The 144,179-nt window shown below is 34.9% G+C and overlaps 1 protein-coding gene across 6 annotated transcripts; it reads left to right on the plus strand.

The window, feature by feature from the left end:
• Window positions 1-15,788: 15,788 nt before the first annotated feature.
• CSNK1G3 (casein kinase 1 gamma 3) lies at window positions 15,789-120,426 on the plus strand. Of its 6 annotated transcripts, none has more exons than XM_063085314.1 (14): window positions 15,789-16,146; window positions 45,066-45,486; window positions 52,182-52,222; window positions 63,615-63,684; window positions 75,563-75,711; window positions 77,138-77,372; window positions 83,906-83,991; window positions 84,109-84,193; window positions 85,630-85,778; window positions 86,696-86,791; window positions 99,326-99,421; window positions 109,066-109,172; window positions 109,686-109,709; window positions 118,985-120,426. In XM_063085314.1, exons 2-14 carry the CDS (start codon window positions 45,309-45,311, stop codon window positions 119,037-119,039), a joined length of 1,371 nt encoding a protein of 456 aa, XP_062941384.1. In that variant the 5' UTR covers window positions 15,789-16,146; window positions 45,066-45,308; the 3' UTR covers window positions 119,040-120,426. The 6 variants fall into 6 exon arrangements, with proteins under 6 accessions (XP_062941384.1, XP_062941386.1, XP_062941385.1 ...); XM_063085316.1 differs by having other exon boundaries at window positions 99,326-99,415; XM_063085315.1 differs by having other exon boundaries at window positions 85,633-85,778.
• Window positions 120,427-144,179: the final 23,753 nt, after the last annotated feature.

Here is a 144,179-nt window from a genome sequence, read left to right on the forward strand (position 1 = left end):
GATGATTGTGGTTATAAAAGGGCAACACGGGGATCTTTGTGGTATTCAATATCACAAATGGTGATGGATATATGAAACTGTACAGGTAATAAAACTGAATGGAACTTACACACACATATACACATGAATGAGTAAGAGTAAAACTGGGGAAATCTGAATAAAATTGGTGGATTTTATTAATGTCCATATCCTGGTTGTGATGTTATATACTATAATTTAGCAAAATGTTATCATTGAAGTAAACTAGGAATAGTGTACAAGGGATTTCTCTGTATTATTCCTGTAAGAGGTAATACAGAGAAACTTACTGCAAGCAACAATACCGGGAAATGTATAAGTATAGAAACGCTGTAAAAAATAATACAGAGAAATCCCTCCAGTATGTAAATCTATAATTATCTCAATTCAAATTTCAATATAAAAGTGAAAAGTCAGCTCTGTAGCTTGAATCTTGAAGTTGGTAAATTTAGGACAATTAAAAGGAGGTTGTTTGCAAACTTATAGAAGAAGCTGGAAACATGAACAGGATAAAATAATTTGAGATAATTTTATAGAGATGATCCATCCACAAGAGATTCCTCTAGGAATTTAGGATATTCTGTGGCTCATCACTGCAGCTAAGCTTTAGGTGAATTCATACTCTCCCAAAAATGTTCTTTGGCACCTTTGACAGAAATTTAACATAATATTTGGAAATTGGCCATTTCTAATGTCACTCAGTGGCAATTTTTAAAGATGTTTTTGAGGGAGAAATTCCTGTATAGATTCATGTTCATCTAAGTACTTTAAATTTTCAAGGACTTATTATATTCAAACTATGTTCTTCCCAAGAAAATATAATTTTAAATAAAAGTATAAATTATAAGAACAGCATAACCAAATACAGCTATTTTCCATTTTTGTGCTGACAAAGTCATGTTGTAATCCATTTGGACATTAAGTCCTCATGCTGTCACCTTTATCTTTTTTAGATAACAATTAAGGTCATTGTAAGTAGCATATAAATCATTCCAAGGTATATAAAATTCACCTGCCCAGTGCTCCATTCAGCACATTTTCAGGAGCCTTCCTACAAGCAATTTTCAAACATGAATTTTCAGTGTGATGCTTTATAAGATTCCTTATCTTCTGTTGGCCCCCTTCTCATGGATTGGAAGAAAGCTGAGGGGTGACAGAGTAAAATATCAATTTGTGCTAATATTATTTTTTTCTCCAAAATATGAATACATAGAACTACTCAGACCACAAATACAGTAAACCTATGCTTGACAGCATGCCAAATGGCCTGGTACATCCACATGATTTCCATTTGGGCTTAGTTCTGACGTTCTGATCTTGCTCATCTATAGTCTAAGTCTGACTTGGGGTAGGTCAAGGGTGGCAGAAGGATCCTAAAACAACTACAACAAAAAATTAATTTATAATAATCCAGCAGAGTTAATTCAAACCAATAAGCAGACCTCAAACTACATGCCTAAAAGCCCTTCAATTTAGAAATGGTCTGAGTTAGCCAGAATTCTCCTGGCACTCCTATGTCCAAGAGTCAGTGGAAACCAGATCAATCCTCAGAAGCATGTGTGCAATTGGAGCAGTGGGCATATTGCCGATATAATCTCTCTGTGGTGATCACTTGTGATAACACCAACCAACCATAAAAGCATTGTCAGCCCACGAAAGACAATGCAAATGCAAAGGGACACTTCAATATCTAAGATGCAGTGACCTTAGTTAATAATTTTAATAATAGTACATGTCAATGTTGGATATTTTGTAGTTAGTACTTATTTCATAGGCGTAGTAAATTCTATTACTATTTTGGCTTTTAGCAGCCATTCTATTATCTGCTAATCTTTCCAAAATATTCTCCACAGCCTTTAAACTCTTGTGAGTTAATTAGAATTAAATAGTATCCTCATCATCAGAGAACAATTTCACTAATAAGGAAAAAAAGAAGGATTTTATTTTCAGGATTTTTTCTGTCAAAAAGGACATTATTATACGAAGGAGCATACTGTCATCCCTGAGTAAAGAGTAAAGGAAAAAAAGCTAATATTGACTAACACCAAAATCCAGAATTTTTTTTGAGAACCTATGTTAACACCAACAAAAGTCTTGTTATGGTAGGTAATAAGGCAGATTGAAACAGGGTATGCTAGAGAGCCAATTGTTAAATAATGAGGAATTTAGAAAGATGGATGATTTTACATTGGTAGCTTGAAATTGGCCATGGTGGGAATGCTTACAATATGGAAATTAGCAAATTCTACGAATTATGGCTTTGTTCCTCCCCAGACAGGTGGTTGTTATACATTTACCAGCATACCTCTGGATACTTACATACTGGTATTGTAAGTGGCCTCCTACATTTGTGATTTTGAGAAACTGAGGAAGATCTTCCTACCTTAAAACAACTTCTTAACTATTTTTCCACAATAATCATTAGACCACTGTTAGAGGAATTATATCCAGGAAGTCTGTCTGATAGTGAGCTGTGACTCAGAAAAATACAATAAATTGCTTGCATATATTACAAAGCTCCAACATGGTTGGTGTCATTTGATCTTTACAACAATCCTATGAAGCAAGTTTTATTATTATTTGTGTTTTACAGGTGTGGTAGCTGAAGCTCAAATGGATTTGTTATATTCTCTAAAGTTACAAACCAATGGTAAAATTGACAAATAAATTTAGATTTTCTATCTCTAAGTTCAAAATACCTTCTACTACATCATGTTTCAGAAGGAAAAGTGAACATGGTTTGGCATACAGGCCAAGTTGGTTTGGACTGAGAAATTTGGGTTTGAGAACGGTGTAGAGCATGAATTGCTGCTCCAACAATGGGTAATGTGGTCCTAAGCAATCAGGGAACAAAAAGACGGCACCAGGTACTAAGTAGTGAATTTCCCAGAAGGAGAAACTGGATATCAAAAGAAAGACTAGGAACTGTGCAAAAGGCAAAGATAACAATTTAAAAAATAAGAGAGATAAAGAGGGAGCCAATTTTGAATATCCATTCAGCCCCAGGGAGTTGCATTCTTTTCAAGTGCTGCTTTAGACTTCCGTGACCCAGTGCGCAGTCAGGAAAATAGAAACCACTCTAGGCATTTCAAACACAGGTGATTTAATGAAGAGTTAAAAAACAAAAACAAAAAAAACACACAAATATTATAAGATCTGTAGAATAAGATAGGGAAAGTGATGTCTAGAAATTAGTATTTGTAGGAAGCTGCTCCCACTCCTAACCTTGAAGATATTTAGAGAGCTAACTCTGTTCAAGGGTCACCTTAACAATTCATATCCTTCTAGATAACTGGGTGATTTGGGGGACGATAGGAAAAGCGACTAAAGAGGCAAGGGAGACGTTATCCTAGGAACTTTGTTTCAGTGTAGGTCCTCGAGTCCCATGATGTAGGTGATTTTAACCAAAGGGAAATCTTGATTCAGGTCAGGTTCTGGAAGCAGGATAAGGTGGAGTTAATTTCAGAACAGTTTGATCTGACTTAGCTTCCAAGGGCCTTTGCTTCCTGTCCTTCACTTTCAGTAACTTTACCAAGTCAGTCATCATAAACCAATCTGAGAGCACATGAGGCTCTTCAGAATGGGTTCCAAAGTGATCTAGGAATCTACTCTGAAAAGGATGTGGGTCCAGGAGGTTAGTGTGGTTGACCTTGTTTGCTCACCTGAGACAATATAGAATCAATGTTACTACAAGAGTGGGTGTGTTGGGGGTGATGATGGTGGATGTATAACACAGAAAATATAGAAAACAACTACCTATTATATAATATATATTATCTATTTATATATACACACATAATATACACTATATAACATATATATAATATATTATCCAAAATGCATATTATATATTATATTATACACATACGCATTTAAAATGTGGATAACTACAAACTTATAGTGGCACCCTTTATGACTGCTCCACCCTGTCCTGGATCTTGGATTCAGCCTAACACAATAGTGTGGTTGCAGTCTCATGCCACGTTAGAGAATCCATAAAACATATAATTTACTTGCAGACAGTAGAGAGACGTATGGAAAACCCATATTACCGAGACCACAATGAGGAGATCATAAAGGAGAAAAATATGTCTGAGGCAAGAAGAAGAGGGCAAGAATTAGAACTCTTGTGGGACTAGGATGTCTACATCATGTTATATCATTTTAGGAAACCTTTTGTTTTTTGTAAACATAGATTTGGTAACCCACGATAGATTTGTTTCAGTCACATTCCTTAGGATTGAGACCCAGCAAAAATCTAGACTGATTCTCACATCTTTCACCTCAGTCTTGCCAGGCTGTTAGAATCCCCACTGCTCTTATTTACATATAAAAGCTCTGTATGATGTGGGGAAGGCTATAGAAGGGAAAAGTCAAAAAATAAATAAGAAGTCTTGGGATCCTTAATATACTTCCAAGATTTGGCTCCCTGACGTCTGCTCCTTTATGTTTCCAACACAGTGGGTATGATGATCTGCTCAAAGGAGAACTGGCATGGCATTCACTGAAAGGGAACAGTATAAGGAAATGGCAGTTTTCTTTCTCTCTTTCCAAAATAAAATCACACCCCTTCCTTGGAAGCTGACCTAGATGGGTAGCATCTAATCACGAGAAAAAAAAGGCACTGGCTTTACCCTCAGCAGGGACTGGAATGTCAGGAGAACTTCACCTGTCATTTGATAACCTTCAGTCTACAGAGAGGCCACTGGCTTTGAGAAAGAGAAATTGTGTGCTACATGCACTAGGGTACTTCAGAAAGTTCATGGAAAAATTGAATTAAAAGGTAATGTGAATCCTTCCATGAATTTCTTGAAGACCCCTCATATACACACATACATACACGCACGCACTCACACATATTAATTAAAATATATTCTGAATCTAACACCTCTGCACACCTCCGTTATTCCTCTCTGTTCCTAGTCACCATGTTGTGCATGCACTATTACAATAGCCTCCTTACTGGCTGTCCTTGTAGTCTAATCTCTCCATAGCAACTAGAGAGATCTTCTTCAGATGTAAATCAGATTATGTCAAGCTCTGACTTTAATCTTCCAGTGGCTTTCCTTTACATTTCTAATTTGTAAAATGGACTTACAAAAGGACCCACTTAACTGGGATTCTGAAAATTAAGTGAGATAAGGCAGGTAAAATACTTTACACGTGCCTGGTATATAGTAGACATTCCATAAATGTTCAGTGGTAGCATTTCTGTTATTATTATATTTCATTAACGTGTAATGAGTTGATGGTTATTTTATACTTATAATTATTTTTCATTCACCAGTAACTGTTCAGTTGATACTGCTTAGCAGAATCATTAATGACTGCTAAATAAACAAGTTTCTGTTACTACACATTTTGCAGCAATACGTAGTGCCATGGATAAGGCAGCTTCATATGCAAATGATTGCCAACCTTTGCTTCTCTCGAGTTTAAGCTTATGTTTGTTTGTTTTCTGTGACCAAAACATCTTAGTTTAATGGCGCATTTCTCGCAATCAGAGGTCCTATCAGCCTCTTTGTACCTCAGTTTTGACTGCTGTAGGAACTGAATGCTTTTCTCCTTGAGGTGCCCCTCAGAAACCCGTAGTTTGAAATTCAGGAGTGCCACATTTAAGTTTTTTTTGGAAACAACAACAACAATTTCATGGAATATGATAAATAAATACACAAACACAAACTTAATTTTTTCACATATTTTCTACACTGTGCTTCAAAGGACTCAAAGGAATCAAGGCAGTTTATGAAAACACATATAATATAAGATAAAAATGAAAGGGGGAAATAAAATTTTATAAAACAAGATTATACCAGAGTTGGCTAACTAAAGTGCATGTCATAATTTACACGTACCTAGACAGAGGCTACAAAGTTGTCTCTAGGCTTCCTAGCAGTCAGCACCATAAGTAAACATAATAGTTAAATGATTTATGACATCTGTAAGATTAAAACGAACCAGCTATTTAAAACAAACAAACAAACAACACCCCCCCCCCAAAACATAGTACTGCCTGGTATTGTATCTTAAAAGAAATTTGTTCTTTAGGTCCTCAGGTAGACGATGTGATATGATATAGTAAATATCATCCTTAAAAATATTCCTACAGTAATTACTTTGAGTTTCATAGGGCTGTTTCTTATAATGTCCCTCAATGTCATAAGAGAAAGGCGCAGTTTGCTAAAGCAAGGCTATGCAAGGATGTTTGTTGGGGCGGTGGTGGAGACATAAAATTATGTGGGCCAGATATATCTGACTAAATCTAAGTATAAATTTGAGGGTATCTGTAGGAGTAGAAGGGCTGAATATTTTTTAGCCAATCCTCTAAAATATATTTTTTAATGAGTTTGTAATAGTATTATGTGACAAGGCAGTTTAAAGCTATACTCTCAAACACCTCTCTTGCTAATTAGTGTCAGACCCATTAATTAGACTGGCATTCTTTTTTCAAAGCTAAGCCTAATCAGGACGTGTTAGAACAGACACTACCTAATTTCAAACAATGTAACTTCCTACTGAATCCTCAAGGATAAAGTAGTTGAAAAGAGTATCTGAAGTTGTAAGCAGTTAAAAGTTGGGGAATGTTCACTTAAAATTATTATTAATAACTATTTGTTTACATAAATGGCTAAAAAGATCACTTATATTATTAATCCAATTGTACATAAGTAAATATTAGTTCTTTGACTTAAAGAACCTGTCGTTCTTTAGGACTTGACTTTTAGAATAAGAGTTGACTAAAAAGTATCTAATTATTGACCATATTAATTCTCTGACTGGTGCTATTTCATATGAGTGCTATGATCCTTTTTGAAGCTGTGCTTAAAAAAAGGTCTTAGAGTTTTCCTTCAGCTTTTCCTGAAGTCCTTTTCAGTTTTCCTTCAGTCCTTTTCCATCACTCTCCCATATATGTATTTGTAGTTGCTTTAATTCAGCTTGGTATAAATCACTAATTTAGGATCTCTCTTTCCTTCCCTTCTTTCCTCCCTCCTTTCTTTCCTTTCTTTTGCTTAAACAGGTTCAATCTAGACAAGAAGTATTGTAATAAGTAATCCCTCAGTCTGATATTATGTCCCAGGGTCTCCTTATTCACATCTCCCACCACATCATGAAAAGCACTGTAAAATTCACGGACTTTGGAGTCAGACCTATCTGTATATATATCTTAGCTCTGTCATTTAGTAGGTGAATGACCTGAATATTCTCCAAGTCTTAATTTTCTCACCTATGAAAAAGAGAAAATAATACCTATTCATGATAAAGAGATGTTTTCTAGAAAATACCTGACACTCTTCAGGTAGGCATTCAACAGTTGTTAGTTTCATTTCATCTCATTTACCACTACACAAGGCTTGTAGGAAATACTGATTAAATTACTCTAGGAGACAGATGTGACATTTGCAGATATTAACTCCTTATCTCAGCAACTGGGGTTAGATTCTACCCCCTTTTTCAAATCTAAAACCCTTTGGCTTGGTGCTGTGGTATGCAGAATAATGGCCTCCCAAAGATGTCCACAACCTAATACGCAGAAACTGTGAATATATTGTCTCACGTGGCAAAAGAGACCTTGCATTAAGATTAAAAATTAAAGATGTGGAGAAAGAGAGATAATCCTGGATTATCCTGCTGAGCTCAATGTAATCACAGGAGTCCTTATAAGTGAAAGAGGGAGGCAGGAGAGTGAGAGTCAGAGGAGATGTGGTGATGGAAACAGAATTTGGAGTGGCATGATACTGGTTTTGGAGATAGAAACAAGAACACAGGAAGGTTCCAGAGCTGGAAAATGCAAGCAAATTGATTCTCTCCTAGAACCTCCAGAAAAAACCCAGCCCTGCCAATGCCTGGATTTTAGCTCACTGAGAACCATTTTGGACTTCTGACCTCCAGATCTGTAAGATAGTAAATTTTTATTATTGTTAGCCACTAAGTTTGTGGCAGTTTATTACAGCAGTGATAAAAAATTAATGTAGTTCATATTCCACTTGTCTTTCTTCCAGAGACTCTGCTATTTGGAGTTTGAAGTGTGGGAGCTAAAGAAACTCAATGCAACTGAGTTGGGCTTGCTTCTGGGCCTTTTCAGTGAAGTGAGCTAGGAAATATCTGTAAAAAATACCTGTGAGTTCATGATGATATTTCCAATTTAAATTCAGGACTATAGGCTATTAAGTTGGTCTCTCTTATCATTTGCATTGACATCAGACATCAGAAATAAGAGAATTAGAATATACCATGATTATTCATTTTGCTTTATCCCACATTACTATGTGTACATAACAGAATCAGAAAACCAATATCAACACAAACACCAACAGCATGACCACTGGAAAGTCAAGAAAGTTTTTTGCAATTTTTGTGTCCTTACAATATCTCCCACTAAGGATATACAAATAACTAGATTTTAAAGTCACTCTGAATTGCGATCTTTTAAAAAATCATGAATCATATAGATAGGATAACGTCATTATTCTTTCCCTTTATTTACCAATTATAATCCTAGTATCTGCCATATATTATTTTATTGTTTTGGATAATGTTTTAATCTGTTGAGTTTAATAATAATTAACATTTATTATCACTTAATCATATCCAACTGGGTTTTCTATGTGGAAATAAATTGTAAAGCCAACTTCTTTTCGCAACCTTGATCATAACTTTATAAAGTAGCCTGCCTGTTCAACACCACTGGTAGATTTCCGGTGAGATATTGTCTGATTTATAGGCATGTAGGAGGAAGTTGGGGACTTCTGCTTTGGTTTATAGCCCAAATATGCCATAACTGGATTCTCTTTAATATTCCAAAACCAGGAGTGAATTGATAGGACACTTTCAAAAACAAGTGCACCCCCATCACCAAGTACCCAAATAGCTATAGTAACTTCAGAACACAGAATTTGTTCCATCGTAAAGAGACCAAGTTGATTTTTCTTTGCTGATATGAGTCAACAAGATCCGAAGAGCATAGGTAGTATATGTAAAGGAAATGAGAGACAGCTATTTTGGCTTTTATTATTATGAATATAAATTGACAAAATACACTAATATATATTAAAGTAACAGTTCTAGAAAGCAGCAAGTATTGGCATTTGGTTGAAATTTGTTTTCAGTTAGATCAGGTCACCCATGCTGGCGGAACACAAAGCATTAAGTCACAGTCCAAGAGTTACAGTCTGCAACTGGCAGGGTTTCAGCAAGAAGCTGAGGTAAGAATGACTGGTGACAAGAGGCAGCTGCACTGAAATACAAAGCTTTGGCAAGGTATGTCCAGCTTTGTCAATTAGGAGAATACAAACCTGAAGCCAGGGAGCTTCATAACAATAGTGAGACAGAGATTATATTAGGATGAAGCCAAAGAAGTGAAGGGTTGAAATACAGCTTTGAATTCAGGTGCCCATGTAGACACAGAATCAGACCATGCAAAGAAAGGATACTCGCAGGAAAGGAATCAAAAGCCAGGAATGAAAGTATAGTTGCAAACAATAGAAATATACCCTGGGTAACGCAAGCAAAACAGAATTTAATGAAAGGCGATGGGAAGGGAGTGAGATAGGGCTGTGGGCTGGTGTCTCACAGAATTCACAGAAGCCTGAAGACCTAGTCTAGGCAGAATCCAAAATGCTCAAGAGGCTGGGAAGTAGGACCATAGACACTTCTAGGTCAGGAACTGTGTGGTCAGGGTGCTGCTCTTGGGATGGAGTCCCATTCCAACTGTTTTTAGTTTCCACGTCCCTCTGCTCAAAATTCAAATCTGCATAAAAAGTATCCAATTCACATTGTTTAGGCAATATGTTCACCATTACTCCTCCCCTGCCTTATACCACAAAATATAGGAAGGCAGAACCCCTGGCCACTGAATAGAGTGAGATGAAAAAAATTCATCAAAAGGATATTTGAGTGCTATACGGGTAAACAGATGCTGGAAAGCCAACATACCATAAATGTCCATACGCACTTGGTAAAATCAAGAAAAATAGGTCCTGGAGCAAATTCAAACAATGTTTTACCTTGGGACCACAAATCTAGTTCTAGGTCTATGACTCTCGAAGCTAAGAAACAACTTGGGACCTGATATTTTCAACTTATGATTACTATTCATGTTGGATTGGAAAATGCAGGTTCCTAGGGACCATATGGTATCTAACAACCACCACTTATTTAGTAGTTATTATATGCCAGACGCTGTGGTAAGTACATTACAGATACAGTATATCATTGCATTTAATCTTCCTGATGTCTATATGATATAGGTATTACTGCCCCATTTTACAGACAAGCTAAGTGAGGTGCAAACTACTTAAATAGCTTGTGTAAGGAATATAGAAGGAAATTGAATAGCGGTGTAATCCTAATTATCACAGAAGAGAACTAAATGGAACTAAGGGTTTTAACTAAAGTAACCTCTTGCATCAATTTTAACTTTTGTTGACCTTGTGATCTTTTTCAGTCTAATACCATAACAGAAATAGGTGGGAAGATGAAGACGTCAGGAATTTAGCAGTACTTGTTGGTGAAGAGAGGGATTAAGTGAAGACCAAGCATGATCTAGTGTGACACAGACTAAAGAAATGTAATTAGAAAAAGAAGTTGACCCCAACAAGGTAGTACCTGTCTACTGTCCAAAGAGTGCATGAAGTCAAACATAGCTTAGACAAGCTTTGGTGCCAGTGCAGTCCTATCTAGCAGAAGGAACACAGTAATCCAGTAAGACTAGTCAGTGGTTGATGTTTGAAGATGTAATCTATCATAGCAGAGCAGGACCCTCTGCAGAGAATTAGGATCTAGTCAGAACTGAGACAAGTGAAAAATTTTCCAAACCAAGCTTACACCTTTTCCATATTGGATAGTGGTTTGGGAAAGGCTATAGTTTCAACCAGGAAAGAAAACCAAAAAAGTCCAGTGCTATAGTCTAGAAAGATATTACGGACATAGGGGAGTGGCACAGCTTGAAGTGTACCTCTAATCCATAGCTCTTACTTGGCATTCCACGTCCTCAGCTGGAGAGCTGCATGATTCCTATGGGTGGTGGCCATACTTAGAGATACTTAGTCTAGCTCAGATTTGGCTCAAGAGCTAGGATGGGCTCCTGAGGTAGATATAGGGAGCTATAACTATGGGGATCAAAAGAAGACAGGAGGAGGGAAAATGGAACAGGGATTAATCATTAGGACCATTTCCAAACTTTAGGTTTATTTATTACCCAGAATTCAAGCTGTTCCTGAAACCATTACAAAAAATTACAGCTTTAGCTAACTCTTCCATTTATCGGAAAGCAATATCGTTCAATAGCCAAACTTGCTTAACAGTTGCCAAAATTCAGGTCTGCTAATGGAAAACAAAACAAGAATTAAATCGCCGAGTTAGAGATTTAGCTACTCTTTTTGGCGAGACCGTTTTACACTTTTATGGTGTTTGTAGTTTTTCTCTATAGAGAATTTTTTTAATTGAAGTTCTTTCTCTTACGAACATGTTCTTTTCCTCTTTGAGGTTTTAACATTGTTGGCCACAAGCTGTCTTCCCTTATTAACATCCTCTCTAACCTTTACTTCTCTTTTATTTATGGATCATATACTCTCTACATGGAAAGTGTTCCTTTGAGGTGTGCGATGGACTGAATGTTGTCTCCTTGATTAATGGACACAAGGAATGATTATATTTGTAATGATGAACATGTCCATTTTCCTGATTTGGTCATCGCACATTGCACACAGGTATTAATATTCAACTCTGTACCTTTCAGATATGTATAATCAATTATGTTTCAGTAAAAAATAAAACATGAAATTAAAATTAAAAATGTATCATGATTAAAAAACAAAACAAAACAAACAAACAAAAAATAATGTTGAAGCCCTAACCCCTAGTGTGATGGTATTTGGAGATGGGGCCTTTGGGAGGTAATCAGGTTTAGATGAGCTCTCAAGGGTGGGACCCTCATGAAGGGATTAAGATCAGGAAGAGAGAGATCGCTCTCTCTCTCCACGTCCACACACCAAGGAAAAGCCATGTGAGGACACAGGGAGAAGGTGCCAACCCAAAAGCAAGGAAGAGAGCTCTCACTGGCACCTCAATCTCAAATTTCCAGGCTCTGGAACTGTGAGAAAGTAAATTTCTATTGTTTAAGCCACCCGTCTATGGTATTTTGTTATGGCAGTCCAAGCTGAGATAAGGAGTCAGTCCTAAAAACGTGATTTTATTAAACATTTTTGAAGATCATTATTATAAAAATATAATAAGCCTCTCAGAAATGTTTTGTGATTCTTGTACATTCATTCTACACCTACAAAATACTTAAAATCATCTTCTAAAGATGGTATAAACAAGTGTCTTGACTCTTTCTAGCTGTGCTCATGTAACAATCGGAAAGTTTGCTAAGTGATAGCTTCCCCAAAATCTGATCCAACTGCTTGCTGTACGACTGGCAGAATCCTTCCTGTCCCTCTTCTGGACTGCAGGCTTGTCTGGGGAAGAAGTTACTTTCCTGGTCTTAGTAAACGCTCTGCTCCTAGCTTCTGGCTACTATTACCATGTCTTATTTTGCATTGTTCTTCTTTCTACTTGCCATTTACTTTTTCTTATTTACATCTTTCCTCCAGGTACTTTACCTTAAGGATAATATTGAAAAAGAAAGAAAGAAGTGTACAGTTGGGTAATTCCTCAGGCCTCACCCTGCGCCAATCAGTAAATTACCATGCCAGGTTTACCACTGCAGTTAAACGAAGTATTTGGAAGAAGAAAATGAATGTTTCATCGATTTTTATTTTGAAAAGTTTTAGTAAACATCTTAACCTCATCATTTCCTGCCTAAAATCCTAATAAAACTGTCCCATTTCCTTCTTTCTCCCACTTGAAGTCTTACTGCTTACATAGAAGGGAAAATGGCCCACTTTACTTTCTACAAAATCTAAGTTCCATTCTCTCAAACAAAGCATTTGTAGGACTTGGAGAGAAAGCTTTTGTTGAAAGAGAAATTTGATAAATATAAGTTTCCAGTGTACTATAAATGATTGTGACAGCACTAATACATAGATTTATGCTATAATCATAATGAAAAATATTAATAGAATACCTGAAAAGCGTCAGTGCCAAAAAACATGGGGTGACAACAAATAAACCATTTTTGATATGTAATATAGCAGATGGAAAAGTATGACCTGTCTGCTTGCATTAAGACATCATGCTATAAAACAGTTTTGGTTGAGATGACCATGGTTTGGCTTTTCCTTCATTAGTACAGGCTGATTTCACATTGCCAATTTTTATGTTAATAAAATCTTTTTCTTAAATTAATAAAGTGAGCTGAATGTTTCATTGCTTCCTACCTAGGTTACTTGCCAATTTCAACCTATACGAGCTCCTAGGCCAAATTTTAACCCCCCCCCCCAAAAATCCTTATTTAAGTGTTAAAAAATGTCTACATTTATTCCCATTCATATCTAATTTAAAAATGTGATTTGATCATTTTTATATGCTTGTATTTCTTTTATTCTTTTTTAAAAAGATGACTGGTAGGGGGATCTTAACTCTTGGATTGGTGTTGTCAGCACCACACTCAGCCAGTGACCAACCGGCCATCCCTATATAGGATCCGAACCCATGGCCTTGGTGTTATCAGCACTGCACTCTCCCAAGTGAGCCACGGGCCGGCCCTTATATACTTGTATTTCTTAAACATTCATCAAAACTTAGAGAGGTTGGTATTTGTAGTAGATTGAATTATGTCCCCACAAAACTCCCTTGAAGCTTGAATTGTGTCCCCCAAGTTTTATGTACTAGAACTTAGTCCCCATCCTGACTGTTAAGAGGGTGGGAAATCCTATTATGGCAGTTGAAAGGTGGAGCCTTGAAGAGGTGATTAGATCGTAGGACCATGCTGTAGTGAATGGATTAAAAATGGTGGTCAGAAGCATGGTTCTGAGGGCTTTAAGAGAAGAGAGAGGAGATTGTCTCTCTCTCTCTCTCTCTCTCTATCTTTGCTCTCTCTCTGCTTTCTCTGCTTCCACCATCTTGCAATGTGAGACCCCTGGGGCACTGTTGCCACACCCAGATGGACTTTGGACTTCGCAGTCTCAGAAACTGTAAGCTATAAATGTCGTTTTCTTTATAAATCACCCAGTTCCATGTATTCTGTTATAAGCAACATAAACGGACTAATACAGTATTCTTTATCTAAACTGTTTTTTTTTTTTTTTGAGGCAGAGAGTATAAAATGGTTTGTTGGGAGTTGAGGATATTTAGTTTCCTGTATTGCATACATTTCTTCTCCATTTAGTGAAATAGGGTTAACTTTTGTTTCTTGTCTAGTATTGGAGCCTGGGATAGATTGGGAACTTTGCGATGTGTCAATTGACTAGGAAAATTATTCCCAATTCTGAGCACGCATAAATCTTAGCTGCTCTTGAATCTTACAGAATGAATATGGTAAGCACAATGCAGGGCTTTTACCACATTACTCTTCTAAGACTGGAGATACCAGTCACTTAACTTCCAGTTTGGGGAAGAATGCAAAGGGAGAGGTAAAAAAGGCACTGTTGTACTACAAAACAAAAACAGCATCTTTCTGTACTAACTACCCTCTGAAGGTAACACATTAATTCTATCCTCAGTCTGGCAAGGTAGGGAGTAAAAAGGGATAAATCCTCAGTTATTTTCAGGTGCATTTGTTTCACTGGAGCCTTTTGTTGAAGTTTTGAGAGAGAGAGAGAGAGATAGACAAGATTCGAGTTTCTCGATACAGTGAGTGTATCAAGAATATAAAAATGTTTGTGAATGAACATCTTTAAACATAGCACCGGGCTATGATTTTTCTTCACGCACACTTTAATGCCTAACTTTTGAAAGGAGTTTAGAAATAAGTAATATTAAGAATAACTATTTTTTAAAAATTATAGTTTCAGACTCCTTTACAATGCCTTCATGGTGGACCAATTTCCACAGAGGTCTCCCAAAATTACGCAACTGCATCCCAGTTAACACACGACAAGAGAGATAGTAAGGAATGTAATCTGCACTTTCGATGTGGGCGCAGTGGACTGGAAAGTGGAGTCAAAAAACATCGATTCCAGTTTGTGTTCTACAACTTGATGACTTGAGTGATGTTTGGCTTCTTGAAAAACTGAGATAGTATCTACCACGCTACACAGTTCAGAGGATTACCTGAGCTCACAGATGTAGTTCTTCACAGACAGCAAATGAGATGCAAATGTGAGCCACAATTCAGTTTTCTAAGCTGCTGAATCCCTGACATAGCACTAGGGTTACAAATAAGTGGGGAAAATGGCAACCCAGTGATGTCATCCACTCAGGCCGGGCCCTAAGGTTTTTTGGAACCTGTAGGTCGGTTCTCACACACCCGGGAATTCCCGGCATCCTGACTTGGTACACTGGCGCCCTTAAGGCTCACTCAATTCTTAGTAGCTCTGTTAAAGCACTGGAGCGTTTTCTTCCAGTTCTCTCCGTAGACCTTGCCAAGCTTTTCATCCCACGGCCTCACCAGAGGAACATACTCGTCTCCTATCCACAGTCGCGCTCTCTCACGCTCGGCTCAGGAGAAGGTGGGCAGAGGGCGTGGCTTAGCTTTTATAGGCCTTGCCAGCCAATGAGCACGCTGCCTCCCTTCCGGTCGGCTATCCGACCAATCCGAACAGGTCGGTGTAATCTTCGGCTCTACTCGGCTCTTTTCGCTGATGCGGGCAGCTTGGGGGCCGCCGCCGCTAGAGAGACGTTTTCCTTTTTTATTTTTTTCAAATGTGTTCACTTCCGGGTCCGGCGCCGATCCGGATGCTCGAGGCAGAAGGATGTTTGACCTCCGGATAAGTGAGGCGCCGCTGTGCATTCATTCCTGGCTGCATTGGTGGCGACAGCAGTGGCTCGGGCGGCGACTCCCCGACCAGCGGCGGCGGTAGGAGGCACCGGCAGTAGTGCGGGAACCGAGTCTGAGCAGAGCTGCGTTACCTCCCTCGCTCGTTCCTTCCCCCCTACCTCGCTCGCTCGCTCCCTGCGTGGCTCGCTTTCCTCCTCCGGCCGCCGGCGGGTGTGATGTGCCGCCGCCGCCGCTGACTGACAGACCGGAGGGCGCCACCCGCGCCCGCGCCCTGGATCGACCCCGCTGCTCGCGGCCGCGCCTTTAAGGTAAAGCCCCCTTCGCGGTAGGTGCTCGGCCGGCTGGCCCGCGCTTGAGGCAGCCTCGGCGCGGCCGTGGCTCCCTCCCGGGTGGGGCTGGATGGCCTGGGGTCCTGGACTGAGTGGGGTGGGGTACGGCGGGGGCGGCGCCGCGGGCGGGGGTCTCTGGGGGAGGAGAGGGTGAGGACCCGGGCGGGCGGCGCGGAGGCTCCGGCGGGAGGGGGCCGCGGCGGGGGGATGAGGGTGCAGAGGACTCGGCAGGCAGGAGGGGGCTGCGGGCGGCGGGCCCGGCTGGGTGCAAAAGTTGCCCGAGGGGTGCGGCGCGAGTGGGGACGGGAGGGAGGTGGGCGAGCTGGGGAGAGGCGGGGGCTTCTTTTGGGAGGGGTCTTGAGGTGGGGAGTGCAGCCCCTCGCACTGCTTTATTGTATCCAGAGAATTACCTTCGGACTGGGGGCTTTGGACTGGAGGAAGGCATGGATCTGCTGGAAGGAGGTGACAGGGGCCAACATTCAGTTCGGGGATAAACTTCCAGCTGAAGTGTTTGTGTTGGGGGAGGGGGCAGGGATTTACCTATTTGATAGTGCTTTTGATTTAGCTCAAAACTTAACCAAGGCATTAGTCAAAGGTAACAAAATTACTCTGGTGGTTACTGTAACAGTGCTCGTTTGTTTGTTTATCCCACATGCAGGGGAAGTGACAAACAGAAGTTGGTTTCCTTGGCCCACAGCCTCCAGATTTCTTTCAGCAGGGTGGTGATGGAGATGTGTGTGTATGCTCGTGGGGCGGGGGTATTTCAGCCTGCGTCAGGATCATTCCAGTTCTCCCACCTCAAGTTTCAGGGAAAGAGAAAAAGTTCAGGTGGGAGAGTCTGTGTGGGAGACAGCTACTGTTGCTGCACTGTGGGAATTAGTTTTAACTCTGTTGAGTATCCAGGCTGATCAGTCAGTGGCCCCTTTTAAACCTTCTGATAGAACATCTACTTTAAATTAGAAAATGAAAGACCTACTTATTTTTAATAAGTTAAGAAAACAAGTCATTATTTTGTTTACTTTTAGAATTACTTTTTGTGATGTGAATAACATTTGCCCACAGGTGGTAATATACGTTGAACTATATCTAAGGTGTAATACTTCTGAAAATAAAAAATACTTAACTTTTCAAGTTATGTGATGAATATTGGTTTTCCTCATAAATAAATAAATTGTGGAAGAAAAAAATTCACAAAAATTACAAGAGTAATTTAGAATTAGAAAGATGTGAGACCAGTGTAAAAGAATATTTTCCACCAAAAAATTAGATCTGACTTGTGGCTTTTTTTGGGGGGGGGGGAGATGTACATCACGTGTTTTATAGTTATTTCTAAACTTTGCTCCAGCTGTATCCTGAGCTAAGATAAATTATCTTCATATTTTGTATACATTAGCCTTTATGGTTTCACAAAAGATGAAAATTATATTTATGGGCATTGAAAGAAAGATGTTCTCAAATACATTGTATGGCTTTGGCATAGATCCTTGGCAGAATTTATGGATGCTTTTGCTTTAAGTGAGCTTCCATTTCTGGATATGCATCAGGTAGAAAGTAGTTCTTATTAGAATGGGGGACAGAAAGGTTAATTTTAATGTTGATATGTATGACACCTTTTTTGGGGAATCTTGAGAAATGATTATCTTTACTGATGATTTATTGTACTCATTGACTGCTTCTGTCATTCATCAGCTTAAAAATTAATGCATTATATAATCACTGACATTTTCATCATTAGATTTATGGGCATTAACAATATATTAACAAAATCTTCAGCACATGAACGTCATGTATTACTTCCTTTCAAATGAAGGACTGGTATAGAATCAAAGAATAGTTTAATTCAACCTGGTCCTTTACTTTGTGTAAGAGACCTTTTCTATTTGGTGAGGATGGAAGAGTGGGTAGAATATGAAGATGCATGAGACCCAATAGCTGCCTTCAAAGGAAAAGCAGACATGCACAGAAATAATTGCAACACAAGATTCCTGTGGGTTTGATTAGATGTGCATGGAAGCATGGGGTGTGTGTGTGTGTGTGTGTGTGTGTGTGTGTGTGTGTGTGTGTGTGTGTGTGAGAAATAATAATTTTTGACTGGGGAATTATTAACAGGTATAGAGCTAGTAATACTCCACCTGGACCTTAAAATATTTTAATAGGCAAAATGGGGATGGGAGGGGGGTATTTTTCTGGGTGAAGGGAACATCCTGAGCACAGGCATTGTTTGGGTATTATAGGGCATGTTGAGCTGGACGTATGGCTTCTGTGCCAGGAGATCGTTGTGAGAGAGGAAGCTGTGAAAGTAGGTGGAGATCAGGCCATGGAAGTCCAGAATGTCTTGTATTTAAAAATGAGTCAGTTTGAGGTGTGGAGGTCCAAGTGTATAGATAGGTTAACCTATGCTAATAGTAGGTTGGTAAATAAGGATAGTAAGTTTAAGGAAATAAATTATAACAAAATAGCCAACTTGCTGTCATTTATGCTACTGGAGGAAAGCCGAAAAGGATATAACCCAAAACAGTTTATATGTGGCTTTGTCATATTTCTTTACTTGTATTTGAATATGGGTGTGTCTGGTAATCTGGTAATTGGTTTTACATGAAATAAATCCAGACTAAAAAAATGTGACTCAGGAAGAAATGGGAAGCTCTCCAGTTACTTCTGTGTCCTGTCTGATCCATCCTGTAATCCTCTCCATGCTGGGAATAGACCATTATTCTGGTGTAGTTTATTGGTTCAGATTTTTTTCAGAATGGGACAAGTGATTGTTTAGTTTCAAAGGGCTTACCAAAAGGATGTATCAAATGAAACAGAGAGAATGCTCAGATATGAAATAACAAAGTACAGGTCATTGGATAGTTTATGTTACTGTTAGTACATTTGAAGGTGAGATTTGCTATGGGTAAAATGAAATGTAAAGAATCTGCACATGAAGAGAATTCAGTATAACAGTGGAATGATAAACTGAGAAACTTCCACAGTTCCAGATAAATATGTGTGAGGTTTTTAGTTATTTTAAATCTCAGATGACCCTAAAATAATTTAACCCTGAACTTCTTAATCCTTATCAAAAGAGTGCTTAGAGAAATATCACCCTCACAACACCAGTTTCTAAGTGCATGTAGAATCATGTTACAAGGAAGGTTGTTTGATGATTTTTACTAATTATTCCTCTCAACATTCAAAAAGGACTTAAATTGTAAGTGAATTTGTATTACCTTGACCCTCCCAATATCAACGATACCTGTTACAATTTAAGTGCCTACTTTGTTTAGAGACCATAAATGATACTGTTAATTAAGACAACTCTTTGAGTTAGGTGGTGTAACTCCCATTTTTGAGAGCAGGAAATAGTCTTCTAGTTTAAGTAACCTGTTGAAGAGATATCTTGGAAGTAGCAGAGTGCTTATTTAAATCAGTTTTTTTTTCTGATTTCAGAGTCTTAAACTATCAATGATCTGTTTTTTCTAATCCTCCATTGACTTCCTTTTTTGTCTTTTCTCATGCAGTTAGCATTTGGTGGTATTAATGATATTGTTAGTATGTATCTGAGTGTGGGTTCTTCAAGATGTAATTTTTTTGGAAGTGGCAGTTTTGAGGTATCTGTCTTTCTGTAATTGTAGGGATTCTATAGACACAGACAGGATGGTCTGGTAACTTAAGCTACATTCAGAGCATCACCTTTGTGCCAATCTGCAGGACAGAACCATACTTGGGATTCTTAATGTGTAGAAATCAAGTGGTATTATTCATTAATGTAAAGTGACTTTGGAAGGCCTCTGAACTCTTCAGAAAATATGTAATGAGATACATACATGTGGGGATAGATAACTTTTAGAGACGCAGTGAAGGCTGGTGTTAGACATTAGTTTTTTTTTTTTTTTAGCTCCCTTCTCAGAGCTGAGATGTAGAAACTATAAGTGTTTGGGGTTCCCTTCTATTATGGGACCTAAGGAAGGTACATACTGATTTGTTCTTAGACCATGGTAAATGATTGGTTATATTCTCTCTTGCCACTGCTCACCTATCATACTAGTTATGAGAAAGAATTTTTAACAGTGAACTCGAAGTGTTTATATATTTGGGAGATAAGACATACTTTTTGGTTATTTTCCTTATTAATGATATATAGCTATTTAATTTAATGAGAATTTATGGCTAAATCATGTCCATGTTTTTTTATAGCTTTCAATAGAATAAGGTAAATACTTATGATATTCTTTTTCTTAAACACAAGTTTTTAGTGCTTTTCTCTCTAGTATAGTAATGTCAGATTTAAAGCTGTATTCAAGTTTATTACATTTATTTAGATGATTTGTTTTTACCTAGAACTACTTTCTTTAGCTGATAGTTTTATTTGCCAAAAAAGGAAGAGAGTTACTGTGACATTGTTTTTCAAGATTGAGAAAATTCATATAATGTGCCAAGGTGTGATGTGTGGCATGTAGTAGGCACTGTGTAAATCTTCCCTTTATTTTCAGAAGTTGCTAATATATATGAACTATTAGAAGGTTAATCAGTGGGTAGAATATGCAAAGCCTCCTGGGAACAGCCTATCACAGGAGAAACTGTTAATTGACCTCTGCTTAACCCACTCACCAGGTTAAATAATAATCTTCATTCTCTCTGTAGAATTTGCTGACTGATGCCCATGCTACATTGAGTGTTAGTAGACTACTTTCTAGTTTGCTCTTGAATTTTTATTCCCACCATTACTGTATACTTACCCAAAATCATTTGTGTTTGTACCCAACAAACTGTTAATGGCAGTTACACATGATATTGTAATTACATAGTTTAATGAAACATTATTCAGTGAACTCTGAAGGCAAAAGGATGTTTATATGAGAACCAGTTGGCTGCTTTGAAAACAGGTGAGTAAAGTGAATTACAGTTGAAATAGGTGAGGGTGAAGTAATTTTAAATGATTAGGAGGGAAAAACAAACCCTAACAATCTAAAAAAGATTTTGCAATAAGATTGCTTTTCAAGTGTTTGTGAGATGTCTTTCTATATTTAAGAAACAGAAACTGGAAAGCACAGGTGATGTTACTTACTTGTCTGTGGTTTTTGCAAGAAAAATAAAGCAGAGCTTCTATGAATAAATCCATACATGAAGAAAAGGCCTTGGCCCTGCATTATAAGATTGTCTTGTGAATGCACATTCTTATGCTTTAGTTGCAATAAAATGTTTAAGGTATGTAGATTTTTAAAAATGATTTTCAACATCTTTAAAGTTAATTTAAGAACTGTTATGTGTTAAAGAGGGTGCCTGCTTGTAAAATATCTTAGTTTATATTTCCTCTTAGAGTTACTTAATAGCATCCTCTTTTAAAAAAATGGTTACATTCTGGTATTTCTGAGACTACCAGAGGTTCATTCCTTAGGGTGAATTGTTTAATTACCAATCTGTCTAATTTAAGTGATCAATGTATCATTCTCAATATTTGCCAATATGGTCCCCAATCTGATTTCATATGCAGCATCAATGTTGGGGAAGAGTCTTCTTTTAATTCCACCATCTCCTCAATCCAAATAGGGACTGCTGGGGTGAATTGATGGAGGAGGATTTTCTTGGAAGAAGAAATATAACTTGATATATACCAGGAGCACTTGAGCTTTATGCAAAGCGTGCTGGTCAAATAGCTTGCAATAGCTACCTTCCTGTCTTGCTTAGTTCAACCCAAGTGCAAAGGAGAACTTTCAGCTGGAAAAGAAGGAGGTCTAGCTTAGGGAAGGAGAGGTATATGGGGTATGCTCTTTTTCTTGGTGTCACCACATTACAGTGGCTGAAATGCAGCAGATACTGAAATGGAACATTAAAGGATTGAGGTAGGGTGGGTGGCTTCAAGCTAGTAGATACTGCAGAGCTCTGGTTCGCCTCTGTAATTTTATTAGCTTTGCTGTCCTCTGTGTTGGATTTATTCTTAGGCTGACAGCAAGATCACATCTAGACATGCATCGGCTAGAGGAAGGAGTGGAGCTTGTTCTTCCTATGTCTGTCTGTCTCTTTTTTCTACAAAAGCAAGGACATCTTTTGCACAAGCCTAGCAAAATACTTTTCCCTTCATATTTTATTGAAGAATTAGGTCACATACATGTAACCAGTTATGACAAGGGGAATAGTGTTATCATGGTTTCTACTAATTAGGATATATCCCCTGCAATTGGTGATTGGGTCACATTTCCCTGAGTTATATGGGACATGGAGGATATTTTATAAAAAAAAAATTGTGGGAAGAAAGAATATGGGAGAAATGGATGTTAGAGAGGTACTCAATAGTGGGCACTCTACTTGTTTTGAGAATGAAAATAAATAATGCATATGAATGCACTTTGAACTTTAAAGTGTTGTACAGATGTAACTGATGAAAGATTAGAAAGCTGCTTCCACTCTGCTGTCTTAAATATATTCTGGTCTGAATATTTTAGGAGCTAAAAACACTACTGGTTTTTTTTTTTTTTTTATTGACTAACTTTGAGTCAATAAAATAGGTTATCTAAGTTGTAAGATTATACCTTTTTCCCATGGAACTCATGAAGCTATTTAATTTTAAATAAAAAATTTGTACCTATAAACTTGTTTAAATTTTTTTGAGTCCCTGCCCTCCCTTCTCATCAAAAAATTGCCCACACCTTTGATCTCATCAGATTACTTTGGCTTTCACATCTAGTGGAGCATAAGTGCATTGAGAAGATGGGAGTTTGTTGGTCAGAAGAAAGGTTTATTTTGAGTTGTGGAATCCCAGTGAGATAGAAAGAAAGGATGGTTTTCCATATTTTGAGAGCAGCAAAAAAGATGAGAGGGGAATGCGGAGGCAGGGGAGAATCATAGAATTTTAGAATTTTAGTTGAGTAGAAGTGTTCAAGTCACACACCTGATTAGTAGAACTGTCATATCCTAATTACTAGTGTAGTGCTTTTTCTGACCAGGAAGTGGGAGGCCATAAAAGTAATCTTGTCTACTTTGAAGTTTTACTCAGAACCGTGAGCTACTACTGTAAATCAGTCAGCCAACCACGTTTAATACAGATATCTGTGTTCTCAGGCTTTGGAAAAATATAGTCAGTCTTTTTAATTTTTTTTAATCAAGCAAACCAACAATTTTTTTCATCTTCTCTTAAGCAGTCAGCAACACTAATGATACACAGAAACACACACACACAAAATAATCTTAAACCTGGCCTACGTAAATGAAAATGCAGAAGCAGAATGAGTGTTTGGAACAATTAATATCTCCTAATTTTCAAGAAAATCATCTTAAACATTTCTCTACCTTTAATATATAGAAAGGAAGGGCATATGTATGTGCATAGATATATGTATGTATGGCCCTAAATATACAGAAAAAAGCCATCTTCTGAAAGAATATTTGTTAATGACAGTTATTTATAAATGATGAGATTTGGGATGATTTTTATATTTTTATATTTCTCTATTTTTGAATTTTCAGCTGTGACTATGCATTATTTCTACTATCATAAAGAAATAGTAAACCTTTTATTTCTTTTGAAGAAAGAAGATAGAATTTGGGGAGGGGGGAGGATGTTTTCTACTAACTTAGATTTTAACATATAATTTTGCTTTCATTGTATATTATCTTGAATGAAGTGTGCTTCTAATGCATTGATACTTCACAATTCTCTATTTTTAAATTGGATTTATTAAAACTATTTACCTTAAAGTTTTAAGTTGAAATTGGCCATGTGGTACCTTTTGATACAAGTGTACTTTATAAAAGTAGTGGACTTCTGAATATTTTGAGGTTACTAATTGTGTTACCTATTTTTTTTAAACTTGTTCATTTTTGGTTTTAGGTAGTATACTAGGCAATGTGTTAGGATATGATATATTAGACTTAAAATTATATTCAGAATTTCCTTTAGTAAAAAGGGAAGTGAAAATGTTTCTTTACACCCAGTCTGTGTCATGTTTAGTTTCTATTTTTGTGAAATAGTTATTTTATCTTCTAGCAGTGAGTACTTTTAAGTGGCAGGCAAATATATTAGGTAATGTAATAGGGAGAGAAGAGAGAAAATTCATGGTATTCCTCTGGTCTTATGGTGTGCAAATTTATGGCTACAAGGTCTTTTAATACAATCCTAATTTGGGGTGCAAAAATAACCTACTGTTGTTTTGGAGATGAAACTAGTAGGTATCAATTGTAGGTAACATTTTTAAAAAGCCTGGTATTCATAGATGCATAGTTTTATAAAACATTATTTTCTTTTCTATGTTTATTTCAGGGATCTTAAAACAATATAATCCCCATCTGCCTCCCCCAAATAAAAATCTTAAAGGTGTGGAATCTGGTGACGCCAATTTTCATTAAAAAATGGTAAATTATTTACTGAGTTTTTTTTTCTATCATGGGTGTCAGGGTATATTGTGGCTAATATATATAATTGAGATTCTTCAAATGTTTGTAGTTAATAAAGTATCAAAATGTAGAAGTATGAGCCTTTAAAAATTATTCTTTTATTTTCTGAGAATATATTGAAAGTTGATAACTGGAATATATGTTGCCTGTTTACTTATTATTGTATGCTTTGCTATTTATCTTAATACCCTACTAAAGGTTGTTTTTTGAAGATTGGAAAAAAAAAAAAATCCTGAACCTTTGGGAATCAGCATATCAAATAAGCTAAAATGAATTTTACTATGTGCACTTATTTAAAACCTTCCAGTTGAAAATTACTAACTTTTTTTCTGTGACAGAGTAAATGAGAAGACAGATGGACAGTTTTAAAGGCAGTCCTTGCTATAGGGCTGGAAATGCTAACACTAACTAGGTGAGAAGAGTAAAGGGTTTGTGGAGAAGGCAGCTTGTATGAGTGGTTCGCAGCCCAACTTCACAATAAAATTTTCTTGGGAGCTTAAAAAAAGAGATTTAGGGATTCTACCCATGCTAATTTATAAGGGAATCTGGGGATAGGGCCAAGGCATTGATATATTTTAGGATTTCAACAGGCTAGTCCAGTGTGCTACAGGGTTGAAAGTAACTGATTTCTCCTTCCCTTTACACGTATCTCTTAGCTCTTAGCTCTTTTTTAAAAACTGACTTCCTTTTATTTTCAAACTTTTAAATGGGGATGTCTTTTGAATGGGGATGAGGGGTGTGAAGTTGACACAGAAGAAATGCATAGAAAATATTAGCAATTTTTGATACATTTAGCATCAAAGTTAGAAGATTTCTAAAACTTGGAAAGTTTGTTAAAGGGAAATTTATCAAGAATAAATTAAGACATCACTTCAGATGTCCCTGGAAATTTTATAAGACCTAAGTGATAAAAACAAACATATCTTTAAAGTTTCTGTAAATTATAAGAAGGCAAGAAGTATTGCTAATCAAAAGGTATTCATTTTAGGTTATGTTTATCATATTTAAGTATTGTTGAGTTGTGTTTTTTATGGATCATCAGGACAGAAGGGGCCTTAATGGTTGTTTAGTATAACTGCACTTCTGCTATACTCTATTTTATACGATCGTTGATGAGGAACTATATTGGTTTTTCTCCTCAGTGGAAATATTTTATCTTAGTTGTAGTATATACTGTGTTTATAGTGTATTGTCTATTTTGTGTATTGTCAACAAATATATACACATAAATGCGCTATGGTAATAGGGTGTAAGAGAGTCATTGTCTTTTGACATTTATGACAAATTGGGGTCCTTTTTGTGACTCATTTGATGCTGCTTTTTGGGTCAGGAACACCCTAACCAGTTACAGCATTTTTCCTGTGACAAAATGGGAGCAAGCCATTTTATGATGAGTTTAACAAGTTCAGTTCAATTCGATGAACATTTTTTGCATGGTGGCAAAATTGGATTTGGGAGTTCTAAAAATTGCAAGGGTTAGTTTTCTGAAAACCTCCCTGATAAGAGAATTTGTGGTAGAGAAATTTAACACTAGATAGGATTTGGAGGACATGTTATGTGTAAACCTATGGAAGACATTTGTGTTCACCAAAATTCCATGATAAAACCAGCACATGATAAAGAGTAATGGGTACTGTTCTACAGGACCATAATTCTTTATCACCAATTCTAACATCTAAAATGCTCTGAAAACCAAGCATTTTTTTGGTATGTTTGATACAAATCATTGTTTCGTAAAATCTGTTCTGAACTGTTGTCTTTATTTCCATGTATTTGGAGGTTTTACTGTAGAAGTAGCAAATGTTTAATTATAATGTGCTGTTCCAGACTTCTCTGTGCCATCTGAGCTTTCTCTAGGGGTGTTACAAAATATATAGAGTGTACACACTGTATCACCTGTCAAAAATCATTAGGCATCTTGAATTCCAAGACACTTTTGACTCCAAGAACTTCGGAAAAGGAGTTGTGGGCCTGCATTAATTAGCATCTACCCCTTGTTTCTTAATAGAAGCTATTCAGCATCTTTTTTTTCTTTGGTGGAGTTTTAGTAAGATGCTATTAAGTTTCTTTTGCTTTTTTTTTTTTTTCCTTATAGGTATGTACTTACCAAGAGGCATTTTATTTTAATCTGTGTTAGTTTCTTTAACAGTTGTTGAAAGCTTCTCTGTTTTTTTGACACTAGGTTATTAACCCTGGTCCTTTGGGCCTCACTGTGGTCCTAGAAGCATTGATTAAGTAAGATGCTTGAGATGGACAGTGTTTAAAGTAACTTTGGCATAGTTGAGTATTCATCAATGCTAGCTTTAGTCCTTGGGGTTATGAATTTACCTCTGCACATGATAACTTCATGCCAAAGCACCTGCAGCCGGTCTTCTTTTTACATATTTTGGCTTCCTTTTTTTCATAAGAGAAAGAAGCAGCGGTGTGGTTGTAATGCCTTTGTTTTGGTTTCCTTAAACTTCCTTAATTTTTTTTATGACTTCACTGCAAAAATCTTTATACCTACTCTGGCTCTATTTATTTATTTATTTTTGTCTTCAGTTCCTATTCCTGTTCTCTCTGGTTCTTTTCTACTTCTCTCCCTCACCCCATTCCCTCCCCAGTCCCCTTTAAACTAATATTCTTCAAGAAGAGAAACTTATAATTATGGTATTCTGTATCAGAAAAATTTCCTGCCTGCTGGAAAGGGGACAGAAATAAATCTCCATGTTCCAATACTTCCCTAAAGAGGGCTTTGCTATAGGCGAGTGAATTTTATACTACTTGTGCAGGGATAGTGTTCTGTGTATGTGGTCTCTTTGCTTTCTTTCCATCCTTAAATACTAAAGGGTAATGGGATGATGAGCAATGGTGTTGCATACTTAAGCTGTGTTTTCAAGTTCATCAAGATACCAGGTACTCTAAGGTATAGATCCTAATGGGAGCATGTGAACCTCGTAGATAGCCATTCTTCTCTACCTCAAAGATAAGATTTAGAATTTGCATGGTTAGGTTATGTGCACTTGCTGTGTGCTCCAAAAGCACTATAATTCTATTGTAGTGAACACCATACTTTATATTATTGCTTATTTAAACTGTGTGATGTCGGGGACTGTGAGTATCTTGTCATTTGTATTTCCTGTGTTTGGCATATAATAGTCCTCTAATGATCACTTATTTGCTGAATGAATGGATTAATTATTTCATCTTTTTAGTTAGGGAGAATTTTAACATGGAAGAACCTTGATGAAATACCTTCTGAAGCACCAAGCTCATCCCAAACCAATTTAGTTTGCATCATCACAGTCATATGAGACAAATCTCAAACAAATAAATTGGTCCTAATTTAAATAAAATAATAAACATGAGCATCTGACTTAGTTACTCAGGCTTCAAAGTAGAAATATTTTATACACAGGTTTTTTTTTTTTTTTTTTTTTTTTTTTAATGGGAGAAGTTGAAATTAAATGTATTTATGGGCTAGCCAGAAAATTTAAAGGAAATATTTCTTTTTTTTTTTGAGCATTTCAGTTAACTATGATTTTGACTTGAGATATTAATTCTAAGAAAAAAAGATATTAATTCTTTTAAACAATTTTTCTCTTATTTCTGTTTTTAAATTTACACACACTAAAATTCACTCTCCCATAATTAAGATACAAAACAGTTCTTTCACCCCTTTGTCCCCTTTCAAATTCCTGCCCCTTGGTAGTCAACTCCTCCTACCATTCCCAGCCCCTGGCAACCACAGATCTGTGTTTTCTTTCTATAATTTTGCCTTTTTCAGAATACGATATAAATTGAATCATGGTATATAACCTTCTGAATCTGGCTTCTTTTACTTTGCAGGATGCATTTGAGATCCATCCGTGTTGTAGTGTGTATCAGTAGTTTTCTAAAAAAATTTAGACTGCTAAGCAATATTCCATTGTATGCACGCACCTCAGAGTGCTTCTTCATTCACTAGTTGAAGCCCATGTTTCCAGTTTCTGGCAATTATGAATAAAGCTGCCACAAACATTTGTGTGCAGTTCTTTTGTGAACGTAATTTTCATTTCTTGTGGGTAAGTTCCTAGAATTGAGATTGTTGGGTCATATGGCAGGTGTATGTTTAACTTGATAAGAAACTGAGAAACTGTTCTTCAAAGTGCCTGTACAATTTTTATTCCCACTAGCAATGTAGAAGAGTTCCAGTAATAAGCAGTTCCTAAATTGGGTATATTGAATTACTTTGGTTTATTAGTTTGATTGCACACCAGCAATATCATGCCAAAACATAATTCTGATATTGCAATAAATTTTCCAGAGATAGTGATTTAGGGGAGCCTCATTTTTCAGTGAATGCAATTTTCAGTGTGCTGTGGAACTATTCTCTCGTTCAAGTATTATAGCTTCCATTTCTGTAAGAAAAACTAAGGAAGGTTCTTTACACTGGTGCTCATACTGGGGTTTAAAGTATCTTTGTATCAATTATCTGTCTCTATATTCAGGCTATCACACTTTGGTGAAGGATTCTCTTGATTTGGGCTGGGCAGAAGGAAATCCTGTCTCTGGAGAAATGAACTTTCAGCTTGTTCCTATCACCGATTGCATGTTTTACATTAGAGTTTTGTTGTTAACTGGGTGTTTATAATTTATAGTCAGTTATACTACTAAGTCTGTTTTATAATGAGCTGACAATATTAGCTTTATAATTAAAATACCCAAATATCAATACCCTTGAATGAACCTTTTAAATTTGTGACCTTTGCCAACTAGGCTGTTATTTGTACTCATATATTTTTATAAATTAGGAAGTTAGCATTGTGGTTAAGAAAAAAGAATATAACTTTGTTATGAGAACCATATGTGATACAGCCACTAACCTCTCTGAGTGTTCTTTCTCATTTATTTGGCATTATAGAGAATGACCTGTTAGAAAAATTAGGAGATTGAAACATACCCTTTATACCGAAGTCTATTATTTTTATTTTTTATTTTTATTTATTTTTTGGCAGCTGGCCAGCACTGGGATCCATTTCCTTAACCATGGTGTTACAACCTGTGCTGTAGCCAACTGAGCTAACCGGCCAGCCCCCCAAAATCTATTTTTATTTTATTGTTATTATTATTATTTAATGACGGACTTTGCAAAGTGATATTGTTTTCTCAACATATTCAAATCTTTTCTTGCTGATTCGGGGCTCTCATTTAGAACATCAGTTATAATGTGTGCTGTTATGCAGAGGTGTCTGCAAATTTATCGACGAGTATAAGATTGTCTTCCTTATTCTCTGTCATATTTTTATTAGTCACCTGAACTTTTCCCTTTTGATTTCTAGTGTAAACTTATTAAAATTATTTAAAAATAAAAGTAAACTGACTGTAAGTGGAGTTTAGGGACTCTTATTGTTTAATGAAGAGTATGAATTTTGTGACCTTCTTTAGTGATTTTTTTTCTTCTAGTTCATAGCTATGTTTTGGACAGTTGAAATTACAGTATAAAGGCTTTGATTTGTGAGGTGTTATTCCACTTGTAGTATCTCTCAGAGCTATAAATTGCCTGCCTGCCTATACCTTTTCCTTTCCTCATATATTTGAAAAAATATATAATTTAACCTCCTAAAATTCCAAGAAGTGGTTTGTTCATTCATCCACTTATTTATCCACCAAACTTTTAACCAATGTTGACTGTGTGCTATACATTATAATAAATACTGGGGAGACAGAGTTGAATAAAATATGATCCTTGCCCTTGAGGACATCAAATGAAAAAAAATTGGAGTATCTTAATATTAAAGAATGCAAACATTGTCCCTTATCTTTCTTCTAAATTGGCAGGGACATGTAGAGGCTTGATCAGATTCATTTTCAATCTTATTCCCTTCCATTGGGAAAATCAAAAGTTGTCTCTCTTTTTGTGATGTGAACAGTCATAGATGATCCTTTCTAGTTCCATTTACTCATTAGAAGTTGCATAATAGTGATATTTAATTATGTCATTTCTTATTCACTTATTAGCTGGAATACTTTTAAAGAGAAAATTCCCCTCATCAGAGTAGATTCTCTTCACAGATTCTGTGTTTGCAAATTCACCTACTTGCTGAAATTTGTAACCCCCAAATCAGTACTCCCAGTACTGTCTCATTCATTCACAGACATGCACATACACAGAGTGGCAAAAATTTTCAAGTCACCTGACCTGCATGTTCCCAGCTGAATTTGAATAAGGTGATTTTCAGGTTTCTTGTTTTAATTTTCACAGTCTATTTAGTATTTTTTCCCCAGTGACTTGACTGTTAAAATGGCCACCAAGCTTAGTGCTGAAGTCCTGTCTAATATTTCTAAGCACAAGAAAGCTGTGATGTGCCTTATGGAGAAAATACATGTGTTTAGTAAGCTTGGTTCAGACATGAGTTTAATGCTGTTCGCTGTGAAATCAGTGTTAATGAATCAACAATATATATTAAATAGGTGTTTTTAAACAGAAACACACATAAAATAAGGTTATGCATTGATTGGTTGATGAAAATCTTGTGGCTAGAGGCTGGCAGGAACTTAACCCTATATTTTTCCCAGGAGCGATGGCTCAGTGTTTGATAGTTCTGTGTTTGCAGTGACTTGATAAAATATAACTGCTGTGAATCAGCTGTTTTTGGTTTTCCTGAGGTACAGAAGAAATATCCTCTTTAATCAATACAGAAACTGTACTACAGAATGTTGTGGGTCATGGTAGTAAATAGCTTATTAAGAGGCCTGATGAGACCTTTTTTGAGGCAAGTTCATTGTATTTCCAGCACCTAGACCTCTGTCAATAAATATTTGTTGAATGAAAGAAAGTGCTCCAAAATGGAACATGACTTCCTTTGGTGGCTTGCAGTTTAAATTTTATATCATTGTTGTGCTTAGGATTTGTAAATCAAGTTTATGATTATTGTGTGATGACCTATTCATAGATTAGTGTGGTGAATGTTTCAGTAATATAAATTTAGTGTGACCTCTGCTTGATTTTTGATTCCTATCATTCTTAAAGGAGTAGGAGATGAGGGTGATCTGTGTTTTTGTGGATGTACGTATAATAAATACTTAGGAGGCTGGGCATTTTCAAATTAAATATTCCCTCCCCTTGTAACCATTGAGATACATAGGTATGAAAAGGGATATACCAATGAGAGTGTAAATTCACTTGAGAAATTGAAAATAGAAGGCACAAAAGACATTTTGAGGACCCATGGAATAGTTATATCCTAGTTACTGAAGAATAGTTAGACCTGGATAATTAGAAAATTAATTTAATTAGATTTCCAGTAATATTTATGTATATCGAGGAAATTTAGATGTTAATAAGTTAATTCTAATTAATTTAGAATTTAATAAAATCAACTTAATTATAAATGACAATATAGTATGTTTTGATACTCCTATGCCATTATACAGTAGTTTTCAAACTGTAGATATATTTTTTGACCACAATCCATATAAATATATTTTACATTGTGACCCAGTGATATATACATATTCATTAAAGAATTAAAAATCTCATTAAACATGACTTATCTTTATACCATATGTATACCCCATTTTCTTTTCTGTTCCATACTATTTCGTTTAAAAAACTGCTGTTTGAGACCCATTAAATTGGTTTAATGTCCCACTAATGGATCCTGACCCATAGTTTGGAGAATGCTGCTCTAACAGAACTCGGTGGTAATTTTTAAAGGCTAGAAATTCCTAGATTTTAATAGAAGTGTACAATGGATGTCACTGAAATCAAGTTTCAGGAATATAAAGTTTTATAGATGATAGTTACTAAGTCTTTCTGAGACAAAAAAGTTTCTGTAGTATGTAATTAGATAAATTGATCTCCATTTTTGATATTACACTTAATGATTTAGCTTTTAAAAATGACTGTTTATGCTTTTCTTAGACAACCACACAAGTTGAGCTAATGCCAGAAACCAGTAACTGGGACACTTGCTGCTAATAGAAGCATGTGATGTAACGGCTAGCCATCACATCACAAATATCCTTACTTATTTAAATTTCAGAGAAGCCAAAGAAGCCTGAAGACATGTACTATAATTTTTATAGAGACTGAATAGAGCATTTTAAACATTGAATGAGTCATTTCATGTACTTCCGTATATGGACTTTTTCATTTGAGATAACGAAGCAGTGGGAAATCAATGCTGTGGCAAGTAACATTTGGATGTAAAATTTGATTTTTTAAATTTCCATTTGTTGTAATTTTGTAATTGCAAAGAATATTGAACATGGATGATAATTTTTTAAAATTTAGGATTGCTCATTAGTATTCATTTGAAAACTTTTAGCTAGGTCTTGGTGGTTTTTTATGAGGTAGAGCATACTATGCTGATACATCCTCTGACTGCTTTCTCTGTTTTATCTAGTTGCAAGCTCAAGGAGGTCAGTAGGCTCTATAAAGTCCTAAAGTATTGGGCCAAGCAGATTAGAGAATTTGATTTTCTGTTTTCTGTTTTGAAGATTCATCAGTGATCATCAAATTAGAAGTATGCCAATGGCCTACATTTCTGCTCATATAACCAGATTATATCTAATGTTTTCTGCATTTAGCAGCTCATTTTTATCTTTATTAGTGGATGTTATTATATCAGAATTATAATTATTTATGAAAGCAAGTCAATTGATTATTCATATTTGTCCATTTATTCTTGAGGATAATTTTAAAAAACATCCTTTTGATGAATCCCCTGTCTTTTAAAATATATTTAAATAAGTCAGTAAACAGAATAATAATAAGATAAATGTAAGTTGTAAATATTTCGTTACCATTTATGCACACTTATGTAGCTTTATGCACATTAACTAAATGCATGTCTATTATTTTTGGTAGTAGAAGGATTAAGATTTCAGTTGAAGGGGCAATATCTCATAAAAATTAAAATATACTCAAGCAGCATAAATAATTCTTTTATTTGTGTTATAAGAAATTGTAAGCAGGGCATATTTCTCTCAAAGGTTTTATTTCTATGGATGGTAATTTTTAAGCTTTCAAGATTAATTTTTTCATTCTCTTTCTTGTAACTTTTAGATTTAAATCTTCTCTGAGAAATTTTCAGTTTTTACTATTGACTGCATCTGCAGGCATAGTCAATACTAGAATTATTTGTGGATCTTTTTAGCAACTGGTTTAAGTTGAATGTACATTCTGAATCTTTGATCATATTTCCATTTTTGCTGACTACTAGAAAATGCAGAAGTAAATTTGTTCTCAGTGTGCACTGAGCTGCATGGTTTATTAATATTTCATAATTTTATTTCTAACTATCTTACTTCCCTCCTTTTACTTAAATCTTTTATCAGTCCTTTTGTAGTGTTCTGTATATTGTAAAGTGCCCTCAATACTTTTTTGTAACAAGGTTGGATTTGAAATAAATAGAGATGTTACTTCGTTTTTAAGATAGATTTTTTTTTCTAAGAATGTATTTATGAAGCAATTCAATGAGAAAATAACAATATACTTTTCAGTGGTTCTTAACTTTTTTAGGGACACAGTCTGTTGATAATCTGTTGAAAGCTGTGGAGTCTATCTTCAGAAAATGCTCAAGGGATCCATGGATTTCATGTTAAGAACCCCACAATCCCAGTATTGGTGGAATCTGTTTTCATCAAAGTAAGCAAACAAGCAAAACCAAAAACTATGATTTGCAAAGGCACTTAATACTTCACTATTCAATCATTTGAAATATTCTTATCAAGTTTGTTTGACAGTGTTTTTTAGTTACTTTTAGGATGCACATTACCTGTTTGTTGATAGTATTTATTTGATTAGTGCCCACATATGGAAAAAATTAAAATAATACAGAAAGATATATAAGCAATAGTCTCTTGCCTCATATTCCCTGTCTTTAAATTTTTTAGTAGATACAACCACTTTTAATTATTTCAATTTTAAATGTCTCAAGCAGTTACCTCCATAGTTCTAAATAATATGCATGTACTTTTCTTTTTGATACTATATCAGAATTTTGCATTATCTTTTATTTCTGCACTAAGAATGAATGAGATTTTAGTTCACGTACTCCCACTTCCCCTTCTGTCTTTAAATGTTTATTATGTTTACTTCATCTCTTGCTTACTTTTGATACTTTAAGTCGTGTTCTTACGTCTTTATTTCTTGTTCGAGTAAATATTTACGTTATCTCTTAACTCTCTTTATATGTAAGATGCAGATATTTTTGCCCCTGTCCTTCCTTCTGCTGTATTTACCCTCCATTGACAGCTGAGCTTCTGTCAGTTATAGTGTTTAACTATCAAGGTTGGTAAAATTTATATTCTTTTCTATGAAATTTATCTTGCATTTTTTTTTTTTTGGTAAGATTGATTCTAAAAGTTGAAAATCAGTGATACATGCTTACACTGTTAAGACTAGCTGTAGAACCAAGTAGTATGGTAGGGTTACTTTTCTTTCCCACTTAGAATTCTGTGGCCCCTTTTGGCTCCATGTCAGGAAAATTTTCTTTGATGATTTCTTTTTCTTAATTTTCTCTGTCCTCCTTATTAATTTCTATTATTAGTTGGAAGTTGGAGGTATTGGATTGTTTTGTTCTATCATTTTTGCTTTATTTTTTATGTTTTTATGCTTTTGTTTTACACATTAGGGTTGTTCTCTCACTTTGCCTTTGATTATTCCATGAAATGTAGCATTATTTTCTTATTTTATGTTTGTGTGTTGTATTTGTCAAAATGCTCTGAGGAGCTAATTGTTTTTATTTTGTATTCTTTGTTTCTTAAGTTATGTTCTTTGAAAGATCTGCTTCCTCCAGAGTTTTTGGCTTTTCTATTTGCTTTGGAGGTGTGTGTATTTTTCTTTCATGGTGTTAGCTGTCCTAGGTATCTAGTGATCCTGATGCATGGGGGATTGGGTTAATATTTCTGGGTAAATGGTTTGGGTTTCCATTGCTGTTCTGTTTACTTTGCTGTTTTTTCTTCATAAATATCTTAAAGTCCTGTACACACATGGGACTTATTGACTAGAAATGTTTAGAGATAGAAAGAACTCATTTATTAATCTACAATATGTGTTAACTGTGGTAGGTGTCAGGCAGTGTTTTAGGTTCAGGGATTATAATGTTACCTATAACAGAGTCCTTGTCATCAACTACAGTAGGCAGTTATAATACTGTGCATGCTATAAGAATACTGTTAGAAATCTTCTAATCTAATCCTTCTACTTTATAATTTTTTTTTACTTTGTAATTATTAAAATAATTTTAGACAGATTAGTGTCTTGCACAAGGCTACACAACTAGTCAGCTAAATTGGGATTCCAAGACTCATTCTGTCTAATTCTGTGCTCTTTCTAGTACAGTGGCAAGTAGTATCAAAGAGATCTAGAAGCAGCAAGGATCCCAAGGCCTGGGATAATTAGTGTGTTGGAACAGGGCACAAAGCTTAGGTAGAGAGAAGATGGTTACCTTAAATAAGGAGCTAGAGGTTCTTCTTGGGGGCTTGAAGAACTAAGCAGCCATTTTAGAGCAGCCCACATGGCAAGGAACTGTATATAACTTCTAAGAACTGTAGGGAATCCCTGGGAACTGAGGGTGGTCTCCATATGAAGGCAGCAAAATGATGGGGCCCTTCGTTATACACTGCAAAGATATGAATTCTGCCCACAATCTAAAGGAACTTGGAAGAGAATTTTCCTGTACTTTAGCCTCCAGATGAGAATACAGCCTAGTCAATACCTTGAATACAGCCTGACAGATGACTCAGCTAAGCTGTGTCCAGGATTTGATTCACAGAAACTGTGAGATAAGAAATGTGTGTTGTTTTAAACCTCTAAGCTTTTAGTAATTTATTACATAGCAATAGAAGACGGACACATTTGGTAATGTCCAAGTGTATTGTATTCTTTAGCAAAGTGTCATTGTATAATAAACAAAATGCTTTCCCATCTAATTTGATAACAAATAATCCATGCTCGTACCTTAAAAAAAAATGTGACAGGCAAAGTCTACTTTTCTCTTTTGGGTGTGCACTGGTAATAAAAAACAGTATAGTGGCATGGTGATATGTTTGGCATTGTAAACACTTTCAAGTTATAACTGTGCCATTACATTAAAGTATTTTCTTATTACAAGTCTCAAGTAGCACTAGTACTTTTGCTATCATAGCACCTATCAAACTATGTGAGAATTGTCTGGAGCATACACACCAAACTGAAAGTGATGGTTACCTTAGAGAAGGGCAAATGGATTGAGGGACAAGAGTTGTGGGCATCCCAAGGGGTATTTTTCTTCATTGTATTATTTCAGTTCTTATCCCAAAACATATTCTACATGTATTAAACATAAATGAAAAACTGTATGTTGAAACTAATGTGAAAAGTGGCCAAAGGAAAATTACTTCCTTTTAAATAGAAAAAGTATAGAAGGGTTCTTTTAAAAAAAGAATTGCCTACGTGTTTGCCTACCAAACCAGGAATCAGCAAACTACAGCCTTCATACTAAATCCAGCCCATAGCCTTCCACCTAAGAATGGTCTTTACATTTTTATATGATTGGCCAAAAAAAAAAGTTATAAGAATAATAATATTTGTAACATGAAAATTATTTAAAAATTAAAATTTTAGTGTTCATAAATAAAGTTATATAGGAATGAAGTCATGCTAATTTATTTAAGCATTGTTATGGTTGCTTTTTAAAAAAAGTTTCTAAAATATAATACAATTAATGTTCATTAATTGTTAAAAAATCAGTTTTATGGTAGTGGTATAGTAGTGAAAATGTCCACTTTGAGATAGAATATTCAGTTTTTGTGTGTGTGTGCATGGGAGGGTTATTTTTAAAAATCACATTTTGAGGTATAATTTACATACAATACAATGCATAGGTTTTAAATAAAGTTTGATGAGTTTTGACAAATGTATACACCCATGGAATCCCCTCCCGGTTAAGATGTAGCACATTTTCTTCCCCCAGAAAGTTCCTTATGCCACTTTTCAGTCAGACTTCCCACCGTCCTAGGTAACTGTTGATCTGACTTCTGTCACCACAGCTTAGTTTTGCTGATTCTAGACCTTCCTATAACTAGAATCATATAGGCACTCATTTCTGCCTCACTTTTCATCAGTCTAATATCTGAGAAATTCACCACATTGTTGCATGTATTAGCAGTTCATTCCTTTTTAATGCTGAGTGGTATTCTATTATATGAATATACCGATTTTCTTATCTATTTTCCTGTTAATGGACATTTGGATTATTTCCAGTTTTTGGCTATTGTGAATAAGGCTGCTATAAACATTCGTGCACAAGTCTTTCTGTAAACATATGTTTTTATTCCCTTGGGTAAATACATAAGAGTGGCATTGATAGGTTTTAGGATAGGTGTATATTTTACTTTATATGAAACTGTCAGACTTTTTTTCAAAGTCATACTATTTTATACTTCCACCAGCAATTTTTTGGGAGTTCTAGTTCTTCATTCTTGTCAACACTTGTTATGGTCAGTCTTTTAAATGTTAGCTATTTTAACGGGTGTGAAATGTTACTTCATTATGGTTTTAATTTATATTTCCATGATAAATAAGAATATTGAGCACTTCTTCATATGCTTATAGGCTATTTGTATGTTTGTGAAAAGTGTTCACTCTTTGTCATATTTAAAAAAATTAAGTTGTCTTATTATTCAGTTGCAATGTATTTATATACACTCTAAATATATCAGTAATTTCTCCCATTCTGTGGTATTTGTTTTCATTTTCTTAATGCTGTCCTTTGATGAGCAAAGGCTTTTAATTTTTTTTTTTTTTTTAAAAGATGACCAGTAAGGAGATCTTAACCTTTGATTTTGGTGTTTTCAGCACCACGCTCTCCCAAGTGAGCCACAGGTTGGCCCCAAAGGCTTTTAATTTTTTTGACATTCGGTTTACTAAATTATTATTTCACAGTTTGCTTTTAGTGTCGTCTAAGAAATTCTTACATATCTCAAGATTATGAATATATTCCCCCTTTATATGAAAGTACTTCAGAAAGTTCAAGGAAAAATAGAATTAAAAGATAATGTGAATCTTTCATGAACTTTTTGAAGTACCCTCATAGTTCTAGTGTTTGTGTTTAGACCTATTTCAAATTATTTACTCATAGATTCATAGAATGAGGTAGGTCTCAAATTAATTCTTTCCACACAGAGATGTGGTTATAGCACCATTTGCTGAAAACACTTTCTTGTCACTGTTGAATTTATGTGGTGCCTTGGTGAAAAATCAATTGACCGTATGTGTGTGGGTCTGTTTCTGTACTCTTTTATTTCATTCATCCATTTGTTTATTTCTATGGCAGCTCCCCATTGTCTTGATTATTGTAGTTCTCTAGTAAGTCTTGAAATTAGATAGTATATCCTCTGACTTTGGTTTTCTTTCCTGAGATTGTTTTGTTTATTCTGGATTCTATATTTCCACATTAATTTTAGGACCAGCTTGTCAATTAAAAAAAAAAAAGCCCACTTGCAAATTGTTTGGAATTGTGTTGATTCTACAGATCAATTTGAGGAGAATGGCTATCTTCATATTGGGTTGTCTAATGCATCAACTTTGTATTTCTTGCCATTTATTTGCTCCTCTTGGTTTTGCTTAACAGTGTTTTGTATTTTCAGTATACCCGGTCTTACACATATTTTGTTAAATTTCTTTGATGGTTTTAAATGCTATCTTTAATTGTTTTTTCACCCTAATTTTAGTTTTTACTTTTTTGTGGCTAGTGTATAGAAATTCACTTGATTGTTGTGTATTGTCTTCAATTCTTATGATCCTGGTAGATTCACTTTTATTTTCTAGTCACATGTTTTATCCTAAAGATTTTATAAGATTTTCTGCACAAACAATCATGACGTCTATAAATGATAGCAGATTTGCCTTTTCTTCTCCAGTTTCCATACTGTTTTCATCTTTTACTGGTCTGATTGCGCTTGCTAGTTCCTCAGTACAATGTTTAATAGAATAGCTGAGAGCAAACATTATTGTCCCCCACCCCACCCGTCTCCGGGGGAAAGTGTTCAATGTTTCACCCTTAAATATCATTAAAAATGACAATAGCTGTAGGTTTTTTTGTAGATTCCTTTTATTAGACTGAGGAAGTTCAGTTTTCTTTCTGGATTACTGAGAGGTTTTTAATCATTAATGGAGTGAATTTTGTCAAATGCAATTTCTTGTCTGTTGAGATGATCATATGGGATTTTTCTTTTTCTGTTAACTTGATGAATTGATGATTTCAGACAGTAAATGAACCTTACAGTTCTAGTATTTATTTCTGTTTGATTATTACTTACTAAGCTTTTAACATTTGCTTATGTTTTGTGAAGAATTTTTGTATCTATGCTCATGAGATGCTTGACATGTTTTTGTCAGACTTTTCATCAGGGTTGTGCTGACCTCACAAAGTAAATTGATAAGTGTTCTTTATTCCTGTGTTTCTAAAAGAGGTTATTATAAAAGCAGTATTATTTTTTCCCTCGGTAATTGATAAAATTCACCAGTGAAACCATCTTCATGGGAAGGTTTTATTTATTTATTTATTTATTTATTTTTTATTTTTTGGAAGGTTTTTTTTTTTTCCGTGACCGGCACTCAGCCAGTGAGTGCACCGGTCAGTCCTATATAGGATCCGAACCCGCGGCGGGAGCGTCGCCGCGCTCCCAGCGCAGCACTCTACCAAGTGCGCCATGGGCTCGGCCCGGAAGGTTTTATTTTTATAGATTAAATTTCTTTAATAGATACAAAGCTATTGATATTTTCGGTTTCATCTTGTATTACTATGTTCCATTTTTCAAGGAATTTGTCTAATTATCAAATTTTTTGGCGTAAAGTTGCTCATAATAGTCCCTTATCTTTTTAATATTTGTATCATCTTTTTGATATCCCTTCTTTCATTGTTATTGGTAAATTTGTATATTCTCACTTTTTGTTCTTGATCATTTTTGCTAGGTGTTATCAATTTGTAATTGACCTTTTTCAGAGAGTCAATTTTTAGCTTTATTTTCTCTTTTTTGTTGTCTGTTTTCTGTTTTATTGATTTTGCTCTCTGGATAATTTGTATAGATTTCCCTTCAGGTTCACTTTCTTCTGCTCTATCCAATCTGCAGTTGAGTAGATCCAGTGAAGTTTTTTATTTCAGATATGATCCTTTTTATTTTAAGATCTCCTTTTTTTTTTTTTTTTTTTTTTCCTTTTTGGTTTGGCATTTTTCTATTTATCTGCTGAGGAATCCTGTGTTTTCACTCATTAAGACTATTTTCCTATCAGTCAATGGACTATTAGTAATAGCTCTATTATAGCACTTCCTCAACTTATGTCTGATTTGCTCTTGTTCTGATTTGCTCTTTTTCTAGCTTTTTAAGGAGAAAAACAGAACATTGGTTAAAATCTTCATTTCTAATAATGTAAACATTTAAAGCTTTTAATTTCCCTCTATGCACTGCTTTAGCTGCAACATACAAAATTAATATGTTGTATTTCATTATTATTCTGTTAGAATTTTTTCTGATTTCTCTTATGATTTATTTTTCAACTCATCAATTATTTAAAAGTGTGTTTAATTTTCAAGTATTCAGGGATTTTCTAGATATCACATAGTTATTGATTTCTATTTTAATTTTATTTTGATCAAAGAATATACTCTGTAATATTCAATCATTTTAGACAAATTATAGCACAGCATTTGATCTTTCTTGGTGAACATTCAAATTTCATTCTGTAATTTTGGATGTGGTATTTTATAAATGTAAATTTATTCAAGGTAGTTCGTGGTGTATTTAGATCTACTGTATACATACTGATATTCTTGTCTTACTTTACAATTACTGAAATAATGGTGTCAAAATTTTCAATTATGATTGTCTTTTTCCCTTTAGTTTTGTTAGTTTTGCTTCATTTTGGTCATGTATATTGATGATTTTTATGTCATTCTGTCCAATTGATACTTTTGTCATCATGAAATAGATGTCTCTAAGTTTGGAGATATTCCTGTTTTGATATCTGTTATCTGTATGATGATAATATAGTCTTACAAGCTTTCTTGTATGTATTGTTTGCATAGTATATCTTTTTCTGTTCTTTTACTTTCAGTCAATCTGTGTCTTTATATTTAAAATTGTTTCTTATAGACAGCATATAGTTGGGTCTTGCTTTTTTATATACTTTGACAATTTTTGCCTTTTGGGGGGAGAATTTGGGCAATTTCAATATATGTGTTTTTAAGCCTGTCATCTTGCTATTTGTTTTGTTCTTGTCTCAAATGTCTTTTGCTTCTCTTCTTTTGTTTTAACCAAGTAATCTTTAATATTCCATTTTCTTCCCTGTATTGGCTTTTTAGCTATTCTTATTGTAAGCACTTCATTTTTTTAGTGTTTGATCTAGGTATTACAATGTGCTATCTTAACTTGTCATTGGCTACTTAGAAATAATATGGAGCCACATCACTCTTTACAAATATAAAAATCTTTTAATTCTTATCTATTTCTTATTTTTTTAATTGACAAATAAAAATTGTGTAGGTCATGTACAACATGATGTTTTGAACTATTCCTACATTGTGAAATGACTAAACTGAGCTAATTATCATATGCATTATTTCACATACTAATCGTTTTTTTGTGGTGGGAAAACTTAAAATCTACTCTCAACTATGTTCAAGAAGAAATCTTAAAACAATAATTCCATTTACAACCCACCTCGCCATTCATGTTGTTATATATTTTACTTCTTGTTATAAATGACACTAAGAGATTATTTATGTTTTAAACAGTAACTTATCTTTAAAGGAAATGAATACCCATGGATTTCTTATATCCAATGCTCTTTATTTCTTCTTGAAGTTTCAAATTTCTATTTGGTATTATGTGATTTACATCAGGGTAAAGGACTATTTTAAAAGTATTTCTTGTTGTACAAGTCTGCTGGTGACTAATTCTCAGCGTTCCTTCATCTGAAAATGGCTTTCTTTCACTTTGTTTTAAAGATTAATTTTACTGGATGTAGAATTCTGAACCCAAAATTTTTTTCTCCCCCTTTTGTTACTTTGAAAATATTCTTCCATTTTTTAAAAGGCAGGTCCCATTATTTCTGATAAGAAGTTAGTTTTCCTTTATGACATGGGTAATTTTTCTCTGTTTTCAAGATTTCTTCATTATTTTTGGTTTCTAGCAGTTGACTATGATGTCCGTAGGTTTAGTTTTCTTTGTTTTTATCCCTTATGGGATTGCTGAGTATCTTCAATTTGTAGGTTCATTTTTTTTTTTTAACCAAATTTGGGAAGTTTTCAGCCATTATTTCTTCAAATATTTTTTCTGCTCTATTCTTTTTCTTCACTTTAATAGGACTCTAACAGCTGTTTAGTAATTTTTAAGACCTGTCTTCTTATTCAAACATCAAGGTTATCTTAGGGTCTGTTTCCTTTGACAACTTTGTTTTCTGGCTATGGATCACATTTATTGCTTCTCTGCATGGTTGGTAATTTTTAATTGTACAGTGGACTGATAATTCAACATTGTTGAGTGTCTGGATTTTTTGTCTTTTTGAGAATGTTGAGTTTTGTTCTGGAATTCAGTTGATTTAGTCAGAACTGTTTTTTATCCTATAAGGGCTTTGTTTTAAGCTTTAGTGGGTCAGTCTAGAGTAGTCCCTACTCTAGGGTATGGTCCTTACTTTTGAGACTTGGTATTTCTGGTGTCTCATCTGAATGCCTAAGTCATTAATGAGGTTCCTCTGGACAGGGACTTTATTATTATTTTTTATTTTTATTAAAATTTTTTTATTAGTATATTCATTGTTGCAAATTATACTTATTCTTTATGCCCCTCATCTAATCTCTCCTTTTCCCCCTCTCCTTCTCCCTCTAATAGCCATAGATTTGTTCTCTCCATCTGATAGATTAACTATTCCTCTGTTGTTTTGTTGCCCAGCTGATCAGGACAGGAACTTTAAACTCTGTCAGTACTCAGTACTCTGCAACCTCCAGTATCTCCATTCTTCATTTAACCTTGTAGTGGCCATTGTCTGCTAGATGTTTCAGAATATTCCCCTGTATACTTGTAGCCTAGCCTTCTGCTCTACTGCCACCTTACCTCTAACCGTATAACTCCCTCACTTGTGGTACCACGTCTCTCAAATTCTGCTCGCTTAACAGCCCCAAACTTTGATCTGTGATCACAGTGTGTTTCCTGAACCTCACCTCCTTGTGCTGTAATCACAAAATTGTTTCTAGCTAGACAGCTTGGGTGAAGGTAGGATTACTTTGTGTGTTTTTCTTAGGGATCCAGTCTGTACAGCCTATTATCTGATACCTGAAAACAGGTGCTTTATGTGTGTTTGTCCAGTTTATAGTCGTTTACAACAGGAGGGGAAGTTCAGTATCAGTTATTCTATCATGGCTGGAAGTAGAAGTCTCCTTTAGTTTTCCATGTAGGAAATAGAAGCTCACAGTTTCATTTGCAGATAACAGAGTGTGGCAAAACAAAACCCAAGAATCCTCATAGACTGGGTGTTAAAACTAATTGGGTATTTGGAGGGGTTGCTGAAAATTAATCAGAAAATACTGTTTGTTTCAACACTTGTGGTTACATTATATATAATTAATTTCAGAAATAGGAATAAGTCTTTGATATTGATCTCAGTTTGCTCATTAATGACCTATCTTTTGAAGTCAACACTTGAACAGCAAAGAGTAGGAGCCCACTCAAATTGGTCAAACTGAAGTAGGAGGATCATGTAGGTTGCAGATTTACCACAGAATTAAGGTGTGTTTGATGGCTGAAATCCCTAGAGAAGATGAATGGGGCAGACTCCTCCAGAAGCCTTGAAAATTTTTTTTGAGCTTTACTGTTTTTATCTGTATATTAGAAAATTTAATACCTAACTTCTTTACCTCATAAGGTTTATACCTGTCAATATTTCTTAGCCTTGTGAAATTATAAGGCCCAGTTCAAATGTTGCATAAGAATTAATTGTTTTCCTTGAGGGGTAGCAAGAATATTCTTTGTATTATCAGTTCTGGGCTCCATTCCCATATATAGTTAAAGGGTAATCAATATTTGAATAAATGAAGGTCAAGTGAGAATGTATATTTGAAAAGACTTCAAACATTATTAAGTATATGAAAAGGGGGAAGATTATGATATTTTACTAATTTATAAAATGTAGTCTTTTTCTGCTTTTATATGGAAAAATCATATTGATTTGGAATTTTTTGCATACTTTTTAAAAAACATTGAGATGATTTTTAAGTTGTAAGGTCTAGGTTAGTGAATGTATGTTGGTTTCTGAAACACTGACAGTTTTGTTCTTTTTGTTATTTTTAAGAAATAATTGAACCCCTGATTTTTGTGTTTTGCTTTTGCAATCTTTTTGGTATTGAAGTATAGAAATAAACGGTAATGGTTAATTTAAGAGTCTACTGTGGTTTGATTTCAGTGGACATCAACAAATATCAATAATTCTTTGCCTAAATTTGTGTTATGTTATCTAATTTCCCAAACACATGTTTTTAAGTTCTTAGTTGACTAATTTTCTTTTCTTAATATTCTAGCTATCAATATCAGCTCAATATCACTGAAAAGAATTTTGAAGACATGTTTTGCTGAAAAGACAACTGAGAAAAATTTTACGAATGGGATGAACACGCTCCAGTTAATTGACTACCTACTGCAATTTGAATGTTAACATTGCCCACCTGGTGCAGTTACCTAGTGATGTACCTCTTCTCACAATACCCTATTTCAGTGTGCTTGTCTTGATTAAAGAATTCAAAGTGGAGTACCGCAAACTTGATATGGATAATAAAAAGAAAGACAAGGACAAATCAGATGATAGAATGGCACGACCTACTGGTCGATCAGGGCACAATACTCGAGGAACTGGGTCTTCATCATCTGGAGTTTTAATGGTTGGACCTAACTTTAGAGTTGGAAAAAAAATTGGATGTGGCAATTTTGGAGAATTACGATTAGGTAAGACTATTTTGTTTATTCCATTATGTTAGAAGAATTTTTAAAAAGAATATACTTTCTATTGAAAATGATTGTCTCTTTATTGTTTAATTATTGTGATAATTTGAAAGAATACAGATGTTGGAAATTTCTTACCTACTTTGTATTTCATTTGTAAGGAATTCTCTAGTACAGGAATGTCTACTTTCTTGAGATTAACCATCCAGAATATGAGAAAATAAGAAAGTAAATTAAAAAGGCCTAGCAGGCTGAAATAGTTGCCATAAAGCCTTTGCAGTGTGTTTTCTGGAATGTTATTTAGGTTACTTTTTCAGATTTGAAAGTATTTAATAAAAACTCTAGGAGCATATGTATGGCTTAAATTCAAGTTAATATACTGAAATTGCATAAAATTAATGTAATTTGTGGTAATTTAGTTTTTTTCTCTTCACCCTTTCCACCTCTCCCCCATTTCTACGAAGTATTTCTGTTGTGGGGCTCAGAAATCTATATTTTCAACAAGGGACTCAGTATTGACTTAGGTCATTATAATCAGACACGTTTGGGAAACACTGATCTCATTAAACCTCCTAATTCTAAATTTAAGGCAATTGAAACTCAGGAAAAATTACTTGACTGATGTCACACAGCAATTCAATGACCAACTCAGAATCAAAATCTAGTTCTCTTAGCTCCTCGTACACAGTAGAGATGTGCTGTCTGCACTGAAGAGAAACAAGTGGGAGGTGTCATGTTTATATACGAGTCAGTATTGAGGTACCTTGAGGGCTCCAGTCGGTGGACCACCAAGAACGGGAACTTTCAAAGTAAAAGAGAAAAAAAATGAGGCTTCACAAGATCCAACCCTGCTGCTAGAAATAAATCCAATTGGCTGTTTACTCAGCTGCTTCTCCTTTTCATCTTGGAAAACACCCTAATTTGTAGTGACTCCTTTATTTTACTAGTTTTTTATAGTTACTGTACATTAAATATTTGAATGAAGCAAGCCAGTAAAAGGCAATGACATACATTGTACATAGCTGTAACATGATGTGGCTGGCAGACTCTTTTCTATTTAGCAGGGACTCAAAACATTTGAAAGGGTGAATGTTTTACATTTTATTTTTAAAAGAATATTGACTTATATACTTTGAAATTTTTAAACTGTTTCAGATTTTGGAGTTAGAGAAACCAGATTATTTACTTGTTGTCTGACTTTGAACAGTATCCCTGCGGTGTTTATTCCATGTCTATCATGTACCAGGTACGATTAGGCACTGATAATACACTGGAAAAATATAAAAACGATCCCTACCATTATGGAACACATAAGTCACTTGCCCAGTAGAGCCTCAAATTCCTCAATTTTGTAATAGCATTATTTCTACTTCCTAAATTATTGAAAGGATTAAATTGAAATGATAATGTAAAAAGACCAGCACTATACTTTCATGTACTTTGGCCATTTTTAGTCAAAATTTGTTTCATATAATTTATTTTGAAATGGCGATATATATGTACACACACATATACATATGTATACACATCTATGTGTGTGTGTATGTATATATGTATGTATGTGTGTATATGCGTTTGTGTATTCATGCAGAACAAATCTAGTGGACCATTTTGTTAACCAGGGCAATATGAGAAACTATATGTACCATATACTGAAACTATATAAGCTAAAAAACAGTAAAACACTTCTTTCTTTTGCAGCCTATGAATAAGCAGAAATAGGAAGATGACTTCTTAGTGCATCTCTCTATCATCTGTCTATTTATCTATTCTATCTATGGGTGTTTGGTGTATATATACATGTGTGTATATTTACATGTATTAATTTATTTAAATGTATTATCTGTATATATGTAACTGTGTTTTATGTATATTTATAATATATATTATATATACAATAGTCCCTCCTTATCCATGGAGGATACATTCCAAAACCGCCAATGGATGTCTGAAACCTCGGATAGTACCAAACTATATATACTATGTTTTTTCCAATACATATATATCTATGATAAAGTTTAATTTATAAATTAGGCATAGTAAGAGATAAAAACAATAACTGAAAATAAAATATAAAAATTATAACAATATATTGTAATAAAAGTTATGTGAATATGGTCCCTTTCTCTGTCTCTCTCTCTCTCTCTCTCTCAAAATTTCTTATCATACTGTAATATGGGTACCTTAAACTACGGGAAGTGAAAGTGTGGATAAAGGGGACTGCTCTATTCTTGTATAGTGAATTTAATCATCTTATTCTTTCTTATTTATAGGCTACTAAAGGGGCATTTTATTGCTTATTTTAAAGGTGTCAAATGGTTTCTGTTCAGAAGTTATTATAAGCATCATTTAAAATGTTAATGTTAAAAATAAATGCTAATATTAAACATTGGATTCTTAAAGTACTTTCTTTAAAACCACATTGATAGATCTTAAACATTTGATTCCTAGTACTGAAATTTTTTGTGGTTAGTATTGGATAAGAAAGAGTACAAGATATACACATGTTATAGGTAACTGGTTTCAACAGAGGTACTATTGGCATCTTAGGCTGAATGGTTCTTTTTTTTTTTTTTGTAGAAGACTGTTCCACACATTCCAGGGAGTTTAAAACTTCAGACCTCGTGGGGATTAAATTGGAGTTGCAACCCTACACAACTCAAAATATGCCCCCATGCCCCAATACCCCAAAGAAAGACAGTATTACCCACTGTTGAAACAGTTCATATAGGTAATTAGTTAAAAAAAAAAAAAAAAAAAGTCCATGAGATTTTTAAAAAATGGTAAAATTTTAAAATAATTTAAAATTAAATTTAAATAAATGTGTATGTTATTATCTTTGTATTCTTTTAAAATTTTTTAAAAAAATTTTAAAATGATGATGTATTTGGTAAGGAGGCTTGCATTCTGCATGTTGACAGATATATTTCTAGCTTAGACAATCAACCAAAACCCCTAGGAATGTTTTTGACAGGCGCTGAATGAGACCAAACATAGCTAAAATGTAGGATTGTATTATATATATATTTTATTTTTCTATATATTATAATGTTTAGACATCTTAAGAAACCTGTCTGATTGGGGAGAGCCTGCCCCTCCTGGGGTTAGCCAATTCCTTATTTTTAAAATTTATTTATTTATATATATATTTTTGTGGCTGGCCAGTATGGGAATCCGAACCCTTGACCTGGGTGTTATAACACTGTGCTCTAACCAACTGAGTAACTGGCCAGTCCTTGGTTAGTCAGTTCTTGAGAGACAGCAAAGGACTCAGCTGGGAGCATGCCTTTGATGAAACTAACCAATGCATAGCCATACGTTCTCGGTTTGGCCCATATACCCAGGAGGCAATATTCCTCTGCCTTAATCATGTAAAGGTCAAGTACCAGGCAACTAGAGTCCACCCCTAAAGCCCAAATGTCACTGAAATATTCTAAGTAGTCAATCCTAAACTGTTTTTCCTGCCCTGCCTTGCCTTTTTCTCAGAAACTATAATAAAGGCCTTGACAAATAAGCTGTCCCCTTGCTCCTGTCTTCTGCCACCTAACCAAAACCTGGTACTTCCCCTGTATCTCCGTACGTGACATGCAGTATGACTCTCTAGGACTTATGAGTATAATAAACTTTGTTTTCTTTAGCCTCTCCTGTGTCCTCTTGTGGCTACACTTGACCAACCATCACATAAAAGAATACATAATAAGTATTTCTATATTGCTTTATGAATTACTGTATCTGAAATAAGATCTTGTAACTTTGGACATAATTAAGTATAGTATACCCCAGAAGTTTCCAATAACATATTTTTGTTTCTTCTGTTCCTATCCCCATATAGCTCATAACTCTTCTTATTTTATTGTTTATATTTGAGAGTTGTTTTGTTGAAAATTCTGCAAGCCTTACAATATATATCAAATAAATGTGCAAATTTGAGTGGGTTCATCATTTTTATGTTTATTAATTTTCCACTGTTTCTAACTGAAGCTTATTATAAAACTTATCTGGAAAATATAATAACTGAGGAATAGACTATGATGCTATAACAAAGAAATCCCAAAATATAGTTGTTTTAAGCAAAATAATTTATTTTTATTTCATATAACACAGACCAGAGGGAGAGCACCCAATGCTGTCATGGTGCCTCTGCAGCATCCTTAATATGTGGCTTCAATCTGTTTGTAAGGTGATTGCTCTACTTGTTGCCAGACTCCCAGCCGGCAAGAAGAAAAAAGCCCAGGAATGCATACATTCCTTCTTGGAAGTGGGAAGTGACGTACTTCATGTTCACTCATGTCCAGAACTTAATCACATTGTCACACTAAGTTGAAAAGACAGGCTGGGAAATGTAATCTCTACCTGAACTGCCATTTGGGCATTCCATTATTATAAAATGGGGAGAATGGGTATTGGCGGATAACTAGTAGTTCCTACTATAAACATATATATAGTTTCTGAATAGTATAGCTTTCTATAATAACTACCACCACCAGTACCAGAGTATTTGTAAGCTATCTTTTCATGTTCAACATGGCAGAAAACTCTATTGGAAATGTTTTTTGAAATTGAATTAAAACATCAGTTAACTGGCACCAGTCTATTCGGAGCCTTCTTTTAATGAGTTTCCCTCTACACTCATACTCCCTACCTCACTCATACCATACACACAAATGTATACTTTTGTGCATGATTTGTGCATATGTATAACAAATATTGATTAAAAGCTAACTATGTGAGGCTATGGCTATGCTAGGTGACAAAAATGCATTTGTATTAATGTTTAACCTTCATGTTTATAACCATGACCCCCAAGGTTCAACAAAATCTATAATGTTCAAAAAAAGATGATGCTTTTAGGATTTAATGCTTTCTGGTGTGACCAAAAAGGTATGCATGGACCGTACAAAAGTCAACAAAAACAACACTTTTAGAAGCATTTTGTATATTTTGGTTCTGTGGGATCTGTATTTAACCAAGATTTGTATTTTACCTTGTCCTGTAAATTTCTTTTCCTGCACACTTGTGAATAAACATCATATCAAAATAATTATGAAAAGATGATGTCTTGAGGAACTACAAATCTCACCTTTAAAATTAAAACCAGAATTGTTTGTTAGATACCAGTTCCTTAGTATTGAGTTCCTCATTGTATCATGAAATTATTTACTATAAACTTCCTAGAGGAAATCTAAATTTTCACACATAATGCATGCTTTTAACTGTATAAGTGTACTTCAAAAAGTTCGTGGAAAATTACAATTAAAAAAGGTCAGGTGAATCTTTCCATGAATTTTTTGAAGACCTCTCATATACGAAGGTACATCTAAGTGCTGAGCAATTGACTAAAAATATGAAATATTCTCTAGTTTTAAAAAAAATTAAATTGATTTCATGAGTACCTGAATAGAGCTGCTTAGCATTAGTATGAATGTTTTTTTCTGTTTGTATTTATTTTTTTTTATACAATAAGGACAAAATTTATAAAAGTATTATAATATTTATATGAATCAACACTGCTGTACAATGGTGGTGACACATCTGAGGCTGAAATTTTACTTGAAAGTTTTACTGCCATTCGTTGGTTGCTGTATGAAAAGAGGTTCAGGGTATTATGCTGGAAAATCACATGCCTATTTTGTGTTCAACAGCCAGTGTGACCAGGGCCAGTTACTTTTACAGTTAAAAAAAAAATCTGGCATTGTTCTGTTTCCTCACTGCAAAGGTAATACATTCTAATTGAAAAATATTGAAAATTCAGAAATCACGGGTTGTACTATTTCTTTTTATTCATTCTTTTTAATGTGCTTGTAAAGATATACATTAGTTTCTGTACTAAATTGTCTTTATATACTTATTGCTTCCAAAATTCTCCATAGTGTTCTACTTGCACTACAGATGCTGACCCATTGGAATTTTCTAGATTATTTTTGATTTGCCAGTGCCAAAGATTACTGTAATTCATTTGAATTATTTACATGTTAATGATATTAAATCTCTATTCTGGCTTGTCATTTACTCTTTCTTTGCCTATGGTAGATTTTTCAACATACAGAAGTTTAGAATATTTTATGCAATCAAATCTTTATAAAACCTTCTGATCTCTATATCCTCTTATGGTCAGAAAGACCTCCATATATTGGGATGATAATTTTTGTTTTTTGTAGCTTATATTTAACTCTTAAAATATTTGGAATTAATTTGGTCATAAGATGAGTTGCTAATAAACCTTTTCTCCCTCAAAGTAGTTAACTAGTTTTTCAGAGCCAGTTATTGAATAATAATTTTCTTATTTTATTTTTAATATACTCCAGATTTTTTCCATGTATTTGATAACTTTACTAGATTAAATAAGAGGATTATATTCTATAATAGTGAAAGTTTTAAAATTATATGGTGATTGGGAGCAGAATTTTGTATTCCTGCTTTTACATTGGATTTCTGGTGTTGAAATTTATTTAGTATGCATTTGACTATTGATTACGTTCTAAGTTGTATTCCAACAAAATAAAAATCTTTCCATGTTTGTCAGTTGACTATTAGTATCACTTTCTACTCTGAATCCAGGTGGAATGCTAAATATGCACATCATTGAATTGATTATGTTTAAATTTACTGTTTAAATTTTTTTCCAGAGTACAGTTTTACATTATACCTATAAAAATTAATTACTGTAGAATCTGACATTTTTTTCTTTCTTTTTCAAGGGAAAAATTTATACACAAATGAATATGTGGCAATTAAATTGGTAAGTTCATGTTTCTTATTTTTCCTTAATTGTGTCCTTGTTACTTCTTTAATTATTAAGTTATATTTTAATTATTTTTTGTTTTTATATCATTTATAACTTGGGGGTTTATTTGAAAAGGAAAAATGATATGCATAAATGATCTTTTGTTATTAAGCTTCTAACATTATCATGTTCTTCAAGTATGTGATAATGTGTAGGATGCTGGTGGTTTTCTATGCCATGAAAATTCAATGTTTACTTTGTCAGCATTATAGAATTGAATTTTTGAATTTTGGCACTATTTTTGATTCAGGGAAGCATTTTTAATTAAATTTTTTTCCATTGATATTTCATCTATCTATACATATATATATGTTATTATATATATGGCTATTGCTTGACTTTCACGGATTCAGAATGCTTGATGTGGGTGGGGGATAGCAGGCAAGCAAACTCCCATGGGACTATTCTGAAGAACTAAATGTGCCCAGTACAAAAGCTGTAAGGCAGAGATCTCTTTTGGAAGAATTGGGATCTAGGAATTATTTTTATGACATCCCTTTTTCTGGCACAGCTTTTCTGTCTTGTTTGTCATCCAGATTTCCCTGAGGCTTAGCATGGCTTGGTTTTCTCAGTTTGCCTGCCTTTGTCAACCGTATCTCTGCCAATATAACCTCTGTTATTAGGGTAATGTGAAGTTAATAAATAAAAAAGAAGCTATTAGAGGAAGTGGCAAGTGAGAGGAAATAGAAGAACTTTTGAGATGAAATTGAAAAACTCTACTACTTAATTTTAAGTATCTTTGTGAGTATAGACCAAATTTCACTGGAACAAATGCTGTTCATTTTCACAGGAAATAAAGATACACTAGGATTGTGGTGCAGTCAGGAGAGACTGGCTGGCTGACATCTGGCTTTGGATTGGCATATACATAGATGAGTTCACCATGGTTTTAAGGTCTAGTCTTTGGCTTTAGGTCATCTCACCAAGATTGTCACTGTTTTTAGAGGTGGATTCACAGTAATCAATCACAGTAACCAATTCACACAATCAGTCAAGCTCTCAGAGATGTGAATATTTAACAGAGTTAATTTCTAACTTATATTAAGGCATTTTACTATTACAGGTCTAGAATGCCCAAATCAGTATAAATTAAGTTTTCTTTCTATAGGCTGATCTACATAGAAAGTCAGGTTAAAATTACAGGATCCCCTGTGACCATGAAATCAGGACAAGGGGAGCTAGTGTATGTAAAGCACAGTAGGGAAGCTCAGGATGCAGGGACTGGACAGTCTTTGGATGGGCATTGCTGACTTTTATGTCTTTGGAATTCTTCCTTTTTCCATAGTCTTGGCCAGTGGTCTTAAACCTAGACATTGTATAGCATTGGGAGCAGGGGTGATGTGGAAGGATAGAAATGTGGCGATGCTCATATTCTGTGTCATTGAGGCAGCAGCCTGTTGTAAGCAGCTCCACTGATAGGAACCTGTCCTGCGTGGAATGATACTTATCTGGAATGTTAAGGCAAATAAAGCATTATGTCAAAGCAGGAGCCACTGCTGTAGACTGACCTTGCCTCGTCTGTTTCAGTCATTAAGTGGTGACTCTTAGGTCCTATTATTTTCAGATTTGGAGCTTGTTTACTCTGTCAATACTATTGATGCCTTAGTAAACATTTATTATGTTATCTTTCAGCCTTCTTATATGTACATACACATATCACATTTTTCAGTTTATCCTTATGCCATATCACTATCCCCTTAATTATTTTTCTCCTTTTTTTTTTTGAGCATTCTTCCTCTGCTCTGATTTGTCCTTTTCAAAAGCACAATGATCAGCACTCCATATAACAATTATGGTTATTTGGTGTTTTGGCAGGAAACTGGAAATACTTTTATGTCTGTGTCTCTAGTATTTTGAAGTTCAAGTGTGGTATATAGTCATGTTCTCCTTGAATTCATCCGAAAATATAAGGACAGAAACATTTTTACATACATTTTTGGACCATAATTTGTTACTTAGTTCACTATTTCCTTATATATTTTTTGTTTGTATCTATTGAATCTGTTTGCAACATATAACATAGTATTGTTCAGAACTTGCCATAAAAGTAATCACTTGAAAATGTTGTGTTTATATACATTAAGTGCTCTCTGATTTTTGTACTTTGGTGCAAGTAAAGGCATTATTCGATAACGTAGTGTTCAGAGAGCAGATTTTAGTGACTACTTTCAACTCTGTTATCTCTTATAAAGATTTTTATGTTTATCTAATGTTACCCTGGTTCAGATTAATAGTTTGTTTCAGGATGATTTGTTAATTTGATCTCAGTCACCACCCTCATATCTTGTTGTTTGTACTTATGTAATAACTGGTTGTCCGTGAATAATGAAAATGTCATCCTGTGGTAAGGTGACTTTTGTTATATGGTGCTATAATAAAATTTTACTGCTAGTAAAGTACTGGAATCAAGTTGAAATGACTCAACTAAGTGAAATTTGGGTCTCTGTTTTTACCTGTGGGGTATTAATGATTGGATAAGTTATATATTTATTTTTTATTTTTATTTTTTTGTGACCGGTAAGGGGATAGTAACCCTTGGCTTGGTGTCGTCCGCACCGCGCTCAGCCAGTGAGCGCACTGGCCATCCCTATATAGGATCCGAACCCGCGGCCTCGGCACTCCCAGTGCCGCACTCTCCCGAGTGAGCCATGGGGTTGGCCCAAGTTATATATTTAATTTTACTTGTGATTGGATAAGTGGGCATCTTGTGATTGGATAAATTGGGCATCTTAAGGTTATGTACTTTTAGATAGTTAACTGAAGAATTATAGGTAATATAGCACTATGTGTAATGCATTGTTTTAAGTACTTTATATATACTATGAGAAAAATAAGGGTTTAACCCTATTTTATAGATGACGGAACTAAAAAGTACAGAAGGGTTATCTAACTTGCTGAAAGTCACACAGCTAGTTAAGTAGTGGATTCATGATTCAAACCCAGTACAATTTAGTTTTCATTATCTGTGCTCTTAACTACTGTATTAGCCTGCCTCTCAAGTTCTAAGCTGATTGTTTCCTCTTAGAATGATCTTTATAAGTTTTCCAGTGGGATTTTGATAGTTACTTACCTGAAGTCTTTGTTTTTGGTCATAGCTTCATTGTGATGTATCTTGGTATGAATTTCTTTTTGGATATCCTGTTTGGGATTCATATTCCTCTTGAATCTGTGGATGTTATCTTTGTCAGTTCTTGACTATTTATAACAATTATTCTTCAGTGATTGCCTCTGCTCACTTTTCTTTCTCTTCTCCTCCTGAGACTATTATCAAATGTATATTAGACCTTCTCACTGTATTGTTCAGGTTTCTAATCCTTTCTTCTATATTTTCCATTTTATCTTCCTTTATTATGCATTCTGTATAATTTTTTTTTTTTTGCCTCATTTATTTTTATTTTTTAAATTTTCTTTTGTCGATATACATTGTGGCTGATTATTGCTCCCCATCACCAAAACCTCCCTCCCTCCGGCCTCCCCCCCCAACAATGTCCTTTCTGTTTGCTTGTTGTATCAACTTCAAGTAATTGTGGTTGTTATATCTTCTCCCCCCCCCCCCCGGTTTGTATTTTGTGTGTATGTGTGTGTGTGTGTGTGTGTGTGTGTGTGTGTGTGAATTTATATATTAATTTTTAGCTCCCACCAATAAGTGAGAACATGTGGTATTTCTCTTTCTGTGCCTGACTTGTTTCACTTAATATAATCCTCTCAAGGTCCATCCATGTTGTTGCAAATGGCAGTATTTCATTCGTTTTTATAGCTGAGTAGTATTCCATTGTGTAGATGTACCACATTTTCCGTATCCACTCATCTGATGATGGACATTTGGGCTGGTTCCAACTCTTGGCTATTGTAAAGAGTGCTGCGATGAACATTGGGGAACAGGTATACCTTCGACTTGATGATTTCCATTCCTCTGGGTATATTCCCAACAGTGGGATAGCTGGGTTGTATGGCAGATCTATCTGCAATTGTTTGAGGAACCTCCATACCATTTTCCATAGAGGCTGCACCATTTTGCAGTCCCACCAACAATGTATGAGAGTTCCTTTTTCTCCGCAACCTCGCCAGCATTTATCGTTCATAGTCTTTTGGATTTTAGCCATCCTAACTGGGGTTAGATGGTATCTCAGTGTGGTTTTGATTTGCATTTGCCGGATGCTGAGTGATGTTGAGCATTTTTTCATATGTCTGTTGGCCATTTGTATATCTTCCTTACAGAAATGCCTACTTAGCTCCTTTGCCCATTTTTTAATTGGGTTGCTTGTTTTTTTCTTGTAAAGTTCTTTGAGTTCCTCATATATTCTGGATATTAATCCTTTGTCAGATGTATATTTTGCAAATATTTTCTCCCACTCTGTTGGTTGTCTTTTAACTCTGTTAATTGTTTCTTTTGCTGTGCAGAAGCTTTTTAGTTTGATATAATCCCATTTGTTTATTTTTCCTTTGGTTGCTCGTGCTTTTGGGGTCGTATTCATGAAGTATGTGCCAAGTCCTATTTCCTGAAGTGTTTCTCCTATGTTTTCTTTAAGAAGTTTTATTGTTTCAGGGTGTATATTTAAATCCTTAATCCATTTTGAGTTGTTTTTAGTATATGGTGTGAGGTATGGTTCTAGTTTCATTCTCCTGCATATGGATATCCAGTTATCCCAGCACCATTTGCTGAAGAGACAGTCCCTTCCCCAGTGAATAGGCTTGGTGCCTTTGTCAAAGATCAGATGGAAGTAAGTGTGTGGGTTGATTTCTGGGTTCTCTATTCTATTCCATTGGTCAGTGTGTCTGTTTTTATGCCAGTACCATACTGTTTTGATTATTATAGCTTTGTAGTATAGCTTAAAGTCAGGTAGTGTTATGCCTCCAGCTTTATTTTTTTTGCTCAGCATTGCTTTGGCTATGCGTGGTCTTTTATTGTTCCATATAAATGTCTGGATAGTTTTTTCCATTTCTGAGAAAAATGTCTTTGGAATTTTGATGCGGATTGCGTTGAATTTGTATATCACTTTGGGTAGTATGGACATTTTCACTATATTGATTCTTCCAATCCAAGAGCATGGGATATCTTTCCATCTTCTCGTATCCTCTCTAATTTCTCTCAGCAGTGGTTTGTAGTTCTCATTATAGAGATTTTTCACATCCTTGGTTAACTCAATTCCTAAGTATTTTATTTTTTTGGTGGCTATTGTAAATGGGCAGGCTTTCTTGATTTCTCGTTCTGCATGTTCACTATTGGAGAAAAGAAATGCTACTGATTTTTGTGTGTTGATTTTGTATCCTGCTGCTGTGCTGAAATCAGTTATCAATTCCAGCAGTTTTTTTGTAGAGGTTTTAGGCTGTTCGATATATAGGATCATGTCATCTGCAAACAGGGACAGTTTGACTTCATCTTTTCCAATCTGGATGCCCTTTATTTCCTTCTCTTCTCTGATTGCTCTGGCTAGTACTTCCAACACTATGTTGAATAGGAGTGGTGAGAGTGGGCATCCTTGTCTAGTTCCTGTTCTTAAAGGAAAAGCTTTCAGCTTTTTCCCATTCAGGATGATAATGGCAGTGGGTTTATCATATATGGCTTTAATTATGTTGAGAATACTTTCCCTCTATACCTAACTTATAGAGGGTCTTTGTCATGAATGAGTGCTGAACTTTAGCAAATGCTTTTTCAGCATCTATAGAGATGATCATATGGTCCTTGTGTTTGAGTTTATTAATATGGTGTATCACATTTATTGATTTGAGTATGTTAAACCAACCTTGCATCCCTGGGATGAATCCCACTTGATCGTGATGAATAATTTTTCGTATGTGTTGCTGTATTCTGTTTGCTAGTATTTTAGTGAGGATTTTTGCATCTATATTCATCAAGGATATCGGCCTGTACTTTTCTTTTTTGGTTATATCTTTATCTGGTTTTGGTATCAGGATGCTGTTTGCTTCATAGAATGAGTTTGGGAGATTTGCGTCCGTTTCAATCTTTTGGAATAGTGTGTAAAGAATCGGTGTCAATTCCTCTTTGAATGTTTGGTAAAATTCTGCTGTGAATCCATCTGGTCCTGGGCTTTTCTTTGTTGGGAGCCTTCTGATAACAGCTTCAATCTCCTTTATTATTATTGGTCTGTTCAAATTTTCTATGTCTTCATGGTTCAGTTTTGGGAGTTTGTGTGTGTCCAGAAATTTATCCATTTCCTCCAGATTTTCAAATTTGTTGGCGTATAGTTGTTTATAGTAGTTTCAAATGATTCCTTGTATTTCAGATGAATCAGTTGTAATATCGCCTTTTTCATTTCTAATTTTTGTTATTTGAGTCTTCTCTCTCCTTTTTTTTGTTAGCCATGCTAATGGTTTGTCAATTTTATTTATCTTTTCAAAAAACCAACTTTTTGATTCGTTGATCTTTTGAATTGTTTTTTGGTTTTCAATTTCATTCAGTTCTGCTCTGATCTTAATGATTTCTTTCCCTCTGCTAACTTTAGGTTTGGATTGTTCTTGTTTTTCTAGTTCTTTAAGGTGAAGTGTTAGGTTGTTCACTTGCCATCTTTCTATTCTTCTGAAGTGAGCATTTAATGCAATAAATTTCCCCCTTAATACTGCTTTTGCAGTATCCCACAGGTTTTGGTATGATGTATCATTGTTTTCATTCGTTTCAATAAATTTTTTGATTTCCTGCTTGATTTCTTCTTGGACCCATATGTCATTAAGTAGAATGCTGTTTAATTTCCATGTGTTTGTATAGTTTCCAGAGTTTCATTTTTTATTAATTTCTAGTTTTAATCCATTGTGGTCTGAGAAAATACATGGGATAATTCCAATTTTTTTGATTTTATTGAGACTTGATTTGTGACCTAATATGTGATCTATCCTGGAGAATGATCCATGTGCTGATGAGAAGAATGAATATTCTGAGGTTGTTGGATGGAATGTTCTGTAGATATCTGCCAATTCCAATTGGTCTAGAGTCTTGTTTAGATCTTGTGTTTCTCTACTGATTCTTTGCCTAGATGATCTGTCTAATATTGACAGTGGAGTGTTCAGGTCCCCTGCTATTATGGTATTAGTGTCTATTTCCTTCTTTTGGTCTAATAGAGTTTGTTTTATAAGTCTGCCTGCTCCAACATTGGGTGCGTACATATTTATGATTGTTATGTCTTCTTGATGGATCATTCCTTTTATCATTAAGTAGTGACCCTTATTGTCTCTTTTTATTGTTTTTAGTTTAAAGTCTATTTTGTCAGATATAAGAATAGCTACTCCAGCTTGTTTTTCTTTTCTGTTTGCATGGTAAATCTTTTTCCATCCTTTCACTCTTAGTCTATGTGAATGTTTATGGGTGAGGTGGGTCTCTCGTAGGCAGCATATAGTTGGGTCCTCCTTTTTGATCCAGTCAGCCAGTCTGTGTCTTTTGATTGGAGAATTTAAGCCTTTTACATTAAGAGTGGTTATTGAAAGGTGTTGATTTATTCCTAGCATTTTATTGGTTGTTTGGTTGTCTTAGGTGTCTTTTGTTCCTTGCTTTCTGATTTATTGTTTGGTTTCTGTGTTTGTTGGTTCCTTAGGTTGTAGATAGTGTTTTTGTTTGTTTGTTTTCTCTTCATGAATGCCATTTTTATTATACTAGTGGGTTTTGATTTTTCTTGGGTTTTTATGGCAGTGGTAGTTATTTTTCAGGAACCAAACCCAGTACTCCCTTGAGGATTTCTTGTAAGGGTGGTCGTGTGGTAGTGAACTCCCGCAGTTTTTGTTTGTCTGAGAAATATACTATTTGCCCTTCATTTCGGAAGGATAGCCTTGCAGGGTAGATTATTCTTGGCTGGCAAACTTTGTCTTTTAGTATTTTGAATATATCATCCCATTCCTTTCTAGCTTTTAGGGTTTGTGATGAAAAGTCTGATGTTAGCCTGATTGGGGCTCCCTTATAGGTGATTTGACGCTTCTCTCTTGCAGCTTTTAAGATTCTCTCTTTGTCTCTGAGTTTTGCCAATTTGACTATAACATGTCTTGGAGAAGGCCTTTTTGGGTTGAATACATTTGGAGATCGTTGAGCTTCCTGGATCTGAAGGTCTGTGATTTTTCCTATACCTGGGAAGTTTTCTGCCACTATTTTGTTGAATATGTTTTCAATGGAATCTCCATTTTCCTCCCCTTCTGGAATACCCATAACTTGGATATTTGAGCGTTTAAGGTTGTCTGATATCTCTCTCAGCTTTTCTTCAATGTCTTTGATTCTTTTTTCTTTCTTTTTGTCTGCTTGTGTTATTTCAAGCTGCCCATCTTCAAGTTTAGAGGTTCTCTCTTCAACTTCGACAAGCCTGCTGGTTAAGCTCTCCGTTTTGTGTTCTCTTTCGCTGAATAACTTCTTCAGTTCAGCAAGTTCTGCTACATTTTTTTTCAGGACATTGATTTCCTTGTACATTTCCTCTTTCAGATCCTGTATACTTTTCCTCATTTCATCATGATGTCTAGCTGAGTTTTCTTGTATCTCATTCAGTTTCCTTAGAATTATCACTTGAAATTCCTTGTCAGTCATTTCAAGGGCTTCTTGTTCTATAGGATCTAGATTTTGAGATTTATTAACTTTTGGTGTTGTACTTTCTTGACTTTTTGTATTTCTGGTATCTTTTTTTTGATGTTTATTCATAGTGGCCGGGGGTTTCACAGTCCACCGGTTTGAGACTAATGATTAACTAAGATGTTGCTGTGGTTGCCAATTTGGTATGGCTACCTCCGTGACTGCTCAGTTGGCCTCTAGTGCCTTGTGTGTGTGGTTGCCTCTGGTCTTGGGCCTCTCCAGGGAGCCACCTTCTGGTCAGCTTGTACTCTGCTCTGCTGGTGGATCACGTACCACAGGGTGTGTGATCTCTGTTGAGCTTTCACTTCCTGTGCAGGACTTCTCCCTGTTCCGTGTGCTCTGGCCCAGGCTGTTGGATCGTGCAGTGGCGACCCCACAGGGTGTGTGGTTTCTGTCGAGTCTCCGCTCCTCTGGCCTCACATCTCCCCACTCTGTGCGCACTGTGCTGGGCGGGGAGGTGTCTTCTGCAACCCTCGTCTATCAGCTGGGCCTTTAAGACCCGTCTCTGCACCGCCTCGCCCAGGAAATCTACCATGTTTCTGCTAGGCCCAGACGACCGGTCGCTCGGGGTGCCTTTGTAGCACTGTGTAGATCTTTCTCGGGACTTGTTCACCTTTGTATCCCCCTGGCATGGATCGAGTCTAGCGCCCGCCTTCAGCCAGTTCTCCAGCAGGTTCAAGCGGACTTGGGAACTCTCCTACCACACTATTCCCAATCAGAAATTGGTTAGGTGTTTTTCCGAACTGGTGGCCGCAGAGATGGTATCTGCCTCCCAGTAACAGGAAGTTTACTGGGGGCCAGAATCCAGGGTGTGGTGGAGTGACAGTCGGCCCCGCCTGTACTTCCTTGCCTTCCCGACACTGGTCCAGGGACGCCCCATGCCACCAGCCCCGCCAGAGATCCGCGGAAGGAGTGGGAGGGTAGGCTGGCCTGCGGGCCCCGGGAAGCCCTGCGCCGGGCCAAGCAAGTGGGAAGGCTCAATGAGGGGCCGAGCCGAGCCGGGCCGGGGCTGCCAGCACCTGGGAAAATGGAGGCAGCCCCAGGGCGGTGAGTGACCTGGTGATGCAGGCGGAAGCCGGGTGGGCGTCAGCCCCCCGAGCAGGGCTGGGCCAGGGGTCACTCACAGGGCTGTGCCAGGTCGGGCGCTCACTCTCTGCCTCTGGTTTGTCGCCTTCCCTGTTCTTGGCCGTTGCCACCTCGGGCTGATCATTCGGTCCAGCAGCGCGGATCCGGCGCTCCCAGGAATCTTCTTTAATGCCGGCCTGAAACTTCGAATCCTGAATAGGGCAGCTGGACGCCTTCAGCGCGGCCCCAGCCTCTGGGATCCTGTCTGCATCCACAGCAGCCCTGGCGCCGTGTTCCCTGTTTAGAGACTCGCTTTTGCAGCTAAGAAACATTACTTTTCCTGCTCCGCACTTCAAAGCTGTTGCCTGTAAATGAGGCAGCCTCTCCTGCCAAGGGCAAAGTGGTGGTGAGCCCCCACGACCGGCCAGCAGCAGCGGTCCTCCCTTAAGAGATGGCGAGAGGAAGGTCCACAAATTTCCCGGCTGCCTGTGGCCCAGTGGCCGCCTTTTCCACCTCAGCTACTCCGCGCCAACCGCCGCAGCCACCGCCATCTTGAAACCTTCCCCGTGGGAAAGTATCCTGCATAATTTTTCTATCAACCTTCCTTTTCCCAAATTTTCTCTTGTGTTGAGTTAACCTACTGGCAAACTGAGTTTTTACTTTAGTTATTGTATTATTTTTTTTTATTTTCTAAAGTTCTATTGGTTCTTCTTGAGATTTTATTACCTTGTTATCCTTTCCTTTTGATTCTTGTTTAAATTTCCTATGTTACATTGTTATAGTTCTCTGTTTCCTGTAGATATTTTCACATTTAATATTATTTCTAATATCTAAAATCTATGTTGGTCTATTCACATTTTCTTAGTGCGTTTATATGTGACTGTGCATATGAATCTCAAAAACATTATGTTGAGTGATAAAAGCCAGACACTCACATATAAAGCATGTACTGTATAATGTCATTTAGGTGAAATCCAACAATAGGCAAAACTAATCCAAAGGTGATAAAAGTGAAAAAGTGATTACCTCAAAAGGAGGGATGATAGAAATGTTCCATCGATTGTGTGGTGTGTGGTTGTAGGGGTATATGTAAGAACTGTGTGATTTTATTATATGTAAGGTATACCTGAATTAAAAAAAAATTAAAAGGTCATTATGGCTACTATCAAAATGTTTGTATCACTACACTATCTTTGTTCTGGTTTTTTTTTTTTTTTTTTTTTTTTTTGGTGGCTGGCCAGTACAGGGATCAAACCCTGGACTCTGGCATTATCAGGACTGTGCTCTAACCAGTTGGGCTAACTAGCCAGCCCTATCTTTGTTCTTCTTTACTTTTCTATGTTTTCACTTTAACCTAGAACCTTTACATCAGAAATATACAGTTCAGAGGTGAATTCCTAGGAAGAAGAGAAATAGTGTAAGGGCCACCATTTCCCTAGTCCTGAATGTTTAGAACATATTTTTCTTCAGGGTCAAAGAGATTTCCCTAATGTTTGAACAAATAGCTACTTAACATTATTTACATTTATAGCATCAGTTTATTTTACATTGAACATAAAGTTGATTTTTATATGGATCTAAATAAGAGAGACAAAGATGCCTAGTAGAATATTACATTATATAAGAAAGAGTTGATACCAAAACTTATAACATTTGGAACTGGGGCGTAGTGATCTTTTAATAACTTAAATGTTGACATTTTTTTGTTGTTTGTTTTTTAATTAGGAGCCCATGAAGTCCAGAGCACCACAGTTACATTTGGAATACAGATTCTACAAGCAGTTAGGATCTGGCGGTAAAGTTTTAAATTAATTTTTAAATTTAGAGTAAAATGGATTGTCATGACAATAACTCTTTAATTTCAAGGAATAATATTTTAAATTTGGTTAAGAAGAGTTACTTCTTAAGGTTGCGCTTACTAGATATTTTCTTACAATAGTCTTAATGATCCCTTTTTATTTTAAATATGACAGATTGGAGCTTTTTATGTTGGTGCTAATATGAGTAGAAAACATTGTGAAAAAAATTAATTTGAGAATATAAGATGCATATAGCTGTCATATTCTTGCCTTTTTGGGAATATTAGAGCTGTTGTCATGACTTATGATATTGTGGCAGTCTGAGAAACGTCCCCATAAAAGATATCCACATTATAATCTCTAGAACCTATAAATGTTACTTATGGGAAAGAACTTGTAGGCATGATTAAGTTAAGAATTTTGAGATGGAGAGGCTCTTCTGGGTTATCCAGGTGGGTACTAAGTGCAATCACAAGTATCTTAGAAGAGAGAGGCTGAGGGACATTTTACATCCTCAGAAAAGGGTAAGACAATGTGGCCATGGAGCACAGTTTGGAGCGATGCAGCCGTAAGCCATAAGCTGAATGCTTGCAGCTGTCAGATCCTGGTAGAGGTTTCTATGATTCTCCCCTAGAGTCTCTAAAGGGAATGTGACCATGCGAATGCCTTGCTTTGGCCTAGTGAAATTGATTTCAGACTTCTGGCTTCTAGAACTGTGAAAAAGTAAATTTTTGTTATTTTAAACTACAAATTTATAGTAATTTGTTACACTAGGCCTAGGCAAAATGGCCATATTTTTATATTAACTATAAATCTAAGTGAAAATGGATATTTTGTGCCATAGGAAAAATCATTGAAAAAGTTTTTCTGTTGTATATAGTGTTTTCTTTGTGTTAAAGCTTCTCAGAGCTCTACTTTTCTGTATATTACTATTCTACTGTTGTAATAATTTTACTGTACAGTTTCTTATATAATACAGGTAGGGATATTTTGTTTCTCCAGATTTAATAAAATAGAATTTCTTCATGTATCTTTTTGTAAGCATGTTTAGATTCTAGTTGTACATCTATTCAGTTCTTTTAATACTGGTATGGATTTTGCATTTTTTTTTTTCTGAGAGCATACTTTCCAAATGAGTAGTTGTTGCGGGGACAATTTAAAAATTTTTATTAATGGCTTATTACTATTGATTTCTTATAATGCATATTTAAGTCTGATACAGACAGGCCTCAGGGAGTTATCAAAATTATCACTGACAACTGAGATTTGAAGGATATTGAAACCATACATATTAGTTAGGACAAGCAAGTAAGAAGCTAAGTGTGGGGAAGAAAAGGAATTTATTGACTCACATACTGGAAATTCAAGGAAATGACTTGATATATAAGACATTGCTGTATTCAGGGCTTCACATACTGCCTACAACATCTTGAGTATCTGTAATCTATCTTTTTATGTGTGTTTTTTTCACTCTCTGGTTGGCCCTTCTTATGAGATGGCAGAAGCGTCTACCAATAGCCTAGGTCTAGCAGTTATAAAGGCATCCCTTTCCTAAAAATTTCAGCAAAAGTTCTAGGACTGAATGTTACTGTCTTATATTAGGTCCCATGTTTTTCCTTGGTCTAATCACTATGAATTTGATTACCTACAGTTAGATTGTGTATGCTTCCCAGGACTCAGAATGCCAAATGGGAAATTGAGGTGTTTTCTGAGAGGAATTGAATGCTGAGGAGGTAAAAACAACAGATCTATTCACTAAAGTAGTAAAAGTATCATTTGGAAAAATAGAATCAAGTGGTTTAATTGGATAAGAATGAGATAATGAATAAATCATGTTGGAGTCATTGAATTAAATAACAAAAGTACACTTTTATTATTTTAATCTTTGCCTGTTTTAACTTTAAAAATTATATCAAAGATAGTAAAAATAAAAGTGAAACATACATGGTTTAGCACTTGAATGCCATAGGACCGTAGTGTTGTACAACTGTAGGTACCCCCATTTACAGATACTCCCTTTTGCTCCATAGGTATCATTTACATAGATTGAAATATGAATGGTGTTGTCTGAAGGTGTGCATCATGATGGATCTGAAACTCTGACAAATGTGGATATTTTTGAGTATTTCATATGAATTGTGAATTTTGGGTACTTTTTGTGTTTCTTATTGATTGTGAATTTAAAAAAAATCATTTTTGAGTACCCATTTGAGCTTTGTCGAGAAACAAGAGTGCTTAATTATTTGAGGAGAACTGATAACTTTGAAACAATTTGTTTTTGGAATTGATATCTAAAAAGATTATATTTTCAGACCGTTCTTAATCATAAATGGGCCATTTAAAGTAATTTAGTCCGGGCCGGCCTGTGGCTCACTCGGGAGAGTGCGGAGCTGATAACACCAAGGCCATGGGTTCAGATCCCATATAGGGATGGCCGGTTTGCTCACTGGGTGAGTGTGTTGCTGACAACACCAAGTCAAGGGTTAAGATCCCCTTACCGGTCATCTTTAAAAAAAAAAAAAAAAAAAAAAAGTAATTTAGTCTGTAACTCTCCTATGATATGTTAAGTTTCATTTACATAAAAGTTTGTTTGATAGAATTCTCTTTAAAGAGATGTATTTAATTAATATCTACATAATATAATGAACTTCTAAAACTGAACAAAAATAGAAGCAACCCAATTCAAAAATGGGCAAAGGACTTGAATAGACACGTCTCCAAAGATCTACAAATGGCTAATAAAAACAGGAAAAGATTCTCATCAGTAATCATTAAGGAAATGCAACTCAAAACCACTTCACAGCCATTAATATGGCTACAAACAAAATAAAACAAAGCAAAAAACAGAAAACAGCAAGTGATAGTATGGATGTGGAGAAATTGGACCTTTGTACATTACTGGTGGGAATGTAAAATAGTGCAGCCACTGTGGAAAACTGTATGTTGGTTCCTCAAAAAATTAAATATACAACTACCATTTCATGTAGCATTTCTACTTAATTGTACACCCTTGTTCATGGTAGTATTATTCGCAATATCCAGAAGGTGAAAACAAGTCCATTGACAGAAAAATAGATAAACAAAATGTGGTGCAGGGTGAGCATTTCTAATCTGAAATGCTCCAAAGTCCAAAACTTTTGGGCCTGACATGATGCCACAAGTGGAAAATTCCACAGCTGACCTCATGTGGTGGGTTGCAATCAAAACTTTGTTTTATGCACAAAATTATAAAAAATATGATATAAAGTTACCTTCAGGCTATGTATATAAAGTGTATATGAAACATAATTTTGTGTTTAGACTTGGGTCCCATTCCTTACGTATCTTATTATACATATGCAGATATTACAAAATTTGAAAAAATCTGAAACACTTCTGGTCCCAAACATTTTGGACAAGGGACAGTCAACCTGTTTTTACATACCATGGAATGTTATTCAGTCTTAAAAAGGAAGGAGATTCCGAGACATACTACAATATGGGTGAACCTTGAGGACATTATGCTATGTAAAAGAGGCCAGTCACAAAAGGATAAATACTGTACTCTTCCACTTCCATAAGTACCAGAGTAGTCAAATTCATAGAGACAGAAAGTAGAATGGTGATTTCCAGGGGCTTGGGGGGCAGGAAGAAATGGGGAATTATTGTTTAATGGTTAAGAGTTTCAGTTTGGGATGATGAAAAAGTTCTGGAGGTGGATAGTGGTGATGGTTGTACAACAGGGTGAATGTACTTAAGGCCACTGAATTATACACTTAAAAATGGTTAAAATGATAAAGTCTGTTATCTATATTTTACCACACTAAAAAAAATTTAAAAATAGATTTATTTAGAATTATCTAGTGAGGCATCCGCAAAAATATACAATTTTTCTGGTTCTGTCTGTTTAGATTTTGATCCTCCTGTAAGTCCATGTATCTCTCTTTCCCTTTATTTAGCATCCCTGGCAGTATCCCTCCTTTTTTCACAGTTTTGATACACTGAATCTACTATCTATGTACACTAGGATTATACAGCTTTACTTCAGTGTGCATATGAAGGGCCGACTCTTATATAGCTTCGCGTAGGATTAGAATATTGTTTTATATCATCACTTTCTGTGATAGCAAAAATTTAACGTACTGAATAGGCTTGTGGTGTCGCATCCACTCAGCTTTCATTGAGTAAAATGAAGATCTAGATTTGGGAGTCATCAGCACACAGGTGGTTTTAAAGCTAAGGGTATGGATAAGATCTCTAAGAGGTGAGCATAGAAATTGACAAGAGAAGAGGAGAAAGAACAGGACTATGAGGACCACTGCATTGGATAGGAATGAATTTGACAATCAGTAATAAATATTGTGACAGCAGTAGCTTAAACAAGTAAAGGGATGTTATGTGAGGAAAATAAACAAGGAATTCTGAGGTGGGCAGTTGTAGAGTTGGTATAGCTACTCAAAAATAAGGAGTCAGGGATGTACCTTTAGTGTGTGGCTTTTGTTCTACAATCCTGGATCTTTTTTTGTAACAGGAGGGAGGGAGAGAAGTATGAAATTATCCATATAAAGATAATTTCCAATTCTCTGTCGCCTGCCTCAGTTCTTAAAGTGTAGCTATACTGTTAGCCCTCTGTATCCATGGGTTCCGTGTCCATGAATTCAACCAACTGTGGATGGAAAATAAACACACACACACACACACACACACACACACACACACACACACACACACACACACACACACACACACACACACACCCCAAAAGATAAAAAAATAACCATACAACAATAAAAAGTAATAAAAATAAAAATATAGTATAACAACTACTTACATAACATTTACATGGTGTTAGATACTAAAGGTAATCTAGAAATGATTTAAAGTATATAGGAGGATGTGCATAGGTTATATGCAAATTCTGTTACATTTTATATAAGGGACTTGAGTGCAGATTTTGGTATCTGTGGGGTTCCAGGAACCAGTCTCCTGTGGACACCGAGGGACAACTGTATATGAATGTCTTTACTGGAATCAGAAATTCAGTGTGCCTAGAATTGAGCTTCCTACCTTCTTTCTCCCTTATTTTCCCAATAATTTTCCTCTGTTCCAAAAGACCTGCTTGGTCTTCTGGATTACCTAGTTCCATTAATTGTACACCCTTTTAAGTCGAAATGTTAATCTCCTTTGATTTTGGCCTATTGGGGGTAGTCAAAATTTCAGTCAGTTCTGTCTCTTAAGCCTTCTCTTGATTTCATTCTCTTCTTCCAGTCCTCACTGTCACTTTTCTTTGAATTGGGTTTCCTTTTGTTCATCTTACCTCCTTATCTTCATCTCTTCATAGGGACTCATCCTTTAGCATAGGGTACAAATTTCTTTCTCTTTCTACTGACCTACTTTTTAGTTGCACTAACCTTGCTATTCCTTGAATAGATCTTATTATTTTCACAGGTCTGTATTCTTTCTGGAATGCCTTTCTTTCCCGATGAATTCCTTCTTTCTTTAGCCCCAGCTAAATGTCACTTGCTTTGCAATGCATTTCCTGACATCTGTTTGTTCCTCTCTAGAAAAGCTGCTGCTTCTTTGATCTGATGTTAATTGAATATACCTTTATTTTTCTTTTATTGCGTATTATATTATTATTTGTTTACATCTGTTCCCTATTGTAAATTTTGAACACTTTGAAGGCAGTGATAATGATATGTTCCTCTTTTTCTCTTTGGAACTGAGCAGAATGATTGGCAATTTTAAGTCCTTGATAAATGGTTGAAACAACAAATTCTTAAATGAGAATTAAAGACTGTTTTCTTTCATTAGATATGAAATTGTGATATATAATCTCTAGATTTTCTATAGCGTTAAAACTTCTGTGATCATGTGTTTAAGTCTGATATTTTAATATTGTGAAAAATTGTTATATTATTAATTTTGAGTTTATTTCATTTCAGGGCCAAAAAATACAATTTCAAAAAGTTTTACTTAATTGATTTCATTTGTATTATCCTATGATTAGGTAAATTTAATTTCTCATTTTAGAGGACAAGAGATAGAAGGAAAAAATCATTGATGAGAATTTAAATTAATTGAAATGGTACACCAAAGAGATATGCTTTAAAACTTTCTGAACTGTTCAATTCAGCAATCTAAAAATAATCACTTTCGAGAAAAGTAAGGGTTTAATTCTTAGAATTAATTCAATTTTTTTATTTACTTGAAAGTTCATTTGAATTACTGATGTTTTGTGAAAATGCATAGAACATCTTTAAAGATCTGTAATTCTGAGTAATGCTTTTTTATGTTAAATTATTTCCTTGACATTAGTTTAGATAGGCTATACTGGGAGAAACTTTACAATTAATCCATTCCTTGGGATTTTTTTATTAGCTGATATCTTCATCACAGGAATAACCCTTTTTTCCTGTCATAAATTACTACTTACTGAAGAAAGTAAATAATCTTTTTTTTTTCTGTTGTGAATTGCTATTCTTGGCAAATATCTAATTAGAGACATGATGTTAAAAATACTATTTGAGGGCCGGCTGTGGCTCACTCGGGAGAGTGCGGCGCTGGTAGCGCTGAGGCCACGGGTTTGGATCCTATATAGGGATGGCTGGTGCGCTCACTGGCTGAGTGTGGTGCGGACGACACCGAGCCGAGGGTTGAGATCTCCTTACTGGTCACACCCACCCACCCACCCACACACACACACACAAATACTATTTGAGACCATGCACATGTTAAATCATTGTTTCTCATGTGAATGACTTGACTTTTTGAGGTTTTTTGACTATGTAGTACTAAATAATAATTTGATAATAGCAGCAGTGGCTATTGATAAAATTACAACTCTTTATAGTATTGCCTTCTAAGAGGTGTTATAAAAGCCTCTCTTCCCTTTGTATATTGACTCCTGTGCCTTCTTGATCTATCTTGATAAAAATTCAGGATTTATGTGCTCCCTACATGTTTTGCTCTGGTTTATAGACACCTTCATTTTCACATTCTTTTCAAGACTATGTAGTCTGCTATTTAAATAAATGTTGGTGATTCCATAATGTATGGAAACTTCATCGTACTATTCACTTTTTAGAAGGATTGTGAATTATAGTATAAGCCTTGTAAATGTTGTGGGTATAAAGCATTCAGTAATGTCTAAAATTCACTTTATTCACAGAGTTCCCAGATGAAGTTTCTGAGATCATGTTTTAAGACATTTAATAAATTCTTCTCTCTATATATGTATCCTATAAGTTTATGTTTGAGAAAATCGAAAGGGAATATTGTAAAAAGCATGAAATTTAAGTGAATAAACTAATTACAATATTACCTATTTTATTTTGATATTAGTTGTGTTTTGATATTAATAAAAATAATGAAGAATATTATATGGGTGGGTTAGTCGTTAGTGTAGACTTAATCTCAGCCCACAGAACCAGCGGTTTATGTAGTAGATTCTTAGAGTTCCTTTTTCTGTCTTAGCTAAATTGCTTTTAGAAGACATCTTAAAAATATATACTTCTAAGTTTTTATAAAGGTCTTTCTGTGTGGGAATTTGTAGTTTGGCACTGCTAAACATTTGCTAATTTATATGTGAATATATATGTACATTTGTATTAATATTACAGTAAATAGAAATGTACAAGGGTTTTAAAGTTGTTAAAGTTGAAAATTAAGGAGAATGTGTGGATTTAAAAAATGCTGTGCATTATCAGTAAGAAAGAACGGTTAACTGATAGTGGTTTCAGTTTGATTTATATGGTACTGGCATTAAGACTGTTGTGGTAATTGTATTTTTAGTGATTAATTAACCACATAAGAATCTTAAACAAAAACCAAATTATACTTTTGAATTAGGGTATCACTAAATGGTGATAAGGGATTTAATTTTCTTAAATGTTGCATCATTTAAAAAATTTCCCATATAGTATTAGAAAGATAGAAAGTAAAACTATGAAAAATTATAATTTCATATTTATTTTTTGCTTTAAGTGTAGTGTAGTACATTGTGAGAAGAAAAGGATTATAAGCTTGTATTTTAGGGACTTGAGGGAAAGAATGATAAAGTCCATTCTTAATTATTTAGGCCCAAAGAAGATAATAACTTTTTTTCAGTTTTTGTAACATTTAAACTTATACTTGTTTATAGGTGATGTTTTCTTTAATATTCTTTGAATTTTAGAATAAATAGAATGATCACAGAAAGTTCTATTGCTGCTTTTTCCAGTGGGGTGACTTGGTTCCTTTCATTTGGGGTTAATTGGTAGAATTTTATTACTAAATGCAGGTGTATTGTGATGGAAGGACCGTTACCAAGTCTATAACACACTACACCTGTTTGTTCCCAGCAGCACTTACCTTTTAGCTAGGACAACAATTCTCAGACTTTTGGGTCTCAGGATCCATTTATACTCTTAAACTTTTTGAGGATTTCAGAGGGCTTTTGTTGATGTGGATTATACCTACTTATATTTACCATATGAGAAATTAAGACAAATATAAAAATGTTTATCACTATACCTTATATATTGTATAGATGATTATAATATATATTTTATTTTTAAGTGCACATATAGAATGCTATATTAATTTATTTAAAAATAACAATGACCCAAACATTTTAAAATCAAAATGAACTTTACTTTCTAGAACAAACAAAAGAAAATAACAAAAGTGGCATTGTTTTACATATTTTACAAATCTCTTTAATGTCTGGCTTAATAGAAAACATTGTTTCTACATTCAGTCGATTGCACTATCACATATCCTGTAGTCTCTGGAAAACTTGACGGTTCACTTGTTAGAAAATGAGCGTGAAAAAGGTAAATAACATCTTCATATTATTATAAATAATTTTAATATTACTAATCTCTCTGAAAGGGTTTCATGGACCACTCCTGTCTCTAAGTATTTTCAGACCACATGTTGAGAACTGCTGACCTAGGAGTATAATAAGAGTTTGTGCTAAAACGTTAAGAATGCTTTAACACAAAACTTCCTTAAAATAGAATACATACTGTCTGATAATTCTGTACTTAGCATTTCTAAGCAGATTTTAGGTTTTCTTAACCAGAGCTGTGGAGTTTAAATTTCCTTTGTTCTAATTCTCCTATTTTACATTGTTTTTATTTTTCCTGATTGCAAAAATAGCAGATGTTCTTTATAAAAATTTGGAAAAGTACAAAAATTATAAAAGTGAAAGTAGAAATCACCTGTGCTTCCAGTAATCTGTTAGCTTTCTGATTTTTCTTTGTGTCTTTTCTATTCACATGTATATTTAATGACATGAAAAATATTTTATTTGAAAAGTAACACATGGTTGTAAACAACAACAAAATTTAATCAGCAGTATTATAAGAAGTAAATAGTAAATGTTTGTTCTTCACAATTACCTCCAAATGTTGTTAAAGGCTGTATTGTATTCCACAGAATGAGCATAATTTGGTTGATGGATGTTTAGGTAATTGCCAGCTCTTTTTTTTTTTTTTTTTTTATTGTAACAAACAATGCAGCATGAACATTATTATATGCTATTTTTGCTTACTTGAATAATTTTTCTCCAAAAACATACCACTTATTATTCTCACTAATGTTTTAAACCACAACTTTGTCAGTCTTGACTAATTAACTTTTAAATTATGAGTGTCCTTTTGATACTAAACCAAAACTTGGCAAGTGTAAGTTTCTTAAAGGTTAGTTGCAATGTAATTAGAAGCTATATTGAAAAAATTTTCTTACTCTCATTAAAACCCGTTGTACATTGAAATGATCATTTATCCATGCATGGTTTTGTAACTACATGCATTGGTCTTTTGGAAAATACTGTTTCACTAAGTTATGCATGTGTTTCAAATATTGATATATTTTATTACCAAGAATTAAATCATAGTAGTTAATATCACCACAGTTTCATCAAGACAAGTTTTTTACTATTGGCAGATAAGAATTTAAAATTCTAATTATTGCTTGAAAGCTTGAATTTCATTATTGGTGATAAATAATTATCAGTTTTCTTGAAGTAATAGGGCCTCTTCATTCTTGAGAATGCTTTTTATTTCTTTTTCGTGTTTCAACTGTTAAAGAGGTGAAAGTAGACATCCTTGTCTTGCTCTTAGTCATATATAGATATCATTCAGTCTTTCACTATTAAGTATATTGTTAGCTGGCAGTGTTTCATAGATAGGCTTTATCAGATTTAGGAACCTTCTATTCCAGATTTGCTGAGAGTTATGCCAAATGCTTTCTTTGCATCTGTTAAGATGATCGTACTGTTTTTCATATTTATTCTGTTATTACAGTGTATTACAATGATGGATTTTAAAATATTAACCCAACCTTTCATTCCTGGGTTGAATTATCCTTAGTCATGGTGGCTTGTTCACTTTTGTATCCATAATGCCCAATCCAGTCCCATAAGGATGTAGTTGATGTTCAATAAGTATTTGTTGAATTAACTAAGAAAGTGAGATTGCTCAAGTAGTTTTCCATTTTTAGAAACCCTTCAAAATATTTGAAACCAGTTATTTAATAAACCAAAATATATTGCTGTCTTATTTTGAGATCATTTCTTAACAACTTTAACTATTAGGAATATAGATGGTGACTCAAAAGGAAGTAGATAAGCCCTTTGACAGTCCTTTCATCGAAAAACTTCAAAACCTGTTTATTTTTATATTCTGTATATAGTTCTAACAAACTTTGATGATCTGAAAAAAAATCACTTGGAAGTAAAACAGACATTTGTTGTGGGAAAAAGTTCATTTTCTTATGACCAATAAATAGGTAAATGCAGTGTTAAGGTAAATTGATCACTTATTATATGTTACTTTATTGGGAATCTGCTAATTCTAAAAATAAAATACAGATGACTTCTGGGCACTCAAACTTTATATTTTCAGTTTGTATTATTTTGTATGACTACATAATGAATTATTATTAACTTAGTAGCTTAAAATGAGAGATTTTATTATCTTACAATATCCATGGGTCAGCAGTCCAGATGTGGCTTAGTGGGCACCTCTGTTGAGGGTCTCATCCTGCTGAAATCAAAGTATAAGCCTGGACTACAGTCTTGTCTGAGGCTTACTGCCTTCTTCTAAACTCACTAGTTCTTGCCAGAATTCAGTTTCTGATGGCTATAGGACTGAGGCCTTTAGTTCCTAGAGGCCTCCCACCTGGCATGTGGCTCTCTCTACAACATGGTGGTTTGTTTCTTTAAGGTCATCAGGAGAGTGTCTCTGCTGCTTCCAGTATCTTTGACTTCTAGACCCTCTTTTTAAAGGAATCACCTGATTAGGTCAGGACCACCAGGATACTCTCTCTTTTAATTAACTTAAAGTCAACTGATAGGGGCCTTGATTATTTCACCTCTGCCATGTAACCTAGTCACAAGAGTGAAATTCCAGGAATCTTGCGCACAAGAGCATAGGGGGAGGGGATTATATGGGGCATGCATACCAGAGTATAGGAATCTTGAGGGGTGATCTTAGCAATATTCATATCACAGGGCTATTAAAGACACCAGTGACTCCCTTGTTCAATAAAAATAGACTCTTTTCTGTGTGCCAAGCATTTCTCTAGGCCATGGAAATATAAGGCTAAAAAGCCTAGGTCTTGTCTATAGTAAGGTGGTAGAGAGAAACAGTAAAGTACTGTTTATAATGTAGTTCAGTAATGCACCTGCAATAAAGGTTTACCCAGGCTATAACATGACCATCAAGGAGAAGGTATAGGGAAAGAGGAGGTTTGGTCAGGAAAAGTGTATCATGTACCTGGAAAAAGTAAAAATACTGCTGCAGTTCTTGAAACTATAAAATTAAAAAAAAAATGTCAGTTTTCTAGGAAGAATAGCTTAGTATTTAAGATGAAGAAATTATTTAATGGCTTTTTCTTTTCCCTCAGATGGTATACCTCAAGTTTACTATTTTGGCCCTTGTGGTAAATACAATGCTATGGTGCTGGAACTGCTGGGACCTAGTTTGGAAGACTTGTTTGACTTGTGTGACAGAACATTTTCTCTTAAAACGGTTCTCATGATAGCTATACAATTGGTAAGTAAAGCAGAGGGTTTTGAAGTTGTTTGAACAATTACCCTGTTCATTGGTCACAAATTTATACTAAAAGTTTAAAGTTTTGTGACATCTTACAGAGCATTTGACCTAATACAATGTTTCTGCTTTTTATGTTGTCTTTCTAGGAGGCGTATAACTCAAAATAACTGAGTCAAATGTATTTTATTTGAAATTTTATAAGAAATTAGTGTTTTAACTGCTTTAAGATCAGAATGCTCAGTTGGAGAGAATTGTTTCTAGCACCGTTTTCATGTAGGAGTCGAATACTTTGAAAGAGAACCCTCAGAAACATGGATTATTAATCTTGGTAACAGACTTTATGGCCTAGAAAAAGAAAAACAAACTAATGGGAGAATCTTAATAAATTATTTAAATTTCAGGATACCTAGGGGAAAACAATTTAGAGGATGATTTTTAGGCAGTTTTGAAACAAATACCAATAAGAATATGCTGCAAAAGTCTTAAAATTGTTTTTATCTGTTGACTTATTAATTCCAACATGTACAAATTTATCCTGTGGAACTAAGTATTCAGATGTACTTAAAGCTTCACGTGCAAGAATATTTGTAATTAAAAAAAAGGGAAAGAACCCAAATGTGCAGAAATAACAGTATTAGTTTGCACAAGTTATTAACAGCCATAAAAGAATATGCAGCTATTAAAATGTGGTTTAAAAGAATGTTTTATGATCTGGAAAATGCTCACAATATTTCATTAATTAAAAGTATAGGTCATAGAATATTATATATTATATGATCCAAAGTTTGATCCCAATTATTATTAGAGTTAGATTCCAAAATTTTCTAGTTCCAAGATCTTATTTTTAAGTATTTAATAACTAGGATGAAAGTAAAGAAAACAAGTTATAAAAAAGAAAGCAATTCTAAATGGTACTGTTAATTGTTTTTATTTAACAGTTTAGCCTCTGAAGTTTCTTTAATATAATTATAAAAGTTGCTTGATTATTGAACTGATAAGGAAGAATAAATTGCAGCTTTATGAATGTCTGCTTATACTTATGAGTTCAAAATTGTGTATTAGTAAAGCTTTTTGATTTTATGAGGTAACATACTCTGAAAGTATTGCTTGAAACAGGCTTAATATGGGAGGAATTCATAAAATTCAAACACTTTAATTTATTAGTGGCCATAAAAGTAATGGCAAAAATTTTTAATCATAATTGATCTATCTATATATTTTTTAATCATAAATGAAATATATATATATTAATATATATATATTTGAGGAACTACAGACTGATGTTATGTTACTTTTAAAGGGTTGAAATAATTCGTTTTTTTTTTCTTGTGTTGTTTTCATTGTGAAAGTTCTGTCTTGCCTCTCATGCTTTCTTATGCTTGTCAAAGTTTAAAATAACATTTCCCTTATTTTTTCTTAAACCAAGATTTCTCGCATGGAATATGTTCATTCAAAGAACTTGATATACAGAGATGTAAAACCGGAAAACTTCTTAATAGGACGGCCAGGAAACAAAACCCAGCAAGTTATTCATATTATAGATTTTGGTTTGGCAAAGGAATATATTGATCCAGAGACAAAGAAACACATACCATACAGAGAACACAAGAGCCTTACAGGAACAGCTAGATATATGAGCATAAACACACATTTAGGAAAAGGTATGTGTACCTTTTGTAATTATGGAAGTTTGAATTCAACAGTTATGCTATCTGTGAATTTTTATTTGTTGTTATGGTTCAGTTTTTGCAGATTATGATACTTTTGTTGTAATTATTATTTATCATGTCTGTCTAGAGTTTGCTTTCATTTATATTTTAATAAAAGTCTTTTAAAGTAAGTTGCAGTAGAGTAAATGAATGACAGCTATCCTTACATTGACTATATCTCTTTTTTTAATATGATAACTTGAAATATTCAACTTTGATAAAGTTAGGGGGATGCGTTTGATTATCTCCATTAAAGAATATTAGAGAATACTAATTTTAAATGTATTTAGTACATGTGAAATTTTTTTACTGAGACCATAGCTCTCTGATATGGCTAGCCAGAGAAATAGCAAACTGCCTAATAAGTATAATGTAAAGAGCACATACCTTAGAGGTGGGCAGAGCTGGCTTCTAATGCTGGCTTAACTGTACACTAACTGTATGACTTTGGGCAAGCCGTTTAATCTTTTTAAGTGGATGTCTTATTTGTAAAAATGTTAAAATGTCAGCCTCACAGGGTTTGTTATAGTTTTTATTTTTTTCCTGATCTAGTATCCAATCCAGGATCCTACATTAATTGATTTGTTATTACTTTTTAGTCTTTTTAATCCGGAACAGTTCCTCAGCCTTTCTTTATGGCTCATGACCTTAATATTTTTGAGGATCATAAGCTATTTTGTAGAATGTTCTCAATTTTGGCCTGTTATTTTTCCATGATTAGATTTGGGTGTGCATTTTTAATACAAATGACATAGAAGTGATGTGTTCTCAGTGTATTGTATCTGGAGGCACACGATGTCACTTGATTCTGAGTATCTTTGATCACTTGCTTATTCTCTGTAATTAAATATTTTTTAGGTAGATCTTTGAGGTTACGTAAATATGTTGTTCCTCATCAAACTTTTACCCACTAGATTTAGCACCATTGATGATTTTCTAACTCTGTCATTCCTTACATATTTATTAGTTGATATTCTAATGTAAGCAAAAGTTTTCCCTTATCCTCTATATATTGACTTATATCTGTATAGACTCAAGAATTCTTATTGTATTTAATGTATTATGTATTGAATGTATAACTATTATTATTTATTTTGATGCTCAGAGGGTCTCAGATTTGGCCACTGGTTGCTCCTTCAAGCAGGCTCCTCTGTCCTTTTGACAAACTTAATTTTCTGCCTTTAGATTCTATTCCTGATATCTGACTCACAAGAGATAGACAGGAAGATAAACCAATCAGTGTATATCCATCATCACTGCTCAAAAGTACCTTACAATATACAATCACAGATTTGGACAGTACCTTAGAAGTCATCTAATTCATCTTCCAACTTCTGATCTTAGTTTCTTCTGTAACCATTTTCCCCACACTTACCTATTATATACCACATGTCCCTGTTCTGCCTCTCAATCAGAGCTAAACAGCACTTGGCGTCTTTGCTGACAGCCTGCCTGATAGTAGGCTAATGGTATTTTTTCTTTTCAAATGACTGAAATGCCTGAAAGATGTAAATTTGCCTTTCTTTAAGAAAAGTAAGTTTCAAGCATCTAAAATTATGAAACACAAGTTTTATCCAGATAATATTTTCAGGGAGCGCCTTTCAATAGGTTAGGTAATATATAGCCTTCAGGACTTTGCCTTCTATTAAAACCAGGCGCTCCTGTATTTACATTTACATTGTCTGTGAGAAATGTTCATTTTATGGGAGTTAACAGACTATTTTATAGCAAGTAACAAAGGTTCACCACTATTTTATTGTGAGTCATGAAGTCACAACTTCCTTATGGCCTAATGTTCTTTATCTGAACAATGGTAAATGTAACCACATTCTATTTGTAGAAATGGCAAAATGAATTTGATATGTTTGTCCTTGTTGGGAAAAGCCTTCAGAGCTTGGAAAATGGCATTTAATTATTGCAGTAATCTGTTTTTACTCCTCATTCATGAAGAAAACAAAAAATTATTTCATTGGCAAGTACTGCAAACAGCAAAAAGCTTTAATGTTTACTCTCCTTCATTTATTAAAGCCCTGCTTCTCCATTTACAAGTAGAACTTGGGAGTAGATATGTAATGTTAATAGAGAAAAAATTTCATTTGCCAAATTACATGAATTTCTATTTAAAAAGTTAACAGGAAGCTAAAGTAATGCGAGTTTGGATGCTGAATAGTTAAAGCATTCTTTGAGTTTGTGATGCCTGTGAGTTTAGAGTATTTAGCTTTGTGAGGAGTCAAAGATAAAAAAGAAAAAGGAGCAGAGAAAATGTGATCTTTTAATATGATTTTAATTTATGCATATCTAATTTCTGTCCTCCCTGCTTTGCCTGGATCTTGGTAATTACTTTAAAAGCCATATTCATTTTTCATTCTTTCATTCATTCATTCATTCTTATACACTCAGGACTTCTTGCTCACATGAACTTTTCAAAATAGAGAATTTGGTCAGAGAAACATTTGTGTGTTTATAAGTATTTTTCCTTTTTGTAGACTGATAGTGTATTTAAAAAGGAAAAAGGTGCTCCTAATATAATAATATGGAAGAATAGTGTATAATCACATTATAGGATTTAGCATCTTTATTTCTGTGGTATCTTAACTAGGTAATTTCTGTTCAGAAAGTAGATACAGTGACTTTTACATTTTTGTAATATCTGTTTAAGTTACTCTCCAAGATGAAATTTTGATAAAGTTGTGTGACAGATGTGGATTTCCATGGACTACTTGACTGGAAGCTTTCTTTAGTATTGCCATGTTGAATTGTTTTTGTGTCTGATATGATCAAGTTCTACTTTTTCATATCTTTCCGAAGACTTTTTTTTATCAACTAATTTGAACATTATTTTATAATCTTCTTTTGGATCACTTTTTTACCCCTTTTATGTCTTCTCTTGTCGAAGTCATTTAATATTATGTAAATATTGTCTGTTTCTCTTTGGTGAGTAGTCTTAAAATAAAAATCAAGTCTTTATACAGTATTATTGATTATTCAAGAATAAAGAGACTAGGATTTGAAGAATAAGTTGGGAATTGCTTTGTAAATAAGTGTTAATAAACATGTGTTCTATAGAAGAATGATATTTTGATCTTCTAAGTGGGAAGAAATCACAGAATTATGGTGTTATGAAAATGTCTTCTTTCTGTGCTGTCATTCTGTGACGAGACGTGATCCATATAATTTAATTTCTTGGTTAATTGTCTGAATTCCCGAGGCCTGCTCTTTTAGCTGCCCAAATAGCTTTTTAGCAGTTAAAAACATGTATTTATATTCTTTTTTTTTTTTTTTGGTGACCGGTAAGGGTATCGTAACTCTTGGCTTGGTGTCGCCCGCACCGTGCTCAGCCAGTGAGCGCACCAGCCATCCCTATATAGGATCGGAACCCGTGGCCTCGGTGCTCCCAGTGCCGCTGTGCTCCCAGCGCTGCAGTGCTCCCAGCACTGCACTCTCCCAAGTGAGCCACGGGGTCGGACCTTTATATTCTAAAAGTTTAAAAATGTATTGCGCAGTTCTTTGTTTTCTTAAACAAAGTATTATGAACATAATTGGTATTTTCTTAGTGTTTCAGGGTGAAAAATTTTTGTATGATTACTGTTATATAGTGATACAAGATCAGTTGGAGAGTGTTAGGTTGTATATCTGTCTAAATAAGTGCAGAAAAATGCTGTTTGTGTTTTTAATAGATTCTTTTCTGGTTGTTGTTTTTTTGGCCTTCAACTATATTTTTTCTTGCTTTTTGATATTATATGTAGTACTGCTGGCAGCACTTTGTTTTTCTCTTCTGATTTGCTTCTTTTAACCTGGTAGCCATACTTATTGGAATTATATCTAAGTTAAGAGAACTAGATTTCAAGAGAACTTCTTTAGGAATTAAGTAAATGCATGTATTGGGCTAAGTTGCTCAGAAAACTTTTTTCTTATTTTCTTAGTTTTCTTGATATTGCTAGATTAGGAATCTGGATTTGAGAGCTGTTGCTGCATATTGTCATGTATAATTGTGTTTTTTCTTTTCCCATTGAGATTTGTGTTCTCATATTGGAAAAAAAAAAAAACCGTCTTTATTATGTAATTTTGAAAAATGTGAGCTTAGTAAATCTTGAGGAAAATGCATTTTTATTTTTGTGGGAGCCAGGGAAAATAACTTTTAATATTTCAGAAGGAAATATTTAGTGAAACTTTTACTTGCTTGTAGTGATTTTTATTTTTTGTTTATTTTTGGGGAACAATTTAAACTTTCTTCAGGGAGAATTTTTGCTTGATCTCTCTTATCATGTCTGTACTTAAGCTAACATGTCTTTTGACCTCATTATGTTTCATTTTGGTAGAAAATGCAGTTTATAAGTTAATTTTTGTAAATATACACGCATAGTAGAAGACTTCTTGCTTCTAAGTGAAGAAGCATCTGATGTATTTTTTTTAACAGAGATAAATTTGAGTTTATAAAAAAGGATATATTTTTCTGTTGAAAATTGAATTGTTATTTCAATTGAAATGGAAACATTGGTAGGCAAGTGAGGAATAAAATGAGATTTAAGAAGAGAAAAATAATGTTGAGATGTGAGAGTAGAATTTTTAAATAGAAAAGCATTGCGGAAGTTTTGCAGTAAACATTTGATTAATTGATGGGTTCTACCTTGCTTTCCGAATGAAAAAAAGTGCAGCCAGGTGGGCTGAAATCCTGCTCTTCAGTTATTAGGGTACCTACTGTTGGACAAGTCGCTTAACTTTTCTGAGCTTTACATTCTTTATTTGGGATTTCTAATATTTACTTTCAGTGTAGTTGTAATTTGAAAGATTATGTGTATAAAGTATGGACATATATTAACTCTTAATTTGTGTTGCTTATATTTATTTTATGTGATACATATATTCCTGAAGAGCAAAATTTTAGTTGACTTTATATAAATTTTAAATGGATTCGAAGAACCTGTTTAAAAGAATCTTTAATGATAACTATTGTAAAGCAAATAGTCACTTTCTAGTTTCTTCAGTTGCTCATAGCAAGAGTCTGCATAATGATTCTTGACTTTTAGGAAAACATTCATTTTCAAACAGGCCTTTGTAGTTAAGTGCTTTAAAAAATGTGAACAAGGTTTAATAAGGGCCACATTACCCTTGGGAGGTGTTTTTTTTTTTTTTTTTTCCCCCCCATGTAAAGGAACTGTTAGACCCGAGGGGGTGTTCTTTAGTTACTGTGTTTCAAAAGAGAAAGCTCTCCAATGACTTCTATTACTTACTACATTGTGAAATTTATTTCCAGATATGTCAGTTGGTAAAAGAACACAAAGAAAGGAATTATCAGGGTAAAGATAGTTTCAGAGTGAGTTTCAGTAGTAGGTTTATTTTACTTATAGCTTATATTTATGGCTTGAATTTTAAGTGCCTTGTGGGTTATGAGACTAGTACTGTTCTCTGATAGAACCACATAGGTAAGATCACCTTATGATCATGGTTTGTTTGCACTGTGGTAACTAAAGCCCCCTCTTGGATGGAATTCAAAGAGGAACTGGCTTCTATACTGAGTTTTTCTCTCTAACAAAGAGACTTACTGTGGGGCTCAGTATACTTTTATATATAATTTTAAGTCTTTTAAACTATGCTATAATATATAGGTCTTGCATATATATTGATACATTTATTCCTACGTGTCCTTTTTTTGATGCTGTTGTGAAGGTATTGGTTTTTAAATCCAATTTTGGGTTCATTGTTACTATAGAAATCTAGTTGATTTTTATATATTGACCTTTATCCTGTAACCTAGCTAAAACTCACTAGTTCTAATAGACATTTTGTGGATTACTAGAATTTTCTCCATACACAATCATGTTATCTGCAAAGAAGAATAGTTTTAGTTTTTCCTTTCCAATATGAATACTTTTTGTTTTCCTTGCTTTTCTGTACTGGCAAGAACTTTCAGTACAATACTGAATAGAAATGGTGAGAGTAGACATCTTTGTTTTATTCCTGATCTTAGGAGTGTCTTTCACCATTTAAGAATTATGATAGTTGTAGGATTTTCATAGTTGTCCTTTGTCAGGATGAAGAAGTTTCCTTCTATTCCTACTTTGCTGGGATTTTTATTGTGAATGCATATTGGATTTTGTTAAGTGCTTTTTCTGTATCTGAGATGATCATCTGAATTTATATCTTTTATTCTGTTAACATGGTGAACTACATTGATTTTTGAAAATTAAACCAACCTTTCAATCCTTGGGTGAACCATAAACAGATATATAAACATAAATAAATCTCTAATAGCATCTAAAAATATCATAATAGCATATTTTAAAGATGCACAATAATTTCAATGTAAAAACATTACAGTTTAACTAGACATGATTTTGTTACATTTAGGCACTAGATCTGTGTTTTGTATTTATTTATTGAACTTTTGGAAATTAACTTTTATACATGATGAAAGAATCAATTCTCTATTCTTGCATCCTTAACTACTAGAGAATAGTGAAGTTTATGTTTCTCGTATATTTCAGAACAAAGTAGAAGAGATGATTTAGAAGCATTAGGTCATATGTTCATGTATTTTCTGAGAGGCAGTCTTCCTTGGCAAGGCTTAAAGGTAATTGTTTTTGTGCTTCCTTATTGAATTACATAAAATGTTAATATATATTGTTTTTCTCTTCCAACTAACTAATTTTAAAATTACCACATTCTCAAGATTTTTTTTCTGCTTTAGGCTGACACATTAAAAGAGAGATATCAGAAAATTGGAGATACAAAAAGAGCTACACCTATAGAAGTGTTATGTGAAAATTTTCCAGGTAATGAATAATGCCAAATCAATACATGTGCACATACACAGAAAACCAGAACTACTAATTTTCATTGCATAAGTTTATAAACACTTTTTTCTCATTCTTTAAAAAAATGTGCTCAAAGTTTGATTTAAGAGATGTTAGCATTTGATGCATAGACCACAGGGACAGTTTGTATATTTTCTTTCCAGGATGGTACTAAGAGGAAAAAAAAAAAATCCCATCTTTTAATAGTGTTAAACAATTCCAGCTGAAGTAATTAATATTTTCTTTAGTGACATACTTTTAATATGTTAAAATATTTGCTGAGGAATACCAACTATAAAGTTTGGTGTATAATGTTTGTTATTTGGGTCTCAATGTCAAGTTCAAAGGAAGTGTATAAAGTATTATTTGATTTAGTTTTCAAAGTACAGTAAAATCTTATTGATCTTACTATCTTTATGCTAATTTTATATTAGGGAGCAGTATGAAGTTATGTAAATAATTTTGTTTTCAAGTAGATTTATGGCAACTCAAATTAAACCAACAAAAATTTACACAAGATTTCTAAATGAACAAAGGAATAAGAATAATTTATTGTTAATGTATTAAAATGCCTGCTGTGATTTGTGCAGAAACATTAAGAGAAAAGAGAACTGAATTTAAAGATAGAAGACTGAGTTCCTGTCTTACTTCAATATTCAGTTTCTTCTGTAATATCATCAATGTAATAATGAAGTTGCTCTTTCTCAAGTTTGCTTATGTTATTCATTGACAGCAAATTTTAATTATATATTTTTTCTTGCTGTAACATCTAGAAGTGGAAAATTAAACAAATTTGGGAAAAATGGGGGTGCCAAAGTAAATTAGCCAGGTGATTAGCTAAAAAGTGGAATAGTGGGAGAGTCACCGTGTGAGGAAGGTCACAGGGTACCACTTTTATTGCCCATTGAGCTGTACTTGATTCTTTTTTTACTGGCTGTAAATGAATTGGAGCAGAAAAGCAGCTAGGTGTAACCTGCTGTCTCATACCACAGTGATTTTCTGTGTGCTAATGATGAAACATTCTGTTTTACTAATTGCTCACCATTTTTCTGTTAGTTTTTATGGGGTTTTTTTCCTTCTTTTCCTTCTGGAAAGCATGATGCTAAAAAAATCTCTCTCTCTCTAATACATTTGGGAATTAAAATATAAATTTTAGCTGTTCCTAATGAAATGAAGCAAAAATAGCCGTTGTTAAACTAAACTTCTCAATTTTCTTTTGTTCCTATTTTCCTTTTCTCCTTTCTTTTCCCTTTTTTAAATTTCTTTCTAACCAAACTCTGAAAATTTTAAATTGCAGTAGAATTTTGTTACTTTTTAGTGTTTTTATGATACAATGTGCTTTTAGGTATTTAAATAACTTTATTATTGAGTATTATATGAAACTGTAGTCAAAATAATTTTTATATCCTTTCTAGAAGAAATGGCAACATACCTTCGTTATGTTAGAAGGCTAGATTTTTTTGAAAAACCAGACTATGACTACCTAAGAAAGCTTTTTACTGACTTATTTGATCGAAAAGGATATATGTTTGACTATGAATATGATTGGATTGGTAAACAGTTGGTGAGTACTCTATGCTATATAATAAAAGATTATTTACAGTATTTATCTTTTTCGATAGTACAAATCATTCTATTGAAAAGAGTTCAGAACAAATACTTTTTTAAAAGGATTCATTTTATTTCCTTTTTTAGAACATATCTTCAGGTAGCACCATACTATTATTCTTTGAATTTTGTAAATGCTTTACATTTGAACTCCCTGCTTTTTAGAGTGATGAGTTATTTTGAACTTTTCTTCCTGATTTAGTTCCTAATGTCAAATATATCCTTTTTGTATAATATCCCTTTTTTTTTTTTTTTTTTTGTCTTTTTCGTGACCGGCACTCAGCCAGTGAGTGCACTGGCCATTCCTACATAGGATCCGAACCCGTGGCGGGAGCGTCGCCGCACTCCCAGCGCTGCACTCTCCCGAGTGCGCCACAGGCTTAGCCCTGTATAATATCCTTATGATTAATTTAATACTTTGATGAAAATTAAAAATTTTTACAAGTCTTCTGAGTCAAAATATTGATGATAAGCAACTTTATTAGTTTATTTTTGAAAACTATTTCTTTAATTTTGTTAAAGTAATTTATTCTATTTATACATTAGCTTTGGAAATGAGACATAAACAAATACATTTTCATCATTTTGATATGAAAAAGTAACCTAAAAGTAATGACAGCATTGGGAGATCTTTTGTACATGTAAAAATAAATATAAAGTGTTTAAATATTTCAGAAACAGTTTAAAAAAATTAGCTATGGTCTCTTTGCTTTACCTGGTTAGCTTTAACAGCATATTTCGAGAATGATATCTTAATTTATTTAACAGTATCTTTTAGTTTTTTTCCTTGATTCTTTTAAGTGATTAAATAAATGATTTTAAATAAGGTTTCCAAAGTAGAATGTATAGGTACCGATTGTTATTATATTGTAGCCTACTCCAGTGGGTGCAGTTCAGCAAGATCCTGCTCTCTCATCAAGCAGAGAAGCACATCAACACAGAGATAAGATGCAACAATCCAAAAATCAGGTTTGCTGCCCTTTTAGATATGAAATATCTTACTTTGTCTCAGGGTTGAAATGCATACTTTTTTCTTCAATAGATAAAACAGATTATACATACACACACTGAAGGATTGAAGATATATTTTCAACAAACTGTTTATTTAATGATAATTTTGAAATGTTTAATCATAGTGGTATAAGTTATTTAATAGTGTAATTGTATAAATTAGTGTAAAGTTTGATCGATATTTGATATTCTATTAGAATGTATGTACACCCTATTGGAATGAATTTTAATAGCACTTGATCTTTCTAAGTATAGTCTAGTTTAGTTCAATAAATTATTTACTGAGTTTCTGCTTTTTGAAAATTACTATTATACATACTGTACAAATGCAGAAGTAAGGAAGATGGAATAACCTATAAGAAATGATTTTGTAATTAGTGGCTAAGAGCAGTGTTGTAGTTAAGAGCTCACTTAGTCTCTGGAATCAGACATACATGCATGTGGCTTGACCCTGGGCAATTTAATTAATCTTTCAAAGCCTCAATTTCCTCATATATAAGATAGAAATAATGCATGTTAATACCTAGCATATAGTAAGCTTTCAGTAAATCTTAACCCTTGTGGCTGATATTACTATTATCATGATTATTTCAATAAATGCACAAATAACTACATTTTAAAGCAGAATAAGCTATATCACATGAAACATGTTAATAAAGTGCCATGGAGGATCATATGTACGGGGGATCTTTAAAGATTTTATGGAAAAAGTGACTTTAGAGATGAGCCTGAAGAATGAATGGAATTTTTAAAGGTAAATGAATGAGAACATTTTGGGGAGAGTGAGCAGTATAAAATATGAAGCAGAAGTTTAAAAGTGTAGAATTTGTTTAAGGAATAGCGAGCAGTCCAATTTGCTAGGAGCAGAGAGTAGGCAGAGTTGGAGTAGAGAGGGAGCAGAGAATAGGTGTGAGACAAGGCACAGGAGAGTGATTGAGAGTGGAGAGTTCATGTTTCTTCGGTAAGGGATTTGAGAGCTGTTGAAATTTTTAAGCAATGTTTTCATTATTCTTTTTTGTAAAAAGAAGCTTTCTTAAAGCCATCTTTGTTTTGTTTTTTTTTATTTAATTTAATTTCATTTTACTTCTCAAAATACAATGTACTTGATTTTCATGCCCCTTTACCCGTTCCTCTCCCCCCTCCTCACCCCCCCTCCTCTCCCCCCCTCCTCACCCCCCCTCCTCTCCTCCCCTCCTCTCCTCCCCTCCTCTTCCCCCCTCCTCTCCCCCCGCCCCACATCGTATCTGTGCACTTGGCTTAAACAGTTCAAGGAATTTTTGTGGTTATTCTGTCTTCTTCCCCCCACCCTTTATTTGTTTTTGTGTTTATTTATTTATTAATTTTTAGCACCCACAAATAAGTGAGAACATGTGGTATTTCTCTTTCTGTGCCTGACTTGTTTCACTTAATATAATTTTCTCTAAGTCCATCCATGTTGTTGCGAATGGTTGTATTTTGTTCTTTTTTATAGCGAGTAGTATTCCATTGTGTAGAATACCACAGTTTCCTTGTCCACTCATCAGATGATGGACATTTTGGCTGGATCCAGCTCTTGGCTATTGTATATAGAGCTGAAATAAACATTGGAGTACAGGTATCCCTTCGGCATGATGATTTCCATTCTTCTGGGTATATTCCCAGCAGTGGGATCACTGGGTCATATGGTAGATCTATCTGCAGTTGTTTGAAGAACCTCTATATCATTTTCCATAAAGCCTGCACCATTTTGCAACCACACCAACTGTGGATAAGAGTTCCTTTTTCTCTGCAACCTCTCCAGAACTTATTGTTCAAGTCTTTTGGATTTTAGCCAACCTAACTGGAGTGAGATGGTATCTCAGTGTGGTTTCGATTTGCATTTCCAGGATGCTGAGTGATATTGAGCACTGTTTCATGTGTCTGTTGGCCATTCGTATATCTTCTTTTGAGAAATGTCTGTTCAGATCCTTTGCCCATTTTTTAATTGGGTTATTTGTTTTTATGTTATAAAGCTGAGTTCCTTGTATATTCTAGATATTAATCCTTTGTCAGATGTATATTTAGCAAGTATTTCTCCCACTCTGTTGGTTGTTTTTTTACTCTGTTAATTGTTTCTTTTGCTGTGCAGAAGCTTTTTAGTTTGAAAAATCCCATTTGTTTATTTTACTTTTAGTTGTCTGTGCTTTTGAGGTACTATTCATGAATTCTGTATCCATTCCTATTTCCTGGAGTGTTTTCCCTATGTTTTCTTTAAGGAGTTTTATTGTATCAGGGTTAAATGTTTTTTAATCCATTTTGAGTTGATTTTGGTATATGGTGAAAGATACAGATCTAGATTCATTCTCCTACATATGATTATCCAGTTTTCCCAGCACCATTTGTTGAAAAGGCAGTCTCTTACCCAGTATGTAGACCTGCTGCCTTTGTCAAAGATCAGATGGCTGTAGGCATATGGGTTTATTTCTGAGTTCTCTATTCTGTTCCATTGATCCATGTGTCTGTTTTTATGCCAGTACCATGCTGTTTTGGTTATTATAGCTTTGTGATATAGTTTAAAGTCAGGTAGTGTTATGCCACCAGTTTTATTTTTATTTTTATTTATTTATTAACTTATTGCTCGGGATTGCTTTGGCTATGCGTCTCCTTTCGTTGTTCCATATAAATTTCTAGACAGCTTTTTCCATCTCAGAGAAAAATGTCATTGGAATTTTGATGGGGATTGCATTGAATTTGTAGATCACTTTGGGTAATGTGGACATATGCACAATGTTAATTCTTCTGATCCAAGAGCATGGGATATCTTTCCATCTTCTTGTGTCCTCTTTAATTTCTCTCAACACTGGTTGGTAGTTCCCTTTATAGAGATTTTTCACATCCTTGGTCAGCTTTTTCCTAAATTTTTTATTTTTTTGGTGGCTATTGTAAATAGGCTAGCTTTATTGATTTCTTTGTATGCATGTTCACTGATGGAGTATAGAAATGCTACTGACTTTTGTGTGTTGATTTTGTACCCTGCAACTTTGCTGAAATCATTTATCAACTCTAGGAGTTTTTTTTTTTTTTTTTTTAACTTTTATTTTGTAGATATATTTTGTGGTTGATTATTGTTGCCCCTTACCAAAACCTCCCTCCCTCCTCCCTCTCCTCCCTCCCCCCCAACGATGTCCTTTCTGTTTGCTTGTTGTATCAACTTCAAGTAATTGTGGTTGTTATATCTTCTTCCCGCCCCCGTTTTTTTTTTTTTTTTTGTGTGTGTGTGTGTCTGAATTTATATATTAATTTTTAGCTCCCACCAATAAGTGAGAACATGTGGTATTTCTCTTTCTGTGCCTGACTCGTTTCACTTAATATAATCCTCTCAAGGTCCATCCATGTTGTTGCAAATGGCAGTATTTCATTCGTTTTTATAGCTGAGTAGTATTCCATTGTGTAGATGTACCACATTTTCCGTATCCACGCATCCGATGATGGACATTTGGGCTGGTTCCAACTCTTGGCTATTGTAAAGAGTGCTGCGATGAACATTGGGGAACAGGTATACCTTCGACTTGATGATTTCCATTCCTCTGGGTATATTCCCAGCAGTGGGATAGCTGGGTCGTATGGTATATCTATCTGCAATTGTTTGAGGAACCTCCATACCATTTTCCACAGAGGCTGCACCATTTTGCAGTCCCACCAACAATGTATGAGAGTTCCTTTTTCTCCGCAACCTCGCCAGCATTTATTGTTCAAAGTCTTTTGGATTTTAGCCATCCTAACTGGGGTTAGATGGTATCTCAGTGTAGTTTTGATTTGCATTTGCCAGATGCTGAGTGATGTTGAGCATTTTTTCATTTGTCTGTTGGCCATTTGTATATCTTCCTTACAGAAATGCCTACTTAGCTCCTTTGCCAATTTTTTAATTGGGTTGCTTGTTTTTTTTTGTAAAGTTGTTTGAGTTCCTTATATATTCTGGATAGTAATCCTTTGTCAGATGTATATTTTGCAAATATTTTCTCCCACTCTGTTGGTTGTCTTTTAACTCTGTTAATTGTTTCTTTTGCTGTGCAGAAGCTTTTTAGTTTGATATAATCCCATTTGTTTATTTTTCCTTTGGTTGCCCGTGCTTTTGGGGTCATATTCATGAAGTCTGTGTCCAGTCCTATTTCCTGAAGAGTTTCTCCTATGTTTTCATTAAGAAGTTTTATTGTTTCAGGGTGTATATTTAAATCCTTAATCCATTTTGAGTTGTTTTTAGTATATGGTGTGAGGTATGGGTCTAGTTTCATTCTCCTGCATATGGATATCCAGTTCTCCCAGCACCATTTGCTGAAGAGGCAGTCCCTTCCCCAGTGAATAGGCTTGGTGCCTTTGTCAAAGATCAGATGGAAGTAAGTGTGTTGGTTGATTTCTGGATTGTCTATTCTATTCCATTGGTCAGTGTGTCTGTTTTTATGCCAGTACCATACTGTTTGGTTATTATAGCTTTGTAGTATAGCTTAAAGTCAGGTAGTGTTATGCCTCCAGCTTTATTTTTTTTGCTGAGCATTGCTTTGGCTATGCGTGGTCTCTTATTGTTCCATATAAATGTCTGAATAGTTCTTTCCATTTCTGAGAAAAATGTCTTTGGAATTTTGATGGGGATTGCATTGAATTTGTAGATCACTTTGGGTAGTATGGACATTTTGACTATGTTGATTCTTCCAATCCAAGAGCATGGGATAACTTTCCATCTTCTTGTATCCTCTCTAATTTCTCTCAGCAGTGGTTTGTAGTTCTCATTATAGAGATTTTTCACCTCCTTGGTTAACTCAATTCCTAAGTATTTTATTTTTTTGGTGGCTATTGTAAATGGGCAGGCTTTGTTGATTTCTCGTTCTGCATGTTCACTATTGGAGAAAAGAAATGCTACTGATTTTTGTGTGTTGATTTTGTATCCTACTGCTGTGCTGAAATCAGTTATCAATTCCAACAGTTTTTTTGTAGAGGTTTTAGGCTGTTTGATATATAGTATCATGTCATCTGCAAACAGGGACAGTTTGACTTCATCTTTTCCAATCTGGATGCCCTTTATTTCCTTCTCTTCTCTGATTGCTCTGGCTAGTACTTCCAACACTATGTTGAATAGGAGTGGTAAGAGTGGGCATCCTTGTCTAGTTCCTGTTCTTAAAGGAAAAGCTTTCAGCTTTTCCCCATTCAGGATGATAATGGCAGTGGGTTTGTCATATATGGCTTCAATTATGTTGAGATACTTTCCCTCTATACCTAACTTATAGAGGGTCTTTGTCATGAATGAGTGCTGAACTTTAGCAAATGCTTTTTCAGCATCTATAGAGATGATCATATGGTCCTTGTGTTTGACTTTATTAATATGGTGTATCACATTTATTGATTTGCGTATGTTGAACCAACCTTGCAATCCCTGGGATGAATCCCACTTGATCGTGATGAATAACTTTACGTATGTGTTGCTGTATTCTGTTTGCTAGTATTTTAGTGAGGATTTTTGCATCTATATTCATCAAGGATATCGGCCTGTAGTTTTCTTTTTTGGTTATATCTTTACCTGGTTTTGGTATCAGGATGATGTTTGCTTCATAGAATGAGTTTCAGAGATTTGCATCTGTTTCAATATTTTGGAATAGTTTGTAAAGAATCGGTGTCAATTCCTCTTTGAATGTTTGGTAAAATTCTGCTGTGAATCTATCTGGTCCTGGGCTTTTCTTTGTTGGGAGCTTTCTGATAACAGCTTCAATCTCCTTTATTGTTATTGGTCTGTTCAAATTTTCTACGTCTTCATGGTTCAGTTTTGGGAGCTTGTGTGTGTCCAGAAATTTATCCATTTCCTCCAGATTTTCAAATTTGTTGGCGTATAGTTGTTTATAGTAGTCTCGAATGATTCCTTGTATTTCAGATGAATCAGTTGTAATATCACCTTTTTCATTTCTAATTTTTGTTATTTGAATCTTCTCTCTTCTTTTTTTTTTGTTAGCCATGCTAATGGTTTGTCAATTTTATTTATCTTTTCGAAAAACCAACTTTTTGATTCATTGATCTTTTGTATTGTTTTTTGGGTTTTAATTTCATTCAGTTCTGCTCTGATCTTAATGATTTCTTTCCGTCTGCTAATTTTAGGTTTGGATTGTTCTTGTTTTTCTAGTTCTTTAAGGTGAAGTGTTAGGTTGTTCACTTGCCATCTTTCCATTCTTCTGAGGTGAGCATTTAATGCAATAAATTTCCTCCTTAATACTGCTTTTGCAGTATCCCACAGGTTTTGGTATGATGTATCATTATTTTCATTAGTTTCAATAAATTTTTTGATTTCCTGCTTGATTTCTTCTTGGACCCATATGTCATTAAGTAGAATGCTGTTTAATTTCCATGTGTTTGTATAGTTTCCAGAGTTTCGTTTGTTATTAATTTCTAGTTTTAATCCATTGTGGTCTGAGAAAATACATGGGATAATTCCAATTTTTTTGAATTTATTGAGACTTGATTTGTGAACTAATATGTGATCTATCCTGGAGAATGATCCATGTGCTGATGAGAAGAATAAATATTCTGAGGTTGTTGAATGGAATGTTCTGTAGATATGTGCCAATTCCAATTGGTCTAGAGTCTTGTTTAGATCTTGTGTTTCTCTACTGATTCTTTGCCTAGATGATCTGTCTAATATTGACAGTAGGTTGTTCAGGTCCCCTGCTATTATGGTATTAGTGTCTGTTTCCTTCTTTAGGTCTAATAGAGTTTGTTTTATAAATCTGGCTGCTCCAACGTTGGGAGCGTACATATTTATGATTGTTATGTCTTCTTGATGGATCATTCCTTTTATCATTAAGTTGTGTCTCTCATTGTCTCTTTTTTTGGTTTTTAGTTTGAAGTCTATTTTTTCAGATATAAGAATAGCTATTCCAGCTCGTTTTTCTTTTCTGTTTGCATGGTAAATCTTTTTATATCCTTTCACTCTTAGTCTATGTGAATGTTTATGGGTGAGGTGGGTCTCTTGTAGGCAGCATATAGTTGGGTCCTCCTTTTTGATCCAGTCAGCCAGTCTGTGTCTTTTGATTGGAGAATTTAAGCCTTTTACATTAAGAGTGGTTATTGAAAGGTGTTGATTTATTCCTAGCATTTTATTGGTTGTTTGGTTGTCTTAGGTGTCTTTTTTTCCTTGCTTTCTGATTTACTGTTTGGTTTCTGTGTTTGTTGGTTCCTTAGGTTTTAGATAGCGTTTTTGTTTGCTTGTTTTCTGTTCATGGATGCCATTTTTATTATACTAGTGGGTTTTGATTTTTCTTGGGTTTTTATGGCACTGGTAGTTATTTTTCAGGAACCAAACCCAGTACTCCCTTGAGGATTTCTTGTTAGGGTGGTCATATGGTAGTGAACTCCCGCAGTTTTTGTTTGTCTGAGAAATATACTATTTGCCCTTCATTTTGAAAGGATAGCCTTGCAGGGTAGATTATTCTTGGCTGGCAATCTTTGTCTTTTAGTATTTTGAATATATCATCCCATTCCTTTCTAGCTTTTAGGGTTTGTGATGAAAAGTCTGATGTTAGCCTGATTGGGGCTCCCTTATAGGTGATTTGACGCTTCTCTCTTGCAGCTTTTAAGATTCTCTCTTTGTCTCTGAGTTTTGTCAATTTGACTATGACATGTCTTGGAGAGGGCCTTTTTGGGTTGAATACGTTTGGAGATCGTTGAGCTTCCTGGATCTGAAGATCTGTGATTTTTCCTATACCTGGGAAGTTTTCTGCTACTATTTTGTTGAATATGTTTTCAATGGAATCTCCGTTTTCCTCCCCTTCTGGGATACCCATGACTCGGATATTTGAGCGCTTAAGGTTGTCTGATATCTCTCTCAGATTTTCTTCAACATCTTTGATTCCTTATTCTTTTTTTTTGTCTGCTTGTGTTATTTCGAACAGCCCATCTTCAAGTTCAGAGGTTCTCTCTTCAACTTCGACAAGCCTGCTGGTTAAACTCTCCGTTGTGTTTTCTCTTTCGCTGAATAACTTCTTCAGTTCAGCAAGTTCTGCTACATTTTTTTTCAGTACATTGATTTCCTTGTAGATTTCCTCTTTCAGGTCCTGTATACTTTTCCTCGTTTCATCATGATGTCTAGCTGAGTTTTCTTGTATCTCATTCAGTTTCCTTAGAATTATCACTTGAAATTCCTTGTCAGTCATTTCAAGGGCTTCTTGTTCTATAGGATGTAGAGTTTGAGATTTATTAACTTTTGGTGTTGTACTTTCTTGACTTTTTGTATTTCTGGTATCTTTTATTTGATGTTTATTCATTGTGGGAGGGGGTTTCACAGTCCACCAGTTTGAGACTATTGACTAACTAAGATGTTGCTGTGGTTGCCAATTTGGTATGGCTACCTCCGTGACTGCTCAGTTGGCCTCTAGTGCCTTGTGTGTGTGGTTGCCTCTGGTCTTGGGCCTCTCCGGGGAGCCACCTTCTGGTCAGCTTGGACTCTGCTGGGCTGCTGGATCACGGGGTGGTACCGCAGGGTGTGTGGTCTCTGCTGAGCTTCCACTTCCTGTGCTGGACTTCTCCCTGTTCTGTGCGCTCTGGCCCGGGCTGTTGGATCACTCAGTGGCGACCCCACAGGATGTGTGGTTTCTGTCGAGTCTCCGCCTCCCTAGCTGGACGTCTCCCCGCTCTGTGCGCACTGCGCTGGGCTGGGACGTGTCTTCTGCAGCCCTCATCTATCAGCTGGGCCTTCAAGACCCTGCTCGACACCACCTCCCCCAGGAAGTCTACCAGGTTTCTGCTAGGCGCAGACGACCGGTCACTCTGGGTGCTTTTGTAGCACTGTGTAGATCTTTCTCGGGACTTATCACCTTCCTCCTTGTATCGCAGTTATTTGTGTACTTGTCTTATCTCCCACACCAGAGCGTGAGCTCCTCGGGGGAGGCGCCTGCAGCACACGGTTCACCTTTGGATCCCCCCGGCGTGGACCGAGTCCGGTGCCCGCCTGCAGTCAGCTCTCTGGCAGGTTCAAGCGAACTCGGGAACTCTCCGACCACACTATTCCTAACCAGAAATCGGTTAGGCGTTTTTCCAAACTGGTGGCCGCAGAGATGGTATCTGCCTCCCGGTAACAGGAAGTTTACCAGGGGCCGGAGCACAGGGTGCATTGGAGTGACAGTCGGCCCAGCCCATACTTCCTTGCCCTCCCAACGCTGGCCGGGGATGCCCCACGCCACCAGGCCCACCAGAGACTCACGGAAGGAGTGGGAGGGGAGGCCGGCCCGCAGGTTCTGGGAAGCCCCGCGCCGGGGAAAGCAAGTGGGAAGGCTCAGTGAGGAGCCGAGCCGGGCGAGGAGGACTGGCTTGGCTGAGCTGGGTTGGAGCCGCCACCACCTGAGAAAATGGAGGCAGCCCCGGGGCTGGTGGGTGGCCCAGTGGGGCAGGTGGAAGCCGGGTGGGCGTCTGCCCCCCGAGCAGGGCCGGGCCGGGGGTCACTCACAGGGCTGTGCCAGGTCCAGCGCTCCCTCTCTGCCTCTGGTTTGTTGCCTTCCCCGTTCTCGGCTCCCGCCGCCTCGGGCTGCTCGCTTGGTCCCACGGCGCAACTTGGGCGCTCCCAGGAATCTTCTTTTATGCCGGCCTGAAACCTCGAATCATGAATAGGGCAGCTGGCTGCCTTCAGCGCGGCCCTGGCCTCCGGGATCCTGGCTGCATCCTCAGCAGCCCTGGCACTGTGTTCCCTCTTTAGAGACTCGCTTTTGCAGCTAAGAAACAGTTCTTTTCCTGGTCCATACTTCAAAGCTATTGCCTGTAAATGAGGCAGCCTCTCCTGCCAAGGGCAAAGTGGCAGTCAGCCCCCACGACTGGCCACCAGCAGTGGTCCTCCCTTAAGAGAGGGCAAGAGGAAGGTCCACAAGTTTCCCGGCTGCCTAAGTCCCAGTGGCCGCCTTTTCCACCTCAGCTACTCCGCGCCAACTGCCACAGCCACCGCCATCTTAGGATCCTAGTTCCAAGACTGGCTTAAAGCCATCTTTGACTTAAAAATTTTGCCATCACTCTGAGTTAAAGAGTGTCTAGAAAGTTTTAGTCATAACCATTTTGGGAATAGGATAGTATGTTGTCCTTTTTTACTTTTACATCTTTTATTCCATTGAAGTTCAAGTGAGGGTTAAGACTAGAGATGAAAATCAGAAGGAAGAATGTCACTTATTAAAAACGACAGCAAAATGAAAAGCTACACTTTAGGGAGTATTTAACGGTATTATGCTATAAAGTACAGCCAATTTAAAAAGATAAGTTTTAAAATTTTGACTTAGGAAAATTAAGTTACAATTAGTTGATAACTTGAGTACCCTGATAAGATGCTGTATATAGAAAGAAGTGTCTCAGAAGTTGAGACTTACAGTTTATGTTTTATAAACCAGAATTAAGTTTTTAAATGTACTTGGAAGAATATCAATAATTGGTATTCTGAGAAGTTCTCCATTTGAGCTGTTAAATATTATAATAAATGTTATTCTTTTATTATTGAATTAAATTATAATTGAAATATTTTAGACTTTTAACTTTCTACGTGTTTCAGACATGTCTTGCTAGACAGAATGTAAGCTCACTGAGGGTGAAAACCATATATTATTTGCAGTCCTTGTTTCACTAAATGTAGGGGGAAAATATATATATATATTTATATTTTTCCAGGAAATTCTTTAGAAAAACTTATATATTGATTGAATTTGAGACTTGGATATACAGATTCTCATCAAGATAGAAAAGTTATGCATCTAGAAAAAAATTTTCCTAAATACCTGTAAACCAGTAAATGCTTTTAAGTTCTATGAGAAGCCCATAGTTCACAATCCCAAAGTAAAAAATGTTACTTCTTTCAAATTACGGGAACCTTTATAATGTCCCCAGATAAACGATTGATTGGTAAGCTACAGTCAGTGGTTGAAGTTCAGGGAATCCTGAAATTGTATATAAAATATTTAGCGGGTGTAATTGTTTACTCTGAGGAGAGGGTTCATAGCTCTTACTATGTTCTTAAAATTCTATGACCCCAAAATATTGCCGATTTCCCTAGATATTTATCTCCATTTTAGCATTCTTTTCATTCTTTCATCTTGTCTGGATTTGATTTCATCTAATTTATTTCAATTTAAGGTACAAATCTGAATTCTGGTTATGAATTTGGGCGGTTTAATGAAAAGACGTCATAAAACTATAAAAATTGTTTTAGTGGCATACTTCATGCTACAGAATATGTAATTTTGCATTGTACAGTTTAATTTAGGAAGCATAATGCCAGAACATTTATTCATATTTCTACATGAATTTAACATCTCTCCCCCCAGAGGGTTGCTCTGGCCACCAGTGTGTTGGGCTCCTTATAGCACAGTGTGCTTGCCATTTTGTGGCAAGATTTTGTTGACTTTGGTTGAAAAATAAAGAAAGAAAAGAGTACTGAAGGCTTTAGAATGTATGTAACTGTGGTAAGGAGCTAGGTAGTATTATTGGAAGTGCAGTAGGATCTGAGTTAGAATCCCTGCTGTACTCCTTGCTTGCTCTCTGTGACCTTAGGGAAGTGTTTAATGTCTCAATGTCTTCATCAGTAAAATGGGATGATACTATTCATCTCAAAATAGATAACACATATAAAGCAGTTAATGCACAGCCAAACTCATAATAAGAACTTAAATATTGCATTCTTCTTCCTTCTTTTTACCAGTTCTGTTCAGATTTTTCTGAAACGTAGAAATTGACTTCTATCAAGAAACTGTTCTTAATTCTACTAGAAGATAATTATTAGTTTAGTGTTTTTACCACTTAGATATGTCAGAGGATCTAAAAACATCAAGAATTTTTAGCTTATTTCATAGAAATGGGTTTCATAATTTGAACCAGTTGAAAAGAGATCAGGGAAGCAAAGGGATTCATATGTGTAGGATTTTCACTTTTAAAAAAATGTGCGTGTTTGTTTTGTCATATTCTCAGTATTCTATCTAGTGTTTCTCACTTTTCTGAGAACTTTTCTGTTTTCTCATATTATCCTCATAATCAGAAACAGGGTATTAAGCAAGAAACAAAATTTTTCTAGGGTCATGAGGAAAGCTATTTAAGGACTTTTTTACCTTGCTAAAAGTAGCTCCTCATCTGAAAACCAGTGGGGACCTCTACTGTAAGAAAATACAGTACATGGCCTTTTAGGGTGCCCATGATTTATCTGAAGTACTTCCTTGGGCATATCATTTTTACCTTCCTGGTTCTTTTTAAACTTCATTTATAAAGTTAGAGGGTGGAGTCTATGGTCTCTAAAGTCCTTTTGCCTCTAAAATTTTATGGTTCTATTTTATTTTTATTATTGATCATTACATAATTAAGCAATTTAACTAAAATCTCTCTGCATTCAGTATGCAAAGATAACTGTACCTATGGTTGAGAATAGTAAGGGTATTCTAAATTTTCTATTATACGTTTGTCTTATATATTATGAGGATGAGATGTTTAACATATTGGGTTTTTCTTCTTCCATGCATGCCATATGCATTAAATAAATGGCAGTCGGCAGACCACAGGGCAGCTTGGGACTCCCAGCAGGCAAATCCCCACCATTTGAGAGCTCACCTTGCAGCAGACAGACATGGTGGCTCGGTACAGGTATTTTCTGATTTTTGCATGAGTGATTATTTCCCAAATTTATACAACTAACCCTTTTTTGGAACTCATGGCATGATTTCATATCCTAATGGAAAGCTTGTTGCTGAACTCTGTCCATAATTCTACTCCTTTGTTATTTAATCAAAAAAACAAAATTAACATGGTCTACAAAGACCACCAGGGATATGTAGATTTTGCCTTTGTTAATTTTTGCAAGTACATGCAATATTTAAACAATATTTAAGTCATAGTCATAACAGATTAGAACAGACTGTACTACTTGAAATATATGTTGAACTTGATTTTTCGGTAATAAGCTCAATATTTTTAATGCTTTAAGTAATAGAACATTTTTATATCTTCCCTTTCATTGATTTTGCCTCCTTCAAACTTAAATCATTTAAGTAGATATATAACTTTTTTCATCCTCAGTACTCAGAATGTACTTTCTTATTAATTGGTCAAAAAACATGACCATAATTTTAATAATGGTATTTTTGGTTTATACTGGTAGATAATATCAGATGAAGAAAATAACTTAAATGACAACTATTTATTAATTATTCCCCTCAATAAATTTTGTAGATATTTACACAAATTTAAAGCAGTCCCTTATTTGTGATTTGTTTCTTTTCTCCCTTTTTTATACACTTAGAGACAGATACTTTATTCTAAATTTTAATCATTTATATGTATAATAGAAATAGGGAGCGATTACTGAGCCTCTTATGTCTTTTAAAATGTCAGTTTAAGGTAATCTAAATGCTGGCTTAAAATAATTGAGATAACAAATGTTATCTTAGAGATAACTTAAATTATGTAACCAAATATTTTTATAGAAGAGTGAAGGACCTCAGAGGCAAGGGTGCCTGAATTGTAAAACTTTTTATAACCTTAATTCAAATCACTGGAAAAGCTAATTGAGCAAATTATATTTAATTTGCATAACACAAACTGGATTGTGTATGTATCTGTATATGTTTACATGTTTCTAAGTTTGTGTGTATGTATTATAGCAAATGTTTTGCTCAGTGCTCAGGGAAATCTGCAACAGTTATGGCACTATTAGAAAACTTTCCTAGTACTTCTGTACTATTACCACAAATTTATTTCTCTTAGTCTCCTCTTACTTTTATGTGATTCCCAAATGTGGTTCATGAGATCTCTTTGGACTATGAAAGAGTTAATGAATTTGGTTATTGGCTCATCATTGCAGTACTTCATGTACTATTGTTTCACATGTTTTCATAGAGGTATTTGAACTTTGCTCATTTCTCCTCATTTCTCTCTAAAAACTTTTCTGCCTGTAGAAACTATATCTGACTTCATTCTAATATTCAATAAGTGGTCAATTTTACTTACTAGGATCCTAGTGATACATAGAACAGGCAAAACAAAAAATTATATACTATTTTCATTGACTTCATGAATGTATTTTACAACATTAACTGGCCTGATTTGATGGACATTAAAAAGTTTGACTTTCCTGAAAAATTCACAAACAGCGTAAGTAGGATCACTCCTGCATCTTGTCTCACTCCAAAATAAACAATGAATCCTCGTATAATTTATATCCTACACACTTTCCAAGTTATTTGAAAAGTTATAATGTGAAACTTGAATAATTGGACTAATGAGGCTGTAAATTAAAGTAATAATAAAAGGAAGGAAAAGTGCCTAAAATCTGAACTAATATGATTATTATAATTGAGTAATATATTTGATTCTGAACAAAGACAGAAAGGGAGACAATGTATTCTATCATTCTCATTGTCCGATAAAGGGAAGAGATAAAGAGAAAAAATCTTTTTACTAATACAAAAGTATGAGAGGAATTTGCCTTGAGATTCTTTGTGCCAATGGTCATTAAACCATCTTTTGAACAAATTTCAAGCATTGGCTTTGCAGGAAATGTAAAGATTATATGGCAATTAAAATTATTCTCAACAAATACTAACAGCACATCATCAAATAGTTTCTCAGGGATGTTTCCATAATAAATAGAAAGCTATCTGGTAATAAAATGTGATACAGATTTGGGATATTCAGAAACATAATCCGCCTGCAGTTACCTAAAATGAGCCATTGTGGGCCTAGGTGTTCATCTCTCATCTATCACTGAACTCTTTTCTGTGGAACTGTTAATTGCCCTCAGTGCAGCACTGAAAAGCATTTAAGACTGTTTAGAGTTGCCATGCAAGATGAAACCTCTTGCCATTTTTTTTTCTTGGCTGCTGGACAACATGGGGATCCAAACTCTTGATCTTGGTGTTATCAACACCATGCTTTAAACAACTGATCTAACCAGCCAGCCCCCCTTGCCATTTTTGAACTACAGAAAGATCCTCAGATATTTATTTCAGATATACTTTTAATAGAAACAGAATAGCAGAGTCTAAATTTGAACTCCCTGCCTTTTAAGAATTATTATATAACAGACCAGATGTACAGGTTACCAAGTTGAGGACATTATGGTTAAGAGCACAAGGTCTGGGGTCAGATTTGAGTTCAAATTCTGTACCTTAGATTATTAATCAGTAAAATGAGGATATTAATGATACTCTTTATTTCATGGTTTTGTTGTGAAACTTTAATTTTTAAAGTGTTTAGCATAGAAGCTGGGGCTTAGGAATTGCTAGATGAGTAGAACCTATCATTTTTTGCAAATTAGGTAACTTGACTAGTATTTTTGTCCATCTTGGGGTAATGAAGTATAGAGGTACAGCCAAAAAAAATAATTGCCAAACAGAATTTTTCTAATTTTATTCTATTTCTTTAGTGAAATAATTTTAATTCACCAGAAGAATGCAGCTGTACATTTGAAAAACTTTTCCCACTAAAGAGACAAAATAATATTTAAATATCTAAAGACTTTATTTTGAGTCTATTTTTGGCCTGCATGTGTTTTTTTGGAAAATCCCCAAGGGAATTGAGTAAGTCCCTGTCTGTTCCCCCTTATAATCATTGGTAATAAATATGGCTGAGAAACTTAGACCTACCACGTTCAGTTTCTTGGCCATTCATTATTCATCAAATGTCTGTATAAATGTTTATTAGAGGCTAAGCATTGTTCTGGGTTCTTTGATTGAAAGGAAGAATAAAGGGCCGACCGCGTGGTGCACTCAGGAGAGTGCAGCGCTGGGAGCGCAGCAGCGCTCCCGCCGCGCAGGTTCGGATCCTACATAGGGATGACAGGTGCACTCACTGGCTGGGCGCGGTGCGGGCGACACCAAGCCAAAGGGTTGTGATCCCCTTACCGGTCACAAAAAGGACCAATAAATAAATAAATAAATAAATAAAATAAAAAGAAAGGAAGAATAAAGAGATGTGCTTTTAGTCAGTGGAGAAGGCTGATGAACAGGCAGTGTAACAAGTGGAAAAAATCACAACGTCCTAGGAGAACATACAAGAAAACACCTAACCTAGATTGAATGGGTCAAGATTTCCTGAAAAAAGTGGTATCTAAACTGAGACCTGAAGAATCAGTAGGAGTTAATCAGCTGAAGAAGGCAGAAAGGGTCAAGAAATGGAGAGCACTAGGCAGAGAAGACAACATGCATAGGGTTGTGGAGAAGAGAGAGAGATATTGAGGAACTGGATTCAGTCAGGCTGGTGTTGAGAAATGAGACTGAGAGGTAGGCAGGAGGCAAAATCATGAAGGATCTAACAGGTCTTGTTATTAAGTTTGGTCTTTATTCTAAGGATACTGGCTAGCCATAAAGAGAATTATAGAGGACTAACTTGATTAGATTAGTATTTTCTAAAGATTACTTTTGCTGGAGAATAAATTGAAGGGAGACAAGTCTAAGTCAGGGACACAGCTATCAAAAGTCTATAGCTGAGGAAGAATGATGGGTGATGGAGATGAAGAGAAATGAAAGGATTTGAAAAATAATTAGAAGGTAGAGTTTAGTTGGCTATGTTGGCTGAGGGGAAAGGAAGAGTTAAGTTGTTATCTCTTTCTGGTATGTTTCTACCCGGCCAAGCAAGATTTCCAAAATTAGGTTTTAAAATGTACCACTGACAACAGATAGTGGTGATATTTAATTCCATTGTAGCTATGCTTTTTACTGTAGCATGACTGCATTAAGCTTGATGTCAACTGAAAATCTGATCCTATAAAACTGAGAGGCAACTGTAAGCAGAGGGAAGAAGACAAATATTAAGAACACTACTGAAAACTATTTTATATGGTATGTAGTATATACCTCCTGGTGGTTTGGAAATCTCTTGCAGTTGGGCAGCCTTTGCTTTGAATCTAAGGAATAATGTGACTGGGGGAAAAAGGCAGAATCATGAATGATGCAGATATGTTGTGCAATCAGGCATTGTCAAAGAAAATGAAAAAATATTTCATTATTTTTAATACTAACTGTTATTATAAGCATTCTGATATTTTAGCAGATATAGCTTCAGACATACAAATACAGGTGATGATAACAGAAAAAGGAATAGACAATGTATCTTGAAGTGGTAAGAAGACATGTTTAAAAGTCAGAAGAGTAATAGACGTTATATTTCAGTCAGTTCTCAATTATGCTAATTGTGAGTGCTGACCTTTCTAAAACATTTCTAAAACTAGTTTCAGTCTTCTCTATCAAATCTTTGAAAATATAGAGTTACTAACAAGGAACGAAATTGAATGACTATTAAAATCAGATCTTTCTATTCATAGTTTTCTGGGGTACTGAAATCTGTAAAAGAGAGGTTGTACAAGTAGTGTAGTTACCTGCCTTTGTTACATAAATAACTTCCAGTTTATCTCTAGTCTAGTTTAGCAGAATTCTTGTCCAGTTATCATTGGAGTAAATCAATATTATAAATTCCTTTTGATATCCTTTTATAATAGCATTTATATTAACATCTCCAAAGACTGGACTGCTCAAAGAAAATAGTGCTCTAATTAATATCTCTGTAAATGAAAGTTAAAAATCCATTTGTTTATTTTTGTTGAAAGTCAGTGAGAATATCTCTTTGCCTTTGAGTCATCTTTTGGAGTATCAAGAATATCAATTATGACTCTAGCTATAGTTTTTAGAATATGTAAGAAAGTTGGTTTCATATAGTTTCATGTGTACCCTAGCACAGGCCCAGTAAACTCTTTGGAACTTACTCTATCTCATTTATTAGTGTGTTTTCTTATAGATGCCTTTTAGAAAAAGCTAAGTATGTAAATATAATATATAATGTTTTAATAATTCCAATATATTTAATATTAATGTTTCTAATATGTTTATTGAATAGAACGAGATCTGTTAATTTCCTATATGAGGGTACTTCAAAAAGTTCATGGAAAGACTCATATTATCTTTTAATCCCACTTTCCACGAACTTTTTGAAATGCCCTCGTATTTATTGAGCCTCTACTGTGCACTCGATAATCATGCTTATAAGAAATCAAATAGAAATTAGGAAGATAGTAGTATAGCTAATTTGTATGAATTCATTTTATGAGGGTACTTCAAAAAGTTCGTGGAAAGAATTGTATTATCTTTCACTCAATTTTTCCACGAACTTTTTGAAGTATCCTCATATTTGGAAAGTATATTAATTGGCTTTTAAAAATCCTTGACTACAAAGATACTATGTTATCTTTGTACTCAAAAGTCTATGAGAATGACTTTCTCGAAATTAGATTTGTTAAGTGAGCCGTTATTTATCTCCCATACTTACCTAGGGACTGTTTTCCTAATGCCTCCCCTTCAGTTCTCACAGAAAAACTGGAGTCTGTTTGCCCTTTTTTTTTTTTTTTTGTTTTAGTTTTTTTTGTTTGTTTGTTTATTCTTAAAATAAGAACTATACTAAGTTTCTTGTCAAATTGGGGAGGTCAGAGGAAATTTCTTTAAGAACAACAAACCTGTAAAACACCTGAATTATTCTTTGAAATGTCAAACCCCAGAGCATCTGTCATTTTTAAACTGCTTTCATGAAAGAAAACAGTCTGATGAACACTAATATTTCAGACTCTTATCTTCTAGTTCAAGTTATAATTCTAGAAATGTCATCTAAATAGAATTTGGCTTATGAAAATAATTCGTATGTATTTGATTGATTGACTTAGGCGTCCAGGAATGTGATGACACATTGTTTATAATGATATATTTTTGCTTCTCCTTTGTAAAATTCCATGGCAAAAAGACCATCAATTTTAAGTGAAAATAGTTTTAACAGTTTTAATTCTCAGTCACTGGTGTTAAGTAGGTGGACTTATAGAGGACAACAGCATATCATATATTAGCTCTGTTACCACATTAATTCTCTTCTAACCCTGGGCCATTGGCCTCTATTCAGAGGGTTAGGGAATCTTGGAAACCCAAGAAAAATTACATTAAAAGAAGATGACATTTCCTTCTGTTATGGTTCCGGTCAACCAGGTAAAATGAGATTTGAAATATTTCAGTAAAATAAAGTTTATCAAAGTCAGGTATGAAAAGTCCTTCTCCATGAATTGAAGTAAATCAGAGTATGTTATTACAATATATCTGTGGTTACTGTTGCTAGAAAATAGTTACTTTTGCTATAATTTAGAATACCCGAGTTTTAAATGTTCAATTATGCTGCTTAAAGTAATGGAAGACGTGTTAGAGGAGCTGCCTGTAATTTGAGGTGAGGTTCCTCTTGTTATCTAGGGCCATGGAACAAAAGGGAGAAAAAGAAACCTATTGAATATTATGTTGAGGGAGGAGCAATGGAAATTGTTCAATGAACTGTTTTGATTATCTATTGTATACAAGGTACTCTGTTAGTTTAGGTAGTAGAGAATATATAAGATTAGAATCCTGCTTTCTAGCTCCTTTCCAATTCATTGCAGAGGCTCTGACATTTTTTAAGTTAAGAATAAAGAGCAAAATCATGTTCAATAATTAGAACAAATAGTTATTTTAAAGTGTTTTCAGAAAGAAGGAGAAATAAAGAGAAAAACTTGACACAGAGCTTTATAGAATGACAGAAAGGAGGAAGCAAGTGTCTCAAACAGGCAGATTTAGATGTAAGAGTATTCTTTTCCTTGGATTGCCTCTGAAGATGATCAAGACAGTTTTGCATGTTTTCAGCTGTAGGCACAAATGTACTGTGTATTTCTAAGTTTTTATTCCACATAGGATATAGGAAACAATTTCCATAATTCCTGAATTAACTCAAATATGTTGGTTGATTTCTAGTTACCTTCCTTAGAGTTGGGGGACGGGTGTATTTCTCCAAACTAGAATATCAGGTCCACAAGGGCAGGGATGCTTGTCTATTATGGTATTTCAAGTACCTGGAACAGTGCCTGGCACGTTGTAGACTGTCAGTAAAAACTTTTGAATTAATTAAGCTTTAGAAATATGAGTACTCTTAAGTCTAGTAGTCAGCTGTTAACTTTGGTGCCCATACCTGTAATATATATTTTTTCTTATTAAATATTACATAGTAAGTAGGGGAAGCATCAAAGATGATTCTTAGATTTTGAGCCTCGAAGTCTGGGGAGATGATAGGGCTTTGACTGAAATAGGAACTATAGGAAGAGTAATAGATTTAAGAAGGAGTGTGATAAATTTGGTTTTGGAAATACTGAGTTTGAGGTGCCAACTTTGATTCAGCTAACCAAAGATGTGGGTGAGTGGTTAGGCTCAGGGTGTCTTTTATGTATAGGTGATAGTTGAAGCCTGATTATAGATAAAACTGTTGGTAGTAATGATGGCCGCTGTTCATTGCCAGGCACCACACTTTATATATCGATATATATGAGCATGCTTCAAAAAGTACATGGAAAAATAGAATTAAAAGATAATATGAATCTTTCCATGAACTTTTTGAAGTACCCTTGTATATATTGTGCTTTATATATTGAAATTTATTTGTTGATCTCATTTCATCTTCATATCAATATTGTTAAACAGGTACTGTTGTTTCCCATTTCATAGTTTAAAACACTGAGATTTAGCAAGGAAAGGTACCTTTCCCAGGGTCACATAGTTGGTAAGTAGTAAAGCTAGGTTTTGAGTGTAGACCTTATTCCAGAGTGATCAGCTGGTGACTAGTAATATAGAAATGGACAGGAAAATGAGGACTGAACAAAGTGCATTGAGTACAGTTTCTAGAAATCATTGGTAACCTTCAAGAGAACTCTTATTACAGTTTTAATGTAGGGATAGAGAATAGATTGCAGGGATTTAAGGAATAAATGAATGGAAAATTTTATAAAAATGGAAGTAGTGAGTTAATGTATTTTTTTCAAGAAGTTTAGTGATAAAGGGAAAAGAAGAAACAGGACAAAGCAAATTTGCAAGACCAGAGAGTTTGGGAGAGTTTTGAAATTTTATTATGATTTTTAACTGGTTTTAGGAATTCATTCATGCATGTATGCATTCATTTATTTCAACAAGTATTTATTGAGTGCCTATTCTGTGACAGGTATAGCAGGCAACAAAATAAGGTTCCTATTGTCGTGGAACTTAATTTTAATGGAGGCAGGGGTAAACGTCAAGAAACACATTAAATAAATAAGCAAATAAATAAATAAGAAAAATATCAACATTGATAAATACTATGCAAAGAATTAAAAATAGCTTATAACGTGAAAGATATCTGTGTGGAAATTTTAGATTGTGTGATAGAAAAGGCAGGCCTATCTTAGAGATGCTCTCTGAGAATCTGAAAGACAAAAGTGCAGCCAGTAAGTAGGAAGTGAATTCCAGGCCGTGACAATAGATAATGCCAAAGCCTCAAGGTGGGAAGAAGCTTGACGTATTGGAAGGAGGCTAGTGTGCTAAGGGGAAGGTGTTATGGGATCAGAGAGGTAGGCAGGCATCAGGTCATATGGGGTTTTGTCATTGGGGGTACGGGGTATATATTTTTATTCTAAGTGCAATGGAAAGCAACAGTTAGTAGTAAGTAGGGAATTACACCTGATCTGATTTACTGTACATCTTGATAGGAGAACCCTGGTTGCTGTGTGGACAGTGCATTTTGGGGGAGGAGTGAATAAGTAAATGCAGGAAAACAGTTAAGGTTTTTACTTTTATTCACATAAGAGATCATGGTGGCTTGGACTGGAGTCCTAATAGTAATAGAAATGCTGAGAACTGATTAGATATGGGATATGTTTGGAGGAGGATTTAACAGAACATGATGGTGGATTAAATATAGGGTTTAAGTCAAAGAGGAATCACAATGACTCCTGCATTTGGGGCTTGAACAACTGTCTCAATGAATGGTTTTGCCATCTATTTAAATGGGCAATATGAGATGGAGACCTGAGCATGATTACAGATTGAAGTAAGGATCCATCAGAAGGAGCAATATTGAAATTTCCAAAGGAAGTAATTCATGATGTAGCAAGATACCAGGTTAGGTAGGTACACAAGAGGGAACTGATTGAGATATGTGTAGGAGCTAGCCTTAAAAAAAATAGAGGGAAGGAGATGAAAGACAGAAATTTCAAGATGGAAAGGAAGAAAGTTGAAAAACATATATTAGGTTACTTTGATCTTTAAGTGTATTTGATTGTGAACAACAATCTACTAATTGTTTTGTATTCTTCATATTAACTTTCTAAATACTTTAACCTTAATTATGTTTATCATTATATCACCTACTACTTAGTATGTATGTATATGTATGTTTGTGTGTGTACATGCATATAATATATATATTTTTTACAGGTTGTAAGTTCTACAAATGGAGAGTTAAACACAGATGACCCTACTGCAGGACGTTCAAATGCACCCATCACAGCCCCTACAGAAGTAGAAGTGATGGATGAAACCAAGTATGTATCTTTTTTTTTTTTTTTTTTGCTTATTTTTGTTCTTAAACTATGCATGCTTGAGACTTATAGTCACATAAATTATTTCAGGAAAATTTTTCTGGAAATAGCTGCATGCAAAACAAGTTGTATGCTTAATTATTTTAATCACTAAGTTTAAAATATTGCTATTCCAGTAAGTATTTTAGTAATGTGGAAAAAGTTATTTAAGAACTGTGCTCAAATTCTTATTTAGAATTAACAGCATATTTTTAGCTTTTGATTTTTAGGAGTGTTGAAAATTATTGCCATACTATCAATGATCATTTTTTTCTGTAAGCATAAAAATAGATGATTATTTTATAGAATGATGCATGCATTAATATTAGTTTTAAATTAGTTTTTAAAATGTAAATTATAATAACATTGCTTGGAAAAAATTAAGCATGAAAAACAATGTGATAATTTCAATGTGGGCTGTTTCTGATGATATCTCTTTCTCTCTTTTTTTTCCTTGTATTTTTTTTTTGTGTGTAGCTGCCAGAAAGTGTTGAACATGTGGTGAGTTTTCAAGTGTAGGCAGGCAGAAATAGCTCCGTTGACTGTGATTTCAAAGATTTAGCACTGTTTTGTGTTTTTTATAAATAAACCTCGGAATATAGAAATTATAATTGGTTAAAGTTATTCAAAAGTATTTGATGTCATTAATATTAGCTCTGAAAAGCAAGAAATAATTGAGGAGCTCTTTTGCCTGCTGCAACTTTTTTTGCTTCAAGTGACATAGATTTGGGGCCATTTTTCAATTGTGTAGATGATACGCTAACCCTGCTTCTGTTTGTGCATTTGTTTTGTAATACAGAGTTTTTATTTGCTATTTTAAATAGAAAGATAGGTTTTTGAATAAGCATTCTTTTTACCTGCATGTAATTGTTAACTACATATAGCAGATCCCCTTGCCCCCTAGTAGTACCACTAAAACATTTTATTTTACTAACCAATTGTCATTGCCACTGACTATAATATTGATAAAATTTAAAGTATGAGAGAGTAATTTTAAAAACCTTCATCTAAATAGTTTCTGATAATTACAGATATGATGGAAAATAACATTCGTATTAGTGAAAATACTATTCAGTTTAAAGTATTTTCTGACATTTGCCTTTAGTTGTAGTACTATATTTTAAGTGCTTCTCTCAGTTTCAGGAAAAATTTTGACTCAGCTTTGGAGTAAGTAAAGGAAGTTGCTTAGACTAGTAAATTTTGGAACATTTTGCTCATCTCCAAAAGAAACCTTATATAATTTCCAAAATAATGCTCGTTTGCTGGCTGCAAAATGAGGAAACTTGCAGATTTTTTTTTTTTAAATGAGCAGTGATCAAATATTCATTTTAATCAGTTTTGACTATGGAATTTATTGACCGTGTGACTAAGTTTAGTGTATTTCAGGGTATAATTAACTATATAATTGTATGGTTTTAAATCAGAAATAAAAACAATGGCTTATGCTTGTTTGTGAATTTTAAGTATAATCCTAAGCACAGTTGTGAACATAGGGTGGCAGTGTAGCAGATTAGAATGCACATATCCTTTGCAGTTCAGCATAGGTTGTAGAATCCTATTTCTGCCACTTATTTGTTACCTTCTTCAAGCTTGTTTCTTTCTGTAAATTGAGGCTAACAATATCTCCCTCATAGGGTGCTGAGAAAATTAAATGTGATAAAGCTCTGGTATTTTGTCTGGCACATGGCAGGTACTCAGTAGCCATTATCACCCCTATTTATTTCTCCACTTCTAGCTGACGTTGACCTTTCTCATCTGTGTTCTTCCTAGGCCTGTGCTTCTTCTACGAGTTGTTCTATATTTTTACTTCCATACCCACACTCTTCACTAAAACTGGTTGTTTTGTGTTTACATCCTCCTAGAAAACTGCTTTCAGAAAATCTATTACATTTGTCTGTTTATTAATTCAATAATTACACAGCTGAGATTGCAGAAATACCTGACACTGTTTTTGCTCTTAAATAGATTACAAACCAGCAGGGAATATTGCAGTTGTAGTAGCATATGTCAGTATATTAATACTATGAAAAAGGCATAAAAAACTTAGTTTGTAAAGAAAAAGATTACTTCCTGACCTGGATAATCAAGAATGCTTTATGGAAGTGGCTTTGGAGAATGGCATAGTAATTAATTAGTTGGGATGGGTGTGGGTGTATATCTTTATGGATTTGGGTCTCTATCTGTAGACATTGGAGGTTGAAAAGGAGGAAGTGGTGGGAAAAAAAGGTTCTCCTTCGCTTGGAGCATCATGTCCAGATTTCTTGGCATAGCACCAAAGCCCTTCATTCCTTTCGTGGTCTAACCCCTGCCTCTCTTTCCCAGCAACATTTCCGTTCTGAACCCTATGCTCCATTGGTTCTTTAAGTCTGCCTTTGTTATGTTATTCTCTTTATGTATCATCCACTTTTTGAAACTTCTTGAATTTATAGACAAGGCCTTTTCATTTTCAGATCCCCAGTGGCTAAAACAGTATGCCTCCATAAAATATTACTAAATAAGTAATTAACTGAATAATGTGGTATACTCATACAGTGGACTGTCATTCAACAATATAAAGAAATGAAATTGAAAACATTATGCTAGGTGAAAGAAGCCAGACACAAAAAGCCACATATTATGTCATTCCATTTATAAGAAATATCCAGAATAGTCAAATATATAGGCACAGAAAGTAGATTTATGATTGCTTAGGACAGGGAAGAGAAGGATAGGATTGACTGCTTATAGATAATGGGGTTTCTTTATGGAGTGAGGAAAATGTTTTGAGATTAGATAGTGGTGATAGCTATAGAACTCTCTGAATTTACTAAAAACCATTGAGTTGTACACTTTAAAAGTATGAATTTTATGATATGTGAATTCTATGTTAATAAAGTAGTTATTTTAAAAAAAGAATAGCCCAACCCATGACTTCGTGACTTTAATGAAGCTTTACTCCAAGTGAGTTACAGAAATCCTCAGAACTTCTCTACCTCTTCACTAGTTAAAAACTGTTCTTAAACACATATGGTTTTGTCTTTCCTTTAATTGGGTTTTTCCTAACATTTCTACATTATTGGGTTCCTCATATGCTCTTAGTTTCTGACCAGGAAATGTGAAGATGATTTCCTTTTCTAAATTGCATCCTATGCTTCTCTCTGCCACCTTTTTACTGGTATCTAGGAACCAGTAGAATTCTCTTTCAGAATTCGTTTCCTTTCCATCTTTCTTCTTACCTATGATTTGCAGAGATCCCTCTCACCCCAATTCCATGTATTCTATGACGGACATTTTAGCATCATCAAGTTTCCGAGAATTTAATCTCATTGAGGTAAATATATGAATTCCAAATGGTGGAAATTATTCTATTCCTCTCTATATAAGATGGCCTCTTTATTAGTAATGAGATTTTGTCTTATTTGTTTACTGTAGTTGAGAATTATATTTTAAGATAGGGAATACAAATGATAGCACCCTCATCATTCCTGCCAGTAATTTAAGAGAACAAGGCTTCCTTTAGTTAGTTCAGTTATTTACTTTTTAAGCAGTATGAAGCCATCTTTTTTTCTTTCTTTCTCTTCCTTTTTCCCTTCCAAAATTTTCTGAACTGATTATTGCATGTTTGACAATATGATGATTATGAAGATATGTTGAGGCTCATATGCCATCAGGGACGATGGGAAGTACACCAGTGACTTGTATACGATGGTTCTCATCCCTGGCTTCACATTACAATCACCTGGGGAGCTTAAAAAATACATTACTACTTAGGCTACACTTTTAGAGTTTCTGATTTAACTGTTGGTCTGTGGTGAGGTCTAGTTATTGGTATTTTTAAGAAGCTTCTAAGGTGATCCTAAGCAATCAGAGTTGAGGGTCATTGGTCTAATACAAGGCATTATAGGTTTAGCACTATAGGGGAGGGATAAAATGTTATTGGAGCTCAGAGAATGGAGTATGTACTTGCAGCTGGGAAGATCAGAGAAGTCTTCATGGGTAAGGACACATTTGCATTAATTCTCATAATAAGCATGATTTGGCAAGGGAATGGATGGAAGGAGTCAGGGAGAAGAGGCTGAATGACAGTATGGAGCAAGTTTGAGGAGTAACTCATGCTGGTATAAAGTATATGACTACATTAATGGAAACTGAGACAGACTAAGAGCCCAGTCTCAAAGGGCCTTGGTAGCCAGGTAAATAAATTTAGACATTATTTTTCTCAGCACAAGAAAACAAGCTGTGGTTTTAAGCCAAGAAATATGATCATGTTGAGCCTTAGGAAAATTAATTTGGGAGCAGTTACAAGGCTTATGTCACTTCCTGGAGTTCATCAGATTGCAGAAAATAGTTCAAAAATATAAATTAACTTTTCCTAAGAAACTAGATGGAAATTTTATATTTTGGGTCAGTAGTCTCTAATGATTAAACTGTTTTAAAAAAACGTTTTAAAGTATTTCTATTCATTTAGTTTCTCCTTAGTGTTCAGGACTTTGATATTCTCTAGAACTATAAAGATGAATAAAACATAATATGTTTCCTTAAGAGATCAGTTCAGTAAGGAAGAGAAAGCCATAAAAATTATAGTTACAAAGTGATAAAGACTGTATAACTTTTTTGGGAGAGGGTAAGTGGATTTGGGGGACAAGGAAGAGCATGTGCAAAGACATGGGGATATGAAAGACCCATGTGGTATGTTCCAGGAAAGGCAAATAATTTTTACTTTTGCTCACTCCTTTTTCTTTTTCTGCCTGGCAAGGAAGCCTAATGGAGGATGAGACTGGGAGGAGAGTGGAAATAGGTTGGGAACCTAATTTTGAAGACTTAATGTCTTGGTCAATGTGAGAACCATTGATGAGATTTAAGAGGAAAAGGGCATAACTGTATTTATGATGGGCGCAGTTTGGATGTTAGATTGGAGAGAGGAAAGACTAAGACAGGGAGGTCAGTTAAAATGCTTTTAGCAAAAGTGGAGGCATGTTGAAAAGTTTTGGATTAAGCCAGCCTGAGAAAATGGGAAAATTTTGGAAGTCATTTCACTCTTGAGGGACTAATTGGATTTGGATGGAGAGGAATAAATTGGAGATAAGGATGGATTTGCAGGTTTCTAGTTGGAGTAGTTATGTGTATTGTCTTCCTCTCTAATCTAAACTCTTCTTGCTTAACTAAACAGTTCCTCATGTTTTTAAATCAAGGGATACAGAGATATGAAATTATGTTTCAGGTATAAATTTTAATGGGAAAAATCCTTTGTCAAAGAATTAATGATTAGATGTCATAAAAGATATTTTCTCATCAACCCAGGTCAGAAGAGCCCAGATTCTAGAGTCCTAAGTGGATAGGTTCTGGGAGGTACCAACAGTCTCTTAACCAAGGGATGAACCAATGAGTCATTACAGAAGAGATAAATAACTTTAGATCCAGACAGGGAAACATGCTTCAGTTTCTGGGTGGATTTGAGAGAAGAAAGTGTATGATGTAGCACCAGGAAGAAAGGGTAAATTCTAGATGAAGAAAAAGATAGTGAATAAAGGGGAAATGGTGGTGTAACATGAACAGCAAAGCCTTGGCCCTTACCATGTATGCATTCTGCATCGTTCAGGACTTTGATCCATTATGATTTTCTGTTTCCTGCCTAACAGTATTTTTAGAAAACTTAGAAGCAGAAACAATCAAAAGAAACAATCAGGGGCCGACCCCATGGCGCACTCGGGAGAGTGCTGCTGGGAGCACAGCAGTGCTCCCACCACGGGTTCAGATCCTATATAAGGATGGTCGGTGCGCTCACTGGCTGAGCGCGGTGCGGCCGGTCACAAAAATTACCAAAAAAAAGAAAAAAAAAAAAAAAAGAAAGAAACAATCAGAAGCAGGATTTAATATTCTCAAAGGGTTTTGGAGTAGAGATAGCTTAAAAGCTTTAGGCTAGTTACTGAATGATCATGTCAGAACATGAACCTGACATGTGAGAGCATATTGGCTCACTGGAACCAAGGAATAATAAAGAGCTGAGGAAAAAAGAAGGCTTGACAAGAACACCATTTAAATGTCTGGTAAGCTTAATCAGTTTCTCCAGGGTAGTTGCCATGAGTCTAGATCTGAAGAAACCCCAAATGTGTATGAACTAACGCATAAAAAAATATAGCCATGGAGCAGCAAAGAGAAAATGTATTTAAAATTTTTATAGGTATGGTTAATTTTCTAAGACCAGGTAATTGAATTTATTGATAAAAATAACTTGCTCACATCATCTATGAGAACTACTGCATATGCTAATTCCTGGAATCCTTGCTATTATTTGCAGTAGCTATTACCAATAACTGTTTTCTTCCCCCCTTTCAACTGTACTAAGTGCTAAAATTACATTGTCTCTTTTTACCCATTTATCTTCACTCATATATATTGAAGGTTTGGGTCTACTCAGTATCTGCAGTGCTTAGCTCATAGCATCCAGGACTTAGTTTCCACTGGAAATGGAGAAATGGCAGAGGTGATCCAGTATACATCTAGAGAGGAATGCTTCTTAACCCTGGGATTCAGACTCCTTTAAGAATCTGGTGTAAGCCATTTTTCTCTAGAAAAGGCTCACACAGGCACTAAAATCTTTATGAGATTTCATTAAGGTTTGTGGCCCACCTTTAAGAACTTTAGCTTTAGAACATGCTTTAGAATTTTGACTAGGTTCTTACTCTAGGAGTTAGTTGTATTTATGAGGCAAATCATTCATTTATTCAATAAATATTAAATGAGTACTAACTTGGTGACAGTTTCTTGGGATACATCTGTGAGCAAGCCCTTATGAAGCTTACATTTTATTGTGAAGGCAGATAATAAGTAAATAAATAAAAGACTTTCATAATAGTAAGTAATGAGAGGAAAATAAAATAGTAATGTGATAGAGTGGTTGTGTGGGAGCAGCACTGCCAGATTGAGTGCTGGGGACAGGAGACAATTGCGATGAGACCTAATTTCTTAATCATTAAGACTATATATATATCAGATTTTTTGGTAATGACTTTTATCTTAAGAAATAAGCCATAAGGATAAAATATCAATTTACTTACTAACTTCTCTAAGTATGTTAATATTTTGAGAGCATCTCTTGCTGTCTCTCTGTGTTTGTATACATTCCTATCACATAAAGCAATGCTGCCCTCTGGTGGTAGTCCCTTTCATAGCATGCTGGCTTTACCTTTGCAAATCTATTATAAGGGTGTGACCTTTATTTAGCAGGATTTATTTCTGAAAAATAGATGTCTTTTTTAGATTATGTTTGAATTTAAAGGGCCTTTACCCATATAATTCATTTGAAAATTGTAGTCTCAAATAAATTCTTGGTGTGGTTTTCTATGTTCAATAATACTTATGCCATTGAAGAAAAGTTACTTAAATGGGAAGAACTCGACTCTCAGAACTGAAAGCAGTACTGGGAAAATAAACTAGGCAAGGTGAATTGCTTATACAAGTGTGGAAAATCTGGGACTTGAATTTGCTCACCAAAACATGTATTACATTAAATTACCCATTCCAAAGGGCTTATATAAGTTAAAAACACCTTTTTCGTAGAAAACGTTTAAAAGAATGTACTTTGGAATGTAAAAAGACAAATGACAGTATTTAGGAACAATGAACATTATTAAAAGAACTTTATGTTAAAAAATTTTAAAATTTCCACCAAGTCTTCAATTGAAAGCTTCATTTTGGAGTAATGTTTCTTATCTCTTAGAGAGTAATTTGACTCGAATAATGTTTTGCTTATCTATTTCGGAAAATTTATATAACAGATTTGAAAAAGTATTAGGTAGCTGACGGTTGAAAATAAATTTGACTTATTTTTCTAAAGCAAGGAAAAATCTATTATACCTAGGGTCTTATTTTATTGTGGCAGCTCTTTAGGCCCTTGACTGGGTAAATCCTTTCAGTTCTTTCTGGTAGTCACCTCAATGAGAGTAGAATTTATAAAGATTGATAATTGCACATATTTCTAGTTGAATCTTTATCAGACGATGCACATTTTTGAATTATTTACGTTCCATGGCCTAGTCATTGTGTGCTGTTTGGTGTACTTAAAAAGCATAATTGTGTAATTTGGTTTTCAGAGCCCCGTAGTGGTTTCATACAAAGTCATGGTATAAATCACAGTAAATAGTCTGAAATTATTTTTGACTAAAGATAATATGGGTAAAAAGATTGTGTAATTTAACTGGACAGTGTGATTTCTATTTATATTTATTTCACAAAAAGATGTAAAACATATCTAGCAGTTCTTTTATCTTCATAAACTTTTGCTGGATAGCACACTTGAAGCTACTTGATCTCTATTATGCTTAGTTTGCTAAATGTTGAGTTAATATTCTTTTATGAATGTGGCTTGATAAGAATTATAGAAACATCTTTATAAGATCATAGTATGCACAATCTTTAAATTGGCAGCTTTTGGTGATAAAACCACCATGTATATAAATATGCCTTGCTTTTTTATTATAAAATGTGATTTACACACCTATGACTTCGGTGGAAAAACCAGGGATCCAACCATATTTTGCCAGTGCCAAAAATAAACTCAACCCCAGGAATTAGAGATGACTGTTTAAAGGTTAAAAAAAAAAAAAAAAAAAAGGTGCCTCACTATATGTAATGCCTATCGTTTTGGATGTTCTGATAGATTAACTTTCTTTCAAGTGTGGAAGTAGAAAAACTTACAACTTTTGGTGTGAAGCCATATCTTCATACCTTTATTTGAAGGAATGTATATATACATATATACATACGCATACACAGACACATACACAAGGGTACTTCAAAAATTTCATGAAAGAATACAGGACAATACAAATCTTCCCATGAACTCTTTGAAGTACCCTTGTATATGTGTGTGTATGTGTATATGCATTTTTTTTTTTTTTTTTGGTGGGAACTAATCATTGATTCTCATTTAACTTTCAGTTTATATCAGCTTCAGCATTATTCTACAACTGCCATTATGTTATGACTAGGAATTCACTCTGAGAAAAACTAGTTCTTTCAGGGATCATATCTAGATTTTTTCACCTAGGAATAAAAATTAGGACAATATTGTTTTGAATGTATAGTTTTGAGTTACAAAACCGAATCATTTAAATTATGCTATTTTAAACGTTAACTGTAATTTTTACCTTAATTAAAATAACTTACAAAAGCATGGCGTTCTTTAACCCTTAAAGAATAAAAAAGTTCCAGTTTTGACATTATATTTAATGTGTTTTCTCTCTTTCAGTTTGTAAATATGATGAAAAATGTTTGTTGACTAGTGTATTTTGCATTTCTCTTTTTATTTTTGGAATCTAAACTAATTCTTGGTGAAAATAAAATCCCCAATATTAGGATTATTATTGCCTTTGTAACAGTGGCTTCAAAAATCATATATAAATGTCAGGGAGAAAGGGGGAGAATGCATAGGACAAACTTTATAAAAGCATGCCACTTTCAGAGATTATTGAACATTCTAAATGAAATGTGGTGGGTCATTTGGAATTTAAAACTTCATAGCTTCTCAATGTTGGTGCAAAGCCTTTTCGGTTTAGTGGCTCCTTTTTATGCTACATAGAATATCTTCTTATTCATAAATGGCACATTGATGATGAAACATAATAGTAAAAACTCTGGCATAGTTTCACTAATATATATGCTTTATTGGTGTATTCACTGTTTATCCTGCGATAGCCTGTTACTTTTTATGACCGTTTAAGTTAATGTGATAGATTCAATTTTACTTTGACATTTTAGTACTTTTATAATCATATGAGTATTTCCCTCATTTGCAGGTGCTGCTGTTTTTTCAAACGAAGGAAAAGGAAAACTATACAGCGCCACAAATGACTCTTGACACAGATCATGGGGAGTTACGTGTTCATCTGCTGTCTTGTGATTAAAATCATCTCTATAGTGACCACATGTATTTTCAAAGACTCACTCTTAGAAACAAAAATGTCATACTTTCATACTTCATTTCGTGGTTGTCTTACATTCATATTTTTTTCTAATTTAACTTTTATGGAAGCTTTACAGTTTTGTCAAAACATGAATGCTTTGCCCGTCAATGAATGGAATGGACCAATGAGGTGGTGGTATTGATGAATATAGTTCTGTGGAACATTTTTCAGAAGCTCTTCTCCTGTTGTAGAAAGCAGTACAGTATCTTAACTGTCAACCAGTTATGTACCTAATCTGGTTTTTTATATGTTCTGTAAGAGCATAATCAAGCAGGAATTTTCTTCCCAGTGGATAATGCAACAGAGAAAACAAGAGTTACCCGAATATTTAAAAGAAGTTATTCCTTGAGAAGTTCATATTTTGTGACATCTACATTGATTTCAGTATTACGGATGGTACTGTAATTCATGAGTGATATTAACATTCTCTCTGTGAAATCATGGTACAGTCACTGCCCAGAGGTACTGAGGAAAAAGCTCTATGGGTTCAGTAGATTGGTAGTGGTAAAATGAATCATAAGTAGTGTGGTATGAGCTCTGCTTTTGTTGCACCACTATGTGAAGTATCATGTTGCAAAAGTGGCAAAAGCGCTTGTTTTAAAAAATGCAAAATATTTGTATAATGTAACTTTATGCTTCCAGATAATAATGTATGTTAGACAGCAAGAAATGAGTACTTTGAGAAGTGATATATGTTGGAGTTTTTAAGAAACACACTAAAGAGAAGAAATAAATGTGAACTTCATTGTAATGTATAAGGTTGAAGCGTAAAGAGATCCCACTGAAACCTACTGCTGAATGATTACATTCTTCCTTAAGCAGAAAACTTTGGATGTGCCATGCAGTGGTGTCTGTTTATTACTTATTTTGCTCTTTGATAAAAAAGACCCCTGGCAATAAAAACTGGGTCACACTATTGCCCTCTGTGCACATTAGTCTCTTGTATTCAACTTTGCTGGTTCTTTGGAATTTTCCTACTCTTTAGCATAATTTTGATGATTGAAAAATATTTTGGAGAGGATGGGTCAGGTGCTTTGCCTCCATAGTCTTTTGAAGTGCCTGCATATGAACAAAGTAACAGTTCTGTAAAAAAGGAAGCCCATTCCACTTTTCAAGTATGCTTTGTTTTAAGCCATAAAGACACTGCTGTAATTTGTCACATTCTCCTAGCAGACTTTTCAAAAAGGGGTTAAAAAAAAGACTGACTAGAAAGATAATTATGTGGATCAAATCTCATATTCACCTTTCATTTATGAAATTGTTACTCCTTCCACACCGTCTCTTCTTTGTGTGTTCCTGTAGGCATGCTTATTTATTTTTATTGCCTCAAGGTAACATTTAAAATGTGTTAAAGTAAATAAATCCACTTTTTTTTTTACTTTATTATTGCATTTATAGGGATTTAATTGTACTTTGTAATTTATTTTTCTTATTAGCCAAAAGTTCAATGCGTTGTTTTTGATGAATTAGGCACCGATATGAACATCACAAATCAGGACATTATGTATCGTTGTTGCTCTGAATCCTATCAATGATCTTTTCTTGATTTTAAAGACCTACACTCAACCTAGAAAACTTGCTGTATAATTTGGTCAACAATTTCTGCTTTATCTATTTGTATACTGTTATGATGTCTTAAACTACAGGAGTTACATACTGAGTTTTTACTTTTGTTTCCTTTGAGCAAGGTAGATGGATGTTTTGGCCATTATAATGTGAAACCACTTCTTCTTTCTTTACAGTATTTGACCAAATTTGTGTGTCTATGATATTTGTAAATACATGCAATATCTGTATTTCTTATCATAAGCTTGTTTAGTTTTATTCTCAGTAGGGTTTTTTGGACTGTACAGTGTTTATATGATCTGAACTCCTTATACATAAGAAGGTGTGTATATTAATCCAATTATGGACTTAAAATATTTTAAAAGTATAAATACCCTTATTTGCTGCAAAGACCAGTGTGTAGACATTTGCTTTTTAGCAATATTTTTAAGTGCTCCATTTTAATGCCAAGGAATAAATCTTTTGGCAACACAAACTGGTCAACAATAGGTAATGCAGGTATGTTCAGGTTAAGCCAACAATGTTTTGCATTTTTATGCTTCTTTTCTGTCAACACTAATGAAGTCAACATTGCCTGAATGTCTGAATAATGAAACACATCCCTGTTTAAAAGTATGTAACTGAAAAAGAAATAAAAAATAAAGGTAGTTTTTTTAAACTTGCTTTTTTCCCTTTCCTCTAATTATGGGTGAAATAATGCCACTGACTAATTTAAGATAGGAATTTAAAAAATTCAATTCATTCAGTTTATTATATGTGAGAAGCAGAGCTAAATGAATATGCTTTTATTATTTAGTTTTTGTTTTTGTTTTGCTTTGTTGGAATCCAGTTGTGGTTTTTTTTTTTTTTTTTTTTTGTCGTTTTTGTGACCAGTAAGGGGATTGCAACCCTCGGCTTGGTGTCGCCCGCACCGCACTCAGCCAGTGAGCGCACCGGCCATCCCTATATAGGATCCGAACCTGCGGTGGGAGCGCCGCTGCGCTCCCAGCGCCGCACTCTCCTGAGTGAGCCACAGGGTCAGCCCGGAATCCAGTTGTAAAGAACACACACCAGGAAAGATCTAAGTTTTCTTTAAAGATCTAAGTTTAAAAATTTTTTTACAGTTCTCTCAACTACTTAATAGAGCAATTAATTAAAGCTGTTATCTTCTGTTTGATAAACTAAGGAAAATAAACAGTCATTTTATTTCTTTTTGAAAATTAAATCATACTATTATGTTCACAGAAATTAAGAATTAGTAATCCAATTTTAATGAATTACTTTAACATGATTGCAGATGGAGAGCATATATTTGTGACAGTATAACACAGTTTATCATTGTGCTAGGTTCTTTAGGGGGTTTTAAAAAATGGCATTAATGGCATTCTACTTATTGAATGATGCTATATGTAAGGTAAAGCAAAGTAACACATACTCAGCCTGTGAATAGTGTGTCTGTTGAGCACCAAAGACATTCAGAAGTGGGAGAGAGATCTGGGGATGACCCATACTTGTTAAAAGACCCTATCAAAAAAATCTGATTTACGATTAGGGTTCCAATCTGAATGATTGTGTAGTTGCATTAGTCAGAACCCTTTGAAATGCAAGTGACAGAATCTTAATCTGGCTTAAGCAATAGAATTGCACATTATTTCATTTAACTGAAAACTTCAGGGGTAGGATTGGCTTCAGACATGCTTAATCTCAGTGTTAAAACAGGAATCTGTCTTTCTCCAGACCTCCCTGTTTGCTTTTCACCCTGCTGTGTCATTGTCAGGTAGACTTTCCTTTTGGAATGGTAAAGTGGCCACCCAGCAGCTTGATACTTCTACTCTACCATCTTGGTAATCTCAGCACAAACAAAGGGCCATTTTTCCCAAGAGTTCCAAAAAAGTCTTGAAACTGACATTTATTCCCTAGTTTGTTCATGTGCTCAACCCTAAGCCGATTACTATGGACAGAGAAATGTTCTCCCAGTGGTTGAGCCTGAGTCATGGGTCAACCTTCAGAAGACACACTGGACTGAGAAATGAGGTAGAAAGGGTATTACTCAAAAGGAAATTAGGATATTGTTATCCAGGAGAGTGAATAGCTACCGAGCAGGCAAAATCAGCAAATATCGACTGTCATGATGAGAGAAACAAAATATAGTATAACAGCAAACCTAATAATTTTAAATTAGAAAACTATCATTATTATTGAAAATTTTATGAATCTGAATATATTATTAGAAATCACTTTTATAGTGAATGAATACATTTGAAAATGGGAGGTTACAAGTACCTTATTTGGTGTGTTTTTGTTTTTAGCTTTTCAGGGTTTTGGTGATAGAATTGGGTTAGAAGAGTTAAAAGCTTATTTTCTACTAGAGTACTAATAAATGTAATTATAAAGCTTTGCTGATGTTTAGGATAACTAGTTTCTTCGTGCCCAGATCTAATACAGAACCACATAAGTTATTTTTTTAAGAAATTTACTTCTTCATAAGAATACATGGGTCATAACCAAAGAAAGGACTCTATAGAAGTACTATCAGGTAATATTGCTGGGGTATGAAAATGGTTCTGTTAAAAGAAACAGTTGTTCATAGGGACGTTTACTATATTGTGATTTTGCTTTAGTGGCCAAACACTCTGGCACTTCTGCAAATTAGGGGTTGGCAAACTTTTTGGGGTACAGTTTAGGCTCTGTTGGCCAAGAGGCAAACTTGAAGCTTACATATACTTATGTAATGAGAAAGAAAAGTTTTCATATACATTTTATTGATGAAATTCAAAATATATTAAGACTTGGATACAACTTTTTTTCATAGCACAGGTCTACTAATGATAAGGATTGAATTATTTGGGGGGGGGGATAATATTTCACTAAATTGGGGTTTGAAGTTGACTGCAAATACTTATCTGTAAATGTTGACCTGTAATGTGATTTTTTGCCTTTCATCTCCGAAAATGTCTTTTCACACAGATAGGTACTGCCAAATACTGTTACCAGTCCTCTAGTGTGTGATTTTAATTTAATATATTAATCATTTGGAAAGTATTTATAGAATTCTATTAGATTCTATTCTTGGTATTTGCCTTTTAGCATATAATTACATTGCAGGTTAATCACTTCCTATTGAAGGTTAGGTGGATGCTCCTCGATTGTATAGTTAAGTGGATATTGAAACACGAAAATTTCTTTGGCACTTGCATTGAGATCTAAAAATGCAGCTGAACTGTAGTTGAGTTTGAAACATACATCCACTTCAAATTTGTGTGGGATTGGAGATCTCACTGCTTGTTTTAACTTGACAGCATGGGAAGTGTATAAAGCAGCTTGATATTACTTGTGATTTGAACAACAGTGGTTGTAATCAAAATGACCTTGTCACAGTATAAGTTTCACATATAAGTGCTGTTTTCCCTTGTAATTTTAGTTTGAATCTATTAAGATACATTATCAAGTCCACAGCAAAACCTAATTTCCAAAGACATTTAGTGTTTGATAATAGTAGTTGTGGGTGATTCTTCTCAGTCATAACAATTTCAATCTTGGTTTTGAGCTAAAAAAAATTGCACTAGAATTTTACCACTGCCATCAAACTCCTTTGTAGTAGGGCCAGTCAGGATATTTAGCTTCTACTTCTGACAAAAACTTAATGGAACCAGTGATGGTTAAGACCACAAGAGTGGATGAAATTCGCCATTAATTTCACTAGTTTAATAACATAGTTGATTCATATATTATTCACAAGGTATCTGCTGATGAATAATACAATATATAAACCATTGACTTTAGACATCTGGCATTTTCACAAGCTTTGTAAATTTGTCCAACTAAGCTTTTTCTGCTCCACACATATTTTTACCATCAGTTGCAACACATCTTAGCAGATCCCACTTCAGGTTATACTGAATTCAGGCTTTCTTAACTTCTTTGAAAATATTTTTTCCTGTAGTTGTTCTAAGCAGAGTATTCATAAAGGCTAATTCTTGAGTCACTGCAAACTCAGCATCAACTTCTCAAGTAAACAACAACTGGGCAGTATTGGTAACACCTGTGGACTCAACAAAAACCAAGGAACTACTTGCCTTGTAAAAAATCATTTGCCTTGTTTTTAAATTGGCAGTTGGTGTTACCACACTGTTCTCATGTCTTCAAAGAACTGTTCTTGCTGAAACGCTAGTAGTCATAAACAAGCTTATATTCTCTGGACACACTTTCTGGCTACTGCAATCAAACATAATTAACTCTCATTTGCTATCAGTAAGTAGCTTTCTTTGCTTGGCTAACAAATGAGCCACTCAGAAAGTTACTTTAATTGTACTCTATTCTCTCTCCTGCTGTCTCTCTCTCTCTCTCTTTTTTTTGAATAAATTCTGCTATGATGAGATACTATGTTTTAAGTTTTCTAATTGTTCTGACTGTTGCTTTCCTATGAGTTGGGAATATTGTGATGAATGTTTAGTCTGGAAATATATTCTTTTAGCACAGCTAAAGTATCATTGCATAATAAACACAATGCTTCACCATGTAATTGTATAACAAAATAATACACTCTTCACTGTGCCTTAAAAGTGCAATTCTCAAAGTTTACTTTTTTTTTTTAAACTTTTTTTGATATGATGAATATGCACTAGTAACAAGAAGTAATAAAATGTCTGACAATTGTGTGGTACTTGAAATGCTATCAAGTTATAACCATCACTGAGATTTGTAGTGTGTTGTACAGCAGTGCAAAGCAGTGAAAGCGCCACATATGGTTTATGTCACAACTTTTCAACTCTGCCTTTGTAGCATGAAAGCAGCCATAGACAAAATGTAAATGAATGAATATGGCCGTGTTCCAATAAAATTTTTTATTTATGGACACTGGAATTTGAATTTCATATGATTTTTATGTGTCATGAAATATTCTTTTGACCACTTAAAAATGGAAATATTATTTTTAGCTTGTGGTCTGAACAAAAATTGGTGGGCTAGATTTGGCCTGCAGACCAGAGTTTACCAGCCTCTGTTCTAGAGCACATTGGAAAGATTTGGATGTTTGAGATAAATTATTTTTTACCTAATTGAATAAAACCACTTATCAAAAGTTGACTTTTCTTCCTTTATAAAAGAAAGGAGCATTTTGAAATAGTATGAATAATTAAAATGTCAATGCAACCACAGCACATATGGGAGTTGAAATAAAGCAAATGTGGTTAGTCTGGCTTCCATATGAACTTAGATGTTGAAACAATATGTAGTTTTGGAAAGAGCATGAATTTTGGGATCAGACTAAAATGAATCCAAATTTCTTCACTTAGCGTGTGAGAATTGTGACAAGTTACTTTAACTTCTTACCTTCAGTTTCCTCACTTCAATTTGGATGGCTACTTTGCAATGTGGTTCTGAGGATTAGTGATACCATAATAGCTCTTAATGCAAGGTACCTTTTACCATTACTTTCAGTACTATTTTTAACTGAGCAACACCTTGATTTCTCATTCAGTGTGTATGCATCTGCTCTTTGAGACAAGAGTAAAGCCTGGTATTTATTAAACTTTGTCTTAGATTGAAGTCATTATTCCTATCTGTTTAAAAGTATTTGTAACATAATTCTATCAGTCTTTCTTTAATGACAGCAATAAATTCAAAATCATTAATTTTATACCTTTATTGATAAAAATGACAAACAGGAGATGGCCAGGACAAAACTCTGTGTCAAGCCACTGTAATACTACATTAAGGTCAATATCAATCCATTAAACTGATAACACTATGTCTAAGTGTTCTCTCTAATGTATGGGGATCCTTTACCACTACTTGACTAACATTCACTATTTATCATGTTTTGCTGAAATCCAGATAAACCATTTAGTCTATTTTATTGCCCTGCCATTCTCATTTTCCTTACAAAAAAAGGAATTGGATTTAGTTTGATATGACTTCTGGTGAATCCATGTTTATTCCTAAAGATCAGCATTTTTATTTCTAATATTTATCAGTTACCTTTTAAGTAATTCAGTCTAATCTTACTTGGAATCAATATTTACCAATCTGTAGCTGTATAATCCACCTTTAAAAAGAAGTTCCATTTCCTATCTGTAGTATTTTTGCCTTGCTCCATGTGTTAACTGCAAGGTGTCTCAGTATGAAATGTGTCCAGTTCTGGAGACTTAATTCTTTTTGAACAACTTTACCTGTGATGGGTTTTATTTCTTTCTCACCATATTTTACCCCTTACCTTCCCATGCTAAGGATGATTTTTGTTTAAAAAAAGACTATAAGAGGAAAAAAAAAGCTGAACTTTTCATTCTCTTTGTCACTCAACCTTTCCCTTACATCTGGCTCTACACAGAGTTTACAAAACCCTTTTCTGTTGGCTTTAGCATTTAAAAAAAAAAAATCCCCAGCTAATAGAGAAACTTAAAGATTTTAATCATTTTTTTCTGTTCATTTGCTATGGACGTATTTCAACTCTTATTTGTACCCTTTTAGAGGCTGAGATTGTCAGAAGAGATGACTCTCCCCTTTTTTTGCAAGCTTATTCCTTTTTTTTTTTTTTAAGAATCATTTTTGATTACAGAACTGGAAAGAGAGTCTTGAGTTCCCTTGACTAGGGATCACGCACCTTAAGATGAGATGCTCACATTCTCTCAAGGTATCTGACACTTCTACTTTAGTGAATTCCTCTTGCTGGTCATTTCTGTGCTCCAGAGTACTGGCTTCAATTTTTGCTTTTTATATTTCCTGGGAAATTAGATATTGTCACATAAAGAATTGTCAGATACTCTGATTTTACTAAAGTAAGAGAGTAGACAATTGGAGCCCTCTATCATTACTAATTTTATATTTAGTATTTTGTGCTCTTTTTGAGCACCATTTACCAGGCAAAGGATTGTGTGTTTAAATCTGATTTTAAAAAAATGTGTCCTGGCATTTTATAATGTATTTTTGTAGTAGTATCTCCGTTTTTCCTTTCTTGTTTGCCAAATATTTTCTACAGTGCATTTTACCTTGAATGTACTGAATTTCACTGTGGGTATATGTCCTCCCAGAATACTTCCCTGATCCTTCTCATATGTGTAGATTTTAATCAGAAACCTCATCATACCCAGTGTCAATGACTCCTATGTCATATTTACTATGCTCTATTTTTATCTAAGCCTTATTCATAGTTCTTGTGTGTGCAATAGTGTAGACTCCTTAGTATTATTTTCAAACTTCCTGCTCAGTTCTCTTCTTGAGTTAATCATTTGGTCATCTCTAACCTGATGGTGTATATAACAACCACTCTTGTGGTTTTTATCTACTATTTTCTCCCTCATCTTCATTCATTGTAAAAATCACTTCAACATGTCAATTATGCTTTTACCAAGGTCTCATGAGATTATATTCTAGCCATCTTAAATTGTGCCCTGGAGATTAAATCTCATTTTTAAACATCATATGGGTAGAAAATCAGTCACTTCTTTCATGTACTGTATTTTGTCCTGCATTCTGTATTGACATTGTCAGGATGCCCTAAATATCTTATATTAGGTTTTTTTTCAACAAATTACAAAAATTCGGCAATTAGAGCTATTTTTCTTCCACTGTAATGTGGAGTGCCTAAATTACTTAAGTGGTAAAACCAGCTGAAAATCATACCTCCACAAATAAAGATCTGGGGAATTGTCTCTTCTACAGGTTTGGCTGGAACAAGACAAGGATGCCATTCTCATCACTTCTATTCAACGAAGTACTGGAAGTCTTAGCCAGATAAATTAAGCAAGAGGAAGAAGTTGAACTGTCCTTGTTTGCGGGGAATAGCCAAAGCAACCTTGAGCAAAAAAAGCAAAGCTGGGGGCATCAGACAACCTGACTTCAAAATATACTACAAAGCTATAATAACCAGAACAGCATGGTTCTAGCATAAAAACAGACACATAGATCAATGGAACAGAAGAGAGAGCCCAGAAATAAATCCATTTATAGCCAACTGATTTTTGACAAAGGTGCCAAGAGCATACCATGGAGAAATAACAGTCTCTTCCATGGAGGTGTTGGAAAAACTGGACATCCACATGCTAAAAAATGAAATTAGGCCCTTATCTCACACCATATACAAAGAATTAACTCCAAATGGATTAAATACTTAAATGTAATACCTGAAACCACAAAACTACTAGAAGAAAACATAATGGAAATGCCCATGACATTTGTCTGGGCAATTAATTTTTGGATATAACCCCAAAAGCACAGGCAACAAAAGCAAAAATAAAAGTGGGATTACATCAAATTAAAAAGCTTCTGCACACAATAAACAGAGTGAGAAGACAACCTAGAGAATGGAAGAAAACATTTGCAAATTATACATATGGTAAGGGTTTAATATCCAAAATATACAAGAAACTCAACTTGATAGCAAAAACAAAAAGAAAAACAATTAAAAATGGGCAAAAGACTTGAATAGAAGTTTCTCAAAATAAGACATACAAATAGCTGAAGGGTATGTGAGAAAATGCTCAACATCACTAATGATCAGGGAAATGCAAATTAAAACCACAATGAGATATCCCCTCATATCTGTTACAATGGCAGTTATCAAAAAGACAAAAGATAGCAAATGTTGGCAAGGATGTGAAGAATCTTTTCAACCTTTTCCACACAGTTGGTGGGAATGTAAATTAGTACAGCCATTATAGAAAACAGTATAGAGGTTCCTCAAAAAAATTAAAAATAGAACTACTATATAATCCAGCAAAATCACTTCTGGGTATATATCCAAAGGAAATGAAATCAGTATGATGAAGAGATATCTGCACTCCCATGATTACTGCAACATTCCCATGTTTCTTCACAACAGCAAAGATATGGAATCAGCCTAAATGCCCATCAAAGAATAAATGGATAAAGAAAATGTGGTATATGTACACAATAGAATACTATCCAGCCATAAAAAAGAAGAAAATCCTGCCCATTTGTGATAACATGGATAAACCTGGATGACATCATGTTAAGTGAAATAAACCAGGCACAGAAAGACAAATACTACGTGATTTCACTCGTACATGGAATCTGAAATGTTGATCTCATAGAAATAGAGAATAGAATGGTGGTTACCAGGGCTGGGGTGGTTTGGAGCTGGGGATTGGAGAAATGTTTGTTAAAGGATACATAATTACAGTTAGATAGCAGGAGTAAGTTCATGAGATCTATTGCACAGCGTGATGACTATAGTTAATGACAATATATTGTGTTCTTGGAAAATGCTAAGAGAGTCCATGTTAAATGTTCTCTCCACAAAAATAATCACTATGTGAGGTAATGCATATTTTATTTACCTGGATTTAGTCATTCCTCAATGTTTATATATACTTTAAAACACCATGTTGTATATGATAAATACACAATTTTATCTGTCAATTTAAAATAAATACATTTGAAAAAATAAAATAGTATAAATCTGGCAAAAAAAAAAAAAGGAATAGCTCTGAGTTAGGTCTTTCACAGAAAGAAATTATTATCAGTGGTTTTGGGTGTGTGAGTCTCAGCTAATATGGGACAATGAAGGAGAGGTGGCAGTGAGGAGCTGATGACTGTGGATGGAGGGCACTGGGACTATAAGGACATAGGGAGCTGCAGTTGAGGATTTGAACTCTGCAGGTGAATAAACCTGTGTTTAAATTAAGGTTATGAGGGGCCGGCCCGTGGCTCCCTCGGGAGAGTGTGGTGCTGATAAATTAAGGTTATGACACTTGCTGACCATGTGACCTTGGGCAATTTACTTACCTCAAGTCTCTGTTTCCTCATTTCAGTAAGGAAGTTCATGAAACTCATGGAGTTTTGGTGAGGAAAATGTGATAAGATAAGTTAATTGTAGCAAAGTTCCTGGTTCACAGTAACTACCCAGTGAATGGTAGCTGTTATTGGCTATTATTACTTAGGTATAGGGGAGTGGACCTGCCAAGGAAAAGATGATGTGGTGGAAATGCTGATTGCACATTTAGTCAGCATGAAACTGTGGTAATGTGTGTAGTAATTCAAATCTTTTCAAGTAAGATATTTGTGGCAAGCAACAAATCAATGGGGATATTAAAATTTTTTTCTATTTAAATTTTTTTTATTGAAACATAATTGATTATACATATTTGTGGGGTACAGAGTTGACTATCAGTGTTTGTATACAATATGTGATGATCCAATCAGTATAGGTGGCATATTCATCATTATAAAATGTAAAATGTAGGGTTTTTTTTTTTGGCCACAAAATAAGTCTTAATACTTTAAAAAAGACTGAGTTCTTTGAGATAAAAATCAAAGCACAACATATCAAAATTTATAGGATGCATGGCTCATGCAGTGCTTAGAGGAAAATCTGTACTTGTAAACACCTATATTAAAAATAATAAAAATCTCAAATCAGCAATGTAAACTCCTACCTTAAGAAAATAGAAAAAGAAGAGCAAACTAAACCAAAAGCAAATACAAGTAGGAAATAACAAAGATTACAACAGAAATATATGAAATAGGGAATTAAATAATAATGGAGAATATACGCAAAACCAAAAGTTGATTCTTTAAAAAGATAATGAAATTTGCAAACCTTTATCTAGACTGACCAAGAAAAAAGAGAGAAAACTGAAATTACTAAAATCAGAAATAAAGTGGGGGCATTATTACACTGTCATTATGGTTTTTGTGAAGGTAAGATTTAGTTTCTTTCTCTTTCTCATTTGTATTATTGTTCTACCAGTGGGTTTTGTTCTCACTTGTGTATTTGTGGTACTGATTATTATTTTTCAGATTTCAGATGCAAGACTTTCTGGAATCATGCATCTGTAGGATTTCGTGTAGGGCTGGTTGTGTGGTGGTGAACTCCTGCAGTTTTTGTTTGTCTGGAAAATATACTATTTTCCCCTAATTTCTGAAAGATAGCCTTACTGGGTACAGTATTCTTGGCTGGCAGTTTTTTTCTTTCAGTATTTTGAACATATCATCCCATTTTCTCCTGGCCTGTAGAGTTTTAGTTGAGAAGTCTGCTGTTAGTCTGATAGGGGCTCCCTTACCGTTTACTTGATGCTTTTCTCTTGCTTCTTTTAAGATTCTCTCTTTGTCTTTGAGCTTTGCTAGTTTGAGTATAATATGTCTTGGAGAGGATCTTTTGGGGTTGAATCTGTTTGGGGATCTTTGAGCCTCCTGGATCTGAAGGTCTGTGTCTCTCCTGATACCTGGGAAGTTTTCTGTTGTTATTTCTTTGAATAGATTTTCAATGCCTTTTTCTTTCTCCTCCCTTGGCTCCTGCCTAGGGCCCCAGGCATTGCTCTCTTGCCTTTTTTTGGGTGGAGGGGTTGGCTGCCCTCAGCTCCTGCCTTGGACTCTGGGCATTGCTCTCTTGCCTGCTTCTGGATGGAGCAGAAATTAAATTTGTTTTGTAGAAAACTGAAGACTGCTGAGAGATATGGTCATGATTCCACTGATGAAGTAGGTGTCAAATGGTCCCCCTCTCCTTTCTCCTTTTCTCCTCTTCTACCTCTGCTGTGTCACAGTGGCCTCAGAGAAAAACTGGATCCCTCTAAGGTGAGCTACTAACTAGCTGTATCACTAAATCTTTCTGGTCCTCAATTTTATCTCTATAAGGGAACTCTTCTTTAAAGATAACTAACCCACAGATTCTGTAAAGATGGTCCTCTAAGCCTTTGGCATCTTCACAGGATGTGTTGATCAAATGAAACAGTGGATTTGGGAGACTTGCTTTACTGAGTCTGCTGAACTATCTTACTAGTCATTGTTTTAGCTCCAGATCAGCATTGCTCCTCAGACCTGGGCCAACGCCTGCCCAGTCTCCTTATAGATTCTTCCCTCAGTAAACAAACACAGCCAAGCCCCACCAATTCTAAAAACACAGGCAAAACACCCTCCCTTCATCCTGCTCCCCCATCCAGTTATTCCTCCATCTCTCTCCTTTCCTCCCAGCCAAGGTTCTTGAAAGAGCTATAATATTGTCCATATGTAATATTCCAGGGCCTAAGTCAATGGTAACATGACCACTGCTTGACCTCCCAGGCCCAGCCTCCACCTGCTCTGTTTTGGGGGCCAGGATTGTCATGGAAAACGCTATAGCATTTAACTTCATTTGGAATACAATTTTTGTTCATTTTGTGTTTTGTGAGCACTGATAGATAAGTATGTATAAATGCAAGATGAAACAGAAAACTGTCAGAAGTTAGATGGTGTGACGTTTAGGGGGATTATTGGCTAAAACTCTTCTCCTGACCAGGCCCCAAGTTAATTAATTGGTTCTTTTTATGACAGTGAGTGAAAGGTTCAGAACACCAAGGGACAGATTCAGTCAGAAAGGCTCTTCAACAAAGATCCTTTTATTTTCTACTTCAGACAATACGAGTGATTATTAGATATTATTAACACTAGTTTCCCAGTTCTTTGGTGGTGTGACTTTGTTCCCCAAATTATTTTAAAAGTCTGAGGAGTGAAAACAGCTGCGATTGTCTGTAACTAACCTCGATGGAGCAATCTAGTCAAAGATCCATTTTTTATGTACCAAGCATCATCAACAATGGTGATATGAGTCCAACTTTTCCTTTCAGATTTAGGACACTGAGAAGCATATTTTTTCTGTTCTCTAGTAGAAATAGCTAAAGACGTAAGCATGTAAAAGTTCTTATGATCTAGACGGATGACTGAAAACTATTACATGTTTTGTTCTCTTTCCTGGTCGTAAGATGTATAAATTACCTCTGGGACATAGAAGAGCAAGTTTCTGTTGCAGCACTGCTCAGGAGATGGCTTGTCTTTATCCCAGAGGAAAGAAGGAAGGCCATTGGTCCAGAGGCCGGGAAGCCTTGGCAGGGTTTTCTAGGCTCTGCCTGACAAAGATAAGCATGGATGGAGAGGGGAAACTTTTATTTATTAACATATCATTTGTCCTAAAAAGTGGTGAGATTATGAATGAATTTTGTTTTAGATTTTTTTTTTAGTACTTTTCAAATGAAAATTTAAAACTAAGAAGTGAGCGAATGAAAAGATAAACAGAGGCTTTGGATTGTTTGGATTCTCCTTTGACAAGCTTGGCTGGGAGGGAAAGAGAGAGAGAGAGGATGCAAGTTGGGGGCCGGATCAAGGGAGGGTGTTTTGCTTGTGTTTCTAGGATTGGAGGGGTTTGACTGTATTTCCTGAGGGAAGGATCTATCAGTGACGGTGAACTCGAAGCTACTGGACAGAACAATTTGGAGGAAAGGAAAGCCCTCGGGGAAGGAGTGGGAATTCCAAAGAAAGAGGAAGGTGGAAAGGAAAAGGGCCTGCTCAGATTTAGGCTTTGTGGAGATGATGTGTGTGAGGGGTGTGGGAAAATCGTTCATGTGACGAGCTGTAGTGTCTTTGCTGGATTGAGCTGTGAGTCTGAGAGGAGGCCATCCATAGTTGCTATTTATCCGGGAGAAAATGGAACCGTCAGGACACTGGGGGTGGTTCTTAAAAATGTCAAGAGCAAGAAAATTTATTTCAAACTTAATTTTGTTATACTATGTGCTACCTATGGCCTTCAGTTTTCCTTTAGGCAATATATAAAGCTACTGACATAAAATGATGGAATTTTCAACTTGTGTTAAAATGAAAGAAATCTTTTTAAATAAAAAGTTCCATAAGCAAATTGTTCTTTTAAAGAGTCCTTGTTAAAATAAGATGCATTATGCATCTAGTTGACATATGATGAACATTCCATATTAATCATCCTACTGTTTTGGGTATAGATGTGGAAATCTAGTTAGCTCGAAATCTAAAAATTTAGTGGTAATGCAACTCAACATTTCTCTTTCAAATATGTATAGAACATAAATTGCAATTTTTATCTACTTACATAATGAGGATTGTACACACAGGATAAAGTTTTCCCAAATTTAACAAAAATGAAAATAAGAGAAATACATAAAATTCCATTGCTTCTTGCTGATTTTGTTAATGAAAAAATTAAAAAATAATTAAATAGAAAGGACAATGATTTCAGATTCCTTTGTTGTATACTTATTACTGGTTAAAAATATAAATTTAAATTTTATTTTATTTTAGCACAAAACAAATTTTATGTTTTAGCCAGCTAAGGTCTGAGTCTATTATGATGGTTTAGGCACAAATGAATAAATTTCCATTTCACATATGTCTATTTATCAATGAATACAGGAAATTTCCTCCTCTAGGAGGGAAATCACATTCTATTTACCTCTTTCCTTCTTTCGTGCTTTCACGATATTTTTACAGTAAATAAAATGTGTGTGATTCTGAATAGAGATAATACTTTTAGGGGCAAAAATAATATATGAATATGAATGCAGATCAGCCACACTTTTCAATTGCTAGTCTAAAAGGGTTCTCCCTCCTAAGCATTTTATCATTGCAATAATATTGTTGTCCAATTTTTAAAAATCCTTAGAACTGGCAAAATCTTGTAGGTTTTCTCTATCTTGGAGCACAGATATATAATTAGGCACTATCCAACTTCTCACACACTATCATTATCTATCTCTTGTTGAGATCAAATTCACATAACAAAAATTCATCATTTTAACCATTTTAACATGTACAATTCCATGGCATTAAATACATTTACAATGTTGTACAACTAACACTACTATCTAATTCCAGAACATTTTTTATCACCCTGAAAAGAAGCCCTGTACTGATTAAGCAGTCGTTCTCCATTTCCCCCTATATCCCAGCCCCAGCCGACCACTAATCTTTCAGTCTCTATTGATTTTTCTATTCTGGACATTTTATATAAAATGGAATCATACAACATGTGGCATTTGAAACTGGCTTCTTTCAATGAGTACGTTTTCAAGGTTCATCCACGTTGTAACATGCATTCGTACTTAATATTTTCTATGGCTGAATAACATTCCATTTTACAGATCTACCATATTTTGTTTATCCATTTATCTGCTGAGGGACATTTAGGTTGTTTCCATCCTTTGGCTGTTATGAATAGTGGTGCTATTAGCATTTGTGTATAAGTTTTTGTGTGAACCTATGTTCTGAATTCTTTAAGAGTAGAATTGCTGGGCTATGGTAACTTTTTAAATAAATAGTAACTCTATTTTTAATAATTTATGGAACCGCCATACTTTCCAAGTGATGACACTATTTTGCATTCCCATTAGCAATATATGAGGGTTCCAATTTGTCCATGTCCTTGCCAATACTTGTTATTTTCCATTTTTAACATAATTTAAAAAATTATAGACATCCTAGTGGGTGTGAAGCAGTATCTCATTGTAGTTTTGGTTTGCATTTCCCTGATAGCTAATGATATTGAACATCTTTTCATGTGCTTATTGGCCACACACACACACACACATTTAGAGAAATGTCTATTCAAGTCCTTTGCTCATTTTTAAATTGGGTCATTGCTTCCTCCCACTCCATTCTACCAAACTGCTCCCACTAAGATTGCCAGTGCCTGCCCTGTTACTACATTTTATAGTTACACTTTTACTTAACTTTTGACCAATTCTGCCTTAAACAGCAGCTTACTTCATCAAACTGTGTAAGCTGAGAAGAAAATGAAGAGAGTCTGCGAGCAAGACAAAGTCACAATAATTTGTAACCTAATCATGGAAATGACATCCCCACATTTTGTAATATTGTGTTCATTAGAAGTAAGTCACTAGGTACAGCCCACACTCAGAGGAGGAAATTACACAAGGGCATGGATAGCAGGAGGCAGGGATCTCTGGGTGTCATATCAGAAGCTGCCTAGAACATCACGGCTGTAGATGCTGGACAGGAGGGAAGACCAGAGAGGACATAACAAAGTCAAAGCTTGTGAGAGACAGAAGAGACCTAATATGAGCTTTTGGCACAGGAGAAGGATTCTAATCAAAAGAGAGAGCCAAGACTCAGGGAATAGATGAAAGTGTGGGTTGTGAATATGCCCCAAGTCTAAAATACTACTGTTCTGAGGTTCAGAGTGTTCCCAATTGCCTTCATGAATTGCAAAGCTTGTGTGTATCAGACGGACCTAACAGTACAGGAAGTCCTCCTTATCTGAGGATAATCGATGCTGGAAAAAAAGGCACTTATAAAGAATTCAAATAAAATATAAACCATAATTTGATGGTAAATAGTGACTTTTTAAAAGTTTGATAGGTTTGATAGGTCTTACTTTTTAAAAAATTAAAACAAAAACATCTAAAAATAATTTTATTTTTAGCAAATTTAGGTTATAATTGAAAGTATGTATAAATCAAAGAAGGAATTGATATTTTTTGGAGCAAAGTTTCTGATAAAATTATATAATGGAAAGATATGAATTTTCCATTTTGGTTTTGCAGGATACTCATAAAATAAGTCAGTTTTGTAAAATAATTAGAGGGAGTTATCATTTTAACTTTTCGACATTTAATTTTAGCCTTTTTATTTGGAACATAAATCCTTGAGTTCTTTTTTCGATATGGCTGAACTAGCTGCTATTAGACTAGACCTGCCCTACCCATAGATAATAACAATAAATTCTGGCACTGAAATGTGAGCAAAAGCAGGAAGACATCACAGGGTAGTCAGCACTTGGAAAATAACTTACCCATTTTCATGGCTTTAAGCCTGAGGAAGGGCAGCAGTTGGTATGTGGTATAGAAAAATTCAAATTTAAAACCTGTACTGTTTCTGCCCCGAATTACCAGATGTGATAGACTTCAGGGACTCTACAGGGCGGAAATTGTAGAGAAGCAGCCCAAATTGTATGCATAATCTCTGACGAAATCTCTAGGTGACCCCTGAACTACACATGGGAGAACAGGTTCCAGCTAAGGGTAAAAATAAATGAAATGAAATCTGAACTATCACACAAAAGACAGAATTTGAAGTTTGAATACACCTAGTTAATTGTCTATTAAAACAAACGAGCAAGCAAACAAACAAATGCAATAGTCTTTATCTTCAGAGTAACAGAAGAGTCTCCACAATTTAACACGCACAATGTCCAAGATAGAATCTAAAATTATTCAACATATTAAGAAACATAAAAATTTGACTCATTCCTAAAAAAAGTCAATTGATGGAAACTAAACCCACAATGGCCCAGGTTTAATGTTAGCAGACAAGAATTTTAGCATGGCTATTGAAACTATACTCAAGAATGTAAAAACAAATATGTTTGCAATAAATGAAAAGGTAGACAATCTCATGAAAGAAATATAAACTATAAATAGAACCAAATGGAAATTCCATAACTGAAAAATATTATATCTAAAATAAAAAAATATTGGATGGCTTAATAGCAGAAAGGAGATAACAGATTAAAGAGTCAGTGAACTTGAAGACAGAGCAATAGATAGAGTCCAACCTGCAGAACACAAGGAAAAAAGATTTAAAGATAATAAGTAAAGCCTTAGGAAACTGTGGGACAAAACAAAAAGGTTTAATATGCCTGTAACTGGAGTTCAAGAAGGTAAGAAGATAGAATGGGGCTTAAAAACTATTGAAAGAATAGTGACTGAAATTTTTCCTAATTTGGTTAAAATCATGACCTCTCATATTCAAGAATCTCAGCAAACCTAAACAGGATTAAATATGTATAGCTGTTTATCTCCTTTTCTTCTGTTAACTGGTCCTATTCTAGAAAATCCTTATTTGTTAACAGCTTTAGATGTGAACTGAACGGTTTTTAACATTGCCTTCACTGACATCATTATATCCCTCATTTTTTGCAAAACTTGACAGTTCAGTTTGCAATTGATAGGCACTTGATTTGCACTGTATTGTGGGATCTTGTAAAGATCCAGTGAAAGAATGACCTACAAACATGTTAGCATGGTATGTGAGATAGATGTTAGTATTAAGTAGAGAGAAATGTTTGCATTGGGTCAAATTTTATTTAAGGAAATTTAAGTTCCTTCTTAAGCTTCTGTTCCTCTTATAATGACTCTTGTTTATCTTTGCCACCTAGAGTCTGCTGGGAGGCTTAAGTGCTCAGGTGACAAGGATCCACTGAACAAGGCTGAGATGGACTTTCCCTTGTGTCCTTCCATCGGAGGCCCTGAGGTTATTCAAAAACATGTTGGCATCTCATGGAGACTAGTACAGGGCTTTACAAATAGTTAGTACTCAATAATTAATTGTTTGCTGGTTGGTTTTATTATTGGAGCTTAATGAAAAAGAGTGTTTTCCAATCTATGTAGGAAGCAGATATGAGACTTTGTCAGAAAAGGGAGAAAGAAAAGTTTTCGTTGACAGGAGTCTGTTAAAATCATCATGAAAATATGATTTTGCATCACTAATAAGGTTGAGATGGAGTATCCAATGATTATTGCACTCTAATATATTACATTAGTCTGTTCCCTTACAATTATAATGCACTTATATTCTCTATTTTATAATTAAAATAGGTAATATATATTTTAAGTAAGATTATATAAATAGTGGACTTGGTGCCGTTTAGTGAAATACTTTTTAATTTCTCTTATTTTATAGCATCTAACCCCTAGAATCTCTATGCTAAACGTGTTTCTAAAGCTAGCTACTCTGCTTTCTGTTTTATAAGGATAGTAAATGATGCCTATGGTCCAGTCGGGAAAAGACAGGTAGTTAACATGTGAGAGGTTTTCAAGAGCTTTCTTGATGAATAAACTATATCTAAATTGCAATGATATCCTGAACTCCTCTTTACTTACCTTTCACCAAGTTGAATGCACCACCATCATCATCTGCCCTAAAAATGTGCCATTTTCTTCAGCTGCAAAATGCTTTCACACTATATAATATGGAGCCTTTTACTTAACTCACATAAATGCATGAGAGAATGGGTATGTCATTCTCATCCTCATGTGAGCTCCTCTGTAGGCCTCAATTTCTTTTTGGCATAAATAAAGTTCATGTGAAATTATGGCTCCAAGTCCACTTCTGCAGTGCTGGAACTTAAGGACTTATCACAAAGAACATGATAAAGCTCTGCCTTCTAGCTAGGGATCTATTTCCATGAAGTATCTGTAAATCAACTAGGAAAATAAAATTTTTATATTAAACTCACTCTCAAAAATATTATTTTGACCTAACACTTGTAATTGGGGACTTCAGACATCACCAGATATGTTTTCACAATTTATTTGAATTGTGCCTTGACATCAAAGCATCTGCACTTAAGTAAGTAAAGGAGTCTAGATTTGATACTAAAGTACCATCATTTTCCTAAACCATATTATATTTTTTAGAATATAAGTAATAAATACAATCCTTCTATTTTCAAAATGTAGTATAAAGACAATGTTAGGCCAATGATTAAGAATGAAGTCTAACTAGATAGTAATCTCTAAGCGTTTCCTTTTATATTCTAAAATAAGGTTATCTTCATTGCTTGATTTATCAGCTTTAAACAATCCAATGATAATCTGCCTTGCAAAGTTAGAAAAATTAATATGATTACATTCCTTATACTATGCTCTTTCCCTTATTCTCCCTTTCAATATATATTAGCTAGATTATTTTTCAATGTATTCATGATTTATAACATTTATATTTTATTCTTTCACTGCAATTTCTACACTTTTATACTCGAGTATAATCAGTTTACTTCACCAGACCTTTAACCACGACTTCTTCAATTATTCCTCCATCCCCTCATGTTTAAGAATTTATGCTATTTGCTTTTATTTGTGAAAAATAACTTGGTTGGGAATAAAATAGCTACATCATCCTTTTGCCTCCTGGACCTACTAGACCTGCTTGACTGTCTTCTGGCAACAAAAGTTTTCATGGCAAGTGAGTTCAGTTTCTTACGCCCTCTCACCCCCATAGGTGAGTTGATTGTTTTTATTTTGGGGCCTCGGTACTAAGAGTATCTTTTAAGTCCATCTTTGAAATCTTGGGGTTGATCATTTTACATAAATTTTACGAAGGCAAAATATGCCTTTTCAATCTTCTATTTCATGAAAGTTTTTTCTATTATATCTTTTAGCAAACTTCTGTCTCATTTGTTTTGCTTCCCTTTTTAGCAACACCAATTATATGTACTTTGGAATTCATTTGTCTGTCATTTTCTTTAATTTTCTCTTTACTATTTGTACATTGTTTTCTCTTTTTCCATTTTATTTTGCTCAGTTTCCTCAATGTGATTCTCCATGTTCATGACTTTGTTTTCAATAGTATCTATACCCCTTCTTTAAAAATGTGTATCTAATATTCCATTTATTTAAATTACAATTTTATTTTTTTTCTATTTTACTTCATTAATTTTATAGAAAAGCTATTTTCTCCATGATTTTCATCTGTTTTTTAAAGTATGCTTTCTGGTGTAGTTCTTCTGGCACAACATTTGGCTGTCTTTTTATTTTTCCTTGAAATATTTCTTTACATATACATATTTTAAAATATCTCAACATATTTTATGCTGGTTCATTTCTAGATATTATTCATATTAGAATTAAGGCTTTTGGATAAAAAAAAGTGTGTGTATGTGTGGAGGGGAAAGATGGGCCACTTAGCAAAATAGAAGAAAATATGATCCTTTACAATAAGAGCATTGAGAAGAGATGAAAAAGCACAAAAGAAAAATGATAAAATAGCAGAAAGAGATAAATAGTGAACTGGTAGAACTCAGAAAAAAAAAAGGTAAGAGAAAAATAAAACCCTAATAGAAATCAAGACATTAGATGCTGCAAAGAATAGAAGGCATAAAAACACAGTTAATGATGAATAGAATAGGCTTGGAAAGCTATATTTTAATGGGCTGGCTATATTTTTGAAGATAAAGTATAATGGAAGGTCTGCAAGAGTGAGCTGGGTTAATGAATTGTCTTTCTAGGCTCTACAAGTTAAAGAAAAAACACTCTAGTGGGTTAGATTCTGTTACTGTCTAGAAGAATATCTTTTTGGGTCATTTGAAAGTTCCTATGTCACAGGATTTCTCCTGTACTGATTTAGTTTTTCCTTCTTATCGTACCAAGAACAGGTTACCACGCTCCATCTCTTTTCCATCCTCTCAGTCCAACAGGTAGATTTTTCTTTTGATATGCCTGGTCCTTTCACCCTTACTTGGCCCCATCTCCTTTGCTACAGTGTGTAACTGAAGAGCTATAGGGACTCTCAAGTGCTTTGCCCTGCACCCAGACTTTGCCTTTGCAAGTAAGGAGTTGTTGATTTCACTCTTCGTATGATGACCTCTTTGTAATGCTGGAGATCGGAATTATCTGGTGCCTGCTTCCAGCTTTCTCTCTCTCTGAGGTCTAATACTCACCGCCCTTTCCAAACTTTATGAAGTATGGTTCACCTTTGTGGCTGCATACACACATACATTTATATTTTATATTTCCATTTATATTTCGTATTTCTGATTTTTCTTCACATTGTACTTTTGTGTTTGTTTCAATGAGAGCCTAAGCTCTGCCATATTATCTAGAAATCTGCACAGTGATTGTATAAGAAAGCCATTGCTCTTTCACTCATTCACCTCCTGGAATGGAGACACGAAGTTAAAGACATGATGACAATTTAAGTCAGAAATGCTGGAGTCTGAATTTATTTTTTATCTCATTTCTATGGCCATGGAAAAGTGCCAGGGAAGCATCAGTGGCTGCTGCCACAGGGTGAGGAAGCTGAACGGGGAAAGGTAATGCCTTGTTGCTCCAGGTACTCTCACAGTGAGAGCCACTGGTGTCATTCTCCTAATGATTCTGTGCTTCCTTGGTTTCTGAGACAATCCTAATCAAGATAAGATGTTAACAGTCCCAGATCCATTTGTTGATAAGGCCTGGAATGAGCAGTGCCGCCCACAGGTCAAGAGTAAGCCCAAGGTGTCTGGGTGGCCTCCAAGTCATGGAACCACCCTCCTACTACCACAGCCTGTATCATTTGATTGGACCATACCTATCAAATTCTGCACTCTCCATAAAATACCTGCCAAATGGATGAATGCTGTGATTTCCTTCTAGGACTAGAGTAAGGCTTCCCACCTGCCTATTCGTTTGGGGTCCTATTACTATGCCTCTGTCTTCGCATGGCCTTCTCCTCTGTTTCTGACTTTTCCTTTTCTGTTTGTAGCAAGGTCACTATCATTGGATTAAAGGTCCATTTGGTTAATTAGGATGATCTCATCTTGAGATCCTTAAGTTAATTACATGTGTAAAGATGTAAGATCATATTCACAGCTTCTGTGTGGAAACTACACTTGCAAAACACATATTGGATAACATTCTCATGTATGACACAAATGCATGTCCGTCAGTAATAAAATGGTATACAGGAAAGTCATACACTGAGGTTTATGTGTAATTGTTGGGAAGTTAGCTATAATTTCTCTTTCTCGTACACTGATCTCTAAGGTATCAGTGAATTTGTCGGTCCGCCACCGGCTGACCCAAACAGCCCTTGCCTTGCTATCAGTCTCTCCCTTGGTGTCCCTTCTGGTGGGTGGGCGGATTGCCCAGATTCCTCTTTCCCTGGTCCCCGTTGGGAGGAGACGGAGGAAGAGAGCCATGAAGAGAGGTGAGCACAGCCGCTGGCCCCAACCAGCCCATTAAAGGACACTCAGATGTGGCAGGGGTTCTGCCGAGCAGTTCCATTTATTATCACACAAGCACTTGCTTTTAAAGGCAAATGGGGAAGGGAGGATTTTACATCCTCCAATCAGCTTAAAGGTTACGAGAGCGTGCATCCTGTCTCAATGCTTAGCTATTGCAATCACACAGTGTTCAGAGCTCGGAAGCACGTATTTGGCCAATAAGGGCTAAGGCAAAGTTCCTGCAGACACTCCCACCCTACTTCCTCCCAGCGCCATCTTAGGCTGCCACGTTAATACACCCTTGTGGGCCCATAATGGCGCCGCCTGTAATGTCACTTAAGGTGGCGTTAGTTTTTAAGGCCTGACATGAATTGAGCAGTGGTGTTTTAAAATTAATGAATAGTTGACAGGTCACTTAAATACTTGTCTTTGAACGTAGCTGGGATTTTACTTGTTACTGTATCTTACTCACAAGATCAGACTCTCCCAATTGATACTTGTCCCAACACCATCTATGTTTGCTGTATTCTTTTTGCTTTGCACTTTGGTTGACTAAATGAGAGCCCAAACTATGACACACTGCTTGGTCCTGCAGGACTTCCCCTCCCACGCTGGGCCATATTGTGGCGGTCCCAGCCTGATTTCAGTACACACTGGATTTCAATGAAGAAAATATTTGTAAATTTTGCAATTGTATTTAGGTTTATTTTGCTGCAACTCTGTAAGCAAGGAATAATAATAATAGAACCATGGGTGCTCAATTTGTTGAATGTAGAGCAAAGGTAATTAAACAACCTGCCTAGGGTCATATAGTGAATGACAGGCAGGACTAAGTTTCAAACCCAGGTCTTTCTGACTCCAGAGCCCAAGCATTTAGCCACTATGTTGTAAGGCTGCAATGGAAATTGGCCACTTACACCAGGGCATTGCTTATGTTGCCACAGAACAACAGGTGATCTCTGTGGGATCATCTGACTCCTCAAAATGGTATAGAGAATGAAATAAATTATTTTATCCCAGGAATTA

Source organism: Cynocephalus volans, chromosome 2 (genome assembly GCF_027409185.1).
Source record: "Cynocephalus volans isolate mCynVol1 chromosome 2, mCynVol1.pri, whole genome shotgun sequence".
Lineage (NCBI taxonomy): Eukaryota > Metazoa > Chordata > Mammalia > Dermoptera > Cynocephalidae > Cynocephalus > Cynocephalus volans.

Bases quoted from the DNA above. Each gene is read 5' to 3' on its own strand.
- CSNK1G3 (XM_063085314.1), top strand. From the start codon at position 45,309: ATGGATAATAAAAAGAAAGACAAGGACAAATCAGATGATAGAATGGCA. The intron at 52,223-63,614 runs GTAAGTTCATGT...TTTTTTAATTAG, and splicing joins AATATGTGGCAATTAAATTG to GAGCCCATGAAGTCCAGAGC. The intron at 99,422-109,065 runs GTATTTTCTGAT...TATTTTTTACAG, and splicing joins GACATGGTGGCTCGGTACAG to GTTGTAAGTTCTACAAATGG.